Raw genomic sequence first — 144179 nt, forward strand, 5'->3', positions numbered from 1 at the left:
AAACTTGACTATGGCAAAAAAAAACCTCTGCATCTGCTTCACACACAAAAACATTCACAAGCTCCAGAATGTCCAGGACGCCGCAGCCAGACTGGTACTCGATGTCCCCCAGCCACATCACTCAACACCTCTGTGAACTCCACTGGCTCCTGGCAGGCAGAAGAATAACCTTCAAACTCCTCACCCATGCTTAAAAGGCACTCCAGAACGCCGGACCAGCTTACCTGACCAGCCACCTCTCCTTCCACACACCCAAAGGACACCACTGCTACTCCCAGATCACCCTGGCCACTGTCCCATGTATCCACAAGACCAGAACCATAGGAAAGTCCATCTCCTTCCTCGCTGCCTAGACCTGGAATAGCCTACCCCTCCACCTCAGACCATCTCCCACGCTACTACAGTTAAAGAAGGACCTCAAGACCTGGCTATTCCAAAGACCCCAACACTTAGATGGATCTGCCCCCATCCCCCGCACCTTGAGACGCTCACTTGTGAGTAATTGTGCTTTACCAACCCTTGATTGATTGACTGATTGACTTAATGGTAAAGTTGGATATTACATTGCTGTTTTTACAAAATGACACAAAAAGTTGATATTTTTCTGCCTAAGCCAAATGTGTCCTTCTGCCCGTCTCCAGTGTCACTGCCACCTGATTGGTGAATTACTTATCTGTGGGCAGGGGCACATAGCTCCCAGATAGTCGACTAAAGAATTTGGTGTGGAGAGTTGTTTTTCTTACTTCAGGAGAATGGCCTAGGGGTTGTGCCTAACCCCTTTGTTGGCTTCATAGGGGGCTCTACCCTGTCACTGGCAGATGTAGCTCACAATTAGTCAAGCCTTCCTTGGCCTTCCTAGTCAGCTTGGCCTCAAACCCATTGGGAGGGGGAATCTTCCCCTGAACTAGTTTGAAGTGACCACAAGGGAGGGTTTGTCAATTATCATAGCAAAACCTTTGAGTAGGCACAGGGAGCTCTGACCAGGGGACGAAGGTTCTGCCTTGTTAGATGCAAGTAGAGTATGGCACTTTGGAATAGTTTAAAGTAAATAACATGGTAAGTGCTTCAACATGAGTAGGGTCAACCCATGAGAACTGAGCATCCAGGAATTCCCCCATTCACAGGTTGACACTGGACATGAATGTGGCCTCCATAGTATCTGCTTCAGTGCTCTACTGCACATATAAAGAATCAGAACAAGGAATGCCCTGCTGCCTGAAGAACGTGAGGGAAGACTGAACCTGCTTGCCTTGAACCTAGGACCCCACAAGGTATTCCAAGTATCAGTTGACTGATCTCTTGTTGAGCTGCCAGGACACAACTAGCCTCCAGGGCTCATTTCCTGCAACTGTCCAGATCATCAGTTCCAACTGGACCTGTCCTGGACACTGCTGCTGGCATCCATTGGAGTGAACCCTAACCCCCAAGTGGAGCCTTGCTAGGTCCTGGACTGTCAAGTCAAGTCAAGTCAAGTCAGGATTTATATAGCGCGCTACATACCCATAGGGTCTCAAGGCGCTTGAGGAAGGGGGGGGGGGAGTTACTTGTCTCCTGGTGTTGGAGTATACTCCCCCCATCCAAACTGCAAAAGCTGGAACTTCTCCTCCAAAGAATCAGCGGGTGATCTGGACCACTGTCAAGTGAAAGCCATCAACATCGAATCACCGGTCACATTAAACATCCTGGTGTACCTTTCTGAAGGAGATCTGACTAACAGACTAGTTTCTAAGTGGGAATATGGAGGGCTTCAAGGGGAAAGATGCCGAGCATCAACCCATCAATGTTGAGGCCTTCCTGGGCACAGGCCTCAGACTTCACCTGCTTGGATCTATCGCATCTTTATTGACAACCACACTAGGAATCCTCTCTTCAGAAAACCCAGCACTGTTTAGCTCTGCATTCGATCCATTTTGCAGCTTGCCCCACCAACAACTCATTGATTACAACTTTTTTCCACAAAAATTTCCAAGTCCATATGTAAAGTTTCCACCCAGATAAACCTGGTCCCTGTGTCCAACTCGAGCTGCACCACACTTGGCATTAACTTTTCATTTTGATCCTTTGTAATACAACCAAATTACAGCAGTTGCCACTTTGTGTATTTTGCCTCTACTTTTTATACAAATTTGAAAGATTCTTATCTCCATTTCTACTGGTAAGATTTTTGTCATGCTGATGAAATTAATGTACTAAAAGTTACCCTATTTATCTATATTAGTTTGGGATTGTTCATTTTTTTAAACTTCTTTCACTTTCTTTTGTTTGAGTAGTGCACAAATACTTTATACATTGCCTCTAAGTTAAGCCTGACTGTTTTTGTGACAAACCACCAGAGTGTTCAACATGGGTTTATTTACAGGTGTTTGAGGTCAACCCTGACAAGGATTACAATCATTATTTGAGGTGGATTCGCACCCCACAAAATTAATATGTTAATATCTTTCACACACCCTTTCTTTAATGTCCTCATATCACCATAGCATCTGCAAGGTCAGGCCATTTATAAAGTTACTTTTCAGGCCTCGGCCTGCGGCCATTGCGCTGGCTCTCACCATGCCATTCAAACCAGCTGCCTGGTTTCTGGCTGCGCCTCGGTGTAATCATAGGACCCATTATTGGTTTGATGTTTTGGCCATAATACCACTCCACCTTTGACAGCTCGTCCACATCATATTACCATTATCCCCAACGGATTTACTCTCAGTATGCATACAGCAATTTTGTCTTACAGCTTTGAGCCATTTCACCGCACTAGGAGGTAATGAGTCAGTCCAACACTTACAGATCTCCCTACTGGCTAGAAGCATAAGGTAAAAGAGGAGGCCCCTCTGATCTACTCAGAGGTTGACTAGAGCCCTTTTTTACTCCCATTAGGATATCGTTAACCACGTTCTCGACATCCTGCCAGTAAGCCTTTATCTCTGAGCAGATGAATAAAACATGTTGGTTATCAGCTCCTGAAAGACCATCCGACAACATCTTAAAGTCATCTCTTGTACAAACGTTGCAGTATTTTGAGGGGCCCAATATAATCTGTTGATGGTGAAGAAATGATTTTGCTTGAGGTTAACTGGATTTAACACAGAATACAATAACTTCAGGAAGGTATGCTCTACTGGTTGAATATGTCTCCTGGATAGTTCATTCCCATGCAAAATACGGTGCCTTCATTTTCCTATCCGTGGCATCCTGAAACTTCAAGTTCCACAAAGCGACCTCCTTATTGTTAGATGTACCATTCTGCAGTTCAGACTCGAATTCCCATGCCACCCGATCTCCTGAGTGTTGTTTGCGAACCAAGAAGACAGCTGTAGACATTTAAACCTAGAGAAGGCGCTACCAGTCTTAGCCCTTAAAACTTCTCAGGGTAGTATACTCTGCACTGTTAGCAATCCCCCCAGGTCACTATCCCAGCCCTCTGTAGTGGAATGCTCAGCCCATCTCTCAAACACTCAGGGGTAAATGAGGAGTCCCAAATCAGTGCAATGTCAGAATATTAACCCATACCCAGAATCCTCCTGACTCTGATCCATAAAGTCAAAGCTTCCTTTAGGGCCTTTAGCCTGACTTAAAAAAATGTAGGGGGCCCCAAATATATACCAGAACCATTCTCCCTAACCATTTCTTCCAACACCGCCACCGCAGGTTGACCCATCCAGGTTGCCCAAGAGCATCCTTCAATTTTTAAGCGGGAAAGAAAAACCAGTACACATTCAACTCAGTTTTGTCCATTCTAACCTGGCTCCTTCAGATGCCCATATACAACTTATTATTTTCCCCTGAATCGTATTAATGGCAGGTCTTGGGAATGTCAGAGGTATGACATTGGAAAGGTACATCAGGTCTGAGAGTGTTGTCATCTTAATTAGATTAACTTGCCCATATAATGTCAGGGGGAGGTTCTTCCATCTAGCAATCAAAACATCCACCTCCTTTGTCACCATCCCCAAGTTTAACTGCAGTATTGCCTGGAGTGAATTTACAATAGTTATACAGAGATGCTTGATTTCTGCCCTTGATTACCCTTTACAAAAGGATACATTCCAACATATCACCTCCAACGCCAAGTTGTTTATTAGGTATACTGATAGGGCCCCAAATTCCTCAGCCAAGATTTCCACCTTGGGGAAAGTCTAAGCAGGATCCATTGTATACATTATTAAATCATCTACATATAATGCAATTTTATTACTAAAATGGGTGAAGTTAAAGGGAATGACCTGACCATCTCTCCGTAGAAGCCGGGAAAATGGATCAATATATATATATATCAACTAATAAAGGGGAGAGAGGGCAACCCTCCTGGGTGCCTCTAGAAATACCAAAACTCCTCAGGGAACCAGTAAGCAAAATCCTTGCAGATAAATGTTCATATAGCCCCTTTAGTGTTGCAATAAAGCAGAGACTAAAGCCCACTACAGCCAATACCTCCCAGAGTTAAGCCCAACAGAATTGGTAGAACGCTGTGGCCACTTCTAAAATAATTACAGTCAAGGAAATTTGATCAGGTCACGGCAAGATCTATAGATCTGATCAGCTGCTGAGTTAGCTCGTGGATTTGTCGATTCAGGACAAACCTTTCTGAACTGGGTGTTTTGGCTGTGGGGCAAGTTTGGCCACTCTCCCTACCAGAATGCTCATCAACACCTTATAATCCGCATCCAGCAGAGATATTGGCTGATACGAATCAGCCTTCCTAGGATCGTTTACTGGTTTTAAAACCAGTACTATTGTGGCTTCCCCCCATGAATCAGGAATCTGTGCCTTTCCCTTCTAAACTGAATTAAAGAAAGTCTCCCAAGTTGGTATAACATCCTCATTTAGGAGCTTATAACGTTCATAGGGAATGGCATCAGGGCTCGCCTCTTTTCCATTTTTATACAACAAATGCCCTCTGATTTCCTCCTGAGTAATCTGTGTTTCCATGCTATCCTTTCCTTCTTCAGTGAGACCGGAGAGATCTACACCCCCAACCACTCTCTGAGTCTATGCGGTTCCTGGAAGACCTCTTCCATAGATAATGCGGAGAATAAGGAGACCAGATGACCCTACATATCTTCAAGTTTGTTTGAAATGTCTTCCTGGGAATTTAGGACCAGCTACTTAATTGTATTCCGGGATCTTTCCACCCTTGTCTTCCATGCCATTAACCCTCAATATGTAAACTGCCTCATACATCCAGCATGCCACTGTTCCCAACACTTAATGTCCAACCTAATTTTAGAGTTTAACTGTGCCTCTTCCAGGGGTGGCACTAGAGGGAGCTACGCAAAATGGCCGCGCATTACTGCTGCTCTACCAGACTGATGATCTATCAACCCAAAAAAGTTGCATCGTCGATGAAGAATCAATCGCTGGGCATGGAGTGACCCCCCCCTCGCTGCTGGCAGCGAACTATCGGAGTGCCTGGGGGCACGGCTGCAACGAAAACCTGACGAGAGGGCTGTGGCTGCCTGGCAATAAAATGGCGGTGGCCTGGGCCCGGGGCTGCACTGACCTCTCGTCTGCTGAGTAGGGAGCTGCGTGGGGCGGCTGCAGGCGGCGATCAGGTGGCCTCCTGCGCTGATCGCTGGGACTGCTTGGTGGTGCCTCCCTGGGACCGGAGGGGGATGGCCTGCCTAATCCTACCCAAATTGAACCTGCTGCCGGGACCGGGGCGGAGTGTGGTGGCTTGTGTGTGCCGACAGCTGGTGATTACTGCACTGCTGTGATTGGAGTGGTTAATCCGGGTGCGCAGCTGTGGAGGGACTGTGTAGCTGGCCTGGGCTGTGCGTGGCCAAGTGTGAGGTCTCTGGGGACCCTGGCTGCAGGAGGGCCAGCGCCATGCAAAGGTATTGCCCCACACTGGACAGCGCTGAAGACCCGTTGGGACATTCCCCTGGAGGTCCCAGATTCATAATGTGGGTTGCTGTGATTACCGGCAGCCGGAGGCGCAAGGCGACCTAGCCTGGGCCTATGAGTGAGGTGGCGACAGGGCTACAGAGCTCTGGGCGGCCTACCCTGTGTTGCAGCATGCATCACTGCACATATTGGTGCAGACACCCTGCAAACTGGACTGAGGTGCGGTGGGGCCACAAGGCTTTCCGGCCTCCGCAGAGCATGGAGCATTGCTGAGTGTCGCACCCAATACGTGTGGCAGGTGGCAGTAAGTGGGTTGTGGCCTTGCTTAGGCTGGTGGCTGCATCGGTGGGTGTGCACATTGAGCATTGCGCCATGCTCTGCGAGCTGCGGTCTGTTGTGCAAGCGCGTGAATGCCTCATGTTTGCACTATCCCTGATTGCCCTGGAGCTATATCTTGGCCAGGGGTGCCCTGGAGCCATGCCCTACTGACAGTCTCCCGCCTCAGTTGGTCACCTCGGCTGCCTGGGCAGCTCGTAGTAGGGCACAATTTCTGCAAACTAGCAAACAGGGGTGCAGGTATCTAAACGGGTAGCAGGGAGCACCTATAGCAGCCAGCACCTGGTTCTCCTTTGCCAACTGAGTGAACTCTGCATTTCCAGTGCTCTAGAGCATTGGTGCCTAACTGGTGATCCTTGTGTCTCTGGAAGTGCTGTTGTGTTGCCTGATCCCCTGGCTGCTACCTACATAACCCACAATCGTCATGGGAAAGCCGGATAAGTCACAGCCTCGCCTCACTTTTGAGGTGCAGAAGTCTGTAAGAACCCAGCAAAAAGCAGCATCGGACTCTGAGGCGGATACTCAGGGGGAGGGGCCGTACAGGTTCGGAACAATGCTACTGGCCATGCAAAAAAGCCTCCAGTACATAGAGGGTGACATGTCCACTATCACTCACAGGCTAGACCATATGGCTGCGCAGAATGCACAAATGGGGGAGGTGGAGCAGAGGGTATCCTCCATGAGGTTGCCAGTAAGACACTTGAAATGGAAAAGGTAATAGCACTTATTCAGGCAAAGAATGAAGATTTGGAGTCGCAGTCACGAAGAAACAGTATTTGAATTTCGGGTCTTTCCGAATCCACGAATACTGGGAGGATGGAGACACTTATTGAGAGCCTGATCAAGGAGATATTTGGACCTGAGAAGTTATCCACATGCTCATCATTGAGTGCGTTCTTTGTTCCTTGGCGGCACGCCAGGTGCCGGGCGCTCCACCCCGACCTATAATTGCCCGGATATTGAACTACTGGGACAGAGATGCCATTTTGAGATTGACTAGGGATAAAGGCACTATTTGTCATCAGGGAAACACATTGTACTTTTCCCCAGACTTTACTGTTGCAGTCCAGGCTGCACGCCAGGAGTTTGGAACTGTAAAAAAAATCCTCCAGTCTGAAAGCATCCCCTATGCGATGTTGTATCCTGCGGGCCTGCGTGTGGAGTCAGAGGGAAACTTTAAGATCTTCACAGCCCCCAGGGCGATGATGGAATATGCCAAACAGCTGAAGCAGCGAAGACGAGAAGACAAAACACCATAAAAGCACAATTATATACAGGTTAAAATACAATTAAATCATTATCTGGAGCCTGACTGTTTTTTTACACATGGGTTAAAAAAAGATTAAAAATTCATTATGACAAACAGTATCAGCCCTGCCCCCTAGTTTCCCTTAATCTCATCGAGACTTTAATAAAATTCATAATGCAACAGAGTGTCCTAGGCTAATTTGCCCTTTGCAGAAAAAGTAGAGCATCTTTACCTTGATCCAATTTGGCTTGTTTTAAAATTTCTTCCAGAAATCTACGCCTGGGTATTGTATAAAAGAAACACAAAAGTACAAGATGAAGAGTGTCCTGCGGAGACTTATTGTCGCAGCCCCAGGCACCCTTCTGCTCAATTGTCAATGTAAAACCTGGCGGATCAGCTATTAGACCTGCCCAGGCGGCACTGCGATTTTGACAGCTGCCTTTAATGGTGTCACTCTACACAGATGATATGATGGGTTATGTACGTGAGCCCGCCACATACTTGCTGGAACTACTGAGAGAGTATGACAGGTTTGAATGATTTTCGGGACTAGGCATCAACTGGGCTAAATCCACGGTGTTTCCGCTGATGGCCCGCACCAAGGAGATTGAATTAGACTTCCACCTGCAGTGGTCGTATGAGCCGGTAAAGCATTTGGGAATCTGGCTCCATAGATACCCTGATGGAGTGATTTCAGCTAATTACGGCTGGGCAGTCGACACAATTACAGATCAGGCTGCACGCTGGGCTAAGCTGCCCCTTTCCCTCGCTGATCGCATAGCGGTCATACAAATGATATTGCTACCCAAACTTCTATATCTGTTTGTTAACATCCCCATCCAATAGAACGTTGCATTCTTTAACACACCGCAGTCTGTTCTGCTCACGTTTGTTTGTGGGGGCAAGACACCCTGGTGTAGCTAGAAGGTGTTAGCACAGCCGTTCAAGCATGGTGGGTTTGAGGCCCCTGACTTCTGATTATATTACTTATGTGCTCAGGCGCAGTTCACACACTTTTGGTTCTTCTCACAGAAACATCAACCACAAACAGCCATTAAGGTGGACTCTCTGCTCCCGGTGCCACTGTTTGAAGCTGCCCTAATGGGCGGGGGGACCACAGGGTGAAATCAGCCCGGTTCTCTGCCCGGCATGGGCATGGAATGCATTGGCTAAAAGGGCTAATGTGGATTATCTTTATGCCCCAACTTTGCTACTTGCAGCGCATACAGGCATATCTGCTGCGCAGGAACCAGCTGTCTTGATGGCGCTAGGTAGAGTGGGGTTTACTCACCTTGGGGATCTATACAATCACGGCCAGTTGCGGGAACTTTTGGAGTGGTAGAGTTGCCACTGTGCGGGTCTGATGCTGGGTTTCACCTATGTGGGGGTGCAGCAAGCAATCTGAGACATCTAGCCTGGGTACCCGGACGAGCCGTGTGCGCTGCGGGCACTGCAGATGATGCTAGCGGGGGCAGAAGTGGTACGTGAGGGCTTGATAACAAAATTATATAACGCGTCCCTAAGGAGACTTTATCTTGAGGAATCCCCCTCCTATACTAAGTGGGTGACAGTATTGGGCACCACGCTGTTGCTCGATGACTGGAAATTTTGCTGGTTGCTGACTTGGCAGCTGACAGATACTGCAATCTCCACATCATCCATTTCAAATACTTACATCAACTCTATGACACCCCGCTTCAGCTGCGCCGATTCGGCCTCCGGGAAAGTGCATGCTGTGTGCGTTGTGGGCAGGCAGATGCAGATTTCTTGCACCTCGCTTGGACCTGTAATGGTATACATAACTTTTGGATGCAGGTTAAACGAGTGCTCACGGATGTGGTGATGGAACTGGTGGGGTGTATGCCTGCTATCTGTCTGCTGGGCTGGGTACAAAAGCTTAAACCATGAATAGGCGGCTGCTAGCCATTTTCACTCTGTTTGCTAAGCGGGCTGTGGCTCACAATTGGGGGGCCAGAACCGTCCAGACAGTGAGAAAGTGGATCAGGGATTTACTTTATTGTAGGGACCAAATGGAAACCTATGCGGAGGAACTACGGGAGGCCTCTCGTCCCAAACATCTTTGGGCTCCACTCAAGGGGTATTTCCTTGGGAGGCCAGACCTGCAAGGACCTCTTGTAACATAGTGGTATTGAGTATATGGGGAGCCCTGGGTGCATATCACTCTGTAGCATTACCCAGGTATTTTAGACTGTTTTTTACAGTGCCAGGAAGGGGGAAGGGGAATGGGTGGAGGGTTTGTTTAATATGGAATGGTTTCTTTTAAATTGTTTAAAGAAATGTGTATTTATATCTCATGCAAATGTGCTGGCGGAAGACCATGTCGGGGTGCTATACATTTACTTGTCTACAAGCTGCTCAATAAAGATAATTAAAAATAAAATAAAAAATGTACCTCTTCCAACTGTTTTAGTACCCCTTTCTTATATACCCCAAGCTTCTGTAGGGTAGCTTTTAGAAACCCCACCACTTGCTCCAATGTGGCCAGTTCTGTCCTCTCCACCTTATTCTTAAAATGCACCTGCCTTATCAAAACCCCTCGAATAAAAACTTTTAATGTGTCCCACATAACTCATGTGGAGGTCGTGCCTGCATTATCCAGAAAAAAAGTAAGCAGTAACCCTTTTCAGAGTGGACGCCACACCATCATCAAGGATAATAGCATGCTTTAAGGTCCACCATGAGTTTTGTCTCTTCCCAGGGCATTGCAATAACATAATATTAGCTGGTTAATCCGAGACATGCTCCGGAGATGATTAACCTCTTTTATACATGCCACCAAATATGTATTGGCCAAAAGATAGTCCAATCTAGAGTAATGGCCATATTTTAACTGTGGAAAGTGTACCTTCTTGTCTGGCCTTTTAGATATAGCCAAACATCCACCAACTCTGAGTCCTGGAGCATATTCCTTAGAGCCAGTCTCGTCCGGGGTAAATGAGCACAGCCTCTTCAAGTTGATCAATCTAAAGTAGGGTCTAATAATGTGTTGAGCTCTTCCCCCAGAGCCAAGGGGACCAAATAATCCACTAAATTCAATTCTAGATTTGCAATATAATGGAGGATCATCTGAGTTTGGTCCATAAAATCCTATACATACAAACTCAAAGCCGGCGCATCTCATACCAGCTAGGAACAACTTTCCAGAGCTATCCATTTTAGAGAATATAACCCCCACCCAGAGCCCTTCCTTGTCAGAATTGCTATCTCCTTGATCTGTCACCACATAACTGTCCACTGATCTACTCTCACTTGCAATCAGGTGAGTCTCCTGTAGAGTAATGATATGGGCCAGACTTACTTCTAAATACCGCAACACCACTCTCTGCCTTCCTCAGGTCCTATTACCATTAACATTCCATGTTATGAAACGTATATTCTTTACTATACCCATTATCTTCAGCCTGGTTTGGACCCAACATCATATACACGATCTCTAAAAACACCTACTTGGTAAGGACATTTATTTTTGTTTTCCCACTGCTCCCCACCTTATGCCCTCTACATCCCCACACCCACCACACCCAGGGCTTGTAGGCATTCAAATGCCTTATGTCTGGGAGATACAGAAATACAACACTCATAGTGATTTAGCCACAATAAGCCATCCAGGTGATCCCAGACTCTATGTACCTAATATTCACGAACATCCTAATATTCAGAGGTCGGCTATCTTCTATTTGATGGAATCTATAAATGCATCCACTCTTCCACTACACGATAATTAAACATCTGTTTATTCCACATGATGTGAAGCATTGCAAGGAATTTCAATTGCAATTTTGCCCCCTTAGTTTCCATTGTTCCTCCAACCTCTTGCCTAATTCCCTTTTCTTTTGCTCTGTTGCCTTACATATATCCGATCTGATTAGGACAGAAAATCATCTGACTGTAGAGGAGCCATCCTTTAGGGCCACACTCAAAATTGCCTCCTTTACTATGTACATAAGCAAATTAACCAGCATTTTTCTTGGTTTCATTTATTGATGATTCCTCCTCAAAGGATCTCTGTGCCCTCTCTGGACCTCCTACTCTAGATTAATTGCTGGTCTATCATTAAAAACTGCATCCCACAGCAGATTGATTATAAAGGCCTGCATGATGGCTCCTTGCTCAGCCTCAGGCATTCAGGAATCTTAGATTGTTCCTCTGTGAGTGATTCTCCACCCTCTCAAGATTTTCCCTCAAACCTTGATTTTGTTTAACCAGCATACTAATCTCTGTGGTATTTTTTACGACTACTTGCCTTATTGAACCTACCTCCTCTTCCAATGCTCTAGTACGCGCAGCAACTTCATCAAACTTCTAGGACAAAACAGAGAAGGTGGCTTGAATGCCCACCTGGTTAGCCTCAGAGACCTCAAACATATTGTTTCATCTCTTCTTTTAAACCCAAAAGAATGTCCACCAGTGATTCCTCTACTTGCTCCCCATCTGGCCCACCTCCATTTCCATTCAGATGGCTTCTCAAGGGCACCTCCTCAGTTGTCTCAGACTTTTGACCTAATGCCAGGGCTTCATACCTATAACTGGTAGGAACCTGAACCACACTCCATGGGACTTTGTTTGTTCTCATCTCCTCTTAGGGGGTTAAGGGAATATTAATTCATACTACGGATCCTAATATAGTGTTATTCTGTTCCCAGGAGAAATTTGCTTGCTACATATTCAACAGCACACAAAAGACATATACATCAGTCTCACGGCAAGACTTAAAAGTGAAGCTCACCAACAGAAATGGATCTATATACCTATTTAGTGGGGGTTTACCGAATTTCAGTAATTCATCTTATTATGTTGCTGTGTTACTGGGCATTGCCAATCCCTTGAAAGAAAAAACTTTTAGCTCAGCTTTAGGCACTTTAGAGACAGAGGGACTATGTTATTTTATTGAACAAAGATGGGCATTTGGCATTGCTGAGAATACATCCTAATAGCCAGTGAGAGAATCAACAGTCAACCACAGCAACATGGCCAAGTGAGAAACAGATAAATACTGGATGGAGATTTTTAGACAATGGCTTGCATGGCTGTGTTGGTTATGTCATGGATTAGAAAAGACAGTTGACCAAGGAACAGGTTCATCAGTATGAACATGGCAGATACTCTGCCTTTGAGATGTGTCTGGTGATATTGCTCTCACAGCTTATACAAATATTTGAAGCTGCCGATAAAAGAGGAGCAATCTACAACTGGATGAAGGGCATCTTTCTGACATTATTCTTCAAGGGAACTATTTCATCTTCTACACTACAAAGAAAAGTTTGAGCATCTTACAATGCTCAAACTATTCTTGGGTGGGCTTTATTGAAAAGAAAAGAAAAAAAAAGAAAATAACACATGTTCTTTAAATCCCTTTTAGCAACTTTTTATTTCAGATACTTGAGGTAAAGGGCAGATTTAATCTATTAAAAGAAAAACAACAACAGAATAAGCGATCCTTTATTTGAAATGTAAGGGGAATCAGGTTTACCCAGTTGGAGAAGAGGCCCAGGGAGAAATGTCTGTCAAAAAGAGGGGAAACTGACAGTTATGTTTACATTGTCAGTTACGTACTCAACCCAAATAGAAATTACATAATAGAGCTGTGGAACAAAAACTGATGTTTCCAGAACCTCCTTGGAGTGATGGAGAACGTGGAAAGGAGTCAGGCACACTGCATATATAGTGGCATTGCTAAAAAGCTTATTAAAATCCATGATGGAGACTGAATGAAAATAGTTATGGCACTTTAGAATGGTTACAAAACTACCGATTTCAGTGTTAGAGAAAAAAAGGAGAACAGTGATTATGAGCAGAAGGTTCTAGAAGGTTTGAAATCGATTGGTTTTGGAATAGATCGCATATATTTTGAACTGCATGTGTGCGTGTGTGGCCCTTATGCTCTACCTGTGACTTTTGTCAATATGGATCTCAAATGCTCAATTAGACTTTAGGGGTCATATTTATTTATCTTTCATGCAATGCAGAAAGGTAAATTGCTGTCATTTTTTGTGTGAAAGGGAGAGAGAGAAGTGCACCATTTCTGCTCTCTCATTGTGCTGATGCACTGTGTGCTTTCTAGCACCAGATCGGGGACCCTTGAAACAATTTTTAAAGGCATATTTCTATTTCACACAGGAAAGAGGAAATACCAAAGATAAATACAGATATTTCTCCTTGTTATGCCTCTTTGTGGTAGTCGACTGATATTGGTGTAATCCCAGGAGGTTTAATTGCCATTAGTAAATATGAGATTTTATCAAATTTCATTGGTTGGAAAAAGGATTGGCCATGCTCCACCCATGCATTGCCTACCACAATGAAACGAAGGGCAAAGCAGCAAAAGCCATTGTGTTGTGTTGCATTTCTTTATAATGTGGCACAGGAGACACAAATAACCCGTTCCATGGCTTTGTAAATCCCATTTAGAAAGTTGCATTGCATTGCTATGACTTGCATCACACAAGGGCATCACAAGTCCTTAGTAAACCTGTCCCTAGGTGTTGAATTGGGAACAGGATCCATTGCAGTACAAACCAACTTTTCCACTGTAATGCATTTAAATATGGAAAACAATGACGAAGGGAAAGCTCAATTTTCTACCAGGGAAAAGACTTAAGGCATGATTGTTAGTTTAGAGGATAGGGTACTATTCAGCCACAGTGAAGGTCCCATGAGCTCATTTAGAGCCAATTATACCATTATTACATTGATGACGGAGACTACTTTATCCCTGTAGCTGACATAGCCCTCTGATGGCCTGACAGAGTAAGGTCCGTCAGAGGTTTGCCCATGTGTCCACCCACCCGATTCAGAGTGGGCAAACACATGGCCAGGATTCACTGTCCTCACCACCTTATAAAATCTGGTGGTAACTGGCAACGAAAACTGAACAATTTCCCTTGGTGAGGGAGGCATTGCGTTTCCTATTTTCCAAAACAAAATCTCACTTTGTGTTGTATCTTGGAAAATAGAAACATTTTAAGTTTGCTGTATAGCTCGGTCACGTTGAAGGAGCTATCCAGTGCCACCGATGTTCTCTGAGCCAGCAGATATCTCAAAATTTGGCAGGAAGGGGGTCTGTCAGGACAACGGTGCACTTTACTTGGGAGTTGAAACCAGTGTGTTAAACTATAAATTAGGCCCTTAATCTTGCTACAAAAGGCCAGATAATCCATGTTTTTTTTAGATTTATATAGCTCAAATCCTGATCTTTTACCATATTAAACATTAGAAGTATAGGGAAATTTCTATTGTAAGAGCATATATTGATGCATCAATATTAAGTTTTAAACTTAAAAAGTGGGTCGAAAGCATATATGTTGCGATGGTGATAGAGAAACTTTTAAATGTGATCTGTGCTGTAACAAATAGGTACTATCTCAGGATATATGGGATAATGAGGAGGTAGGGTTAGCTCACACAGCTTTCTGTCTATTTCTGGCTCACTCCAACTAATGCAGTAAATCATCCATACTATTGTGCTTCAACCTTTGTCAATTCTGTGAGTCTAACATTATGTGGTGCTCTACTTTCATGACCCTGAGCAGTTTTAGTCATGTAAGACAAAATGAAAATGAATATATTATTTTATCTCCTGTGCATAACATCTACTATAGAATCTATTTTGATTATTCGGATTCTTAGCAGATATTTTGTGGGTTATAAGATCAAAGATCATGGGGTTTATGAGTTAGAGAGTGAATTCTCTTAATCATCATATCATGATTGATGTGCTTATAACAACTATACAAATCTAGCTTTATCAGTTACTCAAATATTTGCTTTTAAAAGGGATGATGAATATTTTGTATTTGCAGCCATGAGAGAAACAGTACCAATAGTTTGAAGATAATTTCAAGGCTTTTGTGAAAGCTAGGAAGGACCTGACATAAAAGAACAATCTGAAGGCTGAAAAAAGCCACTTCTGTTGTGTGTCAGATTTCATAGAGAAGTGTGAGAAACTTGGCAGTAGTATGGAGAAAACTGCACTCTTATAGTATTACTTGAGCAGTTAAAATATCGGAGATGATGTATTAACATTAAACAATGATGTGGATGCTGTTTTTTATGGAGAAAATGTACATTCTCCAGTGGATTTAAAGACACGGTTGCAGATTAAAGAGGAGGCTGTGCCAGAAAAATTGAGGGTTTTTTGCATTTGCAAAAGGGCTAAATCACCAAAAAATCATTTTAGTATATATTACAAATGTTACCAAATTACAATTTGTGTTTGGTCCCAAATAGTGATGCGGAATTTTAAACAGGAATTCCAAATACCAAATCAGAATGGTATGTATTAACGTTGTGCAACCAGATCCCAGTCACAAAACATTAATAATTTACTGACTACAAATATGTAGTGGTGACCCATTTATAAATGGAAAGATGCCCACTTGAAACCCCTTTTCCTTTGTAAATGTAAACAAAAGGTTTGAGTGAGAGGAGGCAATGGTCCACCGGACCACTACATCTCCTTCTCAAACAAACAAAGATAAAAGAGAGAAATGCTTCTTTTAAACACAATCGTGCAGAAGGGAAACAAGCTGTCTTTACAAAAATTGCTTTATTAAAAAGCAATCACAGACATGATGATCTGCTGACCCAAGAAGGCCACCATCCTTGTGAAGCTGTTGATTTTAGTGGGCCTCCAAATGTGACCTACCTCATCAATATTCATGAGGTAGCCATGAGGTTTGCCACCTTCTAGGAAAAGCTAATTTTAAATCAAAAGTCTAATACCTTAGGAATGGTGGTTTTCTAATTGCGAGTCAGAGAATATTGCATTTTGGAAATCGCTATTCCCAATGTTAGTACACCTGGCCCATGGTTACTTTTTTGAGTGGGCTTACACATCACTTTTATCAGTCCGTTTCTGTTAATTCTTCCATTGGGTGATGTCAAATCATCCAGTTTTCATGCTTAATTCAGTAAATAGAGTATCATGCTCAAAGTTGTTTTATTAAACGGTAGCACAGTATTGACGATATATGACTTTTGTTCAATATTATTATCCTTAAAAACAGATAGTGATGTCTGCATGCCTGGTATATACCATAATACAGCTTCATCCTTTAACCCCTTGCATGCTGGTGACGAACCCCAGCCGTCACGCTCCGTGGTGCTCGTGTGCTGATGACGGCTGGGGTTCGTCACGGCCCCGCCCTGTTCATTTGTTTACCGCACAGCGGCGGAAACGGGCCAGCAGCGAAGGGGTTAATCAGGATAATGGAAATTCCTTTGAATTTGTTCTGTATATATTTAAATTTGCACAAATGTCCTTAGATTTCTCAGATCAGAGATATGGCTGCTGAATTAACAGTATGATTCAAAAACTTTTAAAGTAGAAAATATTTTAGGCAATGATGTCCAGCATCTTCTCTTCTTTTATTTTGGTATACAGATAAAGAATGAAGGAACTCCTTTATGCCAGTAAAACATTGTTAGTTATCTCTAACATGCATAAGGCAGGGATATATTTCTTAATGCTGATGAACAGATTTTTCAAATTATTGGATGAAAAAGTAAACTGGAATATGTGAGAGAGTGGATTATTAGTTGGGGGGATGGTAGTCCTCTTCTAGTTACAATGTCCCTATTCTTGTTGTTTTACTGAGTTTTATATAGCACAAACTTGACCCGAAGGTATTGGGTATCAGAGCGCTCTACATAGCACCAGTTGCATTACCTGAGGACACATTCATTTTTCTTAGCACAGGGAGATTTAGGGCCCGATGTAGGTCAGTCGGTAACGGCCGAAAATCGGTATTTTCGGCCGTTACCAATCGGTAAATAGGTGATTGGCATGTAGGGGGCATTATTTTACCGAATCAGTAAAATTACCGATTCGGTAATTTTACCGATTCGGTAAAATAAAAAATCGGTACATTTACCGAATCTGAGCCACCCATAAGTAGGTGGGACTCTTCAGAGTCCCAGGAGCCTTACCGAATCGGTATTTTATCATCAAATCCAATTTGATGGTAAAATACCGATTCCGGTGTGCATGCACATTTGTGCATGCACACCTATGCCATGTGACAGGCAGACCTGCCCTTAGGGCATGTAAGCCTGCCACATGGCACCCAAGCCTGTTTTGGGGGTGCCAGAGGGTGTCAAAGTGACACCCCCTGCACCCTTGTGAAAATCGCTATTTACCGATTCGGTAAATACCGAATCGGTAATGCCCATTCATTCCTATGGGCATTACCGATTCGGTATTTACCGAATCGGTAAATACCGAATTCATCCGATTCGGTATTCCAGCACATCTGGAATACCTACATGTCGACCCCATAGATTTACCGATTTTAAATTACCGAATCGGTAAAATTCGGTAATTTAAAATCGGTAAATCTATTTCACCTACAACTAGCCCTAAGTGATTTTCCCAGAATCACAGGATGTTCAGCGTTGTTTCCGAGACTCAAACCTAGTTCCCCAGTTTCAAGGTTGATTGCCCCAGCCGTTAGGCCAACTCCTCTCCCCAAGGAGATCTAGTAAAGGTTTCCGTAATGTAAACCCGAGTTTAACCCCTGGTAGCTATGGCACAGACCGACAGGGTTTTTTTTTTACAGGTTTTTATTGTTAGAAACATAACATGTTATCATTGTTGCCTGGCAAAAAAAAAATAAACAAGTATATAATGAAAAGCACTCACAGCATAAGATCAATAATAAGGTTCCAGACATTCGAAATAAGCATATTGGGCAAAGCAACAGATCTTGGGACAACTCATACTATTGGGTACAGTAAAATCAATTAGTGGTAACAGCCAATAATAAAAGGCATGAATAGCCATGTTTAAAAATAACAAGTAACAAAAAAGACCACAAACAAAAAGAACAATCTCCTAGCTCCCCCCCTCGCATCAATCACTCCCCCACCCAGCTGTAGGAATGTTGAAGACAATGTAGTAGCAAGGCAGCTCTCTCCTATCGTCTGCATAGAGAGAAATAAAATGAGAAACCCCATGGGTCTGAAAATCGGTAAAGGGCAGACCGCTGCATGCTGTGCATGCCAAAGGCTTCACCGAGTGGGCAAAAACTATAGGGGACAGAGGACAACTCTGACGGGTACTACGCCCCACACAACAATGCCCTGAGATAGTGCGATGAGTATGGTTCCGGGCACCAGAGTCCGGATACAACAGAAAGGTGCAGGAAAGAAAGCAGCGCCCCAATCACATACAATAAAAAACGGTGATTGATCAAGCCCTGATCTGTTGACTGGGTACGAGTGTTCTGCTTAATTCAATACTCTGTCCATCACCACCCCCTTTTCTGAATCACTTTGTCCACCATAAGCATGGAAGGGTATGCTCAGACATGAGTCCCTTGCTCACTGCACCATCAGGATTCAAGCAAGTTGGGCCGAAGACGGCTGTAATGCCAGAAACCGGTCCTCGGAAGCTTGTTTCCCTTCCAGTAAAAGAATTGGCTTGGTAGTTTGGTCTGCCCTGTTCCCATGATGCACTGGGCCAGGGACAGACTAATTTGCATGTAGCCAGGTTCTGAGCTGGGATGGTGCAGTGAGCTAAAAAACGGTGATGGATCAAGCCCTGATCTGTTGACTGGGTACAAGCGTTCTGCTTAATTCAGATACTCAGTCCATCACCACCCCCTTTTCTGAACCAATCACATACAAAGCATAACTGTGTAGAGGTAACTCCAGGTGAGCTGTTGAATGCTTGAATGCAACCCAATCCAGCAAACATAGCCCTACTCTATGATGTCCACTAGCCGCCGAACATTGAGAGACATTTACCGATCCATTATAAAACCCGACTGGTCAGCATGAATCAAGCCAGACATATGGGAAAGTAATCTTTGCACAAGTATGCCACTCTAGGTCTTATAGTCAACACTGATAAAGGCTGATACGTTGTCATGCCCATAGCAGGTTTCCCAGATTTGAGCAGAGGAACAATTAGGGATTCCCACAGGCTGGGACATAGCACATTATTTGTTAGAGCTTGGTGGTATAGACCACCAAGTGAGGGGCGAGGAGATCGAGGTAAGCAGCATAGAACCCCATCAGGAGACCATCTGTCCCCATCACCTACCTGTGAGCCAGGTGCCGGACCTCAACCCGGATTGCTTCCTCCACATATCCTCTCCAAACACATCTATCATCTTCCAGGTCAACCCACCAGGCGGTAAATCAGGTAATCAGTCATGAATGGTGGCACCTCCAATGCCGCAAATAATGAGAATAAAAATCCTCAAAGGAATGGTTTATCACAGTGTGTATTAGTGTAAACCATCCGGGTTCACCAATTCCAAAATTGGCAACCCACGGCGAGAGGGGTTACCCATCCAAGCCAGAAAGGAGCCAGACCTGTCACCCTCAGCGTGTGTCATGACAATATATGCTCTTTCTGCAGGTCTGGTCACTCAGGGCACAAGTGTTTAAGGTCCCTAAGGGCCCATCATGCACCCCTAAATCACACAAGAGGGTCTTCTGGAGCCCACTGATTCCATCAGACAGTGCCCTTGAATAACAACTGTAAAGGCCCCCCACTCCATGATTCCGTGCCGTGCCAGCATTCTCAGCAAAAAAATGTTGAATACCTTCTCTAACAGTCTTGCAGATTGCAGAGTCCTCAAGGCTCTTCGCCCTCAGCTGCCAGCAAGGAATACAGGTGCATATCCCACCCAACATAATGTCAACAGCATTGGATTATGGTCCGGTTAAGTATTTAATGGATGTGATGGCCCCTAGAATGTCCTCAGATCAAAAAAAGGTGTGAAAATGAACGTGTATGATTGCATGGAAGGAATAGTCTCGAACCTGCTAGTGACAATGTTGCAATCCAACTACCAGGCCCCAGTGAGCTTACCAAGAAGAGAACTTCCATGCCACGTGGACAACAGGGGAATCCTAGATTGGTTGATAAGACGGATAAAGGTCACTGTTGGCTTCACATTTAAAATCCCCACCAACAATAAGCACCTGCAGTTACAAAGGGACCAGCACCTTGGACAGCTTATCAAAGAGCAGAGCACAGTCAATAATAGGGTATTAAACATTAAAGTACCATTCAACTGGTCCGTCAAGCCAGAGTACCACCCCTCTGTGTCTGTTGTGCTACTAGTAAGTTGGAACGGGACACCTGGTTTTACCCATAGCAATCCTCCCCGGGTGAAGGTCAAGTATTTAGTGGACGCCCCTTGCCCCCTCCACTTCTTGCAAAGAGCAGTCCCCTCCTTGGCATTTAAATGCATTTCGTAAAGAAAGGGTACAAGAATACTCCATAACTAAAAATATGCTAACATCTTATAATGCTTGACCATTTGTAATCAAGTGGAACATCCTCCATCAACCAACAGTACAACCCAAAGACACAACATGAGAGAGTCATAAATCCATGGCCAGATGGGAGAGAAGAAAGAGCAACCAGCCACAAAAACCCATAAACCCAAACTAAACAACAAAAGAGTCCAACACCTCCTCCTCAGGACAACAAGGCAACAACCTCCATCCACACTGAAAGAAACAACTAAATGAATCTGTAGGTCAAAGAGACAGCCTTGCCTAAGATGTGAAATCAGTGAGAAGTGGGCCAACAAACAGGGAAAAGGAACCCCCGACTAGGTATCCCAGCCCACAACCATAGATAAAAAGATAGAAACTCCCAGGGGCCCTACTTAAAGGGGGAACCCCTCAATAAACAGCTGGCTAGAGGGATAACAAGGGGGCACGCCCAGGTGTTAGTTACATCTGCCTGTTACAGGGCAGGCCTCTTTGGAGATGATTAAGTTCCTGGCCACTGCCCAGATGGACATGCTGTCAGAGAAACAGAATGACTCTCCAAGCCAATGGCCTTTGTCTCACCTCATCAAAGAGGTATTCAGCTTGTGGGTGACAGTTGGAAGCTCATTCAAATGGCCTTCTAGTGACTATAGACAGAAAAAAGGGGGCATTTAAATAAACAGTGCACTTTGTAACATATCTAGTACCGATCTGACTATAATAAGGAATTGCATTTTTAGTAAATATTTTAAATTGTCCAAATAATTAATTTGTTAGCTGGTTTCTAGGTAGATATAATATTGTTTAATTGTAATATTCACTCCAACTTTTAGGCCTTGTCATAGTATGGAGAAGTGTTATCTTAGCCTTTACATGTTCTACTTTTAAATACCATGCTACCTGCCTTGTTAGGCATTGAGACCTAATTAGGGGTGAGATTAATATTTAATTTGAGGATTTAGATTTGTCGAAAGGTTTTTTTGACAAGTCCAATTTGCAGTTTAAACCTGCACAGCCAGGGTACTGATGGTAGGCCTGCAGTAATGTTTTGCATTGTCAATTTAGTGGTGGCACAATATGTGCTGCAGTTCACTAGTGATGTGTACCTACTAGCCCTATCTACACTTTGTACCATATATTAGGGACTTCAAGATAATTTGTGTATGTCATCTACCTGTATAACCAATTTCCGCACGTGGTAGTAGTCAGAGCACATCCACCTGAGCCTAGTTAGCAGATTTCCAGTGGTCAGTTTCACACACAGAAGTATAACTCTAACAAATGAGGCTGAAAAATGCAGAAAGAGAACTTTCCCCACTGAAACAAAACTGAGGTTTTCCCAATTTAGGGGCCTATTAGAATGGCGGACGGACCTGCGTCCGTCCACCACCCCAGAGGAGGGGGGACCGTCCGCAGGGGCAGCGGCGGTCTCTCTGTGCTAATTAGGATGTGACCGCCACCCTGGCGGTCACATCCTGTATTTTTAACATTGCGGTGGGTGCTGCTTGAAGCAGCACACGCTGCAATGTTAAAAAAAACATGTTTACCTTTGCGTGCACGAAGCTGCAGGCACCGTGTGGTGCACACAAAGGCAGGGGGGTACCATAGGTACCCCCCATGTGCACCCCCCACGCTCCCTTCACCCCTGGGGGCCCGCAACGGGTCCCCGAAGACAACAACGTATGCCTTTCCACAGCAGAAATGCAGCCGTGGAAAGGCATATGACCGCAGCTATCGTAATATGGCTGGCGGTGTCTGATAGACACCGCCAGCCATGTTAAAGCTTTTCCGCCGTGGTCGGAAGGCGACCGCAGCGGAAAAGCGGCGGACGGAAAATAGATCCCCCAGCCATCCTAATCTGGCGGGGGGTCATTTTCCAGTCCGCAGCGGATTATCCACAATCCTAATGAGCCCCTAAGTGTGGATACTGCCCCCATGCTTTCATTGGAAAATTGAATATGAAATGGTACAGTGAGAGCATAATCCACTTAGGTATCTTTCTGTGATAGAATGTCACGTTATGTGTGTAGGAGGAATGCAATTCACAGGTATTCACTTTGATGATGGCACTTGAATGTATGTGGATATATTAATTCAAATGAAATGTGTGTATTACCATAGGCCATATATGTTGTAAGCAATCTCTGGCTTCTGTTGTAATATGTAAATTTTAAGAATTTTGATAAAAAATAAATTGAGGTTTTTATGACATGAGCATGAAAAATCCTAAATTCCCATGGCTCCCATGGCTCTACTGAATAGAAAACAGATGGTGGTTTTGAAAACAATATAAGAATTGTCAAATACCTTTGCTTTTTTCTCTTTTAATGCTTTACTCCCTGAACTTAGTTATTATCACCTTAATGAAAATAATTATGTAGCTACAGCTTCTATTATTCCTCTTTTATACTCAATGATAATAGGTCAGCGTGAGATTAATTGTATTTTCTAAAGTATTTACAGTCTAGGCAGTAGATTGAATGGAAAAATGTGTGTGTCTACTTCTATTCATTGTTTATCGGTAATTCGGAACATGGGTTCTTTGGTCATAACTGGAATAAACGACACTTTTTGGGCGCGCCCATCAGCTAGACATGTTGAGGGGCCCCCTCCAGACACGATCGAGAGAGCTGCGACCAGAGTACTTTGCTGAGGGGGCCCCTCGGAGCTTGACCCACACCCGCACCGCGGGGGCTGTGGGGGGCTGCGGGGGCCTGTGTTACGCCATATGACCTCGAGCTCCACCAAAATTAATTACTTTCAGACTGGTGTCCTGAACTAAAGTGACCAAGTCGTTGAAAATAATTCTGTCAAATGCCCCATGCGGGTTTTATTAGGTTTTCTACCATCTTCTATGACTTTACTTTGCGTTTACAGCTGTGGCAGCAGCAGAGCTGATGGCCAAAGAGTTGAGCCTGAATCACTTGAAATCGAAGTCCTCTGAGGAGTGAGTTGAATATGTATTGCTACTGTGTAAGTATGAACGGTTGACTGTTATTAAATAGTAGTAGTGTGCATTCGTGCCATGAAATATGGGGTGATTGCTGCACTTTTCTTGCATAGCTCATTAGTTTGTATCATTTATTGTTCTAGTTATTTCGCTACTTCTTTTTTGTGCATCCTCTAAAATGTTACCTTTTGCTTTATTCTTGAATGTTTGTAATCTTGTTCAATGAGCGAAAGCCATTATTTTATTCATGCATGTTGTTGATGATTTTGTATAGCAGTGTTTTATTCAGAATACGAGACATATACTATTATCTATTTGCACCCAAATTGAAATATTATAATTAGAAATCACTGTCATGCTCTCATTTTGATGCATTATATTAACCACTTAATTCACGAAAACAGAATATGAATAGGATTGGCTAGGATCGCTTTCATTGAACCAGTTTAAAAGCCGCAGGAATTTTTTTACTAAAGCAGCTGTATCATTTATAATTTATTTTAAGTTCAAAAGAAACCAGCTTAGTTATGCTATATTGATCTACTTCATCCCAGATATCTTTCGGCTTACATTTATGGAAGCGCTTTCTGAAATACAGGTCTATTACTTTGTATCTTTGAACCTGACTAACCTAACATATGTTGCATAAACAATATATGACAGATATTGTCTAATAATCCTGACCCAACACCATTGCTTTGTGATTAACATAAAACCTTCTTAGACCATTACTCTAACCACTTACATTACATATTCCACATCACATTGCAGACATGTATCAGCATTGCAGACATGTATGGACTCACTGCCACATGCTCTGTGGAGGTTTCAGAACATATAATGCCATTGTCCAGGCCCCCTTGGTGCAGCACATTCATGTAGGCGAGATGGGGTATAATGAAATGGTTTTCACGCACATCATTCCGGTTTTCTCCTGCAGGCTTCCCCTCACACTTACAGCACAAACAGGAGGGCTGTGGTGTGGAGGAGGCTCCTTTCTTATTCTGCTGGCACAGCTTTCATCCAGTAGAGGAGTTGGGCCTGTCACCCCAGATGTTTGCCTTCCTTTGTTGAACCTGTTTAAGTTGAATTTTGAGGACTCCGCAACTTTTCCCTGCTAAACCAGTACTAAAGTCCCTGTGCTCTCTCCCTAAAACATGGTACAATTGGCATAGACATGATTGGTACATTCAATGTACATTTATGTCCCTAATAAATGGTACTACAGTTAACCAGGGCCAATAAATGTAATGTTACTAGTAGGCATCATCATTAATTGTGTCACTACTTTGTGGAGAAGTGTGGCTCAATGGTTAGAGGGCAGACCCTGATGCAGAGGTCTAGCCCGGGACCAGGGTCCAATTCCCTGTCTTGGCAGGTCTTGGGCTCAAAAATTCCACGGACCTGATAATTCTCGCCTCTGTGCCTATTCCAATCATCGAGTCCCACTCTGCAACTCTGGGCAATAGCTTGCTTAATCTCCATATCGGCCCCCACAACGCTAAGGATGCCTGGCCTCCACCTTGGGGGTGCCCAGGAGTGGACGCCTCACAGGGAAAGCCAGGATGGGTTCCACAGCGGAAATTCGAACCAGAGCCTTGGGACCCTTGCGGGTGAGTAGTGCGCTATACAAGTATCAATTTACAATTTACTACTAGAGTAGCCTTTTTAAACTTGTACCAGGTCTGCCACTGCCTCTTTGACTCCTCAAAAAAATATTTTGCCAAGCCTAAACTATCCTTTTGAATACTTATCGGTCACCCCGACGTGCATGGTATTTAAAAAGTAGGGCATGTGTTTCTGTTTTGCATGTCCTCACAGTGAAAAAAATCTTGAAGTTGTTGTTTATGCCTATATCGCCTAAAGGCTAACACTGGGTTATCTTATTACATTCAATAAGCACTAACCTCAGATTGGAAGTAGATAGAGATATCCTGCTTACTCTCAAATGAATTTCAATTTAACATGCTCCTTACTGGTAAAGTCGTATTTCAGATTGTAATTCTGAAAGTAACACTTTTAGAAAGTTTGCATTTTTTCTGGCCAAAGTTTCTAATGCCTTTCTAGGAGTTTCTAACTGGCTGAGCCTGTTGAAGGTTCCCCATCAGGAATGAGTATTGGACCCAGGCAGGGTACAAGGGGACCTGGGTATAGCTGGGAGAGGATCTTTCTGGCAGGATTGCTGGGGACTTATTGAACCCTGCCCTGATTGATTTCCAAGGACCGTGCCCACAGCACACACAAATGAGCCTGAAACAGGACTACCCTTTCCTTAGTCACCCTTGAAAGCTTGGAGCCAAACCCAGGCGAAGAGGAAGAACTGACTAGAAACAGTTTTGGGGGTAGGTCAGAAATGTCCCCCACACAAAGGCTGGCACCAGATATATCAATAGGATCCCTCAGAACTACTCATCAGAACATTCTTGGGCCGAAAGAAGATTCAGAAGCCAGGCTTCTGTGCTACAAGAAGGACTGCCTTCCTGCTGGAAGGACTACCTTGCCATCTGATGAAAAAAGATTGGACTTGATTGCCTTGATCCCACACTACCCAGAGTGAATCCAAAGGTCACTTTTCTGGTTTCCAGAGGCCTCCCTAAAGCTGCCCAGCTGTTCAGCACTAACTGGACGTGTCAGGGCCTTGCTGAGCTATGCTGCCGCCCTCTGCTTGAGTGAGTGCTGATCTTCAAGAGGGCTTCAAGAGGTGCCCCCTAAGTCCTGGACCCTTGGTTGGCATCAGTAAGAGCTTCAACACAAGACCAATGTGAAGATCCAGAATTGTGGGCTCTTTGCGATTGCCAACATGCCCATATCCAAAAAGACTCTGCCTTCTGCAACAAATCTCAATGCGAATCACCGGTGAGACTTGCTCTTCATGCTGGCAGCGACTCTCCACCACAATTAGCAACCCAAGAACTTCACTTCGCACTGCAGCCACTATAGTGGTGAATGCCAATGTGAAGATCCAGCGATGATCAGCTCTCCGCATTAGAACCTCCTCCTCACAGTCTCTTCAAATTTAATGGAACTCTTCATGCCGGTCCACAGAAGGTAACTCTTCAGTGAGATTAACCGGGTCTCTGTATCTAATACGCACCTCATCATGGTCAGTCTAAACCTGTGACTTTCTCCCGGTGTAGTGCAACTAGATTACCATGTGTTGCACTTTCAGCTACATTGTGCTATTTACCCTAAAATCTTTAAAACTCAATATCTCTAGTTCTGCTGATTGGATGTTTGTCATGCTGGTGTCCTTTTATTTATTAGAATTCACTCACATTTGCTAAATTGGTTTGGAATTTTCCTCGTGTTGTGCTTTTACTTTGCTACTGCTTTTGTGTTGTATAAAAACTTTACAGATTACCTTTAAGTTAAGCCTGACAGCTTTGTTCCAAGCTACCAGGGTGTTCAACACAAGTTAATTTAGTGACTTTTGTAGTTCACCCTGAAAAAGATTGTGATTGTTCCTTGAGTGGGGCTTTCAATCACCTCAAACAATACCCCAAACTCATACAATGGGCATACGGACAGCTGTTGAATCCCTAGTTGAAGAAAATAATTCTAAAGAATTCCAGCAGTACAGGGAAGCAGCACCCACTGCATACATGTGTAAGGTTCAAAATTAGTTTGGCACTATAGTAGCACACATTTATTAATTTAGTGTCAAGGTGTGGCCTACTGGAGTTGCTTGAAACATTGCCAGGGTAGAGGACTTCACAGCATTGCATGTAAACATTTAAGAGTCTGTTGTTTGCGTGTATACAACACATTCAGGGAGTTGCAGCTATTTCACAAGAGGAGAGGAGTTGGCCTAACGGCTAGGGCGCTCGACCTCGAAACTGGGGATCAGGTTCGAGTCTTGGTAACGACGCTAAAACATCCTGTGATTCTGGGCAAATCGCTTAATCTCCCTGTGCCTAACAAAAATGAATGTGTGTTCTCATGTAACATAACTGGTGCTATGTAACTCACTTAGATACCCGAATCGGGTCAAGGTCATGCTATATAAAACTCTGCCACAAAAACAAAAAACAACACGTAAATCTGGCCCTCAGACTCATAGTGACATAGGTAGAATCCTCGATGGAACACAGTATTCCATCAAATATGAATAATGCACAGAGCAGTATTTTCTCAAATTTTGACTGGCCATGATCCATGCTTGGTGTCAACGCTTCTCAAGAAAATTGAATACACTTTGAGGACGGCCGATATACGATTGTGGATTTTCAGGAAATAGATTTTTGAGTTGTCTGCCACGCTAGTGGTTTGGTTTATTCATTAAGTGAAATTGAAGGTATATGGATATTAAATAAATATTAATTTTGTTGCTGCATGGAGATAGAATTCTAATGGAAATGGACAAATACAACAAACAGAATTCCTTAAATTGTTATATTTCCTCCAATATTCAAGTCACCAGCAGACGTCAAACATATAGAATGCCTCTGAAAAAGCATACTTTTTTTAGAGAAGTTCTCTTACTCAAAATCTAAAACATTTTTCTTTTTCTGACATGGTTTTATGTATGTATTTCAAGTAAAATGAGGTAAAGTACTCACAGCCTTTCCCACTCTGAGTGTTGACGGGGAAAGTGTTCCAGGCTGTTATTATTGTTTGTCGTATTCCTAACCCTATAAAAGCCCAGACAGCCACAACACTTGAGATGAGAATCTTTGCCAGCGTTTCTCAGAAGAAGAGAGTCATTTTGCTTTTCTCTTCTGTCCTGGAACATAAGTTAAAATACAGAAAAAAAGAACCAAAGAAGGCAGATCTGGTTTCAAGGAGAATTATCACCTGTTGGATCTCTTGGTGTATTTATTTTGCTTTGACCAAATGCTCATCTTCCAGGTTCAGATGTTCTTAAAGAGTAGTAGAACCAAACATGCCATGTCAAGTTAACTTATGTCACATACTCACTAGTTAGGTCTCAGTAAAAGTCTCTTAGACATTCTGCTCAACTATGGCACAAGCAGCAGTTCCCCAGGCAAATATTATTGAGTTCAAGCAGCACCAATAATTTTAAAGTAAATAATACAACCCAATAGCATTCCTATACCACAAAGACAAAAAGTGGAAAAGTGAATAACCAAAAAGACAACACAATCATCAACCAGAGAAATGAATGTTTCAAATGTTAAGGCAAATATGCCTTGGTATCCCTGAAGATGCCACTCCACGCCGGACTCGACGATGCTTGCACCATGGTTCAAGGGCACCGCTCGTAAAGTTACACGACGCACCGCCCTCACCCCACACCGCAACCTTGGCCTACCAACACTGATGCCATCAACTCAAGTACGTCAGCCGACGACAGCGTTTCAGCAATGACGATGTCACTGCTGCACCGTGACCTGCCAGCACTGTGATGAGCACCGGCTTCATCTCACACCGCGACCCTGGTCTCACTAATGACGTCATCTGATGCTGCCACCGAGCGGCTGCTTGCACCATGACCTGAGGGCACCACACGCTGCATCACTGCACTTCGCACCGCAGCACCCGACGCCTGCCGACGCCAGCACTTCTGACTCCATCAGAGAGAAGATCGACCTGCAACGTGTGTGAAATCAAGGGCCCGACGACTCCTGCACCGACCTCCGGAACCAACGCCTGTGGACGCCGTGTCTTCGGAAGCTCAATGAGAGGTCATCAACGCCCTGCATTCCTGAAAGGTACTGTTTGCGGGTCTTCCCGACACCGTAGCTGATCCGCTACGCCGCGGTCAGCCAGAAGTGTTTGGATTTGTTTGTTCACGATACAGTGATAGCCCCGGACGGAGCTATCGACAGCAAAGAACTGTTTTTCAAGAATACTTTGATAACTGAAGATTTTTAAAGTACTATAATGTGGATTTTGTATCATATTAGGTCTTGTTTTAAGTATATAAACATATTTGGTATTTTTCTAAACTAGTGTGTTGTCCTTTTGTAGTGCTTTTCTGTTGGTTATGTGCAAATGCTTTACACACTGCCTCTATGATACGCCTGACTGCTTGTGCCAAGCTACCAATGGGGTGAGCAGGGGTTATTTTAGGAGTGTAACTCCCTTGTCCTGACTAGGAGGAAGGGTCCCTAATTGGACAAAGGTGCAAGCCCTTGCCAACTAGAGACTCCCATTTCTAACAGCTGTAGTACCAGATTATGCAGCATGCACAGCCCTACAGAGTTCAGTCTTGTGGGTGAAGATCATGGTTCCAGCAGGGCAGTCCTTGATCTACTTGTTGCTTCTTGCAGCAGATCTAAGTAGCTTAGAAACTCTTTCATATGTATTCAATGTTTCTGGGTGTCTCTCTAGCAGGCCACTACACAACTCATTAAGACCAGCTTGTCTCATCCTGGCAGAGGCTGGCCAATCAGGGGAGGGCAGCTGGAAGGCAGGATTTTGGCTTGCAGAAATATAGTTCCATAGCTTCTTTTCTGTTATGGTTATCATAAATCTAGCAGTGGAAAGTTGTTGGATTTCTCATAATCCAAATGTAGAGTCCTTTAATGACATTCCTAGCTTGTTCCTGTCAATATTTATACTTAAATAAAGTATTCCCATGTTAGCCTATTGATCTAGTGTTCTGCAATTGGGAAAAACAGAATTGGCAGTTCTTCCCTCACCAGGGCTCATAAAACATATTTTGTAATGTCCTTGATTTTAGTTTTAAGGCACCCTAACCCTTGGACACCTAGGGGAGACCATACGGGTGACTTACATGCAAAAATTAGACAGTTTGAGACTCTGGAAGTGCCATTGATTTCAAAATCTAATTTGCATATACATTTCAAGGAAAGGCAGCCTGAATAGCATTGCTGCCTTTATAATGACAGCAGGCAAAACAGTAGTGCACACTTACGTGCATTCAGTCTACTGAGTCTCTAAACCTACATGCTCCATTATATCTTAGGGACTTACAGCTAGGCTGTCAGTATCAATTGTACAAAAAACAAATCACCTTATAACTTACAACAAGAGAACTGGCCCTGGGTGTGGTAAGAAGAGCCCAGGCCACAGTCAGAGCCTGTTACCACCAGTCACAAGCAAGAAATGGGAGTGATCAGGGCAAAAAGGATGACTTTCTCACAGAACCCAACTCCCGTATTTAGATGAGGCAACGCCCCTATTCTTCAGAAGGATCGAACCTGGTTCTCTCACCTGGTGGGATTGGTACTAAAGTGTCTGGGAAAGCTTTATGACTAAATAGGAAGAGCATCAGTATCTCTTTTTCATTTGTTTACAGGGTATTTATGTTTCAAAGAAATACATACCAATATCAGCCATATTTCACAGTTAATTACCAGACATCACATTTTTTCCATAAGCTTTATGTTTTTCATATTAGTATTCAATAGGCAGCAGCAGACTTTCCAGTAGAGCTCCTAGGGTTAAAGTAACAATTACATATTTATTACTATGTCATACCTCACCAAGACATCTCTATTATAGTTCTGTATGATTGTGTGGCCCCTTTATCTGGTCCCCAGTTCCATGTTCATCCGCGCACTTATACATGTCGAAGGTTAAACACACTCTGCAATTCTGTGTTGTCTTACCAGTGAATCCTCTGTCATCAGTTATACTCTGAGTAGGTCCTCCATGTTCTTTTGTCCTTTAGATAGGATGTACATGGTACATTAGGGAGGAATATATATATTTACATATATATATATTCACTGAAAAAACCATAGGTTTCACACCAGTTATAGTTACCTGGAAATTTTACTGACCTAAAACCATTGAAATTCCCACGTTGTAGTTAGTTGGACTCACTATAACTTGCGCGTGTAATGCACTGCTGATGACATCACATATTACATCACTCATGACATCACTGATGACACCATCCAGTGAATGTGTGTCTTTCTGAAAAATAAATATGTTTTATATATGTATATGTAAAGGTCGATGGAAGAATAAATGTTTAAATAAGTGTCTAAAAGGATGTTTTTTTAAATATAAATTGATTGGTTAACTGGCTTATTAAGTGTATCTTAGTGAATACATATATTAGCGAGTAATGTTTAAATATTTAGTATATGTATCAGTGTTTCACTTTGTGTATAAGTGGCTGCATGGGTTGGTAAGTAGCTACATGTGTTGTATATAGGTTATAGATGTTTTTTAGTAACAGTATGAGTGTCTGTATGGTTTGGTGGGGGTATTACTTAGCACATAGATGCATCAATGACCGACTCACTGTTTGTATGTTTTTTGAAGACAGCATATGTGCAGGACTGTATGGGTGGATGAGTGTGTATATGTGTGTGTTAGTGAGTGAATGACACTAGTGTATTTATCAGTAACGACATATGTTTTAATCTAGTATATCTGAGTATTGATGTATATAAGTGAGTATATGTGAGAGTGAGAGATTGTAAGAGTTCCTGTTTAAATAAGTACGTGTTTCTATAAGTGATTGTTTAAGAGAGTAAGTATGTGTAAGTTTCCTTAGAAGTAAGGTGGTAGTGTGTGTATAGCTGTATATGCAAATACATGGATGTTCAATAGTTTATTTGCATGTGTGAGTATGTGTGTGAGCAACTTTTGGAAGACTGTCGGTGTGTTAACGGATGTATAGGTGTCTCACTACATATGATGAGTGAGTATATGTATGAGTGACTATATAGAAGTGTTGGTGAGTGAGTGGATGTGTATATAAATGGTGGAATTACTAAATTGGTTATTGTAACTGGTATAGGTATGTCCACTTTTTTTTAAATGTTAGTTTTTATTTTTCAAAATGTGTTTCAAGGGTTACTTTACAGTGAAAGTAGGTCAGTTTCTCTGTCACAAGGATGGTGTCATCAGTGATGTCATGAGTGATGTCACTGACCATGTCATGAGTGATGTAATATGTGATGTCATCAGCAGTGCATTACACGCGCAAGTTATAGTGAGTCCAACTAACTATAACGTGGGAATTTCAATGGTTTTATGTCAGTAAAATTTCCAGGTAACTATAATTGGTGTGAAACCTATGGTTTTTTCAGTGAATTTAATAGGTTTTTAAATGCTAATTCCTAACTATAACTGGTGTGAAACCTATGGTTTTTTCAGTGAATTTCAAAGGTTTTTTAACTGCTAATTCCTAACTATAACTGGTGTGAAACCTTTGGTTTTTTCTGTGGATTTCATAGGTTTTTTAACTGCTAATTCTTAACTTTTTATAGGGCTTCATACTTATGTACTTTTTAGTGAATTTCTAAGGTTATTTTTTCGCAAATGTCTATAGCTGAGAAAGGTATGTTTTTATAAAAATGAACTCTATATTGTATATTAATATAATATTTTTTTTTAAAGCATATTCATTTTTTTTTTAAATTTCACTTTGGTGCGCTTCCGGTGCGCGTACCGGTGAGCGCCCCGGTTCGCGTACCGGGGCGCGTTCCGTCAGCGCACTTTTTTAAAAAAAAATAACAAAATTAATGAGAAAAGAAAAATGAATAAGGGAGCAAAAGAAGAGAAGAAAGAGGAAGAAGACTAAAGTTGAAGTTCTGGGAGAATGTGAATGGGTGATGAAAGTAAAAGGAAGGAGAGTAAAGGATGGGGAATGACAGGTAGTGACAGAACTAGAGAAAAGGAACAGCGGTGACAGAGGGAAACAAAATAGCAGTGAGTGTAAGTAAAGAGGAGTGAAAGAGGGTGGATAAAAGTGAATAAGGGTAAGACATTGGGAGTGATAGAGAGAAAGATCAGAGAGAGTAAAGGAAGGAGTGTCAGAAAGGGACTAAGTGAATCAGAAAAAAAAGGTAAGTGAAGGAGTTCAAATGAGCAGGGACACTAAAAGAAGTTTGATGTGGTAGGAAAGTAAGGAAAAGAGAAGTAAACATGCAGGATAAGAATAAGTGAGGGAAGCACAGTAAGGAATTAGGAGTGAAATTGGGTGAGAGAAAAGTAGTGAAGTTAAAGCAAAGGGTGATGATAAACTACTTTTTTTAATCACACTTACCATATAATTATTAAAAACTTTACTCCATGATAAAACTACACTTTGTATCTGTGAAAGACAAAAGAAAAAAAGTTATAATCAGTAAAAAAATATATTTTAAAATATAAGAAACAGGTCAAGAGGAAAAAAAACAAAAAAGTATACTAAGAAATAAAGCAAGAGTGAAGGATACAGAAACAGAAATAAAGTAATGTAGAAAGACAAAAAAGAGGGAAAAAGAAATAGAAGGAGAACAAATTACTGAAGATAAGTAAAATACTAAAAGAATGTGAGATATCAAAACGAAATCAGGAAAGAGAAGTAAGTAAAAGGAAAATGATGATCCATTAATAAGAAACAGGAATGGAAGGTGACTGAGAGTGAATGAAGGGGAGTCACAGAGTGAAGGGATGAAAGGATTGAGGTTAATATAGAACGATAGAGGAAAAAGGAGTGAGGAAGTAAGTACACAGAAAGACAAAGAGAAGGACTGAGTGAACTGCAGTACAATGAGTGAAGATTGCAAAAAGAGTAAAGGAGCAAAAGAAGGAAATAGAGGGGAAGAGAACTAAAGCAGTGGTACTGAGAGAATGTGAGAAAGATGAAAAGTGGTGGAAAGGGAGAGAGGAAATGCAGACAGTTGAAATTGGATTCAGGAGTTGTGAATGAAGTGGAGTAAAGGAACAGTGATGAAACAAAGTGAAGGAAAGGCAGTGTAAGTGAGTAAAGAGAGCTAAATAAGGGTGGAAAAAGGGAAATGAGTGTGAGACAATGGGAATACAATATAAATTACACAATGCAAACTATAGAATAACTTATACAACATATTACATAGGTTTTTTTTGCTGTTCTCAGAATATATTGAATTTCACTTAAATTAGTGAGTTCAAACTCTTCATCATATAACAGCGGGAAAAAAAAACACAATCTAAAAGATTGTGTTTAAAAAAAAACATAAAAACTTATAACTCATATAAGTACACTAATCTTTAATTCACTTACTTTTCCGTGAGGCCAAATAGAAGATAGTGAAGGTCCTTTGGTAGAAAAAAGTCTGCTGTTCTCTATAACTTCCATTTCATCAACTTCCTATTAAAACAAATCTAAGAACATCATACCTTACACTTTCCTTACGGCCAAATTGTGTCTGATATATGAGTATTATTTACTTTGAGATCCACTTACAGTACCTATATGAGATAAATAATTTAAAACATTAGATTAACTAACTAACTAACTAACTTTTATTATCTATTCACGTCTTCAAAGGCCAATTCCCTTTACTAAAACTTTGGTTTTAAAAACACTAGGTAAGAATTTGTAGAGTCATAAGGCAAACGTTGTTTATAAGTCAAATGAGAATCATTGCAGTAACTCCATCCTTTTTCACATTTTAAGTAGCATGTATAATGTCCTGAAGTTGTCGAAGGACCGTCATGATAAATATTAGCTTCAGTTGTAAAGGTTCTTCCTGAAATTGATAACTGAGAAGCCACAAAATTTTTGATAGAAGTTGTCAATTTAGTTCCATCAGGTCTACATCGTTGGAAAACTAAAATGATATACTGACCATAACTGTGTATAAATAATGTGGATAGCATTGAATAGTTACATTGGATACATACCATATTATGATCTGCTGCTTTAACTAGATTTTTAAATGACACTGATTTACAGTCTGGTAAAGTCAAATATATAAATCTTTCAGTGTCTATTCTAGTATTACTTGATGAACTACAATTGTGGCAGTCATGCTGCCATTGATAAGAAAGTCTGGAAAGATTATCTACATCTACACCTTCATCTTCCAAAACACCAAACATATACATTAAAAATTCCTGACAATCCTGCTGAATGTTCTGTGAAAATTTATCTTGACCAGAACACATATCTAAAATATTTCGAATTTCTATTACACTTTCTATTTTGTTCTATCACTGCTACATTTCTCAAACACAGAATTCAATAAACCACACAATCTTTGATACCGATTTTCAACAATCTGTTCTTGTAAAGTTTGAAGAAAAAAACAACATTAGCCACTACATTAGCATAGCAGTTGACACCAGAACTATTTTCAAACTGAAATCCAACAACATTTTCATCACAATCTTTTTTCTTTCTGTTTTGAATTACAGTTTCATCTACTTTGTGTCTTTTTGCTACTACCTCACTGCAATTATCCTCATTTCTTCTTTTTCGGCCTACCACACGTTTTTCAAACAGAGGATATTGAGGCAAATGTGAAGCATACTCTCTTCTTAACCTATTGTATTCTTTAACACAATCTAGATCTGCACACATTTTTGTCTCGTCACACTCAATCAAGTACAATCCTGATAAAGTTCTGACTCAGGATAATGCCACATATGCCAATGTTCACTAAAGCATTATCTACACTTAAACCTTGAGATTTATGAATTGTTACTGCATATGCCAAACAAACAGGAAACTGTTTTTGGCGAACATATAAGTCTTTTACAAGTAAAAATCTAGCAGAACAACGACTGATTTGTTGTACTTGCTGAATACCATCAAATTTTATTTGTAAAAATTCAATTCCATCTCTATTTCTATAATTCACAAAATCAACAACATAACCCATTGCTCCATTTACCAGACCTCTTTCAACATTAAAATTCCTTCTCAAAATGATACGACAATTTAAACACACATTCAGAGTCTTTTCAAAACCAGTTGTTTTAGAAATACTTTTCTCTAATGAATCCAATTTAGTTTTCAAATTTTCGGACAAAACAATTGTTGCACCCATATGCTCTATTTTATCTATTGCTTCCAGTTTCACAATCTCTTCATTTTCTAACTCTAACATTTTGTTGTTGAAGATGGAACATTCTTGCAGAGTTGGCATCAAACATATCCCAGATTTCTTCTCAGTCATTTTTTTAAAAATATTCTCTGGAAGAATATTTTCATTTGGATACAAATTTGAAATTAATCGAGAATGTAAAGCTTCTTTCCCAAGCTCACTTACTTTTCCAATTCTTACATCTTGTAGAATATTTTTATAATCTTAATCCTTTGCCTGTCGCATATTTTGAAGCAGTTCAGCATATTTAAAATGTAACCATATATTAACGTTTCCAATGCTTCCAAGGGAGTTCTTGGTCTTTTCTTGCGTGAGCATTTTAAACACTGGTTGTCCTTTTACTGAAGTCAACTGCAATAGATCTCAAAAAACAATAATGTGTTTTCCTCCAAATAACACATCATACTCTGTTCTAAGAATTTCTTGCATTCTCGAATGCACAAAAGCAAGCATTAGGTTTGAGACCATGCTTACTTCATCAATGATAAGAAGTTTCATTTTCTTCAAGACTCTTGAAACTTCAGAACACGCATCTCCAGATAACTTGTTGTAATGCAATTTATTATCATGCTCAACTGGCAGCATCAATAAACGATGTAGAGTAATCCCTTTAATGTTATGTGCTGCCAGACCAGTTGGAGCAGTTACAACACAAGACAGCGGTGAATCAGTTCTTTTCTGCAGATAACTTGAAATGGCTTTAATCAGAAAACGTTTTCCTGTCCCCGCTTCTCCACTTACGTACAGTCGGACAGGCTCAAATGATGTACATGAGCACTCTATTTCTCATGTCTGAATCCATGTTCAATCTGTTCTGTGACTTCATCATATATATTTTTCTGCTCAATGTTTAGTTGACTCCATCCTCTTGAGCTTGTTCCATAGCTCTTTCCACCTCATCCATGGCAGTTGCAGCTTCATTTTGGATAATTGGTCCTCCTAGTGGATCCTGGCTCAATGAAGTAGAACTCTGACTGTCTTGAGAACTGTCTCTAGCAATCTCTTCAGCAATTGTGGTTTCTTGCTCTATTTCTTCGTTCAACATTTGCAGATAATTTGGAAAAACAGGACATTCTATGGTATCCTTAGTTGCATTAAAAGAGTCTTCATAACACAGAAAATCTCCAAGTAGTTCCTCTTCTCTACGCCATGGCTTAAAGAGTTGCAAAAGAGCTAAATAGTAAAATTCTCTTTTGTCTGGAGCTTCGCAACTCAATTTTCGATGATTAATCAAATGGCCTTTTCTCTGCTTCACTAGACATCCTTCATACCCAGTGACAGCGTATTTTCCATTATTGATATCTTCTGTGATGTTCCTCTTCTAACTGTAGTTTTTCAGAACTTCATATAAACAAGTGTTCTCAAGGTGAGTACTTCTATTTGGATAGTATGTATCCAACATATTTGTCTTCAAAATATCTGTACTGTTTGGTTCTTTCTCCGCCAAATATTCAATTTCTTGTACAGATTTCAAAACTCGGTTTCTTGTTGCACCAAGACCTAGACTCACCTAAATGATTGTTCTTGATTTGACATAGAGACTTGCTGATGATAACCGATCAGAACATTCATATGCTCCAATTTCTCGATGCATCAACATCTTCAGACTGAAACTGTATAATTTCTTGCTTAGACTCTTTTCATGTGAAATGTCCTCCCACATTTCCTTCAGTTCTGTCTTTTCTTTTTTTGTGATGTAAGATGTCACATATCGAGCCACAGCAATAGAGTTGTCAGCAACGAACTGAATATCTATGTTAGCATTCCACATGGACAAAATCACTGGGTTGTAGTTGTTGATGTACTTGGACTCTTTGTTTCTTTTTAAATTATATGTATTTTTGGGAGATTTCCTCGTCACAGTATGTCGTAGAGATGACATCAAATTATTTACTCTTCCCTTAGAAATCAATGGTCGTGGAAACGCAAAACGACATTTCGTGTAGTACTTTTCCTTGTTTTTAAATTTTCGACGACAGTACTTTCCACAATGATGAGATTGAAAACGTAAAACTTGTTGCCTTAAACAGTTTTCTTCAGTAGTTTTTGGAACAGCACATGTTGAATACTTTTCAATGAAACTCATCACTGTTTCATCCGAATCTAATCCAAATTTGGGTGCATCTTTAATCCATAACAGCATATGTATATGAGGAGCACCTCTCGCTTGATATTCCTTCCTCCAAAAGAAATCCAAAACCTCTCCAAGGGGAGGATTTTTGTTGTGGGTAATAAAAGACATCATAGCTTCAAATCTATGAATAAAATATCTGCAAACATTCACTGGATCCAAAGAACACAGTTCTCCAGGTGTTTTCAATTCTATATTTTGTATGTTTCCATTTGCCTCTCGTAGAAATTGAAATAAGTCGTCCCATGCATACTCAGCACAGCTAAGAGTAAGGAACCATGTAGGAGTTCCTAAGTTTCTTAGCATACATTTCAATACCCCATGACGATGGAACCAATATTCATTTGTTCCACGCTGACATGCCATGAGATTCATTACCTGAGATTCCAAAATACTGTCTTGCACATTGACTTTCTCCATAAAGTCCTTTGCTGAAACATTTTGCAGATAAGCTCCACTTTTCAATATATGATTAACTGCATAAGAAAGCCCAGACAAATCACTTTCATACAGTAGATGAAACAAATACAGAATGCATTGCCAAAACCTTGGATCTTCAGCATATAATCTTAAAGTCCGGTATTCAGCTGCAGGAATTTGAACTGGTCGATCAACATATCGTCCACCACGACCTGTTGGAAATAACTGTGGAAAACAACGAGCTTCCAAACTTTCTTCCCATACACTAATGGGACTTCCTTTTGCTGCTTTCATTTGAAACAAGTCAATTGCATTCCCCATTACTTCTTTGGAATGCAAAGGATGAACAGTATAATGTTCATATATTTCTTCACTTCTAGACACATCAACGTTTTCAATTTGGCCAACTGAACAATCACTGTCTTCTTCTGTGGCTGTTTCCTCTGCTCCAACACTTACATCTTTATAGTACTCATTGTTTTTGACCAAATACAACGTTGCCTTTTTGACTTTCCTAACATCCACTAAATCTTGCCAGATTTTCTTACTCTTTGTCGGAACCCCATTAACTAGAATAACCAGAGGATCCTCTTCTACTCTTTCTACACCAATTGTATCAAGATTTTTCTTGATATCTAGAGGCAAATAAACAACTCTTCCCTTTATTCCTCTTTGTGAATCTGTAGGAGGTAATTTCCCTATCTTGGGCTCCATGCGAACAATAGCTTGAAAAGGATGGACACATTGAATCAAAATTGATTCATAAGTATTTAAATCCATCAATTCAGAAGGAATAACTATCAACTGAAGATTATTATGAGCAGCTCTAGCAGGCATTCTATTGTCATTTAATTTTTTTAAACAATGATTACAAATACACTGATCAAAACTCAAATCAAAAGAATTCTCCACCAACAAATAACTTACAAAATCCTGCCATTCACTATTATTTTCCAATTCACATTTTGCATACAAATCAGCTAACCTAGTCTGAATCTTATAATGAGTCCGTCGACAACACACACAAGTTAAATTAGGCCTTTCACTTGATTTCAACTTAAACTTGGTAATTTCCTCGTCAAACTTTTCTGTACTTGAAATCTGTACATTGTCTTCCACATTACCATCCAATACTATATCCATTTCTACACTGTCCTCTTTGTTCCCAAAATAACAAAACTCAATTTCTTCACAAATAGTCTTCACATCCACTTCAGAACCATGCAAAAGAGCACTGTTTAACTGTTTAAGCTTAAGTGCTGGACTTTTTGCATGATACAACCTTCTCACTAATTTCCTCACCTTATTATGATGCACTGTTAACATCCTAAAATGATGAAAAACACTCTGACATACTTTTCTAGAAAGACAAGCCAGTGAATGCCCATGCAAACCTGTGCTTTCTCTCACTCTGCAAGGATCTAACTCTTGCAAGATCTTCATTTTTTGTTTTAGACTTTTCTTACTATATGTACGTAAGAAATTTCGAAGCAAATCGATTGAATCCTGTCGCACACTACAAATACTACTGCATTTCCATGTGTAGACTGGACGCTTAGTACTTCTCCCTAAAACTTCATCACCTAACACCTCTTCTGCATCTCTTGACATAAGTTTCTCTTTATCCATCGGACAACCGTCTTTCACCTCATATGCTCGACCACTGGTGTCAACTGCATGCACCAAATCATTTTCCTGAAAGTAACTCTCCTCATTAAAAAATGGCTCAGAACTTGAACTATGCATCTATTCTCCAGAAAATACTCCACAAAAATTAGTCCGATTAATAATTCTTTTCCATCTACTGTTCGATTTGAAAACATCAATTGCCTTATTAAGTATTCTAATTCTATTGATTACTAAAATAAATAATTTTTTCTTAACTTCAAAAGCCTGATCAACAATCTTCTCTACACTTTTCATTTTCTTGTAAAAAGCAGCTCTCTGTTTACCTTTCTTTTCATTTTGTAGCAAATTCAAAACTACCCTATTGCGAAACATTCGTCTACGAATGTCCCTAAATTGATTTAACCTTCTATTTCTATCCATAGTCTTATCTCCTGATCCAATAGAGACATTTTTTGAGGGCCTCTCTTTCCTTTTTAGGTTTCGACCTGGCGAGGGGCACAGCCCCTCCCAGTTCGAAAACTTTTGTTTTCAGTAGGAATGTCGGCACAGCCTCTGCCTCTCATTGGCTAGCTCCATAAATGGAGGCTAGCCATTGGGAGACAGAGGCTGTCAATCACGCTTTCTCAGGAAAACGCGATTCGGGGGCGTTTCTCGGGCTTTTTTTAAGCCCCGCCCCTTTGTCCCGCTGCCGGCCCGGGACACCCCCGTGATGTCATTCCCCGGGCCGCGCTGTGATTGGCTGGCCGGCCCGGGACCTGACTTGTTTTTTTCGTCCCCTCCCGCCCGCTGTCCGTCTCTTTTTCGCCCCCTCCCGCCCGCTGTCCATGTCTTTTTCACCCCCCTCCCGCCCGCTGTCCGTGTCTTTTTCACCCCCCTCCCGCCCGCTGTCCGTGTCTTTGTTTTTGCCCCCCTCCCGCCCGCTGTCCGTGTGTTTGTTTTTGCCCCCCTCCAGCCCGCTGTCCGTGTCTTTGTTTTTGCCCCCCTCCCGCCCGCTGTCCGTGTCTTTGTTTTCGCCCCCTCTAGACAAATCCGTGCTCTGCGATGTTTGCCACGGACTCTTAGCTGCAGCATATATCTTGCGTGCTTAATTTGAGCCCGGGGTTTCAAGTCACTTCATCAACGCAGCACTTTTCATGAACACCAGTCACAAACACATTTACTTATGGTAGGCAGTGGAGATTGAGTGATTTGCACAGAATCACATGATGTTCAGTTGAACGCCGAGACTCGAACCTGTGCCCCTGCTCCAAAATTAGCAGCTTTCATGGCTATTAGTCGGTTTTGTGTTAGGCGGCGCTAACAAGAGAAATGGGCGGGTGCAAACCCCCTCCTGACGAGAGCCCCTACACTTAATTTTTTTAAAAATTTACCACAACTTGAAGAGTACTTATTTTCTGTACAGTTGGATGGTGGTTTTCTACAAAGTTCAAGAAAATCGAATAATCATTCGTTTCAACAAGCGCACGCTGTGTGAAACAATGTCTTCTAACCGGGATGTTTTTACCTCAAGTGCCACTACCAGGAACGTGAAGACGTAAAAAAAAAACACACACACACACATCCTTTTAGTTGACCTTCTCACCTCGGTTCATTTTGATCATTATTGTTATCAGAGAGCGAGAATATTACACAATCATTTCTTTTCTGAGCTGTTATTCTTGTGTTAGAAGTGCACGCGGCAGATGGTTCAATACAGCGTTCCTTCTTTCCCAGCCTCCTCAAAGAGCCTAACTCACAAAGGAAAGGCTACAAAAAAACATTGATTGCCTGAGAGGCAGCGCTGAGCCCTTAAAGGTCTGCTTTATCACAGGTTTCCTTTTTCACCTGATCCTGTCTGTAGCAAAAAGCAACAATCGATAGTGCACCGATGCTGAATCCTTCAGTGAGCACTGAGGCGTTCTAACACTTTGTACTCATCGGCCGCCGTAGAACCCCTCCTCACAGGTGAACTCTCTGGGAACGACAGACACGTCCTGCTGCGGATGCTTAATTGCTTATCTGTGCATGAACAGGGCTACTGCACAGTGTAATTAATTGGACGCCGTTAGGCTAAAATTGGCAAGGATTAGATAACACGTTTTTACAAGATTACAAGGAAGCAGTGTCATGGAACATGTTAACACATGTTTAGTCCATTTGCCAGTTTTTTTCTTTTCATTTTCACTCACTCTTAACTTGCATCTTGATTAGTTTCAGAAAAAATCGCGCTTCAGACCCAGAGTTTCTTGTTTTTGTTTGGGCGAGTGTCTTTCCTCACTCGCTAATAAAGAGTGGCGATTCTGCCCATGTCCAAGGGCCGGCCTCGGGCAGGGGCGAGCTGTGTGGCGGCGCGCAGAAGGGCACAATGAACAGCAGGCAATGCGGCCTCTAACCAAGCGCAGAAGGGCGCCATGAACAGCAGGCAATGCGGCCTCTAACCAAGCACCCCCCTCAACATGACAGCACAGATTAGGCAGAGGGACACAAGGGAGAGAGAAACGTGCGACAAACGCTAGGCCATCTTTTAGCAATGTGATGCTGGTGCCAGAGTTCCGTTCTGCAGAGTATTAAAACCTGCAACGAGGTCTGCTCTACTGCTTTCTTTTCCTTTTGACGTAGACTGCGTTTTTTTTCTTGTTTAGGAGGGACGAGCAGGGCGCCTCCTTCATCTGTGTCACTGTCTTTGCTGTATGAGTCCTTCTCAGAGCAGGGCACCCCTTGTTATGGGCGGGCCAGCGATCGACCTGTGCGGTGGAGGGGACAGCCTTGTTTTCCACCTGACTGGATGGGACCAGAGAGCTGCTGCCAGTGTGGGGTTTTCACTCTCTCTCTGTGGCCACAGGAAGACAGCGGGCCCTTTAGTTCAGGCTGAAGGGAGGCACTTAGCTCAGCAGACGACTGAAATTGCTGCCGTTTTGCAGTATTTTTAGGTTTCGACCTGGCCGTAGCTCTGCGAAGCAGGGCTACGCCCAGGCGAAAACTTTTGTTTACAGTATGGGGTATGATTTGATTGCTCTCTTTTTTTTAAAATAGCGGGGGCGTGTGCGAGCCACGGGGGGGGGGGAGGGTGCCCTCAGCACAGAAATCTGTCCTGAGAGCTGAGTCCGGGGCGGGGTGGGTCTCTACCATGTACTCTGCTCTGTCTTCAGAACAAGGAAGTGACGCCTATTTAAAGGCCCCAACTCGCAGAGGTCTGTGGGTTATAACTGAGGAGAAGGCTATAAGCAGGTAGCGATGTCTTCATTTATCAGATCTGTCTCGGGCTTGTGGCAAGATTAATTCCACGCCTCCCAGAGCTTCAATCATTCAGCATTTTTATAGCGCGCTCATCACTTCGAGGGGTTTCCAGGAGCTTAATTGCACTGCTTAGAAAGCTGCCTTTACATAGGCAAGCACAAACACCCTTAAGCATCAGGAGGTGTAGCTTATCCGGCCTCAGTTGGTTACATTTTAAATATTTTAAGAATTATTACAAATCTTTCTTGGCCAGGTAAATTGTGGACACTGGGCTGTCTTTTTTGCTCTCACTGCGGCTTAGTGAACCATGAGCAGACTAGCCCTTGGGGAAGCTGATTCATTGTATTAAAAATGTAACCTAAACCTTGTGAATAGCTGGTGGTTATAGGCTTTGGTCACCCATGTCGGGTATGGTTGAGTTGAGGGCACTGTTTATCAAGTAATGAGCGTGGGCGGGAGGTTTTTATGTTTCGCCTGTGTGTGTGTGTGACTGCTCCTGGGTGTGTGTGTGTGACTGCTCCTGGGTGTGTGTGTGTGTGACTGCTCCTGGGTGTGTGTGTGTGTGACCGCTCCAGAGTGTGTGTGTGTGTGTGTGTGTGTATGTGACTGCTCCAGAGTGTGTGTGTGTGCTTGTGTGTGCTTGTGTGTATGTGCATATGTGACTCCTCCAGTGTGTGTGTGTGACTGCTCCAGTGTGTGTGTGTGTGTGTGTGACTGCTCCAGTGTGTGTGTGTGTGGGTGTGTGACTGCTCCAGTGTGTGTGACTGCTCCAGTGTGTGTGACTGCTCCAGTGTGTGTGTGTGTGTGTGTGACTGCTCCAGTGTATGTGTGTGTGTGTGACTGCTCCAGTGTGTGTGTGTGGGGGGGGGGGCTTTGGGTGTGGCTGGCTCTGGGTGTGTGGGGCTGGGTCTGGGTGTGTGTGTGTGGTAGTAATTGCTGTCTGCTGAGCTCGTTCGTAGGGTACAATAGTTCTCACATTTGCGAGAGGTTAAACTATTGGCAATGTAAATGACAATGCCATTTATTTATCTGTTTTCAAAACCAACACAGAAATACAAATTTTGTCATTTACAATGCCAATAGCTCTAACTTCTCCAAAGGCGAAACTGTTGCATTGTAAATGCTTGTTAAATTTGTTGTCTGCTTCTGGATCTTCTTATGACCATTAACATTACTTTTTGATCTACATAAATTGTGAAGAAAAGACTTAATTGTCTTACCAGGAGCTTTTCTGGTGTTTTTTGAAGTACTTGTTGTAGAAGATTCTTGTATTTCCTTTGATGATTTTGATTTTTTACGTATGGTATATTTTCTATTCCTTTGCCTTGTTGGCATTTTTGCTTGCTTTTAAAATGTTGATTTCAATCTGTGGTTCTGAAAAAAATAACAGATAAAAGACCACTATTAGCAAACAACAAAGTAATGACAAAAAGAAAACAATATAAACACTAATTTGCAACATATTAAAGTGTATAACACAGCAACTCAGGGCCTTATTTATGAAGGCCTTGCGTCACCAGAGCATTCCATGTTAAAAGAGACGCACCGGTGCCACAAGGCAGTCATAAATAAGGACCAAATGTAAATACCACTTATTTTCCCCAAAAATCGTTTTTTGAATAACATTTAAGAAACACTGCGCAGAACCTATGTACAACCACTCAATATCACTTTGGGAACCTCACTGTTTCCCAAAATACAAATCCTTTATCTTGCAAATGTTGATAGCAAGTATTATCAAAAAGCAAAAAACAAACTAACAGGAAACAAACTCAGGGCCTTATTTATGATGGCCTTGCGCCACAAATGCGTCACTTATTTCCCATGTTTAAAGTGATGCACCGGCTGCACAAGGCCATCATAAATAAAGGCCAAATGAAAATACCATTGATTTGCACCCAAAATCGTTTTTTGATTAACATTTTAGAAACACAGCAAAGATCCTATATACAAGCACTCAATTTCACTACTGAACCCTCACTATTTCACAAAATAGAAATCCTCTATCTTGCAAATGTTCATAATAAGTATTATCAAAAAGCAAAAAACAAATCAACAGCCAACAAACTCAGGGCCTTATTTATGAAGAACTTGCGCCACAAGAGCATCACTTATTTCCCATGTTTAAAGTGATGCACCGGATGCACAAGGCAATCATAAATAAAGGCCAAATGAAAATACCATTGATTTGCACCCAAAATCGTTATTTAAATAACATTTTAGAAACACTGCACAGAACCTATGTACAACCACTCAATATCACTTTTGAAACCTCACTGTTTCCCAAAATACAAATCCACTATCTTGCAAATGTTCATAATAAGTATTATCAAAAAGCAAAAAACAAATCAACAGCCAACAAACTCAGGGCCTTATTTATTAAGGCCTTGCGCCACAAGAGCGTCACTTATTTCCCATGTTTAAAGTGATGCACCGGCTGCACAAGGCAATCATAAATAAGGGCCAAATGAAAATACCATTGATTTGCCCCCAAAATCGTTTTTTGAATACCATTTTAGAAACACCGCGCAGAACCTATGTACAACCACTGATTATCACTTTTGAAACCTCACTGTTTCCCAAAATACAAATCCTCTATTTTGCAAATGTTCATAGCAAGTATTATCCAAAAGCAAGACACAAACCAACAACAAAAAAAATCAGGGCCTTATTTATGAGGGCCTTGCGCCACAAGAGCGTCACTTATTTCCCATGTTTAAAGTGATGCACCGGCTGCACAAGGCAATCATAAATAAGGGCCACATGAAAATACCATTCATTTGCACCCAAAATCGTTTTTTGAATAACATTTTAGAAAAACTGTGCAGAACCTATGTAAAACCACTCAATATCACTTTTAAAACCTCACTGTTTCCCAAAATACAAATCCTCTATCTTGTAAATGTTCATAGCAAGCATTATCAAAAAGCAAAAAACAAACCAACAGCAAACAAACTCAGGGCCTTATTTATGAAGGCCTTGCACTACAAGAGCGTCACTTATTTCCCATGTTTAAAGTGATGCACTGGCTGCACAAGGCAATCATAAATAAGGGCCAAATGAAAATACCATTGATTTGCACCCAAAATCGTTTTTTGAATAACATTTTAGAAACACAACACAGGACCTATGTACAAGCATACAATTTCACTACTGAAACATAACTATCTGCTTCCAAATATTCTCCATAGAGCAAACAAGTCTCTATCTAAATTAAATAAATCATTACTTGCCTTTACAAATGCTTTGGGAGATTAAGAACAGTGTCAGACACACACACCAATTTTTCTTTAGCAGAGCAAAAGGTGTGCACTCAATACACTGAAACCAAGACTGGCATAAAAAATCTCTAACTTTACACACATATGCCTTATGCCAATCAAAAGTCTTCCCTCACTATTTTCAAACCAACACCCTTCCCCCTCTCAGACCTTTCTATCTGTTACCATAGCAACTCCCTCCTGACTGAACTCCCAGGTTCAAAAGTTTATTCTACAATGTTGCAAATTAAGTCAGCAAGGATGTTTGACCTCTCAATACACCAGCTTATCCAGGGCATTATTGCATTTAATGACTTTTTCTTAACCATTCAAATTGCTTCTTACACACAACACAACCATGCACCCTAACTTTCTGTTTTCAACTAACTGAATCCACCAATCATTGCTTGTGATTCAACAGCAGGGAAACTCCACAATTATTTTTTTGTAAACTCCTACTGTTCCAACTGCCATTTCATTCCCACACTTCATCTGACTGCACCAGAACCTTCTCACATCATGTATTCTGTATGGATTATTGGACATAGCTACATGCATTGGGCTCAAAGGTATGCAGCAAGCAGAAATTATCACAACCTTGATTTATCAAATGTGGAAATTAAGTGGATTGGCCAGAGAGGATTGAGATGTCATCAATTGATAGAATTGGTGAAAACCTTTTTACATCTGCCAAACCCTGACCTCTTAATAGTGCACTGTGGTGGAAATGATTTGGGCACTATGACTGGGGTTGGTCTGGAAATGCTTTTAAAGAACACCTTTCATCAATTGATGACACTTTTTCCCCAAACTGCCTTGGTATATTCCAATGTATGCCAAAGACAGAAATGGAAGTGGTCCAACCAATTGTGTCCACAATTTGAGAAAGCACGGAAACATGTGAATAAATCTGTTTCTGCTTACATGAGAGACTGTGGAATGGGTTCAATATACAACAATAACTTGCGTTACAACATGAAGACATCTACAGAGGAGATGGTGTGCACTTCTCAGATGAGGGGAATAGAATATTCGTCCTTTATTTAAGACTGTGCATTGGAACCTACTTGTAGGTACCTAAATCAGCCACAGAACCCAGAAGCTCTTTTCAGAGCTACCCTTCCTCTGATCATTCAAAACCTTTATCTTTTTCTAACTTTTTTTTTCACCAAAGTATGCTTCCCGGTTCGCTTACCGGTGCGCGTACCGGGCACTCCCCCCGAGTGCCCGAAGACACTGCAACAAGGAAGCCCTGAATTTGGCGATCTTCTCCGCCGGCAAGCGGAAGCAACCCTCCACGGAGTCTAGTTCGATGCCCAGAAACTCCAGGGAGGTAGTCAGCCCCGCCGTCTTACCTGGCCCCAACAGTACCCCGAAACCCCGCATAAGCACGCAGAAATCCTGCAATGCCCGTGCACAGCCCGAGAGCCCGCTGGGCCGAGAAACAAGAAATCATCAATATAATGCATCACATGTTGGTGCCCTGTGGCCTTCGAGAACACCCACTCCAGAAACGAGCTAAACATTTCAAAATAGGCACACGAAATTGAACAACCCATTGGCATGCACATATCCATGTAGTATTTCCCCTGAAACGTAAAACCCAGCAAGTGCTGATCTTGAGGATGCACCGGAAGCAACCTAAATGCAGATTAAATATCTGCTAACAATGCACCGGGGCCTAAGCGATTCAACATTACCACAGCGTCATCGAAAGATGCATACTTCACACTGCAAATGTCAGGATAGATCGCCTCATTGACGGAAGCCCCCTTTGGTGCTGGCAAATTATGGATGAGCCTGTACTCCCCCGGGTCCTTTTTAGGCACTACCCCTAATGGGGAACAAACAAAATCGGCTGTTGGTGGGTCACTAAAAGGTCCTGCAACCCGCCCCAAACCAACCTCCTTGGCGATCTTTTTGGCGGCAACCGCCGGGTTGTGCTGAACTGACAGTTGGTTCTTACATGCGGGGGCCCCCCGAAAATCACCCGCCGGGATCCTGAAGCAATATGAGAAACCATCTCGCAGGATCCCAGCGGACACATGATCAGGGTATTTGTTCTGCCACGGGGTCAAAGCCAGGATATCTACGGGCGATGGTGTGGACTTCCACGGCACCGTATCAATCCTGCTTGGTACCCCCTTTTCCTCCGGTACCATTGGCTCTGGATCGGCAGCTAGTTTCGGGGTGTGAGGTGTTACCACAACTAGAGCACGCATGCCTGAACCTACAAGTTCCTTGTATTTATTAGCCCACACCATCTCCTTAGTAGCCATGGGAATATGTTGCGCCAAGCTTTCCCGCCTTGAGGGTACCGCGCCCTCCCCCATCATTGGGAGTGATCTCTTACCGACTTCCACCGCACCTCCAGCTGTCTCCGTCGACCACCTTCGCCACCTGTGGAGAAATAGAAGGCACGTTCGCTGTCCCAGCACCCCTTGTCTGCCTTAGCTGCTATATAATCAGCCTAGCTTCTTCGGCCGGGTCTTCCACAGCTGCGGATCCCCCCGCCCCCTTCTTCAACCAGGGTAACACAGCCGCCAACTGAAGCGCTAGTTCGGGAGGCATTTGGTTGTCATCCAGCGGTGTGATAACCACAGCGATTGGCAAACACCCATCCAGTGTGGGTACCGGGCTGTACGCTGGTGCTACTGGGACCAGTGGGACCTCCATCGGGACGGGGGCCTCGCTAGGACCCGCTTTCCCCCTTCCTCTTTTTCCCCTTAACCCTCCCTGGGGTAACTTTAGGCAAAGCAGGCCCCACAATCCTCTTAGGTCGCCCTGAGGGCTTCGCTTGGGCCTCCACTTGTTTCCGGAGGTCCGCCAAGCCGCGACCCAGCTGGTCTACTTTACCGAATTTTCTGTCCATCGCCGACACTCGGTTCACCAGTGTGCTCAGCATTCGTTCTATCTCGGAGCTCTTTCCACTCTTCTAGCCAGGCATATCTGCGTTCAGCTTTACCTCTGCCTGTTGTCCAGCAGCGACTCGGATCCCAGCTACGCCTTGACGACTGAAACAGAAAAAACAACGATTACATGTTCAAAAAACTGCAGCTTGTTCCCTTGAGGGCTCACGAGCGACGAGTGGTGCAGTCTTCAGAGCGCAGGAACAAGAGGACGCTTTTCTGGATTCCCGCGCCTTTTATCCAGCTGCAGGAAGGCGGGGCCGCGACCCCATCCCGCCCATAGGTGCTTGGACTTCTGGGCGGGTGTTTAGGACAACCTTTTTAGACGGCGGGGGTGTGCTCTGACCACGCCGCTATGGGCATACCGGCCGGGACACGCCCCCCGCCCGCAACGGCTTCCCGGGGGATCGGGGCACCCATCCATACGTTCGGGGTGACCGAGTGGTCTCCCCTTTCCATTCAGAGTCATCACTTTACAGATCAGGTTAAGGTGCCCAACCTTTGGATGGTGCACCTTACATAAACTTTCCTCTGTCCAGATTAGACCATCCCTTAGTAGTATGGGAGTGAACTTGGATTTTTTTCTTAAAAGGAGTTTTCTTGATTTCAATATTAGTATTGGTCACAGTTCTACTAAAAAGAGTGGGGGACAGAGGGTCAGTCCTCACATAGGCTTTTTTCTCATTTAGTTCCGTCAGAACAGTCAATAGTGATTGATCAATGCCAGATGCTGGATTTGACTTTTATGTCAGTTTATCTTGAGAGCTATGAACAGCGTAGTCAATTACTTTTTTAGATGTTTTTAAAGCGTGGAATTTGCGAAATTTTAGTTTTCTCACAAATTGGTATATATCCATGTGAGTATTGGGGTAGTGGAAATTGGATTCATTGCAGAAAGATAAGCTGAGGGCCAGTATTTGGATCTCTGCTTTTGTCAGAACTGCCTCGTACAGGTTGATGACTGTTTTTTTATTTAGCTCATGAGCAATTAGCGGCGGCTCCACCAGCCCCTCCCACCTTTTTTGTTGTTGCCACACGGTGTTGGATCGTTTCCGGGCTTTGCGCCTTTGTCGCCGCTTATAATTTCTCCTTTGCCTGCTGGTTTTTGCTGCAGTCTCGGTCAGAGTGTTGCTCTTCGCTCCTCCACTAAAAAATTGATCTCTTCAGCGGGGGAGGGTGCAATGCGAGGCCTTGCAGATAGGGCTCTATTGGCGTCTCCCTCAGCTTCACTCTCGATCGATGAACTGGCATCAGAGTATGAAGAATAAGCTGGTTGCCTGTTACTTGAAGTACCAGCAGCCAGTGTGTTGGCCACTGCATATATAGATGATTTCATGACCTTATAATTTCATGAGAAGGTGAATATGTGCCTACACTCATAATCCACTTGGTCCCGGTGAAATTTGAATACTTTTCGCTCTTTAATTTTGTCTTCCTCCTTGCGCAATTGGACAACCATTTCCGATTTCAGTCTAGTTATTTCTTCCATAGGGCCCATGGTAGATATCTCTTCCGTAAGTACTTCAATGCCCCTTTGTAATTCAATTCTATCTATTTCTGCATACTTGACCAAAATTTCGACTAAACGTTTAGATGAGTCCAAATTGCATTGAGCCCATTCTTTCATCATTTCATGGTTCGGCTGTTCATAGCTAGGAGCTGTCAAGATACGTAAGCCCCTTGGAATTCTCCCCACATCTAAGTAACGCTGCAGTGACTTGTTCTCCCACCACTTAGCCTGTTACCCGCGCATCAACTTCTCCAGCGCTTTCAATTTGGTTTGTAAGTCCTCATTAGTTTTAGTGACAAGTGCCCCAGATAGTTGTGACTGATTACTTGCCGGGACTACATAGTCAAATATTTCCAAAGCTGCTGCTTCTCGGTCTTTTAGCGTGTCAACCGACATAATGATTGACAAATTCCATGCAAAAGTATTAAATAATCTTCTGTCTCCAGTGCTCCCCGCACTCCAATCACCCCTCTTTAGCCTTAAGGTCCTACTTTTCACGTCCTGCAACTACTCGAGCGTCCTCCGACATCACAAGTGTAGCAGGCTATCCTGGCAGCTCGGTTCTATATATATTTAGTGTCATCAAAAGCGCAAGCACTTCGAAGCACGCACTCCCTCCACAGCATTTTCAGAGCTAAATTGGGTTTGAGTGCAAAGGGTGGTTTATTTCCAATAGCTAAAAAACTCAACACGTTTCGGCATCTACACACCTTGATCACAGGTGTGGAAGACATTTTTTTGGCACAATTTAAACAAACAACCTGATTCACACAACATAGAAACTAATAATTATTCTACCAAGTTTATTTTCATGTCAGCCATTTTGTAGTGTGCAATCCATAACAGTTTTGCAATGAATATGTATTGATTACCCAAAACAGCTGTAAATCATTGTATGGAGCAGTAACCTATTTTATGGTATTTTATTTTGAAAGTTTTATACAGCTCGAACAAGATCCTTGCGGATATCAGAGCGCTTTACATTGAGCAATATTAGATAGAAGTACAAATAAATGTTGGACAGAAAAATCAGGTATACATAAAATGTAGTGTAAAAGCAGTATGGTACATAACAGGAACAGGCACGATGCTTCAAGTCGGGGTCAGTTTAGTTTGGTCTTTAAACATGGTGAAAAAATGGGAGCTGTTGATCTCATAATATGATTAGTCTATGATCAGGAGTATTTTGCCAAGAGAATCGCTTTAACTTCCTTTTTAAAATATGTAGAACAAGCATTCAGTCTGGTTTATGGGGGCAATGTATTCCAAATCCTGGGCACCATCCTTGAGAAGGATCGTTTATAAGTGTTCCTCTTGTTGAGCCTTTGGGGTTTTAGTAATAGGTTTTTCACACTCCTTGAAGATCTTATCCCACCCAAGATCAACAGCTTCTGTGATAGGTAGCTGGGTGAATTCTGATTTTAATTCTGGAGAAACATGGGAGCTTCTTTTCGAACCAGTGATGAGTCTCGCTGCAGCTTTATTGATGCTCTTAGGGGAACTGTTGTAGCTTTTGGAAGGCCCCATAAAGGAAACATCCGTACTCCACCCTAGGGATTACTAGAGCCTGTACTGCCAGCTTTGTCTGGAAGGAAGGGTTTCAACCTCCTCAGTGTGTTTATCTGAAGGTTTGCTCCCTTTGTAGCGCTGCTAATGTATTTGTGCATATTGAGGTTACTGTCAAGAGATATTCCTAGAGATTTTGCAGAGTCAACAATGGTTGGTTGAACGTTGAGTGCAGTGAGATGTTTGATCCAGTCTTGTATTATGTGGACTTTGGTGGGTGGAGCTATGAGGAGGAATTCATTTTTGTAGAGTGTTCAATTTGAGATGGTTTTCTGCTAGCCAGGTCTGGGTGTTCCTGAGCGTAGAATTAAGCAGTTTAATATCTTCTAGGACATTGATCTTATGATAAAGTTGTGTATCGTTAGCATACATATAATATTGCACCTTAGACGCATGAAGAATCTCAGTGAGCGGTTCCATGAACAGGTTAAACGGTGTCGGGGAAAGTGAGGACCCTTGCGGGACTCCCATGTTACTGGTAGAGGTTTGGAAAAAGTGTTGTTGATCGTGAATTTTTGTGTTCATTTATGGAGGAAGGAGGTGAACCAATTTAAGACAGATCCTGATAGACCCATTCTATGATACAGAAGCTCAATCAGATTCTCGTGTTTGACCGTATCGAAAGCTGAGGATAGGTCGATTAGGATGAGTAAGAATGATCTGTTCTGGTCAAGGATTTGTAGCGCATCGTCAATACTGTGTTTCATGGCTGATTCAGTGCTGTGCCCTGCTCTGAAGCCAGACTGGTGTTTGTTCAACAGTTCAAAGTGATGAATATGCTTAGTCAGTTGGTGGTGGACACATTTTTTGGCCAAGGTAGGGATATTGGATGTAGGACGTTATTAAGGTCCGTAGGGTCATCTATTGGTTTCTTTAGGATGGGTAAAACTTGTCTGACTTTGAGGGAGTCCTAGATGCAGCCTTGCTGAAGTGAGCTGTTAATGATTTTGGTCCAGAGAGGCAGGAACCAAGGGGTTAAGTATTTGACAGCATTTGCGGGGAGAGGGTCGTAGAGGTGATTGGCAGGCTTCAGGGCATTGAGAATCTTGCCAACATCCTCTTCCGAGTAGTTATCAAAGGATGACCAGGCTGCATCGTTTTTTGAGGGGATAAGGTGTGGCGCGGTTGGTGGTACGGTGGAGTTTTTTGTATGAGGAGATGTGTGCAATATTACATCATTTAGGAGATCCTTCTTGATGTTATATGATTTCTGGTTAAAAAAGGCAGAAAATTCCTCACAGTTGGGTTGCGGATGAGCTATGTCTTGTAGCCATTGAGGTGCTTCCTTAAACTGAGTTTTGATTAACTCGAAAAGTTTTTTGGGCCGGTTTCTATCTTGGTCTAGTTGGTGTCTCAAGAAGTCTGCTTTAGTGCGCTTGATCGTTTTGTAATAAGCATTTCTCTTTTTCCTTAATAACTTGAGGTGAAAAGCAGATGGGACTGATCTCCAGTTGCGTTCGAGTGTTCTGAGAGACAGTCTGTCCTCGTTAAGTAGACCGTTTTACCAAGGATTAGAGTCTTTAGCGGAGATTCTCTTTGGTTGAAGGGGGGCTACCTCATTAGCTATCGAGGTCAAGGCGCTGAGGTAGTGGTTGGTGAGATCATGGACGTCGGAGATGTCCACTGGGGGCCAAAGCAGGTTGAAGCAGGAGTAAGGTAATGTCTTGGGGTTGAGTTTTTTCAAGTCTCTTTTCCAAATCTTTGGTTTTGTGGACTGAGCTGAATTGAATGTTATGGTTTCCTTTATAAAGAAGGTGATAATATGGTGGTCCAACAAGTCACAGGGTTGGATCGACTCCAGCTGAATGACGTCAATTTTCGCGGGGATGAGCCTTTATCATTTGTAGGGCTATTGCAAGTTTGGGTGAGGGCTAGGTCATCCAGGAACTTTTTGAGACTATTGACCACTGCGTCATTGTTGTCATTCCAATGGAGATTGAAGTCACCCAGAAATATTGGCGTCTCCCTCAGCTTCACTCTCGATCGCTGAACTGGCATCAGAGTATGAAGAATAAGCTGGTTGCCTGTTACTTGAAGTACCAGCAGCCAGTGTGTTGGCCACTGCATATTTAGATGATTTCATGACCTTATAATTTCACGAGAAGGTGAATATGTGCCTACACTCATAATCCACTTGGTCCCGGTGAAATTTGAATACTTTTCGCTCTTTAATTTTGTCTTCCTCCTTGCGCAATTGGACAACCATTTCCGATTTCAGTCTAGTTATTTCTTCCATAGGGCCCATGGTAGATATCTCTTCCGTAAGTACTTCAATGCCCCTTTGTAATTCAATTCTATCTATTTCTGCATACTTGACCAAAATTTCGACTAAACGTTTAGATGAGTCCAAATTGCATTGAGCCCATTCTTTCATCATTTCATGGTTCGGCTGTTCATAGCTAGGAGCTGTCAAGATACGTAAGCCCCTTGGAATTCTCCCCACATCTAAGTAACGCTGCAGTGACTTGTTCTCCCACCACTTAGCCTGTTACCCGCGCATCAACTTCTCCAGCGCTTTCAATTTGGTTTGTAAGTCCTCATTAGTTTTAGTGACAAGTGCCCCAGATAGTTGTGACTGATTACTTGCCGGGACTACATAGTCAAATATTTCCAAAGCTGCTGCTTCTCGGTCTTTTAGCGTGTCAACCGACATAATGATTGACAAATTCCATGCAAAAGTATTAAATAATCTTCTGTCTCCAGTGCTCCCCGCACTCCAATCACCCCTCTTTAGCCTTAAGGTCCTACTTTTCACGTCCTGCAACTACTCGAGCGTCCTCCGACATCACAAGTGTAGCAGGCTATCCTGGCAGCTCGGTTCTATATATATTTAGTGTCATCAAAAGCGCAAGCACTTCGAAGCACGCACTCCCTCCACAGCATTTTCAGAGCTAAATTGGGTTTGAGTGCAAAGGGTGGTTTATTTCCAATAGCTAAAAAACTCAACACGTTTCGGCATCTACACACCTTGATCACAGGTGTGGAAGACATTTTTTTGGCACAATTTAAACAAACAACCTGATTCACACAACATAGAAACTAATAATTACTCTACCAAGTTTATTTTCATGTCAGCCATTTTGTAGTGTGCAATCCATAACAGTTTTGCAATGAATATGTATTGATTACCCAAAACAGCTGTAAATCATTGTATGGAGCAGTAACCTATTTTATGGTATTTTATTTTGAAAGTTTTATACAGCTCGAACAAGATCCTTGCGGATATCAGAGCGCTTTACATTGAGCAATATTAGATAGAAGTACAAATAAATGTTGGACAGAAAAATCAGGTATACATAAAATGTAGTGTAAAAGCAGTATGGTACATAACAGGAACAGGCACGATGCTTCAAGTCGGGGTCAGTTTAGTTTGGTCTTTAAACATGGTGAAAAAATGGGAGCTGTTGATCTCATAATATGATTAGTCTATGATCAGGAGTATTTTGCCAAGAGAATCGCTTTAACTTCCTTTTTAAAATATGTAGAACAAGCATTCAGTCTGGTTTATGGGGGCAATGTATTCCAAATCCTGGGCACCATCCTTGAGAAGGATCGTTTATAAGTGTTCCTCTTGTTGAGCCTTTGGGGTTTTAGTAATAGGTTTTTCACACTCCTTGAAGATCTTATCCCACCCAAGATCAACAGCTTCTGTGATAGGTAGCTGGGTGAATTCTGATTTTAATTCTGGAGAAACATGGGAGCTTCTTTTCGAACCAGTGATGAGTCTCGCTGCAGCTTTATTGATGCTCTTAGGGGAACTGTTGTAGCTTTTGGAAGGCCCCATAAAGGAAACATCCGTACTCCACCCTAGGGATTACTAGAGCCTGTACTGCCAGCTTTGTCTGGAAGGAAGGGTTTCAACCTCCTCAGTGTGTTTATCTGAAAGTTTGCTCCCTTTGTAGCGCTGCTAATGTATTTGTGCATATTGAGGTTACTGTCAAGAGATATTCCTAGAGATTTTGCAGAGTCAACAATGGTTGGTTGAACGTTGAGTGCAGTGAGATGTTTGATCCAGTCTTGTATTATGTGGACTTTGGTGGGTGGAGCTATGAGGAGGAATTCATTTTTTAGAGTGTTCAATTTGAGATGGTTTTCTGCTAGCCAGGTCTGGGTGTTCCTGAGCGTAGAATTAAGCAGTTTAATATCTTCTAGGACATTGATCTTATGATAAAGTTGTGTATCGTTAGCATACATATAATATTGCACCTTAGACGCATGAAGAATCTCAGTGAGCGGTTCCATGAACAGGTTAAACGGTGTCGGGGAAAGTGAGGACCCTTGCGGGACTCCCATGTTACTGGTAGAGGTTTGGAAAAAGTGTTGTTGATCGTGAATTTTTGTGTTCATTTATGGAGGAAGGAGGTGAACCAATTTAAGACAGATCCTGATAGACCCATTCTATGATACAGAAGCTCAATCAGATTCTCGTGTTTGACCGTATCGAAAGCTGAGGATAGGTCGATTAGGATGAGTAAGAATGATCTGTTCTGGTCAAGGATTTGTAGCGCATCGTCAATACTGTGTTTCATGGCTGATTCAGTGCTGTGCCCTGCTCTGAAGCCAGACTGGTGTTTGTTCAACAGTTCAAAGTGATGAATATGCTTAGTCAGTTGGTGGTGGACACATTTTTTGGCCAAGGTAGGGATATTGGATGTAGGACGTTATTAAGGTCCGTAGGGTCATCTATTGGTTTCTTTAGGATGGGTAAAACTTGTCTGACTTTGAGGGAGTCCTAGATGCAGCCTTGCTGAAGTGAGCTGTTAATGATTTTGGTCCAGAGAGGCAGGAACCAAGGGGTTAAGTATTTGACAGCATTTGCGGGGAGAGGGTCGTAGAGGTGATTGGCAGGCTTCAGGGCATTGAGAATCTTGCCAACATCCTCTTCCGAGTAGTTATCAAAGGATGACCAGGCTGGATCGTTTTTTGAGGGGATAAGGTGTGGCGCGGTTGGTGGTACGGTGGAGTTTTTTGTATGAGGAGATGTGTGCAATATTACATCATTTAGGAGATCCTTCTTGATGTTATATGATTTCTGGTTAAAAAAGGCAGAAAATTCCTCACAGTTGGGTTGCGGATGAGCTATGTCTTGTAGCCATTGAGGTGCTTCCTTAAACTGAGTTTTGATTAACTCGAAAAGTTTTTTGGGCCGGTTTCTATCTTGGTCTAGTTGGTGTCTCAAGAAGTCTGCTTTAGTGCGCTTGATCGTTTTGTAATAAGCATTTCTCTTTTTCCTTAATAACTTGAGGTGAAAAGCAGATGGGACTGATCTCCAGTTGCGTTCGAGTGTTCTGAGAGACAGTCTGTCCTCGTTAAGTAGACCGTTGTACCAAGGATTAGAGTCTTTAGCGGAGATTCTCTTTAGTTGAAGGGGGGCTACCTCATTAGCTATCGAGGTCAAGGCGCTGAGGTAGTGGTTGGTGAGATCATGGACGTCGGAGATGTCCACTGGGGGCCAAAGCAGGTTGAAGCAGGAGTAAGGTAATGTCTTGGGGTTGAGTTTTTTCAAGTCTCTTTTCCAAATCTTTGGTTTTGTGGACTGAGCTGAATTGAATGTTATGGTTTCCTTTATAAAGAAGGTGATAATATGGTGGTCCAACAAGTCACAGGGTTGGATCGACTCCAGCTGAATGACGTCAATTTTCGCGGGGATGAGCCTTTATCATTTGTAGGGCTATTGCAAGTTTGGGTGAGGGCTAGGTCATCCAGGAACTTTTTGAGACTATTGACCACTGCGTCATTGTTGTCATTCCAATGGAGATTGAAGTCACCCAGAAATATTTGGGAATTTTGCCGCCCGTTGTTAGTTGAAATCGTATCCATAAGATGTTTGGTGAAGAGGAGGTTGTCCCCTGGTGGGTGATAGATGATGGGAAGCGAGTACACAGGTTTGCTGTTGCTGCTGATGTCAAGGCACATAAATACACAAGAGGGGAAAAGAGGGGATACGGCTCTGTTTAAAGTGATGTTGCTACGATGTATACAGGCTATACCTTCCCCTATCTTATCAGTTCTGTCCAGTCTAATTATGTCGTACTTAGGGGGCACTAGAATGTCGAAGAGTCGGCTGGAGGATTCAGTTAGGCAGGTTTCGGTTAGTATTATCAGGTCCAACTCCTGTGATCATTGGAAATAAAGCACCCTTTGACTCTGAAATCCATCATGTAGGGAGTGCCTGTTTCAAAGCACTTGCACTTTTTGATGAGCCTAAAAATACACTGGGTGTCCTCGTACCCTGGCTCACACCACAGCTGCTGAGTCCCGGCATTTATGAGGAATGTGAGCCGATATATATATATATATATATATATTACCTACTGGCCGTCGCCAGTAGGTATATATAGTTAGGATTTTTTCTCTATGGGATTTTTGAAAATTCTATGTCTAATAACTTTGGCGTTTGTGGACGGAATTGGCTGAAATTTTCAGGAAAATTGAACATTTTGTTTCTGAGCAGCCCCTGTCAATTTGGGGGGGTTTCATCAAGGGGGGGCCGAGAAAAAAGGGGGGTCCCAAAACACGTTTTCCCATGTTAATTTCCATAGGGCGGTTGGCCTCACTTTTAGCTCGAACGGCTGAATGGATTTGCACGAAACTTGGCAAAATTGTAGGGACTGTTAGCCCGATGTGCCTTTGCTAGGTCTCAATATATGTGCTCCAGTGGATTTTGAGTAATTTAGGTTCAAAAAAAGATATATATCTGGGCGGAGCCTAACCACACATCTGATCTGATTGGCTGTCAGCACTTCATCCAAGAAGTGTTGGCAGCCATCTTGGGACCAATATACATGATAGCACCTCATTAAAAAGCATTGTAGTTAATAGAGGGTTTTAGGACTTTAGTTACAATATAAATCATTTGTTGATGGTACCATACTCGTTTTAGGAATTGTGGTGGGTTCTAAGGTGATTTTACCATGTGAAAAAACCTTCTGCTGTGATATCATGAATATTGTTTGAAAGAAAACTAATATCTCATGATTTTCCCACAGTGGTTTGGAAGGGGATCTATAAGCTAAACTGAAAGCATATTTTCTGTAAATTCACATTATCTTTCTCAGTCATGTGAAGATGAAGTCTGACATTCTCAGTAAAACATGTACATCCAACAAGGACAGAGACTGTCAGTTGATTCCTTTGTGTTCTACTGCAGCCTCCTAGAGTGTTCTAAAGAACAACTAGAGCGCTAACAGTCCTACTTATTACAAAGGTATGGCACACCTGAAGCCATCTTGATTGGAATAAAGTGGTAACTCTTAAAACATTTAATTTAAAAAGGAACAAAATGAGGGGGTATATTTTGCCATATGAATTATGATTAGTGCTGCAGAAAGAAAAATTAGGGCACATTTTGAGTGACTTCTCAAATCCTTTTCTATTTCATTAAAACATTCTGACATGCAGTCTCCCAAAATGGCCACCAGAGACAAAAGAGCCCAAATGTAGCCCAAATATCACCCAGATGTAGCCCAAGTATAGCCCAATGACAGAATGTCCCAGAGTGTTCTAAAGAACAACTAGAGCGCTAACAGTCCTACTTATTACAAAGGTATGGCACACCTTAAGCCATCTTGATTGGAATAAAGTGGTAACTCTTAAAACATTTAATTTAAAAAGAAACAACATGAGGGGGTATATTTTGCCATAGAAAATATGATTAGTGCCGCAGAATGAAAAATTAGGGCACATTTTGAGTGACTTCTCGAATCCTTTTCTATTTCATTAAAACATTCTGACATGCAGTCTCCCAAAATGGCCACCAGAGACAAAAGAGCCCAAATGTAGCCCAAATATCACCCAGATGTAGCCCAAGTATAGCCCAATGACAGAATGTCCCAGAGTGTTCTAAAGAACAACTAGAGCGCTAACAGTCCTACTTATTACAAAGGTATAGCACACCTGGAGCCATTGTGATGGGAATAAAGTGGTAACTCTTAAAACATTTAATTTAAAAAGGAACAAATGAGGGGGTATATTATGCAATGGAAGGTATTATTAGTGCTGCAGAAAGAAAAATTAGGGCACTTTTTGAGTGACTTTTCAAATCCTCTTCTATTTCATTAAAAAATTCTGACATGCAGTCTCTCAAAATGGCCACCAGAGACAAAAGAGCCCAAATGTAGCCCAAATATCACCCAGATGTAGCCCAAGTATAGCCCAATGACAGAATGTCCCAGAGTGTGCTAAAGAACAACTAGAGCGCTAACAGTCCTACTTATTACAAAGGTATGGCACACCTGAAGCCATCTTGATTGGAATAAAGTGGTAACTCTTAAAACATTTAATTTAAAAAGGAACAAAATGAGGGGGTATATTTTGCCATATGAATTATGATTAGTGCTGCAGAAAGAAAAATTAGGGCACATTTTGAGTGACTTCTCAAACCCTCTTTAATTTCATTAAAAAATTCTGACATACAGTCTCCCAAGATGGCCACCAGAGACAAAAGAGCCTAAATGTAGCCCAAATATCACCTAGATGCACCCCAAGTATAGCCCTATGACAGAATGTCCCAGAGTGTTCTAAAGAACAACTAGAGCGCTAACAGTCTTACTTATGACAAAAGTATGGCACACCAGAAGCCATCTTGATTGGAATGAAGTGGTAAGTCTGAAAACACTCAATTTAAAAAGGGACAACATGAGGGGGTTAATTTTGCCATAGAAAGTATGATTAGTGCTTCAGAAAGAAAAATTAGGGATCATTTTGAGTGACTTCTCAAATCCTCTTCTATTTCATTAAAAAAATTCTGACATGCAGACTGAAACATGCACTTTGAATACCAGCAGCAGACGTCCCTGGTGAGCAGTAGCTTTACTACAGTGATCTAATGTGCAACTAGAGTGCTAACATTCAGAATTTATGGCAAATGTGTGACACATCTGAATGCCTTCTTGATGGAACCAAAGTAAACAAGCATTGAAAATGCAATAGTTCTCGCCCTCGTTTAAGTTAAAGCTGTTCTGTTTGTAATGAGGTGGCTTTTTAGCTTTGCTTTTATTAGTGTTTTTTCAACTTTCATGTAAATAACATGCATCTGTATGCATATAAGTATATGTATGCATGCATTTATGTTTGTATTTATATAGATATACAGATGATATATGTTTATATATGTATGTATATATATATATTCACTGAAAAAACCATAGGTTATAGACCATATATAGTTAGGAATTAGCATTTACAAAACCTTGAAAATTCACTGAAAAAACCATAGGTTATAGACCATATATAGTTAGGAATTCGCATTTACAAAACCTTATTTTACTCACACAAAACCATTGAAATTCCATATATAGTTAGTTGCACTAACTATATATCGCGCACCCGCAATCCACTGCTGATGATGTCACATATTACATCATTCATGACATGGTCAGTGACATCACTGATGACATCACTGATAACATCTCGAATGACATCACTGATGACATCACTGATGACAACATCCAGTGACTGTATGTTTCTGTAAAGTTAAAATATTTCTTACATATTGAAGAATGAGTGGATGTATAAGTGTCTGGATGAAGGATTTAGTAGGTGCATGACTGACTGTATGAGTGAGTGATTAAATGTGTCTCACTGAGTGCATGGGTTAGTGACTAAACTGTCTTAATTTGTGCATTATTATGTCTGTTGTTCTGTAAACTGTTGCATGTGTTGATAAGTAGCTATATGAGTAACTATATGGGTTATTGATTGGTTGCCCAAGTATTTGTATGGGAGACTGAGTGTGTGTGTGGGTGGCTGGGAGGTGTATGACTCTGTGCATAGATGTGTGAGCAGTTGATTCACTAGATGTATGGTTTCAAAAGTGCATGTGGAAACAGCTGTATGGGCGGTTGACAGTGTGCATGAGTGTATTGGTGAGTGAATGGATATCTCAGTGCTACATGTCAAAGTAAGTACATATGTAAAACACAGTACATGTGAGAGTTGACATATATAAATAACTGTGCATAAGAGCCAGTGAATGTGTGAGTGGCTGTATGGATCATTGTGAACTTGTATCAGGGATTGTATAAGAGAGTAAATATGTGTTAGTATATGTTTGAATAAGTAAAGTTTGTATAACTGTATAGTTGAGGAAATGGAGGTGTGATTGATTCTTTGCATGACTGACTAGGTGTGTGAGTAACTCCATGGATGAGTGACAGTCTGTGAGTGTCTGTTTACACTGATTGTATCTAAGGTTATATTAGAGTCTGAAGAGGTTCATCGTATTATCACATGAATGATATCATCAGTGATGTGATCAGTAATGTCAAATGAGATGTCATCAGTGATGTCATCAGTGATGTCATTTGAGATGTCATCAGTGATGTCATTTGAGATGTCATCAGTGATGTCATCAGTGATGTCACTGACCATGTCATGAATGATGTAATATGTGACATCATCAGCAGTGGATTGCGGGTGTGCGATATATAGTTAGTGCAACTAACTATATATGGAATTTCAATGGTTTTGTGTGAGTAAAATAAGGTTTTGTAAATGCGAATTCCTAACTATATATGGTCTATAACCTATGGGTTTTTCAGTGAATTTTCAAGGTTTTGTAAATACTAATTCCTAACTATATATGGTCTATAACCTATGGTTTTTTCAGTGAATATATATATATATATATATATATATATATATATATATATATATATATATATATATATATATATATATATATATATATATATATATATATAACCTACTGGCGGTCGCCAGTAGGTAGTTATAGTTAGGATTTTTTTCAATGCAAAAACTCAAAATTCTATTTGGAATAACTTTGGCGCCGGTTGACGAATCTGCTTGAAAACTTCCTCAAATTGGCCTCGCGGAGCTCTGGTCCTTCCTTGCAAGTTTCGTGGGGATTCGTTAAGCGGGGGCCGAGATAAAAGGGGGGACCCTAAACATGTTTTCCCCATGTTAATTTCCATAGGGCGGTCAAACTCACTTTTAGCCCGAACGGCTGAATGGATTACCACCAAACTTGGCAAAATTGTAGGGACTGGTAGCCCGATGTGCCTTTGCTATGTCTCAAGATATGTGCTCCAGTGGATTTTGAGTATTTTAGGTTCAAAAAAATATATACATCTATGGCAGCGCCCCGGTAGGCGCACCGGGTGCGCCACGCGACTTGCGCGCAGAAAGCTGATTGGCTCTTGGGTGTCTGTAAACATTCGAAACAGCCCGGAGTGGCCACCATCTTGTGTCTCGGTAGGATCGAGACACAAGAGGTGGGCAAAACAAAGGGGGAAATGACCATAAGGGGGCAGGGTAGAACCACCCTGATCCCCTAGGTTTGATGTGGAGGCTATAAAAGGGCCTCGCGGGGCAAAAAAAAGAATATTTTTTTTTTCGATTGTCGCGAAGGGAGCGCCCGGTACGCGCACCGGGGAGCGCACCGGGGAGCGCACAAAAGAGAAAAAAGAATGCCAGAGTTTAACATTTTTGGCAATATTTTATAAATGGGAGGTAGTTCTGAAAATAACTTTTTTTTTATTCTTTTTGTTGTTTTATATTTTTTTTATTATTTTCCTGAACATTTTTTTTTGTATTTTCGAACAATTTTTTTTTTTTTTTTAAGGGAACAAACAAAAAACAGGGAATTGGAAATGGCTCAACAGGAGCAAAAAAAAAGAAAAGAATTACTGCTTCCTTTTCTTGCTGCATTGGTGGTTGTCTACAGCATTATTTATTAAGGTGACACTAAGTTCACCATAACATAATGTTTTGCCACAGAAAATGCAAACAAATTTGAGGTTGCCAAATTTTTGCTGAATATTTGGCACCATTTGGCGTTCTTCAGGACCAGATAGTGAGGGTACAGTAGAGGAAGTGCTGGCCACAGGGGGTGGGTTGTTTCGAAATTCCTGTACTTCAGCCTGGGCTAAGTTATTGGGTTGCCACCTCTCCATGTGGCGGATCATTGTAAAATTACCAAAAGAATATTTCTTTGTGGGATTGCCCCTGGAGAGAACTTTGTCACAAATAAGACAGGTGACTTTGGGGGCATTCACCTTTTTCTGGTCATCAGGAAAAGAAAAGAATTGCCAAATAAAGTGCACTTTAACGTGCCTTTGTCTTGGTTTTTCAGGTAGGAAGCGCATTGGTTGTTGATCCTCCTCCTCTTCTTCCTCCTCTTCTTCTTGTCCCCCAAGAAACTGTGGTGGTGGACCTTCTTTTCTTGGTGGTGTGGGTGGTGGTGGGGGTGCACCAGCTGCAGCAACAAGTGATGCCATTGTTTGCTCAAAAATAGCTCTTGCTCTCTCAATGAAGAAAGTAAGAATGAGGAAAAAAGGAGGGGGCTTTCATTATTTGGAGAAAAAAAATGATGAGACCCAATGAAAAGTGTTATTTTCAAGTCACATGACCTGATGCGCTTACGTTACGCGCTCCGGCGCGCTTACGTTACGCGCTCCGGGCCGTGCCGCGGAGCGCTTCCGGGTGCGTTTACGCAGAGCGTCATAAGACACATCGCGCGGCTACGCAATACGTCATGCTTAACGGACGCGTCACAATGTTGTTTTCGATCGCGACATTGGCGCTAAAGGGACGCGTCCCGGTTCGCGCACCGGGGCGCTTCAAAATACTACGCTTTCCGGGGCGCTCACCGGGGCTCGCACCGGGAGCGCTCCAGGGCAAAAAAAAAAAGAAAAAAATATTTAAAAAAAAAATTGGAAAAATTGTAAGGACTGGTAGCCCGATGTGCCTTTGCTATGTCTCAAGATATATGCTCCAGTTGTTTTCAAGAAATTTTACTTTTAAAAAAAATATATTGGGCTACATTGGGCTTTATATATGTTAGAGCCCAAATGTAGCCCAAATGTAGCCCAATGTAGCCCAATGTAGCCCAAAGATGGCCACCAGAGACAAAAACATACAAATGTAGCCCAAATATCAGCCAGATGTAGCGCAACTATAGCCCAATGACAGTATGTACCAGAGTGTTCTAAAGAACAACTAGAGCGCTAACAGTCTTACTTATAAAGTGAGACTTATAGTTAGGAATTAGCATTAAAAAAACCTTTGAAATTCACTGAAAAAACCATAGGTTTCACACCAGTTATAGTTAGCGGGAAATTTTACTGACATAAAACCAATGAAATTCCACGTTATAGTTAGTTGGACTCACTATAACTTGCGCGCCTGCAATGCACTGCTGATGACGTCACATATTACATCACTCATGACATGGTCAGTGACATCACTCATGACATCACTGATGACACCATCCAGTGAATGTGTGTCTTTCTGAAAAATATATATGTTTTATATATGTATTTGTAAAGGACGATGGACATTATAAATTATTTGTTGATGGTACCATACTCATTTTAGGAATTGTGGTGTGTTCTAAGGTGATTTTACCATGTGAAAAATCCTTCTGCTGGGATATCATGAATCATGTTTGAGAGAAAACTATTTTCTCATGCTTTTCTCACAGAGGTTTGGAAGGTGATCTATAAGCTAAACTGAGAGCGTATTTTTTGTAATCGATACTTCTTCAGGGCTCAAAAAATTCAGCATTTGATCCATTTGTAATGTGTTACTGTTATTGAGATATAGCACAGCAAGTGGAAAAGTTTCCACTGCCTGAACGCGGACGCTGCTTCTGTTGCTGGCCACCATGCCGTAAAACGTTTAAACATGCTCTTTGCCAGAAATGAAAGGAATTTTAAATTGATGTTTCTTGCTGTGCTATATCTCAATAAGAGTACCACATTACAATTGATCAAACACTGAATTTTCTGAGCCCTGAAGAAGTCTTGATTAAGAGACGAAACACGTTGGCTAAGAGAATTTCACTTATGTACTTGGATTTTAATGTTTGGATCAATCAATAAAGAATTTATTCGGACCATCAGTGGATTCTGGACCTGCTCCTTAAATTATTTTGCTCTTGGACTGATTCAATGTTAAAGGAATGTTATGTTATGTTTGATGAGTGCTGATTCCAAAAATTCTTGTACTTAGGGTCTTTAGGCTACGGTCTTTGTGCGGGAATAGTCATTAAGGTTCCCACCCTAGTGAAGGTTCCCTCAAAGGCCTCAAGAACATACCAGGGAGAGGAATCAGGAGACACACATGATGCTAATTCAGCAGCACATGATTCCCAGATGTTATCATGGAGGACTTCTGGGTTCACCTGGGACCACTTAAGTCGACGCCTACCGTCCGTAAGTTTCAGCACACCAGGAGCTACCTTCTTCCTCTGGGGATTCAATAGATCTCCCCCGAGGTGGACACATATGGGATTGTGATCAGTGAAAATACTACTTCGAATTTTAAACTCCGAAAGAGAGGAGTGTAGATCAGCAGAAATAAGAACATGATCTATAAAATATCCCCCATTGTGGCCTTTAAAAGGGAACAAGCTGTTTACTGGAGTCATCTACCGTAGAGATGGCAGAAATCAAATCTAGTTTGTAAAGTAAATTATTGAGGGCATCTCCCTGTGGTGAATGCTCAAAGTGTAGTCCCCCCATCCTTGCGCAGCCCATTTCTCCCCTACAGGTTTATACCGGGTCTCCGCACAGGCTTAAATTAAAATCAACATTTAACATGAGACAGTGGGGGAAAAAACCACAGTGCTGTTTGACGAACTCACCCAATAGAGTAATCTTGCAGGACCTCACGGGATATACTGCATTGTAAAAATTGATCAAACAAAGACTTGCATTCCCTTGCTGTAGAACAATAGCTTGTAAATCTAAGTGGGGGGAAATGTCCTTAATTCTGCATTTCAGAGCTAAAGCTGTAAAAAAAAAAAAACCTCCCTTAGCTCTAACCCTTGACAAGGTCAGGAACAAAGAAGGCTTTATAGCCCTCTAAAAATAAGTTACATTCCACCGTCCAAGTCTCCTGCAAGCAAATCACAGGGAATTGCTTGATAAACAATACCCTCTTAGGGTCATGAAACTTCCCCACCTGTCCAGCGATGTTCCAGGAAATGATGTTATGAGATACTTGCTCCTGGGGATCCCCCATGGAAACATCCAATTGGATCCTCTGATGACACGGGGGTACACACCCTTGGCTGGGGATGCCTGCGGTGTAAAGGGTGGGTGGATACCTGGAAGTCCAAAGTTGGAGCGTTGGATTTTGGGCTTGGTCTCAGTCAATCGCATTTCTCTAATATTGAGAGGGCAGCAAATAGGTTTGACCCCTGGGGGATAGGAGAAAAGAAACGCCCTTCTAAGATAGTGTGTCTCGAAATGTGCGATGTCATATGGCTACTCACGCCACCCTCGCTCTGAACATGTGGCTGGTAGTAGCCATGGTGATTTAAATTAAAGCTGCGTAGAGGTATAGGTATAGGTAGAAGAAGCCCAGGGGGAGGATCTGGATGTTGGAACCCCTATTGGACAAGCCGAGTCGAGACTCTCTGAGTATTATTTCAACCATCATTCGATCATTAAAGTTTACAATGATGCAATCCCCCCCCCCCCTCCTGTTTTTCTAGCATTATCCACCCAGCCCACGCGGCGGACCATTAGAATCTTTAGGTCTACCGCTGGGCCTACTGAGGTGTTACTAGAGAGCCAATGTGTGACTTTGTTCTTGAACTGGCTAAAGGCCTCATTAATACCTCGAGAAAGGGCTGGAACATTCCCCAGGATAACCACCATGGGTGTTGATTGAGGTGGTAAATGAATAGATATGGAATTTGGAGAGGCGAGAGCATGGCCACCCTCAGCACTACCAACATTGTCCCCCAAGCCCCGGGGAGCCTGGACCTGATGTAAAGCTAGGGGAGACCTGGCCTTTGCCAAACCATCCTTCATAGCCTCCGCCACCTGGAACTAGGTGAGTTAGAAATAGTTGTATTACCATGTCCACCTATGGGTTGTTGAGGGCCTACGGTGAGATCTAAACTGAATAGGGCATTATTAATATTCTCGAGTGTACCAGATGTTGGCCGGGTTTTGATTTGTGCTGCTAAACTTTGCTCTATCTTGTTTAGTTTAGACACAATGGAGGCCAGTTTTTCCTCCAAGATAAGCATTAACAAAGATTTCATAGTTTCTAACATATGGTGTTCAACCATAGGCGGGATTACCGCCTGGGGGCCCCTTGTGTCTGAGACCGGTGGTGACGGGTATTGGGTTTAGTTTTTTTTGCTTGGCTAGAAATGGCTTTGCACTTTCTTTTCCTAGTCCCAATAGAGCTACAATCTTCCCCCAAGCGCTTCGATATAGTCGGACCATTAGGGCCTTCATCAGGCGCAACAGTATCTTTCTATTAAGTCCACCCTCCCCTGACGTAACGCTATGTGTGGTGACCTTCCTATTTGCTATTATTACTATGGGGGATAGAGGCCTATGCAAAAACTCCCCCACACCTTCTAAAACACTAGGGGGCATATCCTTTACCAATATTTTTCTTTTTACATCCATAGAGGTTGAGATACCACCTAGCTCTACAATAGAATCTTTGGGGCCGTTATTTGTGTCACCCTGCGAGTGATGTAGAATGCCTAAGGGGGATCTAGATAGACGTCTGTTGACCAACTCGATTTCCTTATCGATGACTTGAGCAGCCCTTGAAAGGAAAGCGTCCATTGTTGTTACTGTGGATTTAGCAGCCGCTATGGTCCCTGTAAAGGACGCCTGGGTCTTTCTCTTCCCCATCAGTACTACCCCGTGGTGGAGGGTTATAACCCTTACGAGTTGTGGACTAAGCAGGAGAGGCTCAATAACCTACTTCAAAATGGATTAAATATACAGGGAACAAACAATGCACTGAATAGCCATGGGGGGGTCGATTGCAAAGGCCAAATAGAATGGCCCAGCCCGGCCTCTTACGGCCCCTGATGGGCACAGACGGGTCAGCCCTTGGCCCAGGCTTTGCCCGGCATGCACCCGCCCTCGTCCCGTGAAGCGGGGGCCGCGAGAGGTAAAGTAGCAGTTGAGGGCGGGTCTAGCGCAGGTGATCGCACTCACGGGGCTCCTGGAGCTTGGAGTCCTCCACATCAGCACAACAGCAAATATCTGGATTAGAGTCCACTTCTGCAATGGTCCCCCACGGCAACACAACTGCAAGTGCCCTGATTAAAGTACACCTCTGTGACCAGCACCCGCGAAGCGGGGGCCGCGAGAAGTAGAGTAGCAGTTGAGGGTGGGTCTAGCCCAGCTGATCGCACTCCCGGAGCTCCTGGACCTTGGAGTCCCCCACGTCAGCACAACAGAAAATGCCCGGATTAGAGTCCACTTCTGCGATGGTCCCACACGGCAACACAACAGCAAATGCCCTGATTGAAGTCCACCTCTACGAGCGGCTCCCGCGAAGCGAGGCCGCGAAAGGTAAAGTAGCAGTTGAGGGCAGGTGTACCGCAGGTGATCGCACTCCCGGGCTTCTGGACCTTGGAGTCCCCCACGTCAGCACAACAGCAAATGTCTGGATTGGAGTCCACTTCTGCGATGTTCCCCCACGGCAACACAACAGCAAATGCCCTGATTAAAGTCCACCTCTGCGAGCGACCCCCGCGAAGCGGGGGCCGTGATAGGTAAAGTAGCAGTTGAGGGCGGGTCTAGCGCAGGTAATCGCACTCCCGGGGCTCCTGGACCTTGGAGTCCCCCATGTCAGCACAACAGCCAATGCCCGGATTAGAGTCAACTTCTGCGATGGTCCCCTAGAGCGACACAACAGCAAATGCCCTGATTAAAGTCCACCTCTGTGAGCGGCAGCTGTCAGTTGATTCCTTTGTGTTCTACTGAAACAACTAGAGGGCTAACAGTCCTACTTATGACAAATATATTGCACACCTGAAGCCAACTTGATTGGAATAAAGTGGCGACTCTTAAAACATTTAATTTAAAAAGGAACAACATGAGGGGGTTCATTTTGTCATGGAAAGTATGATTAGTGCTGCAGAAAGATAAATGCGGGCACATTTTGAGTGGCTTCTCAAATCCTCTTCTATTTCATAAAAAAATTCTGACATGCAGACTGAAACATGCACTTTGAATAACAGCAGCAGACTTCGCTGATAGCAGTAGCTTTACTACAGTGATCTAATGAGCAACTAGAGTGCTAACATTCAGAATTTATGGCAAATGTGTGACACATCTAAATGCCTTTTTGATGGAACCAAAGTAAAAAAACGGAAAGTATTTCCTACTAAGGACACTGCAGTAAATGAGGAAATTAGGAAACTTCATAACAAATAGGGCTCTCAAGATGGCCACCAGAGACAAAAGAGCCAAAATGTAGCACACATATCATCCAGATGTAGCCCACGTATTGCTCAATGACAGAATGTCCCAGAGTGTTCTTAAGAACAACTAGAGCGCTTACTGTCTACTTATAACAAAAGTATGGCACACCTGAAGCCATCTTAATTGGAATAAACTGGTAACACCTAAAAAATTCAATTTAGAAAAGAACTCAATATGGGGTTTATTTTGCCATAGAAATTATGATTAGTGCTGAAGAAAGAAAAATTAGGGCACATTTTGAGTGACTTCTCAAATCCTCTTCTATTTCATTAAGAAATGTTGACATTCAGACTGAAACATGCACTTTTAATACCAGAAGCAGACTTACGTGGTGAGCAGTAGCTTTACTACAGTGACCTAATGAGCAACTAGAGTGCTAACATTCGAATTTATAGCAAATGTGTGACATATCTGAATACCTTCTTGATGGAATCAAAGTAAAAAACTGAAAGCATTTCCTACGGAGGAGACTGCAGTAAATGAGGAAATTAGGAAACTTCATAACAAATAAATCTCCCAAGATGGCCACCAGAGACAAAAGAGCCCAAATGTAGCACAAATATCACCCAGATGTAGCCCATGTGTAGCTCAATGACAGAAGTGTGCAAAAGACTTTTTATTTTTTGTGTTTTTGCAGTTTTATATAGTGCAGACTTGTCAGGTATTGGAGTGCTTTACCTGAGTATTGGTTACATCACACAAGAACAAATTCATTTTGGTTTTAGACATGGGGAGATCAAGTGATTTGACCAGAACCACAGAATGTCGAGCTGAAGCAGAAACTCCAACCTGGTTCCCCAGTTGCAAAGTCTGCAGTTTTGGAAGTAACACCACATCCTCTCCCCTAAGTGTAACATTTAATCAAGTGGTCATTTGGATTAAAAAACAAAAAGATAACAAATAATTTAAAAGTGCTTTGTTGCTGTTTGAAAACTCAGAAAATATGTCCTCATTTTAGTTTTTTTGAGCACTAACCCCAATTTTGATGCAAATAAGACCCTCTCATATCTGTAATTTCTAAAGGAAATGCTCTAGGTATTACAGTTTGATTACAGCAAGATGACGTCAGGCGTTCCACACTTTTGTAATAGATATAGAATGTTAGCAATCCAGTTTTTTATTAGGATACTTTTGAGAAGCAGAGGCCAGGGGTACGGACTCTGAAATTTGAAGGCAGGTAGGAGGGTGCAGAGGCAACAATTTCACCACTCTCGGCAGGCAGGAAGGGCAGTGGCAGCACAACAGACTATGAAAGGCAGTGGATAGTGGGGCAGGGGCAGGCATCAGGGTTTGCAGCAGCACAATACACCACACGGGGCATGCGGGACGGGAGTGCAGCACCACAATCCATGGAAAGCAATCGGGGAGGGACAGGAGGACCATGCACATGGACAACAGAGAACAGAGGGAAAATAGACAATGGTAGCTAGCTTACCATAATGGACAAGCAGGAGAAAAAGTTGCAGCATAACGGACCATAAAGGGCAGGAGGGACAGATCAGGCGCATTACAATGGGACAGACAAGCCAGCAGGGAGGAAATAGGGATCTTCACATAGAAACAGAGGGCTGGGTGCAAGGGTCAGGGCAGAAGCAGTACTATGACAATGGAGGTCAGGCAGGATGGGCACTAGAAGCAAGACACACCATGGAGAGCAACAGTGAGACTATAATGGCATACACAAAGACCATGGAGGGAAAGTGGGAGGGGGTCAGGAGCAGCTAGCTGACCACACAGGGAAGGTGGACGGGGCTGTGGCAGCACAGAAAACCATGCATGGCAAGCGGGAGGGTTAGTGGCAGCACAATGGCTATGATGGGCAAGAAGGAGGGTGCAGGGGTATGCACAAAGGACCATGGAGGATAGAAGGGAGGGTCAGGACCTGGGCACAGACTAGAGAGATCAGGGGAAGGGGTCTCACAGCAGATCACACGTGCAAGCAAGAGGAGCCGTTGCAGCACATCAGACCAGGGAGTACAGAAGGGTGTGGCAGTAAAATGGGCCATGGAGGACAGGAGGAAGGGGATAGGGGCATGGAATGAGGAGAGGCAAGTTGGAGGTGGCAGGGAGAGGTTACAATCATCTGACAATGCTAGGCAGGTGGGAGGAGAGTGACAGCTCAACAGAGCACTCAGAGTAGATAGGCTTGGCAGGTCCATGGAACAAGGTGGGCAAAAAGGATTGAGCAGGGGCATGCCTACAGACATCGGAGGGCAGGGGTTAGGAGAATAGGGGCAGCAAGCTAAGCACATAGGCTAATCAGGAGGTCAATGATGGGGCAAAGATTTGGGCAATGGAGGGCAGAAGGGGTGGACTGGTACATCATGCTAAATGGAGGGAAGTGGTAGCACATCAGACCATGCATGGCAGGAGGGAGGAGGCCAGTCCATGGATTCAGACAACTGAGGATAGGGAGGAGGTAGATGGGGCAGCAAGCTAACTGTTCAGAGAAGGCAGTAAGGCCAGTGGCAGAACAACGGCCACACAGGGCTGTAATAAGGGAGCAGGGACATGGACTTGGACAATGGATGGCTAGGAGGAGGGAAGGCAGGAGCAGGAAGCTTGGGTGGTGTAGCACAATGCCAGGCCCTGCTTCCAACCACCCCCCATCCATTGTGATATGTATCGTTGTCAACGTTAAAAAAAACCTAGAAATTTGCTGAAAAAAACAAAGATTATAGGGACGGTATAGTTAGACTCAGATTTCACTCATACACAACCAGTGAAATTAAGCAGTTATAGTTACCTGAGCTAACTATAAATTACGTCCCCGCAAATGTACTTCTAATGACCTCAGACATTACATCATTCATGAAATGGTCAGTTACATCACTCATAACATCTCTCATGACATCTCAAATGAGCTGTGAATGGAATGGAACTATATTCGCTAGAACTTTATTTAGGGATAGTCTGTGTATCTTAACACCCTTTTTTTTATTTTCTTCCGTGTTAGAACCATTATGATACGCAGCGTGTCCAGATTAATATGGCCAATATCCTTTCACTTTAAAGTAATGTGTAATCCATTGTTTATGTTGATGTTTGCAATCCTAAGTATGTTTATTATGAATACGTCAAGTTGACGAACATACAGGTATGGTGGTCACGGGGCAAGATATGCTGAAATGACATTGTGTCCATATAAACACCTGTTTTCTTTTCTTTATTGTATCAATTCCTGAATTTTCCCATCGTGACTAGGTTCGTTATCAAGGTTTGGACGAGCCGAAACACGTGCATCACGTCCTTTGCAGATTAAATACTTCCAAACTACAACCTGACTGCTGATTCCTTCATTGTAAGAGTGAGAGGTGATTAAATATATATATATAAAATTCACTGAAAAACCCCACAGGTTTCAGGGACATTATAGTTAGAAATTAGCATTTAAAAAACCTCGGAAATTCACCTGAAAAACCACAGGTTTCATGAACGTCATAGTTAGTTAGACATTTCACTGTTACAAAACAAGAGAAATTTGGCTGTTATAGATAGCTGTGTTAACTATAACTTGCGCCCCCGCAATGCACTGCTGATGATGTCACATATTACATCACTCATGACATGGTCAGTGTCATCACTTATTACATCTCAAATGACATCACTGATGACATCATCCACGTGATCATCTGATGCACCTCCTCACACCCTAAAATACAGACTACCATTCTCGAAACTATAGACACACCAATACTAGTACAGCTACAATATTCTGTGCACTATGCATGCAGACCTCTAACCAGCTCCATACTATTGATACGCTCTTCTAAACACCCAGTTAGTACCTATGCAGTCTAGGAATCCTTCTGTCTGTCCCATGCTCTTCTCCATTCACCCATCTAGCACTAACTATGTATCCTATCACTCCATCAGTACCTAAGCACTTATAAATTCAGCACACACCTTCTTTGCAACACTGAAATTACTACAGTTATTAGTTGTATACTTAAGGAAAAGCATAGACACTAACTCAAGTGCGGGTACACTATTTTGTACACTATACATGCACACCTCTAACCAGCTACACATTATTTATACACACTTCTAAATATCCAGTTAGTACCTATGCAGTGTAGGAATCCTCCTGTCTGTCCCATGCATTTCTCCAATCACCCATCCAGCACTATATACTTATCCTATTACTCCACCAATACCTAAGCACTTATAAAGTCACTATACACTCTGTTTGTAATACTGTAATTATTGTAATTACTAGTCATGAACTTATGGAATGGCCTAGCTACTAACACAAGTACAGCTATAATATTGTGTGCACTACCCATGCAGACCTCTAACTAGCTAAATACTATTGATACACTCTTCTAAATACCCAGTACGTACGCATGCAGTGTAGGCATCGTCCAGTCTATCCCATGCACTTCTTTAATCACTTATCTACCACTATCTACTTATACTATCAGTCACCTGATACATAAGAACTTATAAATTAAGTGTTCACTCTGCAGCACTGTCATCATTCCAGTTACTAGTGGTATTCTTATAAAATGACCTAGGCACCAACACATGTACATATAAGATATTCTGTTGTGAATAATCCCTACTAATCTCTAAGCAGATACATACTATTAGTCCACTCCATTAAATACTGAAGTAGTACCCATGCAGCATAGGATACCTCCTGTCAGTATCATGCAATTCTCCAATCACCCATACAGCACTATGTTCTTATTGTATCAGTCTGCCAATACCTAAGCACTTATTGGGCAGATATACAAGCACCCTGCGCCACCAGTACGTCACTTTTTGAAACGTATTGAAGGCGCCAGGCACTCCTTCATATGTACACGGAGGAAAAGCCACCCTGCATAGGTTTTCCTCTCCTTGTAAATACGACCCCTTCATACACAGAACTTTGCGTTGAAGGGGCGTTCCATAGGTGTTGCTGTGGGTGTTCCCATGCAACACCCATAGAACAAGACACATCTCCAGATTTATGAGAAATCATAAATCTGGAGATATGTGTGTATGCTGCACCATCCTAGAGTTGGTGTAGCGAGGCGCAACGAGGAGAATTGTTTACATTTCTCCTAATTTTTTCCTCTTTCAATACAGGCTGCATTCCACACCATACATTGAAAGAGGAAAATGCCTTTACTGATTGCTTTTGTGCAAGAAGGTATTCCTTCCTGCACAAAAACGATCTCCGCACGACACAGACATCCTTGCACCATGGTGGAAGGGTGCCTGTGTCACCGCATGGTTGCAGTTTGTGCAGAAGAGCAGAGGGAAGCACATAGTTGCAACATATTCATGCACATATGTCACATCTCTGTGCTTTAGAAGTGCCGCAAGGCAGTTAAAGAGCTTGCACTGTCACGCTGCAGTACTTCCTCATAAATCTTCACCTATAAATTCACCATACACAACTAAGGCAGTCTTTCGGACAATCATGCTGTATACTTATATTTAGCCAAACTTTCACACTTTACCTTGCAATTATACTTTTTTCTTTAACCAGATAAGGTAAGGCCAGGCTGAAGAAGGCTGATAGCCAGAAACCGGACATTGGATGCTTGATTCCGGTCTAGGAAAGACATGGCTTGGTAGTTCAGGCTGGACTGTTCCCATGAGGCACAGGGTCAAGGCTGATTTGCATATAGCCAGTGTCTGACCTAGGGTGGTGTGGAGTGCAAAAAAACAATGGATTTGGGCCCAGATCTTTGTACTGGGGTGAATGTAAGACATTGTTCTGCATTCTGCCCATTAACTGTGTTTTTTGCAATTTTCACCCCGAGTGGGCTGGGTATGCTCAGACGTGAGTCCCAGGCTCTCCACATCACTGGAGTCAAGCTATCCAGGCTGAAGAAGGCTGATAACCAGAAACCGGTCCTTGGATGCTTGATTCCGGTCTAGGAAAGACTTGGCTTGGTAGTTCGGGCTGGACTGTTCCCATGAGGCACAGGGTTAAGGCTGATTTGCATATAGCCAGTGTCTGACCTAGGGTGATGTGGAGTGCAAAAAAACAATGGATTTGAGCCCAGATCTTTGTACTGGGGTGAATGTAAGACATTGTTCTGCATTCTGTCCATCAACTGTGTTTATTTCAATTTTCACCCCGAGTGGGTTGGGTATGCTCAGACGTGAGTCCCAGGCTCTCCACATCACTGGAGTCAAGCTATCCAGGCTGAAGAAGGCTGATAGCCAGAAACCGGTCCTTGGATGTTTGATTCCGGTCTAGGAAAGACATGGCTTGGTAGTTCTGGCTGGACTGTTCCCACGAGGCACAGGGTCAAGGCTGATTTGCATATAGCCAGTGTCTGACCTAGGGTGGTGTGGAGTGCAAAAAAACAATGGATTTGGACCCAGATCTTTGTACTGGGGCGAATGTAAGACATTGTTCTGCATTCTGTCCATCAACTGTGTTTTTTGCAATTTTCACCCGAGTGGGCTGGGTATGCTCAGACGTGAGTCCCAGGCTCTCCACATCACTGGAGTCAAGCTATCCAGGCTGAAGAAGGCTGATAGCCAGAAACCGGTCCTTGGATGCTTGATTTCGGTCTAGGAAAGACATGGCTTGTTAGTTCGGGCTGGACTGTTCCCATGAGGCACAAGGTCAAGGCTGATTTGCATATAGCCAGTGACTGACCTAGGGTGGTGTGGAGTGCAAAAAACCGATGGATTTGGGCCCAGATCTTTGTACTGGGGTGAATGTAAGACATTGTTCTGCATTCTCTCCATCAACTGTGTTTTTGCAATTTTCACCCCGAGTGGGCTGGGTATGCTCAGACGTGAGTCCCAGGCTCTCCACATCACTGGAGTCAAGCTATTAAGGCTGAAGAAGGCTGATAGCCAGAAACCGGTCCTTGGATGCTTGATTACGGTCTAGGAAAGACATGGCTTGGTAGTTCAGGCTGGACTGTTCCCATGAGGCACAGGGTCAAGGCTGATTTGCATATAGTCAGTGTCTGACCTAGGGTGGTGTGGAGTGCAAAAAAACAATGGATTTGGGCCCAGATCTTTGTACTGGGGTGAATGTAAGACATTGTTCTGCATTCTGTCCATCAACTGTGTTTTTTGCAATTTTCATACTCTATTGCAGCACTCACCTTACCCACCCAAGCTAATTTTATTTTGTCTGCCTCCGTCAAGAGTATGTCTCTTGTAAAAGGGCTATATTAGGTTTCTTTACACTGAGATGGGAGAGCAATTATGTTTTACAAACCTTGTAAGTCTGTTTACATTTAGAGACCAAAGGAGCTACCCACTATTTCCTTACAACTGAGCCCATCATTCTTACCTTGCATTCATTCACTCATTTAATCTGCTCAGAGGATTCAGTAATGATCCAAAAGAGGAGTCGCGGTGCTATCGCAAAGTGCCTAGACTAAGTTTATACATTATTTACAACTGCAGTTTTATTTCTAATACCATGGTTTCTGTAACAGGAAATTTTAAGAAACACCCCACTATTCATTTATTTATTTGATCTGCTAGTAAAAGTTAACTATGGATAAAAAGACCAGCATAATTCTCCATTCATTGAATTTTTATTTAGAGATTTAATCTCCTAGCATGACCTCTATGTTTTATTAAAATGAAAATAATTCAGTTATGCGATAAATTCTGAAAGAAAAGTTACATTTCAATAACATTAATTAATTAGCATGACAGCTTTAAAGAAAATGAAAAGGCATATTACCCAAACATAGAAGCGAAGACATCAGCATAAAATGTAATAGTTCCAAAACAAAAACACATCTGTCTTTTTCTCTCTCTCCCTCTCTTCAGGACTTCGGACCCATTCAAAAGTTAAAGTCGAGAAAAATTTCAAAGTCCCTGCGCCATAGGAAAATTGCGCAGACCGACAGCATCTCGGGGTGCAAAGATCAAGTAAAAAAAAAGCGAGCTCTCTTCAATGTCCCAAATGTCCTCTTTTATACCCTTTTTTACTAACTTATCTATCTAAATTCAGAACTCTTAAGTTGTAGAATGTCCGTGATTGGTCAATTTTGAGTCGGATGAGCATCACCTCATTGTCTTTCTTTATAATTTTGTGCCTAGTCATCTTCACATTGCAGCAAACTGTGGTGTTATTGTCCAAACTTTAACTTCCTTCAAAGTGTCCTTTAAATTGTTATTTGTAGGATTTTCCCCATGAACTGAATGCTGACTTCACTGTCTTTTCGCTTCGCCCCACAAAATGGCCACGCTGCCCTTGACCCATACTTCTCAGCCACTGGCAGCTCGCATCTCCAATCTGGCGCCTGCGCACTTCTACTGCCATCTCGGAATTTTAGTCAGCGTCCATCTTTCTTTCACTCGCATAGGCCTCAATTTAAGAACTATTACGGAAACAAACACAAATAACTGTCAATGTATGAAATAAAGCCCATTCTGTTTACCTCTCCCTTTTCTAATGATAGTATTTACCTAGCTTCAAGCAACATATATGCGTAGTTTGACATGCCAATGTTCATGATATTTGCCATAAATAAACGGACCAAAAGCACATTGATGCAATTCTCAATTAGATTATAATAAATGCGTACTGTTTATGACACAATATACGACAATTAGTAAGTTATGCTTTGCAAATTCATGCAAATTAGTTTCCCACGTGTATTTGAGTGAGTGCATTTTACTCTATGTTAGTTAATTTCAAAACCACACATTTAGTACTTATTACTGTTATGGAAAGTTAATCTTACAAGGGGTATACAAAAAAAATCTGTTTCCACATTGCTCCATCAAGTACATGTTATTATAGCAAAGACAGATTACAGAAATTGTCATACAGAGGCAGCCCAGTCCAGTCTCTTATCAACCCTCTGTTCAAGGGACATATTCTGACTTGCTGAGTTGAAGTTTGAAGAGGAAGACCATTGTATGCATGGATTTTAAATTTCAGATTGTTTCTGCTTATGATTCCACTCTATTTATTGAGGTTTTAATTAATGTTGGGTGTAACTTGGATAAATCTGTGTAATGTAATCATGTGAAATTACCTAAAATATCTGTGATATTTCTCGGAAGAGCAATTCTGCATTGAGTGCTATTTTCCTAGCATAAAAATGCCCCCTCACTTCTAAAATGGATGCAAGGATGCATCTGGTGCTAAGGGAATTCACCTAAATACAACAGAACGTGAACAGCAGTGTGAGTAGCTGGTCGCGTCACTAAATCTACTCTGGCTGTAGAGTTTTTACTTCCAAATTACTCTTAATTACATAAGTGAGGGTAATGGCATTATTACCAGTAATCAGGATCATTTACAGAAGTTACTTCCATTACTCTGTTGCAATTAAAATTACTCCCAGGCCTCATTTTAATGTCTTTTAACTCCTTCAATAAGGCATAAAGGGCCAGATGTAGGTAGCCAAATACCGGTCTGTAACAGCCGAAAATACCAAATTTTGGCCGTTACCGACCGGTATTTAGACATGTAGGGGCCCAAAAAATACCGATTCAGTAAATACGAGTCAGTAATTTACTAAATAAGAATTTACCGAATCGGAATTTACCGACTTGGTATTTACCGAATCGGAATTTACCGAATCGGTAAATAAGAAATGGAAAAAAATGAGTTTTCAGATGTAGCAAACTTCTAAAATACCGAATTTCATGAAATTCAGTATTTAAGAGTCTGTATCTACCATGGATTGAAAGCAGGTGGTAACCAAGTGCAGGCTATAAAAAAGGACCCAAAATGCAACATTGTGCCCAGAATGGCGCCATTCTACGCGATAGCAAGGTGGCTAAGGCTACAGGCAGCAGGAGAGAGGGTCTGGATGAGGGAGGAGCAAGTCTACAGGCAGAGGATTATGCTGTTCCAACTAACTGAGCCAGAGATATTACAAAGGACAGAGTACACCCCCAAACCATCCTGGACTTGATCAGAGACGTGCACCCACTATTGGAGCACCCAGCCCCAAGGGCGCATGCCATCCACCCCATGTGAATGTGCTCTGTAACCTACACCTGCTTGCATCTGGGATTACCAGGGGGTCATTGCTGTGGCAGGTGGGGTGTCTCAGAGCTGCCTGTCCCGTTTCTTCAGTAAGTTCCTAGAGGCCATGATGCAGAGGATGCATGATTACATCTGCTTCCCTGACACACATTCAGAACTACTGAAGACCAAGACTGATTTTTATCAAATTGCACATTTCCCATACGTCATCGGCTGTATTGATGGTACCCACATCCCTATATGCCCACCTGCTGCCACAGAGTACATATACATAAACAGGAAGTCAACCCACTCCATCAATGTACAAGTAATCTGTGATGCCAACAACATAATCACAGACATTGTGGCCAAGTTCCCAGGAAGTACCCACGACTCCCACATCTTTCAGAACAGTGGGATCTACACACGCCTGACAACAGGGGAATTTGGCGAAGGATACCTGCTAGGTAAAACACTGTAACACACCCTGATAGATATAGCAGATGTATGTGTATGTGTGCATGTGAGTAATGGTTTTCTCTTTTACACATAGGGGACAGTGCATATGCCGTCAGTTCATTCATCCTGACACCCTACCTCAACCCTTCAACCCGCAGCCACAGACGATACAACGTGGCACAGAAATCCACAAGGAACGTTGCGGAGCGCACCTTTGGCCTGTTAAAAAGCAGGTTCCGCTGCCTGCACAAAAGTTGAGGGGCACGGCAGTACGCACCAATAATCTGCTGTAAGATGATTGCATCTTGTGCAATGTTACACAACCTTGCTACAAAGAGGAGCACAGAGGTGGATTTGAGCGACTTTGAGGACCACGATGATGAACATGCACTGCCTGAACCAAACACAGCAAGAGTTGCGCCACCAACTGATGGCAGACAGAGACGGGCAGAGATCACACTGAACTTTTTTTGAGTAAGTAAATACACACAGACAGGTGGAGTATGCACCCAACGTAGTTTAATATTTGGCACTACGCAGGTACTCAAAAGCACAAATGTGCAACACAAATGTCATCCATGCAATAATGGTAGTTCTGTCTCACTTCTCCATTTAACATCATGGAGAGTGTGCTCTATGAGTCATTTCCGGGCATGCCTACCAGTGCCAGATGAAAGTATCTGGCTGCCCTCACTGGGTGTTTGGGGTGTTGGCTCACCATGGTGCCAGCTGCCCCTCCGTGTCTCAACTACAGGGGGGCTTGTCATGTTGCTCCTACTGATGCTTTCCTCACTTTCTGGTACATCCAGAGCAGCAGTTTGTGCTGTCTGTGCATTAAGCAGCACCTCTACAGCACTGGTCACCCTTGCAAGGACCTTAGACCCCTCATTGCTGTTGTGTGTTAGTCCCTCTTGCATGTTGATGCATCGTCTGCATAGAAGGGAAGTGGCTGTGGCCAAGCGGTTCATAGCCTTAGTTTGTTGCTGTGCATGTTATTTGTCCTTGCACCTTGCTAACCTGTCCTGGTCCAGTTTACTGCACAGGAGCTGCACTGATTGTGTCATGTTCCACACACCTGTGGCCATCTCCCGTATCCCTGCAGCCATCTCCCTCATACCTGATGCCATGTCTTTATTCTCCTCTACCAGTGCACTGTTGCCCTTCCCTGTGTTTTCCATATGTGTATTCAGGGTCCTCACCTGGCATTGCACAGACTGGATGGCCTTCCCCTGCATTCTTAGGATCTTAACCATGCTACCCTCCATCCCACGGAAGACACTGGGACCCTCCACATGTTTTGCAGCACTGCTATCTCTGGGCCTGCGGCGTCTGATACCTATACGGCAAACCTCTGCATTGGACTGCTGTGTGGCAGTGCTTCCTTCCCCAGCCAAGGTTTGAGTGTCTTCACCCTCCATTTCACCTGCTGAAGTCTCTATTTCTACCAGTGGAGCTACTGCATGCCTCCTGCTCTTTTGAGGTGCGGGTGCTGTTTGCAGCAGTGACGCAGTCAGTTCAGGTGAGGACAGTAGCAGAGGAGATCCTGAATGTTCTGGGGACGCCTGCAGATGTGGAGACATTTCAAGGTCTTGGGATGGCGGCAGTGGTGTTTGTGCACCAGTCTCCTCTGTGACATTCTCTGCACTTGTGCCTGCCTCCTGGCTGTCATTCCTCTGTGGTGCTGTGCCTTCCTTCTCCCCGGTATGCCTGCAAGATGTCCCGCCTGTGGACATAAAAGCATACATTAGCTAGGTGCTCCTGTCTCACTGCTTCTACAATTAATTTTCTTTCACTCAAACACTGTACATATTGCCTTAGCCTCATTATGACTGATATGTTTAGCCTAACTTCTTTATTGCTGTGCTGTATGACATGGTAGGTCTTTCAAATACTACATGTCCCATGATACATTGCTCCTGTCTAATACTACCTCTACTGCAGTGGGGTAAACTTTGCCACATAGGGAAAAGGGAAGGTGATGGGGTGGGGGTGATTGTTGTGTACGCGTCTTACCTTATCTGGTGGCAGCACTGGCTGAGCTGTCTGCATCTCCCAGTCCACAGATGCTCTCTGGTTCAATGGTGGACCCCACCAACTCCTCCAGTTCAGTCAGGGGAGGTGCACTGTTCTTCCCTCCTCCAGTTTAGTTTGCCTCTTTGTGGAGCTCTGCTATTTTCTTCTTGGTTATGCCCCTGAGGTCATAGCACCTCTTTTTCAGGTCGTCTATGTCCCTTGGAGTCACTCCAACAGCATTCACCTTTGTCTGTATTTCCAGCCAAAACAATTTCTGGTGTTCTTTCATCACCTCCTCCACAAGAACCTTCTCTTCCTCTCTGGATGTTCCTTTTCCTTGCTGCTTGCCATTTTCAAAGTTCAAAAGCACAAACAAACTTTTCCGGTGGCTCAGTAACTCAGCTCTGCTTGCTCTCCCTCTCCGGAAGCTTCTAATTACTTCCAGCTGCTGGATTTGGTCACTTCCTGGTTGGGATGGGAGGGGGTGGGTGGTAGCATCTGATTGGCTGACTCATAGGTTTCACATTCTTCCCTTTCCGATTCGGTATTTACCGAATCGGTATTTCCAGATTCGGTATTTCCCATTCATTCCTATGGGCCGCCCATAGGAATAAATGGGAAATACCGAATCGGGAAATACCGATTCGGTAAATACCGATTCGGTAACTTCCGAATGACAGATACCGAATTTTACCGAATCAGTCAAAATTACCAAATTTTTACCTACATCCAAAATACCGATTCTAAAATACCAAATTGGTAAAATTTAGTATTTTAGAATCAGTATTTTTGGAATACCTACATCTTGCCCATAGTGTTATTGAGGTCACGGCTAAATCTGAAGGCATCTCGGGATATATTTTCTTGCTGCCTCTCAGTGCCTCAGGGAATGAAAGCTGTTAGTATACCTCGACATTTACATCTCCAGTATTTAACAGGTGGTGGTGATCGCCTAAATAATTTAATATCCATTTGCTGATCTTTGGAAAAAGATAATAATGGTCCAATACAATCTTAAAGAGGAGAAGTGCAGAATATATGGATAGTTCAATTACAGGAGCAATACCCCTTCTTTACGGTGGACAAGGGACAGTGGCAGGGTTCCAGCTCCGCTCGCGGTGCAGTCCGTGAAACATTATAATTTTTAACTTTCTTTTATCTTTGCTCAGGCTCTTTCAATTTGAGACTACTTCATTGGGGAAGCACTGTGTAGAATTGTTTCACCCTACCTGTACGCGAACTTTGGGTCTCTCTGCGTCGGCCCGACGTGGTGTTTGCCGTTGCACGGAAGGCAGGGGAGACAGAGACAGGCACTTCCGGGAGGGCAGCGGTCTAGTTGTGGGGATGGCTGGGCTTAAAAACACCTTTGCAGAGCGGCCGCGCTGTGGACAAGGGACAGTGGCAGGGTTCCAGCTCCGCTCGCGGTACAGTCCGTGAAACATTATAATTTTTAACTTGCTTTTATCTTTGCTCAGGCTCTTTCAATTTAAGACTACTTCATTGGGGAAGCACTGTGTAGAATTGTTTCATCCTACCTGTACTCGAACTTTGGGTCTCCCTGCCTCGGTCCGACGCGGTGTTTACCGTTGTGCGGACGGCGGGGGAGACAGAGACAGGCACTTCCGGGAGGGCAGCGGTCTAGTTGTGGGGAGGGCTGGGCTTAAAAACACCTTTGCAGAGCGGCCGCGCTGTTGTCAAGGGACAGTGGCAGGGTTCCAGCTCCGCTCGCTGTGCAGTCCGTGAAACATTATAATTTTTAACTTGCTTTTATCTTTGCTCAGGCTCTTTCAATTTGAGACTACTTCATTGGGGAAGCACTGTGTAGAATTGTTTCACCCTACCTGTACTCGAACTTTGGATCTCCCTGCCTCGGTCCGACGCGCTGTTTACCGTTGCGCGGAGGGCGGGGGAGACAGAGACAGGCACTTCTGGGAAGGCATCGGTCTAGTTGTGGGGAGGGCTGGGCTTAAAAACACCTTTGCAGAGCGGCCGCGCTGTGGACAAGGGACAGTGGCAGGGTTCCAGCTCCGCTCGCAGTGCAGTCCGTTAAACATTATAATTTTTAACTTGTTTTTATCTTTGCTCTGGCTCTTTCAATTTGAGACTACTTCATTGGGGAAGCACTGTATAGAATTGTTTCACCCTACTTGTACTCCAAATTTAGGTCTCCCTGCCTCGGTCCGACGCTGTGTTTACCGTTGCGTGGAGGGCGGGGAAGACAGAGACAGGCACTTCCGGGAGGGCAGCGGTCTAGTTGTGGGGAGGGCTGGGCTTAAAAAAATCATGACCTCGCGTCCGCGCAGCGGGCACGCTGGCGGCGTGCCGAAGGCACGCCAAAGGCAAGCCCGTCTGCACCGGTCGGCGGCCGACCGGGGCTAGGGGCCAGAACCCCTGTCTGTTTTGGCCTGAGACGCTATTACAGCCCTGGGAAGCTCCGCGCTCTCTACCCTAACCTGGACAAGAAATGCAGGCATAGTATTAATGTTAAGGTGGAGCCCTGGCAATGCAGTTACTGCGCTTTTGGGGCAGAATCACTAGCAGAGACTACAGAAGGCGGTAATGTGCTCATGCTTGCACTTATCAACTGTAGATCCTTAAGGAAACACAGATTTGAAATATGTGACCTTCTCTTGGAAGATCAAACGGATGTCCTGTGTCTCATGGAAACATGGCTGGACATTGACTCTGCGCCTGAAATTCTGGAGGCAGTCCCTAATGGCTATGGGATAGTGCGAATTGACAGAGGAGCAGGACGGGGGGGGGCATTGCAATTATTTAAAAACTTGGCATTAATTGCTCATTGGTACCTGCAAACATAACTGATGGGGAAGCAGGCCTGTTTACCATCAGTTTGGCCACTAACTATGTGGTGAAGGGGTTATTGATAAACAGACCCCCTGGCCCACATCTGCGCTTCACCCCGAGCCTAATTGACTATCTCCAACAACGCACCATTCGTTTTTGAAAAACTAGTGGTTCTGGGAGACATGAATTTGCATCTTGATGATGCACTCAGTTCTGGGGTGCAAGAACTTCGCCAGGAACTTCAAGTCCTACAATTAATCTTAAAATCTGAACTCCCCACCCATAAGTTAGGGCATTTGCTTGACCCTATTTTTGCCAATTGGGATGCGCTGGGAATTGAACCTCCACTTCTGGTGCTTTGGTCGGATCACTTTTTGATCCCGTTTTGGATCAAGCTTCCCATTGCAAAAACTCAGGAGGGAGCCAAGGCCGGAATAAAGAGAAGAAAGTGAGCTGGCTTCTCGCAGGGCGCTTTTGACCTGGCACTTCTGAGGGAGGGCCCTCCCTCCGGACTGGATGTACATGAGGTTTGCAAATCTCTCAAGAAATGCATTACTGTCGCTCTTGACTGTACTGCACCTTGGTATTCTAAAATGTTCACGAATAGGCGTAAAACTGCGCCTTAGTTTAGCGAAGAGTTATGTTGCGCTAAAACCATCTGTAAACAGTTGGAGAGGCATTGGAGGAAGGCTTTCTCTGTTCACCTGAAAGGAGACTATAAACTCAGTCTCAAGCACTATCATTCCCTCATTAGAAAGGCAAAGGCAGCTTATTTCAATGAGAGAATACAAACAGCAGAAAACTCTACTAAAGAGATGTTTAAGATCTTTACTGAAATTTCCTCCTTGGCGTCTGCTACTGCACCCTATATTGGCTCTGAGGAGTCATTTAATCGTGTATCGGAAAATTTTGCGGATAAGGTGGAGAGGATTTACTCTTCCTTTCCCACTTCAGCTCGTGATGGGAAAAGAGTGGTAATGGAGGGAATGGATGTGGCTGAAACCCAGGGTCTTTCTGAATTTTTTTGTACCACCTCGGGACATCCTTAAGAGCATTGCTATGGGTATTAAATCAGGTTCTCCTGGTTACCCGGCTACCGCTAGGGTTTCGAGGAGTAGCATGGATGTACTCAAGCCTTTTCTGAGACACCTATTAGAACTCTCTTTTATCTCAGGAGTGGTCCCAGAAATGTGGAAGGAGGCTGTGGTTCTTCCCCTTCAGAAAAAGCCTCACATCAGTGTGGATCAGCTTGACAATCTGCGTCCAATCTCTTTGCTCCCGTACTTTGCAAAGGTGGTGGAAAAAAATGTGAATGCTAAGTTGACTGCCCACATCTACACTGATAACCTTCTTCATCATACCCAATCCGGCTTTTGGGCTCTGCATTCCACGGAATCGGCCCTGCTGTACTCCACTGAGACCATCCGGAAGTATGTGGACGAAGGTCGGACGGCGGCCTTGATTCTTTTAGACTTAAGTGCCGCGTTCGGCACTGTCGCCCACCATACTTTGCTCTACGATTTGGAGAAAGCGGTATAGCTGGCAGAGCATTAGAGTGGATTGAGTCCTTCTTATCCGAACGCAGCTTTCGAGTTATGCAAGGCAACCATTACTCTAGAAACATCAAGCTGGCCAGGGGGGTGCCTCCGGGTTCTGTACTGAGCCCTACACTGTTCAATCTGTATGTCGCTCCCCTGGCTAAAATCTCGGATAAATATGGAATCAGTGCTTTGTCCTATGCTGATGACACCCAGCTAGTACTCTCCCTGACCCAAACCCGGGTAGATGCTGCCTCCAACTTTGTAGATTGCCTCCAAGAACTGGCTGACTGGATGGCAAATAACTGCTTGCGACTGAATGGCAGCAAGACCGAGGTGTTGGTGTTTGGGAAAGCTCCCTCTGTCTGGTCCTCGGCATGGTGGCCCCAGTCTCTGGGCTCTACTCCCATACCTAGTGAGAGGGCTAAGAATCTTGGGGTCTGGGTTGATAACAAACTGTCCTTCGATTACCACACCAGACAGGTGGCAGGTGCATGTTTTGGGATATTGAAGAGACTGCAAAAAACCCTTGATGCCCTTCCCACTTCATCTAGAAAGACCCTGGTCCACGCCATGGTAACATCCCGCCTGGACTATGGAAACATTTTATACTTGGGCGCTACGGCAAGATGCCAGCAAGGCCTGCAGCACATTCAGAATGCAGCGGCTAAGCTAGTTCTCAGACTCTCTAAAAGGGCCTCAGCGACTGGTGCGCTCGTTTCTCTACACTGGCTCCCCATTAGGGAGAGGGTGAAGTTCAAGGCCTTGTGCGTGAGCCATAGGATCTTACAAAGAAAGGGCCCCTTATATCTTCTCAGTCTTCTCACGCCCTATGTACCGACCCGACTCTTAAGTTCCGGCGGAAAGGGCTTCGTTGAGACAATTCTGCCATTTTGCTGCTGGTGTCACTGGGCTCACAGTGGTATGCTACTCCTCTCATTCCCCCTTAAAATTGGCACTGCTGAACCATCTTAATGTAATTTGCCTTACCTTTACCAAAAGTAGGGAAAAATGCACCAGGACCTTGAGTTGAAAGTGCACTGGATATCACACACCAACTCTGATGAACAGTACTGGGGTACCGTAGGTGATGGATGTCTTTGCTTCAGCAAGAAATTAAAGAAAGACATACTGTAAGCCACAAGGTATGTCCCTCTTTTGGACAATAACACGTTTTAGTTGCATTTATAAAGCGCATGGTTACACTGAACCAGTGTGTCCCCGCGCTACAGTAGCAAAAAGGTACAGGAGCGCCAATCATTCAGACCTGGCTGCAGGGAAGAGGTAGGTCTTCAAACCTTTCCGAAAGGTTGTTTCGGAGTGCTCCAGAGTGTCTGCGGGAGTGAATTTCACAATTAGGCTGTCAAGTATCAAAAGGAACGCCCACTCATCCTGGCTCTCTTCACTTTGGGAACCTGTACAGTGCCATTTCCGCCAGTGACAAGGGGGTGATAAAGAACTGAAGCAACAATTAAAGTGAGAGGTAGCAACGTCGAAAAAAAAGTAAGAAAATGGAAAAGCAATTAAAAGCTACATTTTGTTTCTCATTTCAAGTTTAGGGCTAAATTCTGATTGCTGATTGCTGCACCAATGCTTGTTTTCACAGGGGTCAGAATTACAAGTTGTGTTATCACACATCCACAGTCAGCAAAATGTGCTGGGTGAAAATGCCTGCAAAAAAGTCAAAGGGCGTGTTATGCTTTATTTGCAATTTCATCCAGGGTAATGGTATTTTGCAGGTGTGCTAAATACCTCATCCTAATCTTCCAAACTTGTAAGTAAGGCCTAGAAAGGAAGTATTATAAGACATTGCTTTTCCCCTCCTAGTGCTAGATATGCAGACCACACTGGCACCGATATTCTACCGAACTGTTCTTTATAACTGGTTCCCTTGAACTGTTCTTTATAACTGGTTCCCTTTGTATAATTTGTTCATCTACATCTGGTCCTCTGGGCATCCTCATGGTTCTATTTGCCTCAAGACACGTCTGTCTCATGGGCTTGTCACTGACATCAATTCATAAAAATGCTAGAAGTATTGAAAATTACTTTGAACACCCTCTGGATTAGGGCGGCTTCACACATCGAGATCACACCCCATTGTATAGGCTCTCCGTTTCCTCCTAGTAATAGTGGTAATTGGAGTTTGTAAATGTCTGATCTGCTGCTGCCTTCATGATTACTGACACCAGAGGTTGCAAACAGCAGTGCTAAGATCCCAAAGAGTGAGCCAAGGGTAGCAACAGTTACTTCTATCTATGGGCCTTATTATGTCTTTGGCTGTGTGGCAGTGCGCCACCACACCAGCGCCCTGCTGCCACACTGCCAAAGCCATATTTAGAGTGCCTGCTGGACTCCAACTGGAATCCTGGTCGGACGGTCCTGTGGCGGCTGGCCCGCGTTGATGCAGTGCTAAGGCTCGTACATGAGCCTTAGCTAGACCCTGCAAAGAGAACGTCATTGTCCTGCAAGGCATTGGACTGTGAAGTCCATGCCTTGCAGGAGCTGAGGGTGCATGCATACAGGGGGCACACCATGTGCCCCCTGCATGCATTCTCTAGTGCAGAGGCAACAAGGGGGCTTTATTCAGTAAGGAAACTCCTAATATGCTTGGCAGTGCTGCAGCGGGACCCCCAACAGATTAGGGGCCACACACCACTGCAAGACCGCCAGGGATCACAGATCACAGATCCCTGGCAGCAACAGTGGCCCAATGGCGGTACGACTGCCCTACTTGTAACTTGAGCGTTCGGAACACCGGTGCGGTTGTAGCGGCACTACCACCAAGGGTTTGGAAGTCCATTGGCTTGTCAAACTCATAATAAGGCGCTATGTCTAATTGTCTTCCAACGGGCCTCACTGGTGTAGCAAGGGTGCCATGGCTCTAATGTAAGCAAGAAAAATTGTCCCTTCCTACCTTCCAGATAGACATCGATGTATCAAACAAGGCCCTTCACAACAATGGAACTAGTGTCACCACACGGGCTACTTTAACCAAACCATCCTTCAGCAGTAAAATACTCATGTATTGTGCATTTCTACAGGTGTACATGTGTTAATTAATTTTGACTCATGTTTAAGTACTCTGTGTCGTGCGACGCTCGCAGCAGGCCTGCATTTATGCATGTCTCCTCTTCAGCCCCCACAATAAATCTGAACATTTTGCCTACCAATACACTAGCCGGTAATGGAATAAGTGATAATGTACTGTCTGGCAAGCTTACGATCAATTAAGTAGTAAATTCCAGAAAGATGAGTATTATAATCTCATAATATCAATCCAGGTGAAATAATGTCCCACACTAATGGCAATGAGTAAAACATTTTAAGTAATAAAGATAAGATGGATGATTTTAATCTGCTTCTATTTAATCACTCCACAGACTGCTCTTTTCTTGTGATACCTCCGAGTTCCGCGCTGCAGTTGCAGTGCAATGTTTCTTGAGAATCTGTCACTTTCTACTAATCTTCTGACGTCAAAAATCATTTAAAATCCATTCCTGTCTTATTGGATTTGCAAAAACATCTTGGAAGAGAGCTCTAAAGGCACAGACTGATTTAGTATGAGTGAACATGCCATAAACCATTTTAAAGCTTACATCATTCTTGTAAATCTTTCATAACATAAAACTGTCCAAGTTACAAGTAACATAAGTATAAAACCAAGTTCCCAGTTTTCTATTGCTTTATCAACTTGAAAAAAAGTCTAACAGGGTTCACTAGGTACTGAAACTTTCAATTGTATATTTTAACATTTTTGTAACTAGTTCAGCAACAATACATTTCAGCCCAGAAGCATTCTAGCTAAACCTTTGCTGATTGTTTCAGATGCTATCAAATTGTTCTCTCTCTCTCTCTCTCTCTCTCTCTCTCTCTCTCTCTCTCTCTCTCTCTCTCTGTACTCCTCACTCTTTAAGATTTAATGTGGTCCTGTATTTTTAATCTGTACTGTCAGAGAAGTGTACAGTCTTCTCGACAAGTGGATTGGACCAAGGGCACAAGGTAATTTGAGGTAACTATGTGAGCATATTTTAGTTTCAAGTTCAACGGTTTTGTATTATATATAAATACTTCTTAAATGCTAAGGTGTCTTTGCAGGTGAGTGGCTGCCTCTTCTTAAGGGTGTATAACTAACTTACAATAGAATCCATCCATCCATGCATCCATCCATCCATCTTTCTTTTTGAATTATTTCTTGTATTTTACAACGCTGAATTATTTAACAGGGTATTTAGCTTCCCTAAACAAACAAAAAAGTGAGGCACTGCATTTGTTTGGCTTTTAGTGCTGGCAAGAAAGAACTTCTTTAACAATGACAGTGCTGTTCTCAGAAAATGAATCAGCGCAACAGACAAGCTCAAATATGCAGGCCCAGCCTTCACGCAGTCATCTACCAATGACCTTTTCATTGGATGAAAATAAATATTGGAAATGCAGAACTCTGATAGCAAAAAGTTAAAATGTCCCACATTTGACTTTATTTTCTATCTTTTGTTAAACATAATTTATAGCCTCAATGTGCTGTGAAAGAATAGCACACTTGAAAAAGCATGTTTTGAATTTCCTTACAATGTGCATTGCACTTAAAAAAGGATTTATAATGATAAACACTGCTTCATAAACACATTTCAAATATTAGCATGTTATCTCCCACAAAAATGCGCATTTCTCAAAACCTTGACAGTCATATATGCAGTCGAAGGCAAACAAGAGAGGAATAAAATCAGAGTGCCAAGGGAAATAAATAAAAGAAATTCACCCTCTGCTAAAACTCAAAATCAGTGTACAAAACAACAAATAATAGTGCCACAGCCCAGTCAAAGAGGGCAATTCACACAGCAACAAATTGGCTAGACACAGCGTTTATTGACCACTTGGGCTTGATTATGGCTTTCTTAGATGCATTACTGAACTTGCATACCAATTAGATATTTCATTTCATAAAAAGGTGTATTTCTTTTATATATATATACAGTTGAGACTTAGAAATACCTCTGCTTTGCTCCATACTTTCTTTTATGTTTCACGTTCTTCACATTATGTGTTCATGTTTGACTCTTGTTATCTCCTTACGCTATAGATGTCCTCCCAATTTGAGTTAGTGTATGCCACGCTATGACATGAGTCCGTTATTTGTGTTAGACACTATTTAACACTTTCAATTTTGCTGGTTGTCATGTGATCAAGGTGGCAAACCCTCAACTAAATATGTGTAGCGAGCTTCTCCTTAATTACAAAGAGGGTCGGGCAGAGCATTGGGATAATGCTCGTGAAACAAATGGTTTATTAGTGTCATTTATTATCTGGGACCTGACACGTTTCGGCTACACTTGTAGCCTTGCTCACGGGTATATACCATTAGTGTAACCATTTCTTACTCAAAAAAGTACATATGCATGAGCGAAGTGACACATGTGGAACTGCTGTGCAGAAATAACGTAATATTAGGCCTCTAAAAGGATTCTTTAATTACATCACAAGGTTTGCACAAATCACTGTTGGAAATGGCCCTTTTTGCAGGGTTATCCCTAAACGTTTTGCTCTTCCACCTTTATTTTTCCTGACCTGTGATTGTTGGCTATAGGACTCTGGGCACTTTACCACTGCTGATCAGTGCTAAAATGCATATGCTCTCTGTATAAATTGTTATTGTGATTGGTTATCCATGATTGGCATATTTGTTTCATCATTAGGTCCCTAGTAAAGTGCACTGAGTGTGCCAGGGCTGGTGATTCAAATGCTACGAGTGGGCCTGCAGCACTGATTGTGGCATCCCCATGAGTAGCCCTAAAATGGTGTCTCAGGCCTGCCACTGCAGTGCTTGTATGCAGTTGCTAACTGCCATGCTGACCTGACTAGTGTCCCCACTGGCCATACCAAACCCTTCCCTTTCTGTACACATTGGACACCCCTATGGACGGCCCCAGGTACCCCCTGGGCAGGGTGCAGTGCATGTGAAAGGTAGAGCATGTACTAGTGTGAGTGACATGCTCTGATAGTCAAATATTACCAATTTTGTTTTTCAATATTGAAAGACTATCTTGCCCATAGGCTAGAATGGGGAATGATGTGTATAATGTTTACCTGCATATCTTCCCATGGGAGCAAGATAGAAAATTGAAGTTTGGTATCCCTGAACTCAGAATGTAATAACCCAATCTTTTAGGAAGGATGGTTTTCAAATCCTGTGTTTGAAAACAGCACTTTTAGAAAGTAGCTGTTTTCTTGTCTAACCTTTCTGTGTGCCTTTGCCTGTTTGTGAATTGACTGTCTGGTTTGTGAGTGACAGGGGCTGGGGTGGCTCTAGGATGCTGTATGAGTCAGCACTGGGCTGATTAGCTCCATCTGCACCTTGAGTCATGTGAGGTGATAGCACTTGGACCTGAATAGGGCTGTGCCTTCCTTCCACAATGCTGGCTCCACTTCCTGCTGGGTAGCCCCTCTCTCTCAAAGGAAAGAAGTAGTCATGTAAACAGAGTGCTCCAGGACTGACCAGAACTGATTTGGACTAGACAAAGGCCTCTCTGCCTTCAGAGAACAAAGAAAATATTGGTATACAAAGGTATACCCAGGCCCCAGAACTTTAGATCATCCTGGAATCAAGAGGAAACCTCTGCCAAGGAGAAAAGCTGGAAGACTGAAGAGAAAGGACTGTCCTGCTGTGTGTTCATGGGCTGACCTGCAGTTGCTATTCTGCCAAGGAGAGGGGAAGGACTATGCTGTTGCTGTGTCCCTTTGCATGAAGAGATCTCCAAGGGCCTGAGGAGAGCTGGCCTCCTGTTAACAAGTCCCAGGAACAAAATGACTTCACCCCCAGCTTGCCCCCTGAACTCTGCTGTGAGAGGTCTGACCTACCTAGAGTGCTTGATCCATTTGTGGGGCCTTTGGAGGTTATTTCCTGCTGTTTGTGGAGCTGGAAGAGAAGAAGATCTAAATTTTACATGCATCACTCGCTTGCAGAGCGCATCGTCAACAGTGCAAGAGAATTCCCATCGCTGCGAAGATAGTCACAGCGCCTGTTGCCGCTGCAAGAACCGACGCATTGTTCTCTTGCAGAGCACATTGCCCCGGTGCGGGAAGATTCCTGTTGCTGCGAATATTGTCGCACAGCCTGTCTTCACTGTGAGACCGTCGCACCACCTGCTTGTGGACCGCATCACGTCGCTGCAAACATTGTCGCAGAGTCCAGCGTCAACACACACAAGGGCTGTGACAGAAGAGAATCAATGCTGCCCATCGCCTCTGCACCGAAGATCGTCGCCGCCCGGAGATCGTCGCATCGTACCTGTGCAAGACGCTTCCTTACTGGAGAACCTGCTAACCGGGATCCATACAAGGTATTGCATCGCTCTCCATACAGACCGGATTCGTCGCAACATGCCTGCTGTGTACAGTGGGGTTGTCCCATCACCTCCGAGGGGGCTCAGGAGTGACGCATTGCTTGTTTTTCAATGCTGCAGCTGCCGCTTGGAACTTTTGTTGCATCTGCTGATACTTTGGGCTAAAAGTGACGCAACTGTGGATTAGTTTGATACAAACCCTTGAACTCCCTTCAACTCTTTTAACCCCTTCCATGCTCATGACGAGCTCAGCTCGTCATGAGGCACAGTGGAGCTGTGCTTATGACGAGCTGACCTTGTCATGAACAATGATAAATCTTACTTTCCAGCCCAGGAGGGGAAAACCACTAGCAGCCAAGGTGTTAAAATCATATTCTTTAACTGTGTATGTTGGATGTTTGTCATTTTGGTCTTCTGTAGTTTAGATAAAGATACTTTATTTTTCTAAACTGGTGTGGAGTCCATTTGTGGTGTTTTCACTGTGTTACTGTGAGTGTTGGTACGAATACTTTACACTTTGCCTTTGATAAGCATGTCTGCTCGTGCTAAGCTACCAAGGGGGTGAGCAGGGGCTGTCCAAAGAGTGTATCCCTCTTACCCTGACTAGAAGCAAGGGTCCCTATTTGGACATTGGTACCTACCTCTGCCAACTAGAGACCCCCAGATCTAACAATCACGAGTTATGTTTTATACAAACTCATTCAATATTTTATTTTACAATTTTAAGTCATAGTTTACTTGCAAGAAACCCGGAGGAGGAAAAATGCTGTTAACCCCATAAAACAAGCACCACCTTACAGTTCCTAACAGGAAACAGAGGTGATCTTTTAAGCATGAATTTGGTTCACTTTAGCCTTAATATGGGAATTACTATATTCGTAAAATTATTCCTACCTTATTGATTAACTATGAGATTTCAAATACCTACTATCCAGTGAAAAAGTAACTAAATACTGTGCTCTGTATTTAGTGTCTATAATAGAATAAATATTAAAGCAATTATAAGTTTTAATGTATATACCATATATATATTTCAATCTATCAACAATTAACCCATAATTTATTTTCACCAAATGATCTATTATCACTGAAATCACTTTCACTTACCATCAACATGAAGCGTTCATAATAAGGCTAAGGAGCATGTGTGTGATGTCCTGAGCACATTGACAGTCATTTAGTAGTGTGGCACCTTTTTGTATTATTCATGACAAACAGAGGATGTTATGGTTTTCTTTTTCCTTCTTTTCCATTACCTTGATTTTATTTCAGCCTTGATGATACCCCAGGCTTGCATGCCACTATAAAGGGCAAAACACATGTTGGCTGCAAAATGAACAATAGTATGTAAATATGGGATTCCTATATCAAAAGATTTGGACCGCAGCCTAAGTTTTTCAAAACAATTTTGAGACATAAATATTCTGAATCCCATCCAAGAGGCTCTCTTATTTGAGTCATTAGGCTAAGTACATTTATTTCTTTCGACTTTTGAATAATATTAATCAGAGGTTTTATATTCTCATTTGAACATATAAACTGGTTACGGAGAGGTGATGTTGGCCTAACCCTTACATGAGTGTCAAAACCCATCCTAACTAATTTTCAGATATAGAATGAGGGTAATAATCAGCAGGTCTTGAGGGTTTCAGCCTCCAGAAAAAATCCTTCATAACCAAACTGCAATGGAGTGGCTGGCATGACAGTAGCAGCACTACTTTAGAGCCTCATTCCCCACATCGAGCTAAGATCAGAAATGTTGAAGTGCTCCAACTCTCCCAAGTTGGAAGGTACTTTGTTTCCTTGATGTTCCCTAGATTTTTGCCTTTGAACAGCTCAATTATTTACCTCCGCTGTGGCCTTGGATTCGCTAAATATGCTTCAGGCTGATGTGCCTTGCTAATAGGCTTCGTTCTTTCCTTTCTAATTGCAGCCCCCTCCGTTGTTTACCTTGTCGGACATGTATCAGTCATTTTATGGGATTGGTGTTTATCCATTCAGTAGCTGCTGAGAACATTGTGTTTTACAATGAGGTGCTGGTTAATCTTTTATGTGGTAATCTAAAACCATTCCTATGTGAAATATCCGTAGATCTTGACTAAGTTTTACAAATAAACGAATGAGTGTAATAGTTGGCAATTTTAGCTCTCAGTTTTTTTCAGAATTTATATCCGTGAGTGAAATGATTTCTTGCTGCTGCCTTTATATGATGCAAGACAACTATGCATATCCTCGACCACTATTTTATGTTAAGAAAGGGCCATTCTAGAATCCCTAATATCAATAAGACGGCAGGGGGACGAGGGAAGGGTTGACCTGCCCTCCAAACATAAATAAAATAATTTGAGAGATGATTTTCCAGCGAGTGACTCGTAGTTCCACGTGAGCCATGCCACTTCTACGAATACAAAAAACAGATTTTAGCAGTAATTTGGCCCAGTATTTCCTTCTAAATATTGTCAGTATGTAAACATTATTAAACAGAGGACACTGGGGCACGGGGTTCGGGGCTGGGCAAGAGCATAAGCAAATGTCTGCTGCATGCAGACGTGACGCTTGGGGCGAGGGGGGATATGCACACGTTCTGGCCAAATGCCACACTCTGCAGTGGCCAAACACTGCATGATCTCAGGGCCTTGAGGCAAAGATGGTGCGTGCTAGGTGAGTAGATCTCGTCCTGTTTAGAAAAAAGCAGAGTGCAGAAAGTCCCGAGTACAGTTGTTAAATTTGAAAAGCTTTGCCAAAAGCCACTCCTTCCATCCAGACATCGGCAGAACGAATAAAGAGAAAATGAACATCGCAAAGAGAATAGCTGTTGTGGAAGGCAAAACCCTAAACACGGAAACTGTTCAGAACCTAACTGATTGCTGACACTCCCCGGGGAATCAGCGGTGCGGTGCCTGAGATTCAGTGTTTCCGTTCAACGCTGCATTGAGAACTTCCAGGGAGATGCTTAATGTCACCATGTGTCAGAGTAGACATGTGCACGAGATTCTGACCCTTCACAGGAACTGTTCTAGGGTTTAACCTCATGCATAGAACTCAGAAGATTTTGGGGCAGATTTACAATAACTGGCGCATCCCCAGGGATGCGCCAGTTATTGTGCGCCGCAGCTCCGCCACCTATGGTGCCCCGCATTTACAATGCGGCGCACCATGGGGCAAAAACGGCACAGATGCCTGACGCATCTGTGCCGTAAAGGCGGCGCATTGCTGGAGTTGCGTCGCAAGCGCGATGCAGCTCCAGCAATGCTCTGGGGGGCCCTATCTGTCCAATGCTGCATCAAGCCTTACACCTGCTTCAAGCAGGCGCAGGGTTTTGACGCAGCATTGGCCTAAAAGTGACTGAGTAAAATCTTGTCGATTTCACTCAGTCACTTTTAGGAGGCAGGAACGCCCCCCCCCCTGCGCCAGAACGCCTCCTTATGGCGCAGAGCTTTACAACGCGACGCATCTCCAAGATGCGTCACAATGTAAATACCCCGCACTATGGCGCATCTTTTGTGCCGCCGCTGCATCACAAAAGTGATGCAACGGAGGCGTAAAAGAGGCACTAGGGGCTTGTAAATCTGCCCCTATGTTTATTAATGACATACCACACTGAAGCACTCCATTTCCTTATAAATCAAGATGCTCCGTCTGCATTCATACATGGCTGCCAAAAGCTCTGCCCCACGGATCTTACAACGGAGGCATTGCCATCATTACTGGGACAACTCTCTTATAGAATGCCATTCCCAGCATGTGACAGAACCTTACGAGCATCTCTACTTGGGTGGAGGCATTAAAAAGTGGTGATTTCACTGTTAACTGCGCAGTCTTCAACAGTTTTTTTTAAAACTGATTTTTAGTGCTTCGACTCCACTCTGGTCCTAACGTGGTGCCTGATGAATCCAAAAATAAAAGACTAGTGACAAATTTCAGTGAATCAAACCAAGCTAATTTTGTTTGGTTTGTCCCAGAGAGTGGCATAGTGGCAAAACAGTATGGTGTAAGTGGCCAAAAGAAAGGCTCTTATACAACCAAGACTTGAGACTTTGCTTAGAATGGGGGTTCCAATCTGGATATATTGTACAGAGTTAATTGGCTGTTGCTCTTGGGAGAGTAAACCTGGGTTTGGTTATTACTTTGTGAGATTGACTAGATGTGAGCCGATCAGGCAAAGTCCTCATTTTGGCTGTTATTTATTTACCAGATGTGAATATAAGGGTTTGGGTAAATTAGCGGGTTCAATTTCAATGCTTTATCTTTTAAAAGGACTAAGGGAAATGCACTGTCGGTGATTATATGTGTGCCTTGCATTTGCACCTTCTTCAACGACTTCTGATCAGGAGTCCTGCCTCCCATCTTCCATCTGGCACATTCGGTCTACCAGTACTATTCTTTTTCAGCTCATCTACACTTTCTAGACTCTTCCCTCTTCAATCCCTCCACTATCCTTTTCAATCAAACTAACTGACTCAAATGTCCACTGCTTTAATTAAGTCATACTTCCTTATACTAATTCACCACTAATTCTCTCCATAACCTTCTTATATCCACCTGGAAATGAATTTGGATTAAAATTAGAAAGTCCTCCAATGTAGTCAGTACCACACAAACACTTTTTAAAAGTTACAACAGACTTTTTAAGACACTAGACACCCTTCATAGGATCAATCAAGACATTCCAGTCACTTGGTGGACTTGTTTCGCACCACAAGCTGACTTGAAACACTTACTTTTCACTTGTCTCCTCGTCTCTACGTTCTGGTTACAAGTTTGGCATCGAATTAGTTTAGTTTTCCAGAGTACTACTCTTTTCTCTATCTCTAATGTATTTTAAGGAGTGTATCCAAAGTTTGACTGCATTCTTCTGGTAGAACGCGGGTTCATCTGCCCAGAATTTTACCATACTCACCTGGGCCCATAAAACATACACACTTTGAACAGGTAAACCTTCGCTAAACCAGTGTTTACATTTTTACCTTTTTATGACCTATACCTTGACTTACCAATCCTAGTCACCGATACCTAGAGTCCTAAGGACTCAAGGGAGTTAACAAGAAAATAGGTAGTAAATAAACATTTGTAGTCATTTAAATAACCACTGACTCGGGAAAGATTTAAATGCTTTATCTAAATATTCTTTTAAAGGTCTGAGTCCATACTAAGTTAGTCAAAGATTGTTCAATTAAGAAAACTATAACCAAAGCAACATAATGCGGAAATATTATGGCATTTCCTTTAAACATTGAAACATAGGAAGGGTAAGAAAAGGGAAACAACACAACGTCATACCCTCGCAATTATATATTTACCTAGAATGGTGTGAAGACCAACCCTGGCCACGGGCTGGGATAAAGGACAGAAGACCCCCGAAAATGCAGGTGCCAGCAAGATAGAAACAGGTGCAAACCAGAATCAGGACAGGTACGGACCAAATTGGATCAGGACAAGACCTCCGCAGGTCAAGACCGGCACCCACAGCTAAAGTGCAACGCCAGCGTCACACCCCTCTCTGCAGCTAACAGTCGGACCCCGATTGGGTTATCGAATCTTCTGACAGAGTGCTCCTCCAGCACCTCTGCTCCCGAATCTTCTGACAGAGTGCCCCGCCAGCACCTCTGCTCCTGAATCTTCTGACAGAGTTCTCCGCCAGCACCTCTGTTCTCGATCACCTATTGAGTGCGTTGGGTCAGTGACAGTTCAGTTATTAGGACAAGTTGGACAATTTAACTAGCTAAGCCTACCTTAGATATACCATTTTCCAGGGCAGTGTACCACCCCCCAATGTTGCAAGTTGTGTATTCCCGCAATTTGATTGGTCAAAAGATGAGGAGAAGTCATCACACTATACCAGGTATGAGGTTACTTCATTCATATATTCAAATTAATGTCCCCTCCCATAACTTTATTTTCTCATGCACTTTTATTCAACCCGGCAGTGAATGTATCAACATCAATAACATTGTATAATATATTGTACAGTCCAGTTTCCTCTTGCGGGGTCACGGGGTGAGTTTCCCAGGCGCATCTTCTAGCAAGTCAAGATTTGGCATCAATTCAATGCCATGGCTTGTGGACTCGGGTGAAGTCAGCGCATGTTCAGTTCAGAACCCAAGATGGAGCAACCTTGATTTTGATTGGTCCAAACACGAGCTAATAGCAAAATAGAAGAGAAACAGTTTTAGAACAAAGAATAAATGAATGCACTGTTTACCACTTATCTCTACTCTATTCCCATTACTACTACAGCGTTAGGCTTTAAGCAGAACGAACAATTTAGTAAAAGCAGCAATGCAAGCATTAGCATGTGAAAAAATAGAGAAGCCATCTTAGTTCTAGTGCGCAGAAGCAAAGTTTTCACACTAAGCAGAGAAATACATCATGTCACGTGAGTGTGACATACGCATGCGCAGAAAGGTTCCCACATTGCGATGGCCCTTTTAGGACACCCGAGTTATGATTAGTAGAAAGCACATTGAAAAGCTTCCGCTAGATACTAGAAATGTTGTGTGGTGCGATATTAGTAAGACAAAACATATTGGTTAGTATATTATTACGTTATTCTGAGAGGACTGAATCCAAGCAAGTCGCTTTACGTGCGCAACCTTGCTCCATCACTTCATTTAACATGCAGATACTAGACCTTTTAATAGCACTTCTTTAAAAAAAATAACTCCTATTTGGAAAGATTTTACACAACTATCTTTTAAAGTGTGGTGGTATGCAGTTTGTCACAATCACCGATTGGGTACTGCATATATGCACCCTTTATCTCTTGTTTTAAAATGAAAGGCCTTCTGGACACCTATTACTCAGGATCTTCATTATTCTGCCATCACATCTTTTGTCCCCTCACCTCATCTCCAGGGCGTTCTACAGCCACCCTGACATTCCTTTCATGATTTTATGACTCATTTCTATTAGGTAGTCCTTATATTTCCTCTAATATGCATAGTTGATAAATAATCAGACTGTTATATTTTATGCAGTGTATACCTCTTCCTTTGTCTTTTTTTGTACATCTTGTTTGTTAGATGTGTATTGTAATGATTGTATATCATTTCATGCAGAATAAATATATTTTTTAAAACAAAAAACAAAAAGTCACCACTAATCCTTTTTTGGTTCCGGAGTAGCTCCATACTCCTCAAAAGGTGCTTTGACGCCTCATCAGAAGAAGTGAGTGCTATATAAATATAATTAAAATTACATTTGCAATTACAATAGCTATAGCTCTGTAAGCCCATTTCAAAACAGTGTACAGTAGGTGGTGTTTACATGAGACCAAAACAGGGTATGGCCATGGGCCATTCTATGTACCCATAGTGAGCTATACATGGCCACTGTCCCAAACTTTAGGGTGTAAGAAAACCATAGCAGAAAGAACATTATGGTTATGATGCAAAATATAAAATATGCAGATCACTTGTGGTAATAATCCGCTAATCCACTGCTCAATACCTCACACATGTTAGAACTGGCTTTTCATGAGCAGTTATCTTTAGGTGTATGGATGTTTATTATGGGGGATACGTACATGGTCAGGTCTTGCACAAATATGTGGCTAGTTACCAATGAATCGGGCGCAGGCCTCAGCCATCAAGGCTGAATGCCAACTCCAGCACAACCAACACCAGGAGAAAACACAAAGGATATTTACTTGTTCAAAGATATCACAAAAAAATCAAACCTCAAAGAATGAACTATCAAAACTTTTTTTAAGCAAAGGTATGGTTTTCTATAAAGGTATGTAAGATTTAAAAAACAACCTTTTCACAAAACATATTTGTAGGAAAGTGCCCCTTTTTGCATGGTTGCCCCTACTGTTTGCTAAAGGTATGCTATGGTGAATATCTAAAACCTAAAAACACCTACTGATGCATAGATTTACTAACTTTTGTGCAGCGCAATGCAATGCATAAAAATCTTGTGTTATGTTGCACAGATACCATTGTGCCAACTATGAAGTGTCATATGGCTATCATGGCTATCTACGTACATATACAAACACTGACATATTGGCCACTGTATTCATGACACAGGTACAATAATGCATTGCATCACAGCAAAAAAACAAAAACTTCCCAAGCAATCTGCAAACTCTGGAGAATTGTGTTTGTGCAGAGAGGTTGAAGACGAAGACGTGAGTGAAGATCATACATGATACAGATTGGGAGCCAGAGGAATTCTGAGAGTCAGGACAAGTGGTTATCTATAATCCAGAAGGGTCCAAAGGAAAGAAAAAAACTGCCCTTCACAGATGAGAATAAAGAAATGTTTGATGAGCTAAAACAAAAGTAAATAATTTGTGAGTTAAGTGATTACACCAGGTAAAAAAGCTGCACTTTGAACATCATCGTAGAAATACAGACAGTGGTATCTCCAAAGCCATCACAATCAGAATCCCACTTATGTTGCAGCTAAGGTCACCATCTTTAGCGGCTCTCAGTACAACTGCAGCCAGGACAGCATCAGAATGCAGACTAAGATTGCCTTATTACTCAGGATCACCGCAACACTGTTCCAATTTAGCAAAGAGTTGAAGACGCGACTCTTTAACATCACAATGTATTTTTCATCTGCAGTTTAGCTTCCTCTCATATTACTCACCGACTTTAAGCTTATTTTGGTCATGTACAGCTCTCTACAGCCTTTTGGTAGGTTTGCGCTATAAAAATACCGTATAAGCATGCACAAAAAGATAAGTTATGTTGAGCAACACTTATAACTGCTTGTGTTTTAAAAGATTTCTAGGTACTAAACTGTTCATGAAATGAACAAAGCTGCATAACAGAAAGATTTACCTAAATAGAAATATTCTAAAAACAGAATGTTCCTGTAGATAGGTGGTGGACCCAAACCCATGCACAGCTCATTGCATATGAGAAAGAGCAAAATTGCATGCCCAATATTTCTGTAATTGAAGACAGAGAGAGTCTTGACAAGAAGTAGGGAGCTAGACCAGGCAGAAAAATCCACACACACATATGTATAGACCTATGAAACCGCATGATATGGTTCTGTGCATTAGTGGCTTATCCAGTCCAAACCTTGTAGAAGTATAGGATTTAAGTGCATGGGATTGTTAAAGGTGGTGGCATCAGAGACGCTGTTGCAGAAAACAGTTAGATCTTAACTATGCAAATGGCGGTGAGGGACAGGAACAAGATACATCATAATGTACACTCCAAATAGAGAGGATGGTAGCATGTCTTTCCTCCAAAGTTGCCTGGTCTGTTTGGCCATCAGAGGAACATTACCATCAATAGAGAAGATAGTCACTCCGTCAATGATGGTATGGTGGTCTGCCTGCCTCTTAATGAGGTGGGCAGACCAATGGTTTTTGACACAGTACCATGTCCACCAAACTCTAAATCAGGCTCCTATATGTGAGGTACACACCAGAAATGATGTTTTATTTCTACTTACACATACAAGCTTACTATTGTAATGACCTGACATACTAGCACAGCCCTTTATACAGCAAGGATGTAATTCAATGTTAAGGACATTGCACGCTTTGAGAAAATGTTCTTTTTGTGTGGCCACCCCAATTTTCTGCTGACTTTTATTTCAGCTTTTTAGACTCTATACAGTAGGGGTCTGCTGTTTAGTGCCTGGAATATGTGCTCCGACCCCTAAAATATGTAACATTTGCTAATCCATGAATGGCTTATTTAATTTTTTCATAGGGCCACAGTAAATGGTTTGAAAGTACCCCCCTGGCATGAAAAGATAAATTGCACCTAAGGACTGTAGCATTTATTGTTTCGTCCACTAGTGTGACAAGGGAAACAAGGTTTTAGGTTTGTAACCTGACTACTGTAATGTAAAACCTGTAGCACAAGTCACAGTATTTAAATATGGGATATGTAGAAAATAAATATTAATATGTCCCAACAGAGACAAGACCCTAAAAGCAATTTTCACTGAGGCAGGTCTAGCTGTCCTACATAGTAAACGAAAGTATAGATTAAAATTCTAATTCTGCTATCTTGAAAATGGGACAAGCTATAAAATTCCTTAAACCACCATTTTAATAGTCATTAAGATACAATTCAATGGGAAAGTCTGATTTTAATAGGTATTATAGAAAAGTACGTTTTAGAACGTTACTCCTTTAACTGTCTGAACTGTCAGAAGACTAATTAGCATAAGTCTCTACTAGCTCCTAGTATATGCTCAAGCCTGGGAACAGGTGTAAAATGGCTCCCAAGCGAACGCAACAGAGTGACTTGAAAGGTCAGAGACAACGCCTCAGAACTCCACAGAACATGCAGAGTGCTGGCTGTGGGCAGTCTTTAGACACAGCACTGTCAAATCCTACTTAAGAGGTCTGTTGGGCAGCATACAACACTGGTGTGCACTTAAAAAGGAGAGAACAGAATCCAAAGGCAATTCTTGTGTATCCCCTACCTGGTTGATAAAGGACCCTGCTTTTGTCATACCACTTCTGTCACTTGATCTGTTGTCGGTAGATTGCTTGCTTCAAACAGTTTTTTAGTGTTAGATGTGGGAGGGCACTTGTAATTTCCCTATGACAATCCCACATAAACTCCCGGGCCCCCAGGGTCCAGGTGTATTATGACCAAATACCTTTTTCATTGTGAACATGCTCTTACACATTACATTTTGGGACTGTTTGCAGTAAGGCAAATAGAAACTACTGAAAACCTGGGTAGGGTTCCCCCAGGAACTATTACCCTATTGGTTAGGGAGGGCCTAGGAGCCATCCCCACTCACTTGCTAGAGCCAGACATAAATCTGGCACCGCAACACACACCATCAAACACTGCTGGACTTGTGAAGGGATACCAGGCAGACTGAACCTGCTGTACTTGCCATCTGTGACCTGTGAGAAACAACCTGCGCAGTAAGAATCTCCTTCCATCTGACATTGAAGGCCAAAAAGATCTCCAAGGACCACAAGGCTGAAATCCTGCGTAGCTCCAAGACATTAAAAAACTGCATTCTTGTTAAGAATCCCAGCTGAGCAGTGAAAACAGAACCTGTACTAAATGTTGCTGTTGTACTCCCGCTGTTGGCCAACTGTAACGCTTCACAATTCTTTGAGGCTATTTTCACTTCAAATCTCCAGTTTCCCTTATTGGGTGTTTGTCATTTTGATTTCATTTTGTTTGTAACATTTTGGTCCATTTTTTATAAATTGGAGAGGGATTTTTGTTGAGTTATTTTTTTCAACTTTTCAAGTATTTTGGTCGTTCTAAATGCTTTAACATTTGCTCTAATTTAAGTCTGTCTAATCTGTGCCATAAGTACCAGGGGTTGAGCTTATATTTAAATTACTGAAACCTTTAACTGGTCCTAATAAGATAGTGACTTAATTACTTGTGTTGCTCACCAAACCACCCTAACCAATAAACCACGTTTCTAGCAAACATCACTTAGGAAAATGACACATCAGGTCTGACGATATTTTGCTATGCAATGCATTTTTGATAACATGTTGTTTTGTTCCAGATATACCATAGGAGATACATTGACTGCTACATATTTCACATTGCAATGTTGACTTTCACTTCTCACACTTAAACTTTGAGCAGTGCTACATGCATTATACCACACCATTTTGCTTTTCTTTTAATATGCATGAGAAAACAAGTATTGCCACTATCAAAAGTTCTGCTACATAGGTGGAACCACAGCAGCAGAAAATAGCACAAAACTTACTGAGTAGATTCCCACACAAGTGTCATTGATGAATCTATTCAGAAATAGTGATGCTGTAATGTTGGTGTTGGACAACCTCAAAAACACTCTAGGACAAATTACTAGGCCTTAGAGACAAGATCCATAACAAAACCAGCAACCATGTGAGCTACTGTGAAAATGTGCCTCTAGCTTTGACAATGGTCAGAATGTTCACGAAGACATAATGAGACATCATTGACCTCAACATTATTTTGACACGTCAGAAATTGCACATGCCTTAAATACCAAATCCAAGGCTATTGGCACTTACAAGGTGTGCAATTTGAGCCTGGGAGGCCACATAATTTAATTATTATTTGCTGTTTTATAACGCGCTCCGATACTCCAGAGTATCCTGGCGCGAAAAAGGAAAACAAGCAAGTGGCCATCTGAAAGGAAAAATAACACTAATAGGCTGTTCTAAAAAGATGAGTTTTTAGTGCTTTCTTAAATGAAAAAAAAAAATTCCTCATTTGGCCTCCTTTGCACAGGTTCATAGTCGTGAATTGATCAAAAAAGCACCCTTCTATGGTTTTGTTCAAGCCACAATGGAGCAAAATAATTTTCCACTACTTCTTCTATTTTTAAAGTACACTAATTTTTCAATTTACATTTAAGGTGGACATTTTTAGCTGTAAAAGATTACACAGCTTTTGAGGCAGAATCCTCTTGTTACTATTATTAGGTCTCGCCTGAGCCAGCGCATGCGATGTCTACGAGACATTTAGTAAACAGGCTTTTAAAAGTCCTACTAAAAGCTGGGGTGACCTAGAGCATGCGATTACGCACAAACTGACGAGCAGAAGCGCCATATGGCTTTCCTCTCTCATCATGGTGCGCGCACATCTCACACCACTTGCCAGCCTGCTTTCACCTTTCCCATCGCGCGCGTACCACTTGCGTCCTTTTTTTAGGTCTCGCCTTGCTGTGCTTGTTTACTTATGCCGCAGTGTATGTCTGTCTGTTACGCCCCTAGCATGTGTCCACTGAGGACACCACACCACCCCTTTGTTGACTACTGCATGCCTCATTAAATTTCGCTGCTGCGGGGCCGCGCTTGTATTACAGTGCTGGTTATTAAAGATATTGTTTTACATGTCTCCTGTCTAAATTCACCCCTTCAAAAGTTAATCATGGGGGACAGTAGCCCCCCTCTCTCTTGTTTCAAAATGTTGGCTTGTTTGTTGCATACTCACGAATGGTAAAACATTTACAAATTGTAAAACACGATTATTAAAGCTTATGTGGATTTTTTTTAAATTTAGAATAGTGGTTTGCCGCTGAGAGAGTGCACACATTAATTAATACAACACAGAGGGCTCCACGTTTTAGTTCAACCCTTGCAGGCACTTACCGGTCTACAGTGCTAGGAGGAGTCTGTGCCCCCACTGCCCCCCTTGCCTCACTCCTTCGACATATAGTGCTAGTCCCCTTGGACACTGCCCCTTTAAGACGCTCCTACTCCTCCGCCACAGACCTCTGCTGCTCGGTGCTCCTCGGTTTCCCGCCCCCCTCTCCCATCTAAAGTCTGGCAGCACACAGCAGAACTGGAACCCTCTTCCAGCACCGGCAGTACCCAGTGCGACCACCCTCTTCACCAGCCACTGCTGTTTAGCATTCTCCGCTTCACAACTGAGCCCAGGCGCCTCTTCCTTCCACTACCTATGCCCCCCCTCTTTCAGCTTTGGGGGCCATTCCCTCTCCCCGGCAGCACCGTCCCCTACACTGCTCCTTCAGCGGCCACCGCCAGCCCTCTCCCTTCCACTGAGCATGCGCCCTTTCCTCCTCACTTCCAGCCCGCCAATCCCTTCTTTAGAATCTGGAACAAGCCCTTCTCGCGTCGCCCCTTCTTCATGGCTGGGTCTGCCTAGGCCAGTTCTCCTCCCAGCCCTCTCCCCTGCACGACCAATGCCCCACCCCAATAGCCATCTTCCTCGCCTCCCGCCATGCCCACTCCACTCCGGCAGCCATCTTCCACCTCCCCGCAACCAAATGAACACTTCCACAGCTGCTAGGTAGAGTCCAGCTTCTTGCAAGGGACAGCTCTTTCGGAGTCTGCCCCCCCCCCCCAACACGGCGCTACGTGCCTACATTCTTACCTCTCAATTTACCCTCTCTGCATAAACTCTCCCTCAAACCTCTTGCTGCACCTCTCTCCACTCACTCGCCGCTTCGCCATCCTCATTCTACTGCTCTTCACTCTACTTCATCGCTTTTACTACCTTACTCCTTTCTTAGTGCATTTTCCTCTCACTCTCTCTACCTCCACAATCTCTCTCTCTCTTTCTCAGCATCATTGTTTCTCCGGTGTCCCCCAGATATGCATAGTTCTGAGGTTTAGAGGGGGCCCTGTGGGGTGTAGGGGATCCCTGCCCCTCTGGTCCTGCATGATGTACCTGATCACCCTCTCTTTCATTTTACACATGTATCATGCTTACCACTCTTTCTCTGCCTCATCTCGGTCTCTCTGCTTCACATCTGTCTCTCTGTATCCCCTCCTCCTCTTGCTGTTCATCAGCCCTCTCTCTCTCTCTCACTCACTACTCTCTCTACCATGTCTGTGTTTGCCACGTTCCATTTTGCCCTGCTCTCTACCGCACTGGTGTTTTTACCTTTCACCACCCTACACATCCCTCACTATTTTACCTGTCTGCCTCTAACTCACCTCTCTTTCTCTACACATACCTTTTAGGCCGCACACTTTTCCCTTCCTCGGCATTACTGTTTCCCAATCTCTAGCTCTCACTTTATCGCTCTCTTAGGCCTTACCTAGCTCTCTAGCTCTTATTCTATCTACCTATTTGGTTTAGGTCAAACACTGGAATATATTTAAAAATTGCAGCCAAAACCACAGAATACGAGGTGCAGACTATGCCAACTGCAAGAAGAAAGTTTGACACATATTTTAACGGTCTGTCCAATTTTATTAATTGAACAAAAAAAATAACTGAAGAGACGTTTTAACTCGCATGGCATTAAATCATGCCAACATGCCTTGCTCTTTTGCATGAAAGGGGAGATGCCTGAAACAGTAGCAGCCTTTATAATTTGTTTTACCTTATAGCGTTTCGGCTATTGACTTAACAGGGACTGATAGCTACTATGTAATGTTGGCTTCTTATATAAACATCCAGCAAGTCACTGTGACCATGTCTTTTGCTACACTTGAAGTTACAGGCTGAATTCCACATCAAATATTATTGTTCCAAGACCAATAAATTATAGACGCGAGCAGAACAAGTATTGGCATTGCCAATAGGTCTTGCTTTTGGGGCCTTTTAAGTATTTAGTTATGCAGCACAATATCTTTGGTGCAACAACATCAACTGTTGCATGGCTAAACACTTATAAGATACGTGTTTTAGCCATGCAAATGCTGATGTTGTTGCACAAAGGATATTGGGCAGCAAAACTAAATACTTATAGGGTCACAAAAGCGAAACCTATTGGCTATGCCAATGCTTGTTTTTACATTAGCAGCAGAAAATGTGCAAAATTGGTTTCCTCTTTATTTTCTTCTCAGAACAGCAAGGAGCATATTTATGGAATAGTGACTCAGATAAGCGCAGTAAGTCACCTTGCAGCGCTGCACTGCAACACTGGCATAAGGCAGAATGGCCCTGTATTTAAGACATACGATGCATTCCTGACTTTTCCCCTGTGCCGGCGCCCTTTTGTTAGCCTAGCGCTAAGGCATTCACCCTTGCACCACGGTGCAAGGCTGCCTGCGTTGCATGCAGGATTGTTTTGAGCAGGAAGGCACTCCTTCCTGCACAAAAGCAAACCTGAGAGTCAGTTCAGTTCAGTTCATGAAGCTTTTATTCGGTACAAGTGAATGACCATGAAAGCACAAGATAAAACAGTAATGTATCATGATTAAAAGAAAATAAAATACAGAAGTTTTTTTTTTTAAAAATCCATAAATATAGTACATTAAAAAGTCATGTTTTTCCTGGAATAAATGCACTTATTTAAAAACGTTGCAGTATAAAAACAAATATCTGCTGATTGTAAATTTAAAATCAGGCCCATGGCTTCCTTAACTGTGCGTACACCATATTTGTTAAGCATAGGTTTCAAATACATATTACGCTGTTCCCTGTACAATTCACAGAACAAAAGAAAGTGCTGAGCGCTTTGGGTAGATGTAGAGTCACACATACATGGTCCTGTCGGATGTTTCTTAATCTGGGGATGAGCCACTAAATGGTGTGCCATCCCGAACCGCATCCTTGTAAGTACAAACTTGTGTGACTGTCTGGTTACCATCAAGAGATACAACGGAAACACTTCACCTGTGACAAATGAGTTATAAAACAGTACAGTAGATAATGATCCAGAGGCTAATTTACGCTTTCTACCTGCAAATCCATAAAAGGTATTTTTCATTTCAGTCTTAGTAATATTGGATACTGCAGATGGGTCATTAACAATATTAACACCATAGATTTCCGAAAAACAGACAACAACATATTTAATCCATGGGATCGCTAAAAATTTGTCCAATAAAAGGCAATCTTCGATGACTGATCTGTTAAAGGCCTTCTCTTCCTTAAGCCAGATTGAGCGCCAGACCATCATGGGCCTGAGGGATAACAAATCACCTAAAAAGTGAATGTTAAGCTCTTGGTGGATTAGTTCATTTGAGGTTGAAACAGGTAGGCACAGAAGCTTTTTTAAAAAATAGTTTTCTTCAATTTGTAAGCTGTCATGCCGGCTATAACCCCATAATCCTGCGCCATATAGTGCGATAGACACACACCTAGCCTGATAAATTTTGAGCATGTCTAAGGTGCGCCTCTCCCCTACTTTTGAGGCAAATCTAGAAACACCATAGGCGTTCTTGGCCATTTTATTCCGGATATTAGTAAATTCGCTGGACCATTTCCTGTCATTTGCAAAGGTAATTCCCAGATAACAAAATTTGTCGACATGTTGGACTTTTTCCTCATCAATAAAAAAGGCATTTTGGCACTTCCTTTTTTTGCCACAGGTCATTATTACGGTTTTCCCTTTGTTCACCAGTTTCCTTGCCTTAATAAAGGCTGAGAAACTATCCATTAGGCGCTGTAATCCTATCGGCGTTCTTGATAGTAAGACAGCGTCATCAGCATATAATAACACTGCGATAGGATCACCATGGATCTGGGGGGCATCAGCCACAACCTTCTTTAAAACATTATCAATCCCGTTAATAAATAAAATGAAAAGAAGTGGGGCCAATACACAGCCCTGTCTAATTCCCCGCTTGACGTCAAAGTTCGGGGTACATTCCCCCCTTTGCCAAAACGAACGCAGGTCTGCAGTTTGTCGTATAATCTAGCCAAGAAGAATACTATACCCTCTGGGGCGCCTAGATTGAGCAGGGTGGTCCACAGGGTGGGATGGTCCACCAGATCGAAAGCGCTGCTCAAATCTGCAAAGCAGAGGTAAAGGGAGCCCTGTTTAGCCTCAGTGTACTTCCCGATCAGCAGGTCCAAATTGATACACTGATCGAGGGTACCCCTACCCCTTCTAAAGCCATATTGGCTATTAGCCAGAATACCCTCCTGCTCGGCCCATTCCTCCAATCTTATTAACATGACCCGACTCATAATTTTGACCGACGAATCAAGGAGGGATATAGGCCGATAGTTTTTGGCCTCTGACCTGCTGCCTTTTTTATAAATGGGTACAATAGTTGATTGTCCCCAGGTAACAGGTGCATCACTACAAACAGCAGCATTAAAAACAGTTGCTAACAGGGGTGCCCACAGTTTAGGTTCGGTCTTATATACATCGATGGGTACCCCATCAGGGCCCTGAGCCTTGCTTCCTTTACTAAGTGTAATACAAAATTCTACTTCCTTAGGGGTAATATCAAGTGGCACCACATCCCACCCCTTAGACTCCACTGCCTCTGTTCTATTTGTGTCTAAAATGTTGGAAAAATGGGTTATCCACCCCTCACTCGATACGGTAGAGGTTAGTTCTGGGGTATCATCCGCTTTAAGAAATGGGGAGTTAATTGTTGCCCAGAACCGAGTGGTATTCGATGTTTCGGCAGCTAAATTTAATGAATCCCATGCCTGCAATTGAAGTTCCCTCTTCCTCTCTGTAAGAGCGCGTTTATATTCCAGTCTTGATTTAGCAATTAAAACAGAATCCCTAGGTTTAACCGATAATGCCAACTTCAGGGAAGTTAAGGAAACTGTACATTGATGATTAAACCATCCTGGGTTCTTCCTCGATAGAGTATTGGCTTTCCCGGTAAATTTCTTACTAATATCTAGGTTAATACTATTAAAACACAACAGTACCCTCTCATGATCATTAACATTTGTTAAAATTGAATCGATTTCTGCAAAGCTCCCCTTAATAATACTACTAGATAAATCCCCGGCTTTATCCCCTGCCCACCTGAGTCTGACACCATTAGTCCTATGGGGTTCCAGATTAGAAACAGTAGGTCCCGCTATAACTGACTTATCTGCCCAGAAAGTAGTTTCCATTGTAATACAATTATGATCACTGGTATTACAACAACTATTCTTGGGGTGGCGCAACTAGAAATTACATTGGAGGAAATAATCACATGGTCAATGACCGAGCCTCCCAAACCATTCTTAAATGTAGGGACAGTTAGACCATGTTCATCTTTGCAGGGTTCTAGAATTTCCAAATCATAACAGCTCACAAGTTTATGCAATTCATCTCCATAGCTGCCATGGCTAAAATGCGGAGTATCCCATCCATCATTAGTTGTAACCCCGCAAACCCCCAATGTGAATGTTCACATGGTAGACAGTCAAAATATCGAGTTGGAAATATCGACCTACCATAATATCGAGTCTGAAATATCGAAGGAGCATAATATCGAAGGCAAGAATATCGTAGGACAGAATATCGACCCAAGGTAAGTAATATCGAAATACTTAATATCGATGTAAGTAATATTGAAGTTAGTAATATCGATAGCATATATATCGATGTTAATAATTTCGATGACACTAATATCGATATTTGTATTATTTTATAGTTTTTTATTATGTATGTGTTATATGTTTAATTTAAGTATTTAAAATAATTACTATTATATGTGTATACATTTTCTATAATAATATATAAATTTATAAGGAAATTTGATGTTTTAGTACCGGAGCGGGTTGTGGGTTTATAGGGGAATAGGGTGGGAAGTAATTTAATTATGGTAAGTTGATTAATAATTAGTAGGAATAATTAATTAATTATAATTATTTGCTAATTAATATTGATTAATTGGGAAATAATTAATTGATTAATTGATATATATTTTCTGTAGCGGGATGTGGGTTTATAGGGGAATAGGGTGGGGAGTAATTTAATAATAATTAATTAATTAATATATGTTTTTAAATATTTATAACTAATTAATTGGCAAATAATTAATATTAATTAGTTAATTAATTAATATAATTTTGTACATATTTTAAATTAGTAATTAATTGGTAATTAAATAATATTAATTAGTTAATTACATTAATTAGAGTAATTTATTTATATATATAATTTTTAGTTACTGTTAATTAATTAATTGGGGAAAAATGATATTAATTATTAAATTATATTAATTACAGCTTATGTGCTAATATATTTACTTTATTGTTATTGTTAATTAATTATTAATTGCTAATTAAATAATATTATTTAACTTTGGGTTAAGGAGTATTTTTAGGGTTCAGGGTCATTTTTGAGTTTTTGGGTAAAGGGGCATTTTTAGTGTACAGGGTCAGTTTTGGGTTTTTGGGTAAAGGTTTTTTTTAAGGGTTCTGGGTCAGTTTTCAGTTCTTGGGTAAAGGGGTATTTTGGGTGTTTAGGGTCAGTTTTCAGTTTTTGGGTAAAGGGGTATTTTTAGGGTTCAGGGTCAGTTTTTAGTTTTTGGTAAAGGGGTATTTTTAGGGTTCAGGGTCAGTTTTCAGTTTTTGGGTAAAGGGGTATTTTTAGGGTTCAGGGTCAGTTTTCAGTTCATGGGTAAAGGGGTATTTTTAGGGTTCAGGGTCAGTTTTCAGTTCATGGGTAAAGGGGTATTTTTAGGGTTCAGGGTCAGTTTTCAGTTCTTGGGTAAAGGGGTATTTTTAGGGTTCAGGGTCAGTTTTCAGTTCATGGGTAAAGGGGTATTTTTAGGGTTCAGGGTCAGTTTTCAGTTCATGGGTAAAGGGGTATTTTTAGGGTTCAGGGTCAGTTTTCAGTTCTTGGGTAAAGGGGTATTTTTAGGGTTCAGGGTCAGTTTTCAGTTTTTGGGTAAAGGGGTATTTTTAGGGTTCAGGGTCAGTTTTCAGTTGTTGGGTAAAGGGGTATTTTTAGGGTTCAGGGTCAGTTTTCAGTTTTTGGGTAAAGGGGTATTTTTAGGGTTCAGGGTCAGTTTTCAGTTGTTGGGTAAAGGGGTATTTTTAGGGTTCAGGGTCAGTTTTCAGTTTTTGGGTAAAGGGGTATTTTTAGGGTTCAGGGTCAGTTTTCAGTTTGTGGGTAAAGGGGTGTTTTTTGGGTTCAGGGTCAGTTTTCTCGACTGTTGCACTCTCTGGAGTGGGAATAGTAATTTTATCCCTACGCTATCAAACGCTTTCCCTACTGTTCCACTCTCTGGAGTAGGAATAGTAATTTTTACCCTTACGCTATCCAACGTTTTATATAATTATTTGTTAAAATATCACATGTTTATTTTATTTTTTATATTACTTACATTTTATTTATGTTATTATTTTATGTTTGTAAATGTATTAGTAAATTAGAATAAATTACATTAATTTATAAATTAGTAAATTAATTATTAATACTTATTGTTCAGTACATATATATCATATCTTTACTGTATATATTTAATTAATGTATTATTAATATATATGTATTATTTATTAATTTTAAACATTATTAGATACTTTTAAATATGTATATTTTATTTATTAGTGTTATATACTTACTTTTACATTTATATATATAAAAAAAAACGATATTTTTAACATCGATATTTTTTACATCGATATTATTTTTTCGATATTTTTGTACTTACCATGTTGTAGATAGGATGTCGATATTTTTGCCCTCGATATTGTTGACTCGATATTCTTGTAGGTCGATATTTCTGAGGTCGAAATTCTGTCAGTGATCCTGTTCACATAACTTAATATTGAAGTCACCAACCCAAATAAAGTTGAATACAACCTTAGAATCTGTACATAGATTTTCAAGGGCGTCAGCTAAATCGTGTACCACTTTAGACCTAGTATTGTCAAAAATATTATTATAGTAATTGATCAATATAATGTTTCGAACCCCAGTCTCGACAAGCCAAAGGATCTGCCCATGAACACCCATTTGCAGGTGTTTTTTCACCACAATAGGGCGTGAAATAGATATTAAAACCACAAGGCCCCCTTTAGCTCGCCCTGGGCCTGAACCATAAGCTGGTAGGTTGTAGGACTCAAAGCCCTCGTAACTAATCTCCTCCCTGCTCCATGTTTCCTGGAGGCACAGAATATCATAACTGTTAACAAAATCAATCCAGGCTGGGTCCCTCTCCCTGGACCTAATGCCTGCCACATTCCAGCTAGCAAGTACAATTCCATTCAGGCTGTGACCACCGTGGTTGATTTCTCTTCTCCTACAATCAGCCAGGCCACAGACTTCAGCAGTGTTACTAACATCCCTATTGTCCTGAACTACAATTGTACAATCCACAGCCTCGTACCCGTGGCGGATTACTGACTCCGTGTGGATTGGAACAGAGTTATCGCCTTTTCCTATGTCTTCACCATTATCAAATTCACCATGGGCTAGCGACAAATGAGGCACAGGGAGTCAGTCATTACAATCTAATGAACTAAATGCATTGAATCGATTATGCATTGGTGTCACGAATGCAGGCCCATGTGCCGGTGTAGACAAACCATTCCTGGTACTAGTGCTAGCCTGAAGGGAAGTATTAAGGTGACAATAAAAGAATGCGAGAGAACGTACACCCACATTATGATCAGATACTGGCAAAGAGGCCGCCCTTAGGAGAGCAGTGGCTGCATGTTGAGGGTGCTTAAAGTTGACTATGGTACGATCACCTTTACTGCTCTTCCTTGAACTTCCAATCCAATTAACCCTCCTGGTAGTTAGGATTTGGTCAGAATATTCAATAGGAAAACCACACTGCCTGTTTAACCAGGACACCATCTTATTTTTTAAGGATTCATGTGTTTCTTGGACGGTGTCGTTTGCTACCTCTGGTACATTGGTTAATACAACCACATATGGCGTGCACTCTGGTGGTAAATTAATGAAACGCTTGCGTCTTACCTCAGTCCAACCCTCCTCTCTCTCCTTAACCTTGTTTGCCTCAACTGCGGTCCCCTGGGTAACATGGCCTACCGTTTGCTTTGGGTCAGTAGACGTGCCCTATCCGGGTGATAAACCCCTCCCTGCCCGAGCTACCAAGTTAGAGCCAGCGGCTTGTAAAGTCACCAGGCTGCCGCTGCTACCTTGCGTAGTCGTGGTGTTAGAGCCAGCTACCTGGGCGAACGACAATGCTGTGCCAGGGCACGACATCTTTGTTACAAGGTCTCCCAGTCTCTTGACCTCTAAGGCCATTATATTAATTTTGTCTACCAAGGGTTTAATGATCCCATCTATTTTAGTTTCTAAGAAACTTGCTAAAAAATTGAGCTGGGCAGTGTCTAATAGCACACTATCATCACTGTCCCTATATACGCCTATTTTAATGGGGTCACTTGAGGGAACGACTGCCTTTTTACGGGATATCCTGACACCCCCCCACCCCCGCTTAGGTTGGATTTTTCTGCATGCCCTGACTGCTCTAGCAACAGGGGTAATAGGGGTAACTGGAGTGGTAGGGAGCTGGACATTAATGTCTTGTAGATCAGCAGGGATATCTTGTTGCACCACCAAACCATCTGGGGTTTTATCCAGATTAATCGGTTGATTAAATACCTCACTATCAGCGGTAGCAATAGTTGTACATAGGGATGGCGGTGGTGGGGAATTATTAAGACCCAGGGACAACCTCCTTTCACTATTTATTTTGCTAACAACTTTCACGAGGTAATTGTCCATGATTACTGTTGCAGGGGCCGGGAGAGCCCTGTTCTTGGACATGCTGATAGTAAAAAAATATCTAGAGAGGGAGCAGAATATAAAAATAGAATTATAAACAACCGATATTGTTACATGAACTGCCCAAATATAAAATAGACTTTTTTCCTACATACGAGATCTTCTATATCATGGAGTCTCACTATACCGTGATATAGTCCCGGTAGTCCGTTGAAATAGGCAATTAGTCCAGGGGTCGTGGCCCAGCCCTGCCTCCTCCTGCCCCGGACGGCCACAGACGGCCCGCCCTTTGCCCGGGCTTAGCCCGGCGCTGCCCGTGTGCGTCCCGCGGGGCGGGAGGCGTTCCTCAGCTATGTAGCGCCTCCGGGCGCAGCCAGGCGTGTCAGCGATGCGCCGGTAGTCCCAGGGGCACCTGGGTAATGTAGTTGTAAGCCGTTGCCCTCACGGCGCTTGTTGGTCAGCAGGGAGCCCCACATCCGTTTCCCTCACGGCAGGAGCGTTCGAACTGCAAGTCCGGTAAAGTAAGCACAAACCTGAGAGTCATTTTCCTCTTGCATATGCGCAGAATGCAGCACACATAGAGGAGGAAGTAACGAGGAGAAATAAAGATATTTCACCTCAGGGGAGGTGTATCTTTTTGGTGCATTTCAAAGTTTACAAGGTCTTGTAAATCTGGGAATGCATCGAAAACCATAGGAGCTGCAGGGTAACTAACACCCATGCAAAGCCCACAGAATGCCTTCCCAGGGCAGAGTAACACAACACAGTGATTTGCGCCGTGCCGCATTGCGTTGCTCAAGATTTTTAGAGCCACCCAGAGCCATGCAAAGTGGCTTTGCGTGGCTTTCCGAAATCTAACCTAAGGTTTGTGTTGCTCTTGCACCATGTTGCGTGAGGCAAGAGCGACGCAAAACGGGTCATCAATATGGCCCCAAGTTTCTTCGTTACAAACGCAATTTCACAAATGCAATTATCCATTTGCTAAATATTTTTGTAGCTATAGTTTATTGATTTTGCAATCCATTTACTCCGTGTACGTGTCTGGTCGGAAAATATTTTGCCCATTGCTAAGTTATTAGACAAGCATCAAAGGTGCATCAATGGTGCAAATTAGCTATCGATGCTGCTTATGTTTCATGGTAAAGTTAATCTTACTTTTAAAAAAATGCCATCGTGTTTAATATTGTTGTAGGTCTCGTTCGCTTACTCTCCCTTATCCTTTGCATTTATACCTGCAAAATAAATCCTAGGTGGCTCATTTACCACAACTGGTTATTTTCGCCTCATACAGCCTTTGTGCAAGGTATGTACCAGTGAAATTCATTCTTAAAGGAATCTTGAATTTTAAGCTCCAGTGGGTGTACATTTCTTTTCATTTGACCGTGTTTCAGCTCGCTTCTTGGTACAACATTTGTGGCGGGGAGGTGAATTACTATTTTGTTTTTTGCTCTAAAGGGAAGGAACACCTTATCCCTTTGAGAAATGTCGGCAATGCAAACAATATCTGAACAGATGATGGCCATGGATTTTCAAGCAGCATCGGCTCAATTGGGATTCAGACCGATGCTTCCTAACTGCAAGACTATCAAATGCAAAGCCTTTTATTGGGCTGGGACAGAGCTATAGGCCTCGTCTGAAAAATGATTATCAGAGCCACAGAGGCAGGGCTTGGGTTTTCTTCATAATGACACCTTGCTACACGGCGACTTCCCCAGAGAAATAGAGATGTATTATGGCCACGCTATTTCTATGCTCTGCTTCAAAGGAGGGTTGCAGTGAAAAGGCTCGAAATCCAATAGGGAGTCTACAAATGGAAATTACTCAAGAAATCAGCGGAGTTTCTATCACCAGACTCAAAGCCGGTCTCGTACACTTGTATTTTCCAAAGACCAACATTTTTTAAATCCGAATTCCAGAACAATATTCCATATGTATATTTGTGATTTTATATTATTTAAAGTACTGTGCATTTAGGTCTACTTTTAATGCACCTGCCAATTCATAACATTTTTTTGTTCCCCGTGTGCAATTAGCACATGAAAAAATGTGAGGTAGCCACAAAAGTGTAAATGCCACTTGTGTATGTGCAAATAAAGGAAGCCGCACATTTCCGTGTGTGCACGAATGAGAGAAGTGCGGGGGTAGATTAAGCAATGGCCCTGGCTCCAATATAAAAAGAGAGTGGAGCAAACACCATTCCGACAGTCTTTTCTTAGGACTGCTAACTCCCGAGAGGAGGGCTTAGTACTCAGCCTAATAACTGACTATTATGACTGACTGTGTGTTTTTGTCATAGTTACTGCTTGCTGTTAATGCTGTTCATGGAGGCAGCAAGGGATGTTTCTAACATGTCCTTCTTCGTTGACGTGAAAATATCACATCTCTGCATCCAATAGGCTTAAGCAAAATCAGCTTACTTACTTACTTACATATGTCCCATTTCAAATGACATGCAGCACAATTCTGGTTGGGAACTGGTTCTAAATAAACAAAAGCATTGGAACAGCCAATAGTCGGACTTGTATTAGTGAAAATGATTAGTAATTGATGTGGGAGAGTTTGTGTTTGTGCGTTTGAGTGGACTTGGATGTTGTAAGTAAATGTGGTTGATTGAGAAGAGATGTGTAGGTAAATACTTGGGAGCATGGCGGGATGGTGAGTGCATGGGTGAGAGAGTAGAACAGCAAGAATAGAGCATGACCTCCTCTCAACAACATGAAGGTTATCATCTTTGCACACATTTATTGTCTTACTTATTCCTCCATTTATGCAGTCACTCACTCTTTCATTTTTCCTCTGTATTCGAGGCTTTTAATCCACACATGTACTCCTAACCCATTTATATGTGAACTCATTCACACACGTATCCTTCTATCTACCACTTCACTCATTTTACATACCCCCACTCACCGTTGCATATAACCACACACACAACATCGTTAAAGAATTAACTATTTTTTTTTTTAAACTATGTTATAGATGACATGACCTCTGGCAGACAGCAAAAACTCTCTGCCCGCTGTACCTGGAGAAACGTATTACTACTTGGGTTTGCTGATATTCAGTGTCACCAGGAGTGCATTTTCCAGTCCTTTGCTTTCCTTTCACTGATCTCTGTTAGGATGATGCCCCCTGGCTCAACTGGAGTGAATACACAGTACTCTCAAAAAGCACCAAATTGGACTGGAAGATATGATTCCTGACAGCGAGTGCATGTTCATGTGTATCTCTTTTCAGACACACTGATGATGCCAGTCCGAGGCAGGGGAAACTAAAGACACCACGGATCAAAACAGGCAATCAGGTTGTGAATGGGAACTTTGACAAGACAGAGCAGCAAGAAATAATCATAAGTCCAGGATAAGAACTACATTTTCCCCGTTAGTGTGACAAAGATCACAACGACCTATTCACACCACACTCCATATAGACAACAACATTCAGTGTCTTCACAATCGACATGTCTGGAAAATGTTGAGTTGCATTTTACGCCAGTGGGAAGTAATCCCAGCTAGAAAGGATGAACATATGAAAAGAACGAAGTTTTATCCTGGGCATATGCAAAGCACACAGTATCAAACAGTATAACCATTTCAATAATGTTGACCACCTGCTTCTGCGAGTGTGCTAACTGGCTTAGCGTGTTTAAAAACTCCTGAATTTGGAAGACTTCTTTCTGTGAAAATATCAAGCTTGGATTTTAAACCACTCTGTTTCCCAATGCCATTTCATGAAAGAGCGACTGTTCGTCTATTTTTTGTAGTGGGACGGATTAAAGTTAATCATCGTTGTCTAAATATACCTCATGTTCATGTATGACATTCATTGTCATTTTGTATTTTGAAAAACGGTAACTTTATTTATGCAGTCCACTTAGTACCTAGACCAAATTAGTAGAAAGTGCTCCTTAGAGAGTTCTGCTGCATGTCTTTGTGTTTCATTATTGTTGCAGAATAGTGTTGTTTCTGTTGACAACTGTGCAAGGTGTTATTTGACGGTAGCAATGGAGTTTGCTTGCTGGAGTTTGGCCTTCCTTCACTCTCCCCTCAGGGATGCAGCAGAAGTAGTGATGAGGGAAGCAGATCTGTAAGTCCTTGCTAGAGGCTGGTGGAGAAGGGCCCCAGCGAGGTATCCATTCTCTGCTCCGGGGGAGCCTAAGGAAGTGCCTGATTGCACTGTCTGATACTTGACATGACCTCCTACTCCTGTCATTCGTAGGCCCACATTTACCAAACTGTTACACAACGCAGCGCAACAGCAAAGTTGCTGCACTGCATTGCGTGACTGGAGGAGAGCAGCTGAATAGCATATCTATATCTATATGGCACTATCTCCTCTGTCTCTCACGTGCTGGTGCAAAATCAGGCTGCACAGCATCACACACACACCTTTGCAAAGGAGTCTGAGTGCAGTACAAAATTATATGCTCCAACTAACTTTAAAACTTTTCTGTCTTTCTGATGTGCACTGTACAATATAGATCACATGCAAGGTGGGAAAAGTTAGGAGAAATTAAAGTAGTTCGCTTTTCATACATCAAAGTGCCATTAAATTTTGGTGCAAAGCCTTGTTTTTAGAAAGGTTGTTGAGCCAAAAAGCATAGGAAGTTACATGAGTACAGTCATGTTCTGCTAATTGGACGCCTCCTTGATGCAGAGAAATGCAAAACATAGCTTTGTGTGCCGTCACCATATTCACAGTGGTGGTCTGCACAATAGGCTCTCCCATAAGCCTAACAGGCCCCCGCCGCCAGACCACAGCTGCACTGCCCACCCACCTGGCCTTTTTTTAATGGGGGAGGGGACCTATTGTATCCTCATCCCTGGGTCGATTTCAGCCCTGAGGGTACAATCCCTAGGGGCCTGGCCTTTTTCAAATGTTAGAATTAAAGGAAGAAGGGAATGCAAGGCACCTTTACCCTTGCCCTGATATCAGTCGTTTCACCGTAACAGACATACTGAATGGCGGCCCCGGGCCACCAAAGGTGGCCACCTACGAGGGCGGCCACCCTTAGTGCCAGAGGATGGCACAGACCTAGGTACGGTCTAGTGTTGGGGGGACCAGATGGTCCCCCAGTGATTTCACTTCCGGGTGGGGAGGGGTCGGAGGAGGCTAAAAAACCTAGGGGGCGAGGGTCAAGTGCCCTCTTTGTTCCTGGCCACTGCTCGCGCTGACCCTTGCCCTCCCCTGCCCGGACCCCGAGCTGGTGACTGATCCAGGCCAACAGGGCCTTAGGGTGTTCAGGGGTCTCCTGTGGGGTGGGAAGGGACGCCGGGGCGGTTGGTGCTGGACACTCTGCCTCATCTCGTCCTGCCGGTTTAGGGGGGGCGGGGCTCTTCCATGAGCCTCCATGGGGGCAACGTGCACCTTTCCTGTGCCTGCGCTCTCTGGAGGGGCTGCCCTGCTGCTACGCATGTCCTCACGGTTTCGGGCACACGCAGGACAGGCGTTGGCGCGTTCTTGCTTTTGTTGCGCGGGGTGATCCAGCTTTGGGCAGATCTCGTGAGGACAGTCGAGGTTCGGGCGCTTTTCTCTTTCCCTGGTGTCGGTCCTCGTGGTTGGGGTCCACATAGGACTTTGTAGTGGGCGCTATACGGCCACCGTCTTTGTCGCTGGAATGCGCATGCGCGGTCCTTGAGCCCTTTACCAAGTCACCCGGCATCGTACGTCGCTGCGGCGGTGAGGGGCTACTTCCTTGCCCTACCGCTGTGCAGGGGGGGCTTGCCTATGTTTTGGGAATTTGGTCATTCTTGGTTTTGTTGCACTTCACACGCATAGATTTAAGGGTTATTAGGACAGCAAGATCAATTCATAGGCACTAGGCCCCCTTCGTTGTGATACTGCAGAGAGCCTTATTATGTTTTAACGAGGTTGCGGGCTTGGGGAATTTTACGTGTTGTTTTGTCTTTCAGCAGACGGGCGGCAAAGAGAAGGTCGACAAACACCAAGGGAACGGGGGCAGTGTTGGGTAGTGGGGGGGCGGGCATAAGGTATTGATCACTTTCAATTTTATCACTGCAGGACTTCAGCGAGATGAATTTGTAAGATCCCACATCGTGGCTGAAATCGCATGGGTAATTTGGTTTGTCCCACTGTTTCAGTGGGCCGGCTATATTGGACACAGTTGCAGCTTGATTGTTTGCCAGGAAGTGCGTTTGCCACTGGAAATTTTGTCATATTTATTCTTACTTTTGCTTGTACAGTCTGTGCTTGCTGTGCTTGAGATTGTGTGTCTTCTGTCTGTGCTGCTTCAACTCTAGGGCCTGCTAATTTTGTTGTTCTGGTACTGTAACAGTTCTGCTTGTGTTGCTTCAACTTTATGGCCTGCTAATTTTGTTTGTTTATTCCTGTAACAGTACTCTCATGAAACGTAACTGTTTATTTTGTTCAGTGCCCTGACACTTTTGGGTCTAGCCATGATGATGAAAGTACTCTTAACATTAAACAACAAATAAGTTAAATACTAGCAATAGTAGTGATACAACTGTAAGTAGTAGTACATATTTAAGGGCAATTTTATGGACAGCTATTGTGGTACAACCACTGTATATATAGGTCAGGTAGCTTATGTGTGCTACCCAGGGCCGAATTAGTTGAATGGTGAGTTGAACATGCGTTATTCCTCATTCGGCGACGTGGTTCTGCAGGGGGCAGGTAGTTGTATTAGGTCAGGATTAATTTAGGTAGCCATCAAAAAAGGTGGAGCTGGCGTAAACATGTATGCTCCTGTAGAGTTGATACTATACATACCATATTTACGCATGCAAGCTATTTCTACAGTGGCCAGTGCGGCCTACTGCACTCAGCAACTTGAATCTCCCTTTTGCTTCCCCAGTCTTTCTTTGTGTTTTCACCCAAACCAAGGTCAACACATACCCAGGGAGCTCCGAATCTAGTGGCTGGTATGTGAGCAAGTGTAACTTTTAGCTGCAGTTATCAACCAAATCGAGCAGGTGGACATGGGACCTCCCCCACCTCATCCGCATGTAATTTTATCCGCAATAGATATATGGCTGTACTATGCATAGAGAAACCACTTTGTGGACAGACAATGTACAATTTTAAAAAGCATTCTTTATTGGCGACATGAGAGGGCAATAGTACTCTTTTCTACATGCGTCTGCCACTACACCTGTAAGACGGCAGGAGCCTCTAATTGTAGTGTTATTTCATTACATAGCGTTTATTGCTACTAGGGAGAGCTCTTTACACCGGGAAACACACTGCTGCTGTACCCAATGTTAATATTATTCCAGTGGTCATTGTTGCTCATTGGGATAAGTATTGCTTTTAAGGAGAACATGGAATGCTTCACTTTGTTTTCAGTTGGTGATATTAAATGAATAGGCATTAGGCATGCCTTAGGATTCTATGCATATGGGGAAGTGTCGTGTCAATTATACGATTACATGCCGAAGGTAACTCAACACCATGGGGGTTCTCGAGCCCGTCCAGCGGGCTTGGATGTCTTTTGTTTATATCCATGCAGGTATCGGTCAGAGGAGGACGTCGTGGATCACTTCATGGCAGCCATCGAAGCGACCTGTGTTGTGGTCTGGCATGTGTACAAAGTAGTAAATTGATGGGGGGCATGCCTTGTTGCAATTTACTTAACGTCAATGTTCTTCATGGCGGGTAAGGTCCACACAAACACTGTCTGGTGGTGTGTATTTAGCATATCTTATGAATTACATCGTTAATAACTGATGTCTATTAGCATCATTGATCATTATGAGCGTATTCTTGGTGTTTCGGAAATTGTGTCTTCATCCATCATTCCGGGCATGATATGCTAGTGCGAGGGTAACCATGCTATCAATGAATCAAAAGTTTAACAAGAACATTGCAGGCCTACCAGGGGGAATTGGGCCTTGCATGAGGATATTAGTGCATGAACTCTTAACAACTTGAAGCCGAACTCTTGGGGAGCGAGAATAGATTTCTACACTCAGTTAACGTGGAATGACTGACCCAAGCTTCAATCTAGAGGCCCGCTACAGAGTAGACGGAGTCGTTTTTAGAGATGAAAGGAACCTTGTTGCAGGTCTCTGCAGTGCTATGCGCCTGGCGTGGGGGCACGGACTTTGCCCGATGGGGGTCAGAACGCTTCTCAAGGGGGACAGAACCGATTCTCCCATAGGTGTTCTCAGGACATAGCTACGCGAAGTTACAAGAAGCAAGTTTCTACAAGAGCTGATAGTAGAAGATGTTTGTACTGGGCATTACAGGGGGAAAATGGGTCTTGGGTAAGGGTGGGCGTAGTTCGCGAAGTAGCTCTACGCGAAGTGCACTTCGCACTACGCGAACTTCACGTAGCACTACGCGAGCTGCGTAGTAGCATGTTCGCACTGTGCAAGATGCGTTTTCAATGATTGCACAGTGCAGACAAGCATCCGGCACTGTGCAGTCATTGAAAACGGCATCTTGCACAGTGCGAGCTGTAGTTTTCTACTGCTCGAGTAGATTTTTACTCGAGCGGCAGCTTTCTCAAGGCGAACTGGTAGTTTCTCATTGCGAGCGGTCGCGAGCATGCGCAACCATTCACAACGAGAAACCTGACCTATCCTCGCTGAGAATCTCGCTGGGATGTCATTTTGCTTGCTCGCGGTCGCGAACATGACGTTGAGGACCGCAAACAAGCAAAAAATGACCGCTGCACTTCGCTACGCTGCACTACGAGTGTTCGCACTGTGCTAAGTGCAGCTCGCATAGTCCGAAGTTGCGCAAACTTCGCAAACTACGCGAGCGTAGCGTAGTGCTTCGCCCAGGGTTAGTCTTGGGTGCCATTTACATTGGCGTATATAGTACAAGTGAGGTACATTCAAGGCGGTCAGTCTAACGTAATAATCTAACGTTATTTAAGCATTGGGGCAACTCGTGCAAACCCCGGATCTAAACAGACTGTTAGAGGTAGCAAGCTGTGTGTTACCAGAGGTTGGTGACGGGCGCATGCGACAACAGAGGATCTACTCAGTTAGAGGGATAATACTGCAAGAATGGGCAGCCTCTCTAGGCATCAGAACACTTGGGAAGACACCTTCAGAGCCAAGGAGAGGAGTGTATTGTTTAAGAGAGGACAACTTTAATTGTGGAAGGGTGCAGGTAATGCTGACTAATTAGTGCTCGTAACCTCAACCGGCCTGGGTAGCGTGTGGGGCATTGAGGGCAAAGTCTCTTTGCAGAGAATGCAGATCGTGGATCGGGGGGAGACATTTTAATGAATGTTTTCTGTCTCTAATGCAGGAACCGCGCACGAGAACCGCCCCACCCACATGGGGGGCCACCTGAACTATCAACAGGTATAAGGATCATAGCACACTGGGGGCAGTGTGTTAGGGTCTTGGATTCCCATGTTCTCCCAGTTGTCATTACTATCCGGGATGTGGGACACGTGCTGGTTTCACTCATGGAAGTAATACATGGATAGTAACTGGGAGCTGGGACTTATTAGGCAGTCCTGTACAGAATTGGATGTTCTCTCTTACTTGAGTCTGGACAATGTCTTTTACGGTGCAATAATGGGGGTGTTCGCGCTGGATGCAGTGGCAGAACAGGGGCTAATCATGCATTTAATGCGAAAGATAATGGGAAATGTGTTTTCAACTCAACAACTGGATGATTTGGGCATATCATGCATCTCATGTGCATTAATGGATTGCTGTGCCATTTGTTCTCTAATAATTTTATTAGCAGATTGAACAACTGAGGCCCCATCCACTGAGGGACGGGTGGGTGCTCCGATACCTGTAGCACATTGGAAAAACCCATGTTGGGACTACTCCCTTGGCACAGGCTGATCAGTTCAGAATGGTGGAATTTTGTTTTCTTCCACGATACCCACAGTTATTGTTTAACAATATTAGGCAATGACCAAACAGCAAAAAAGTCTTATTTTCCTGTCGGGCCACAGCTCGTGGTGACTGGACAAGAAACCTCATGGGTAGAATGGTAGAAGACTGGTCGGGTCCTCATTGTGGGGTACATGGAGGACTTCTCTTAAAATCTCCGGTCTCACGGGGCCAGGCAGTTCTGACTGACTGTGTAATTTTGGATAATCTGTCCCATCTGAGCTACGCAGTCTCATTCAAGACCAGGCACTTTTACTCCCAAGGTTTCGTGCATAGGTCACTGTCTCACACATGCACACTCCAAGCTATGGAATGTCTGACAATAGCAGCCTTATATCCATGGTCTGCCTAGAATGATTGTGGGTCAGATGGGCGTAATTCTGACATTGGGTCTCCCTCATCTTCGTGTTGTATGCTAGCAAGAAAGTGTCTTTCTTAGTCTTTCAATGTCACTCATCGTGCACTGAAATAATGGAAATGTCACACATAGAAGTTGTACGTGTGTAACTCTGAAGGGGGGTGGCTAGTTCGTGGTTGGCTATGCAAGAAAGCTTTAACTGTGGCTTCTTTATCTTGGGCAACTAAGCAGCTTTGACTGTTGTAAGTGTAGTGCTCCTTTTGTAAACTACAGGGAGGCAATTGGCATAGCTGATATATACCAGGCAATATTCAGCACATTACCTGAACAGGCTGGATAGCCCGGCAGATTAGTTGGGCCTGCATAAGCCACACATTAACTGCTGCATCCTGGCCCACACTGAGAAAATCACATAGTTGTACCACAGCATTGCCAGTTTCCTTTACTCTGGCCCATTGGCACTACGGGGATGCATTATCAGGTTGCACAGAATGTTGGGCCTGCATTAGCCACTCACATACCTCCTCCAGTCTGATCCCACTAAGACCTCTCAGCTCTGCCTCCACTTTGGATCAGGCTGATACAGTAAGCCTCTAACTTGTTAATTCATGGGACACATGTTGGCACATATTTGGCCATGTAAGCAATTGGTTTGGCTGGTTTTACGTGAAGGGTCCGGAAGTGGGCAGGCAATTTTAACAGCTAAAATTCAACAACAGGGGTTGACACGCAGTGGAGGGCCCGTGGCTAGGTGCTCGGGTAAGCTTTCACCTAGATAGTATTTACTTAGTTGTTTTCAGGTACTAAGGTAGGGATTACTTTGGCAGTGTTCACATGCCAGGAAGTAAGAACGAGGAAGGATCAGTTCATCTAGTTGCACAACTTGTATATACAGTTGGATGGGCTGCTTGTTACAAGCGTCATAGGGTCCATCGAAGGCCAGGCACAGGGACTGACTTGTACAAGTGTCAAACATGAGGAGATCCTCTACACAGTGTTTTAAGCCAACACCAGAACGCAGTTGGCAGGCATAGTTGAGAGGTCATGGACGTACAATTAGGTTCCCATGGGTTGAAGGTTACGTGTCGCCCCAGTGAGGCTAAGCATTGCGAGGATTTTGTTAGCCTACAGTATGGTCGGCTTTATGGGAGTGAGCCGTCTGGCGGGACCTTGATGGTGAGTATGTCCCCAGTATGTCTAAGTAAGGGTGTGAGGCCATATGCTAGACAGGGGACACCATGCCACTGGCAGTGGAGCTGTTGACCTAATAGGGGCTTGTTGGTTGCTGGTCAGCCAGCTGTACAGAATAGGAATAGACTGGGGGATGGAGCACGAGACGGACACCTGCAAAGCACAGTTTGCAGTTAGTTGTGAAGTTCAGGGACATCTCTGTTACAGTTCCCTGTCCGGTGGGCGGCAGAAGTGAGAAGGAAGTTTGGTGGCGTGCCAGCTTGGTGGGGCTGAGGAAGAGAGCAGACTTGTCATTGCCTGAGCCGAGGGAGGCCGGCGATTGCAATTGCAGTGCAATAGGTCCATGGCGCCGAGGATAGGTGGATAGTGTCGCCCGACGAACTTGGGAGTAGCTTGAAGCATAGGAGAACTTGTTTCATCAGGTTTGGGTTGCTACTTACCAAATGCACTGTGTGCTTTGATGTAGACTGGGTGCATTTACCCGAAGTTGATATGGCATCTTTTGCTTGATATAGCGGAAGCACTGGGAGCAGCAAGTTGTACTAATAAGAAGCTAGTGTGTGGGGGACTCTGGGGCAGAGGCGGCCACACCCAGAGCCATGGCGGAGTTACAGGGCGATCCACTGCAGGAAGGTACAGAGGGGTACCCTCTACAGGAGCACCCGAAGGGTGCGAGAGCAGAATTATCCCCAGGGAGATCCACGCTGTGATGGATCCTGGAGGACCGACGGCGCCCCGTTAGTCCTTCGGGCGGTTGTAGACCTGAGCAACCGGGGGTTACCACAACCCTCCGCCCCGAGGGGGAGGGGCATGAGCAAGAGGCGGAATAGAGGTCTGCCGAGGGGAGGGGTTAACCCTTCCCCCAAAACTGACAACGCCCCCGCGGTTAACACCCCGGGGGGTTATGGCTCGTCAGATAGGCGGGTCGCGAGAGGCGGCCTGCTCTTGGATCGCACGTAAGATAACCCAACATGTTGGCATAACGTATGTGCTAATAAAGCTGCAACAACTTTCTCCAACAAATCATAGTGTGGTGTCTGTTATTTGGGAAAGTTGGAGGAGGAGCGGTCGGGGGTATGGGCCGATATTGGCACTATGCCCGATGCATCTTGTAGCAGATATCACTGTGCATTTCCAATCACTATTTGTCCGTACATAATCTCACGACTACTTTTTAACACTCAGCCAACATTCAATTGATATTTGCGGACCTCACCGCCCGTCTTTTCTCCCTTTCCGTTACCGATAGCAGAAAACTGGAATACACCACCAGGAAGCTATCATTATTGATGCCTGCCGTTATATCCGCTTCTGGCGAGATCAGCCAGAAGAGTGCCTAACCGCGATGCAAGTCCCGGCTCCTTGTCATTCGACATGTGTAGATGGACACATGCGGTTCTACACTTGTGCGTAGTGGCTGCAGGCACCTTTAGTCTCTGAAGTCATATTGTATCACAGCCTGTCTCTCCGCATTGGAGACAGAAGGCCTTTAGCCACAGGACAACGAGCCATTACCTAAAACCTCGCTTGTCTCCCATTTTCTGCAGATACAAGGACTGTTGTGTTTGAATTATCAAATAATTGGAATTCGGACCAATGCAGGTTTCTCAGTATTGTAGATACATGTACCGTTGTGTATGAATTATTAACTAATTGGAATTCTGAACTCCGCAGGTCGGAGCGTCAGCATTCTACTACGCTCCTGTTGAGGACCTTCTCCTCCCTTTGATACACCATGTGGGTCAATTGACAGGCATCACACAATATTATTATTCATTTCTTCTACTCCTTCACAGAGACCAAAAGGAATACAATGATCCACGTGTCACTGCGCACAACTACCTTTACATCAAGCGCTGTTACCCTGTGCTAATTATCTCGCTGTCAACCACCCTCCCCTCACACTGGGGTAATTTCTTCAACTGAAGTACTCTCTCCTATAATTTGTATGCTGATTATTATGTAGGCATTTTTGGATCATTCCTAATCCTAATTCCTTCTTCAAATGTGCAGTGCCCGGCTGGGTACCATGCAAGTAACCTTTTACACTTTCACTTACTTGGGGTGCACATACTTCCCACTGATAGACCACCTTCGCCTCAGGTACATGCCGCCCCCTTGTGCCCCATTTATGTAACGCTGGTACCATTAAGGCCACACACTTATAGTTTTCATTTGTTTTCTTTTTAATTTTAGATGTCCCTACATCACTAGGTCTTGAAGAGACCCTCATTACATAAGGGGTTGACACGCCATCAACAAAAACTAAAGTGAATCATTTATCAGTGCTTATTATTTTATAATGATGCTGTTCTCATTACTTATCATTTATGAAGGTTGACTATTGGACTCCAAGTGTATATGTCACAAATGTGTCACTAATGTTTTAGGTTCTATGTTCACTGGGGAAACTATGCACTATTACTCTGGTGATTATTTTTTGGTAAGAAAATTGCATTAGTATATACATAAATAACGATTGTTATTACAAGAAATTAAGGTGTATTTGGTTTCTTCTCCTTTGGATACCAACCTAACCCTTTTTATTGCAAATGTGCGTACAAGTAGTATCATTATTTACTATATTAATCCACAGGAACCGTTGTTTAAGTATTTATGCAGCACACAAATATTAATATAGCACAAACACTACAAAATAAATCCTAAAAAAGTAGAACAATTGTGTACATTTTAACACCTTCCGTGGGGCCCCGATTTTCCCCCGGTACTGAAATTCCTGTCGCGGGTGTGGTCATGACGGAACGGTTCCGTCATCAGCACAGCCCAACCAACGCTGATGACGGAACCGTTCCGTCATAAGCATCGAAGGGGTTAATAAATAAAATGATACATGAATTGCAAAAACCTTGACATATTCAATTTCAACATTTTAGGTAAGTATAGGGCCTAAAAGGACAAAGTGCTGTGTGATATTCTGATGGTGCTAGAATGGGAGAAAGTCACAAGTTCAGGCCGACTGCGATGGAGCACATGCCGGATACAGGGACCATGTGAGTTCTGTTGAAGAAGTTACCTTCTCAAAGTCTGGCACATAGATTCCCATTGTCAGTGGAGGAGGCCACAAGGATTAGGGAGAGCTTTATAGATGCTTCCCACTGTGGTGCGAAGAGCAGGCCAGGGGTCGTGGATGGTCACCACTGTAGCATGAAGATTTTGTCAGGCATCGCGGTTGGTCATTGCTGGAGTGTGAGGTGCAGCTCTTGCATTGCCGGTAGTAGATTGTGGTCGCTATAGCATGAAGTATCAGGTTCACTGGAGTTTCATGTTTGCAGTTGTTGCGTGGTAGTGAAAAGGCCACAACTTCAGGGTTTCACTTTTCTTCATAGATGAGGGCACTCTGATGCCAGACAAAGGTCCAGGAACTGAGGAGGCACCTCTTGTGAATCGGACTCACTCAAGCAGAGGCCACCAGGATTCATGCAAGTCCAGGCAGGTCCAGTTGCAGCAGGTCAGCTCGGCAGCTGCAGGGAGGCTTCTGGGGCTTGATGTGTCCTTGTAGCTCAGAACAGGAGGTCATCCAGCTGACTTTTGGAGTTACTGAGATAAACCAGGGATGAAAGGAGCAGGTTCAGTCTTCCTTCTCCAACAGCAGGGCAGGCCACAAGCAGCATGACAGTTCTCTGGTGAACAAGGAAGGCCTCAAGCAGAAGGACAGTCTCTGAAGTGGGGGGAATGTTCTAGGCTGCCCCTACATTTGGTTCTGGAAAGTTCATCTCTTCCCCCGTTAAGCCTTCAAGACATTTGATTTGACAAAAGATAGTAGCCGGTTCCTTTGTATGTGTGCCAGAGGCAGATCTTTGAAATGTAAGTGGGGAAGGGAGCAGTTCCAGACCCAGCAAACAAGGCAGGACGGCCCATCCTGCCAACAGCTGGGCCCCTTTACCGCACTGTCTGAGATAAGTACTCATACCCCAACAACAGAGCTATCTACAATCATGTGACCCAGGGCACTGAAAGAGGCGCAAAAATTGTTAGGGCAGAAAAATGCCAACTTTATTAAAGTGGTAATTGTGACAACTTCTTTCTTTAAATGAGTTAAAGAGGGATTTGAACTACAATTCAATCAATCAATCAAAAAAACTTTTTCAGATTTAATATAAGTCAAGGTTCCCCCGTCCATAGCACTCTGTGATGACATATCAACTTTTTTTGATAATAAAATACAGAAAGTTTATGATTCCTTTGTTCCTTCGAGGCCCACTGTAAAGGCTGATATAACAGCCAACTGCTTATTTTTAGTGCCCCTTGGCCAATTTCAGTTAATATCACTGGATATGGCTAGGCAGGAACTAAAGCGCTGTAAATCAGGTTCGCCAGACGACCCCTGTCCACCAAAGCTCTGGGGGTTGACGGGGGAATCAATTGCCCCTACTCTGCAGCATGTCTGGAATACCTCCATTAGTACGGGGGAGTTCCCGGAGGGCAGGAAGCATGCCACGCTTCTTCCCCTGAAAAAAAAGTCGAATGGGGACCCGGAGGACCTGAACAACCTCCGCCCAATCTCTTTATTGGCGGCTCCGGGTAAAATGCTGGAGAAATTGATCCAGCGACAGTTAAATAGCTATACTGTGGCCAACAATATACTACATGAGACCCAATCGGGGTTTAGACCCGGTTTTAGCACTGAGACAGCTTTGATAGAGGTGGCGGAGTCAGTGAGGTGGTCGCTGGATTCAGGGGACTCAGTTATGCTGATGCTCCTGGATATGTCGGCCGCTTTTGATATGGTCGACCATGGCAGACTATTACAACGGCTCGCAGCGATCGGGCTTCAGTATCAGGCACTCGGGTGGCTACATTCTTATTTATCCAATAGATCGCAAATGGTGGCGCTGGGGGCGTGTTCCTCAAAGCCTAGGGATCTGAGCTGTGGCATCCCGCAGGGGTCGGCATTAAGCCCTTTATTATTTAACATTTACTTGGCCCCGCTCTTCACATTAATTGCCAACTGGGGGGTCACTGTGATATATTATGCAGATGACACCCAGCTGGTTTTCCCTTACTCAGAGATGTCAGAGGCAGCCTACGCCAGCTTAAGGGCTGTCTTCGAGACGTGGCAACCTGGATGAATACGAATAAAGTAAAGCTAAATCCGAATAAAACAGAGGTGATCTTTTTCGGGAAAGGCATTCCTCCTGCGGCAGAGCTATGGTGGCCCGCTGAGATGGGGCCTGCACCTCCCCCCAGTCATCTAGCAAAAAATCTAGGGGATAAATGGGACGACAGTCTATCCTTCTCTTCCCATATCCAGCAGGTGACGGGGTGCTGCTTTAGCAAACTGAGGAACCTGCGAAAAATTCTCAAGCTGCTGCCAGAGAATTGTCGAAAAACGGTGACCCATGCCACAATTACATCTAGGCTGGATTATGCCAATGGCCTATATCTGGGTCTCCTGAAATACCGGACCCAGCACTTGCAAACCGCGCAGAATGCTGCGGCTAGGCTGCTAAAGCATATACCGTTTAAAGATCACGTTGCTCCGCACCTCCTATCATTGCACTGACTGCCGGTGACCAGCAGAATAAAATTCAAGGCTCTCACGCTGGCATTTAGAGCTCTACATGGACACTGCCCGCATTATTTAAGATCTCGGTTGCCTAGATACTCCCAGGCCCGTTCTCTCCGTTTGAACTGCCGGGTCCTACTACTCGTGCCGCGAGTCAGAAGGGCTCGACTGGGGGGCCGGACGTTCTCAGCAAATACGGCACGGCTCTGGAACACCTTGCCACCGGGCTTCCAGAGCGCATCCTCGGAATCCAGCTTCAGAAAACAGCTGAAGTCTTGGCTCTTCACACAGGGAAGCTAAATATCTTCTTCTCTGTGTTTCTAGCTTTGCTTTTGCTCTCACAGCGCCGGGACACCTCCTAGTTGAGGTAGCTGTTCGCGCTATACAAAAGTCTGTATTATTATTATTATTATTAAGGTAATAAGAGTACATAATAATAGAAACAATAGATCATGTGGTATAATTCAATATTACAATTACACAATATTACAATTCATTTGAGTCTGACCATGACATTTCTACCTGTTCTCAAGGAAAAGTTGGCACTTTTCAATGAAATAAAGTTATCCTACAAGAAACGAAGGCCTTACAGTAGTGAAAACCACATTTATGAGTTTTTCTCTGTCAGAACATGTAAAACACATGTCCTACATTTTAAATACAATGCAGCCTGTGCAATAGAATTTTTAGGGCCTAGCTTAGGGGTGACTAATATGAATTATAAAGCATGGTTTAGGACAGGCAAAAGATTAATTTGGACAGGCCAAATTGACAGTTTAAAACTTCATGACAGGTCTGAGACATGTTTGAAAGTGCTACTTAAGTAGGTGGCACAATGTGTTCTGGGGTGGATTGGTGAGCAAAAGAACAATAGCTTAAACCCAGATCTTTGTGAATGGGGGTGAATGTTTGCATTGTTCAGCATTCTGTCCATCAATTGTTTCTTTTGCTTTTGTTGCCCTAAGTGGGAAGGGTATGCCCATACATAGGTCAAATTCTAATTGCACCACACTATTCAAAGTAGCCTGGCTGATGAGGGGCGATGCCCGGAAACCGTTCCCAGGCTGCTTGTTTCTGGTCCAGGGAGAACCTGGCTTGGCAGCTCAGGCTGGACTAATCCAATGAGGAGCGGGGTCAAGACTGATTTGCATATGGATGGGTTCAAACTGGGGTGGCGCGGTGAACAAAAGAATGATGGATTAAACCAAGATCTTTGTGACTGGGGTGAATGTTTACATCGCTCAGCATTATGTCTATCAATTGTCTCTTTTGCTTTTTTGGCCCTAAGTGGGAAAGGAAAGCAAAAACGTGGGTCCCGTGCTCACTGCGCCACTGGATTTAAGTTAACCTGGCTGATGCTCAGAAACCGATCCCAGGATTAAGTCTGGGCAGTGAATTCTGCTCCGCTCGCGAAGTTTGCGGAGTTTTCTGCACTCGGCTTTATGCGGAGCTCGCAGAGTTCCAAAAAACTCTGCTTCGCTGGGCAGAGCAGAGTTTTTTCCTCGCTCGCATTCGTCAATGTCAAGTTGGCAAGCGCGAGCAAGGAAAATCAGCCTCTCAGCGAGATTTCTCAACTCAGGCGTTCAGATTTCTCCCTGCGAGTGGTCGCGTATAATCGCGACCGCCATCAGTGAGAAACCATCCGTTCACGTTAAGAAATCTGCTGCTCGAGTACAAATCTACTCGAGTGGCAGAAAGAAAGCAGTGCCCGCTTACGATGTGCATGGTGCCATTCGCGATGATTGCACAATGTGGAGAAGCACCTGGCACTCAAAATCACTGCAAACAGCATTTTTCTAATGCACTCCGGTGCTCGCAAAGCTCCGCATAGCGCAGCCAAATTTTTTTTGCACTTCGTGGAGTTCTGCTTAGCAAAACTCCTCAAACTCCACCCAGGCTTACACAGGATGCATTTTTCTGGTCCAGAGAGGACCTGGCTTGGCAGTTCATGCTTGACTGTTCCCATGAGGAACAGGGTTAAGACTTATTTACATATGGCTGGGTCCCAACTGGGGTGGTTTGGTGAGAAAAATAATGATGGATTAAGCCCAGATCTTTGTGAATGGGGTGAATGTTTGCATTGCTCAGCATTCCGTCCAACAATTGTTCCCTGTGGAGGTCCACTAGTAGCATTTAATTTACAGGCCTTGGGAACATGCTGTAGCACTTTACTAGGGAACTACAAGTAAATTAAACGTGTCAATCGGGTTAGGGCAATTTTACCATGTTGGAAGGCGAGAGCACGTTCGCACCGATTAGCAATGATAATCTGAACTGAGCCCCAATGTAAATAAAACAGGTCCAGAACACAAGAGGGTTGAAGGCAAAAAGTTTGGGAGCGACACTGCAGAGAGGACCAAGACGAACAGGTGTTATCGATCACATCCGATAAATTCCAATCCCTCTGTTGTTGGGTTACAATGGTTGAGACATCGCACCCTTCTCATGGCCAACCGGAATCAGTGCCTAAACAATGTACATTTCTGAAACAATACCACTTGACAAACACTGATTAGTGAGAAACCTGAAGTTTCTATCTCATTTAAGAAACGTGTGAAAAGGATATTTCTCTTTCACTGTTGCCATTACGTCAGCAGGAACGTTCTGCCTGAGACAAAGAGCCATCAATTGCTGTCTATATTTATCGCTGATGATAGACCAGTTTGACTGTCAAGTTGTCCGGTCTAGAAAATGGATGGGAGAGATAATGGTCAGGCCTTAGTTATGTGAAAGGTTAATTGGCTGTTTTTATTTTATTCTTAGCACTTTTTAATTACCCCCCTGTAAGAACTGTGAACAGGCAGGCGAGATCAATCCGGGACTCTCGTATCAATCACAGAAGCAGCTGAGCTGGGATGCTGCGTGAGCTTTTTCGCTGAGGGATATGGCAGCTTCAGCCCCCACACTCCCCTCAGGGGAATGGATGAAATGGATGACTATGTTTTTGTAATTACCAAGCATTTAAATTTGTTTGCAAGCAATTTCTGTTTTATAGTCGATGTATTTATTATACTGTGCAGCGATGCCCCAGCAGCTCTTTTATCAGATTTAATGTATTTCTTGTGTAATGGCCAGGTCACAGAGAAGTGCCGCATAATGCATTGATCACAACGCCTCTCTGTGCTGCCTGTGCTTACATTGTTCTAATGGAAGTTTTGGGGGGACGAGCTGCGAATCGAAAGGTGTTATGGGGACGGTAAGTGAAGGCTACTTGTCATTTCCTAAGGGATAAATACATAGAATTGTATCGGCGGTTCAAGGACCCTCCAGAGGCTTGCAGAATGCCTAAGGCAAAATTCCCCTCTCTCCCAGGCACACAAACATGACATGCTCCAAAAATAGGAACCTGTTGTGTTATAGTTCGTTTTCATATTGTATGTCCGCCATGCTATCTCTGTGCGATTTTGTATCGCCTATAACAAATGGAAATCAAATGCTTTATAAAGACAGAAACATATATTTTGCAATCCAGTCCCTCCGATGAAACATAAAGGAAAACGAGTGATGCAAAACTGATGTTATGCAAATAAAATACATCTTCTGTTTGAGTGCAACAACGATTTTAACAGGCAACCATTCTCAAAATCCTCGTGCGTTCACTGGCCCTTATCAGATCATGACTCACACCCAGGAGAGTGTGCAGATATACAAAATATGACTATAACGGGCACATTTTGTATATTCAATACAGGCATGCATCAGTGATGACAGCATGTGCTACTAAATTTAAGTTAGATGTATTGGCTTTCAAGTGCTGGATAAACTGACAGTCCTCTGGCAGTACAGATGACCAGTGTCTGAAGACGAGTGTGCCTGGAAAGCGGCATTTTAAAATATTCTTACATTTATGCAGCTACCAAGGGGCTGCACGTTATGAATGACATCTTTACCAAATCCTGATCTTTTACCGGCAGCACTTTGCTTGCTGGTCTGTATTTTTGAGCACATTCTTGCAAAGTTTATTTATGTGTAAAGGGCAACTATCAGCCGGAGTTGAAAATGAAAGCAAAATCAGAATGGGGATGGAAAGAGAAAGACAACAGATTAGCATAACAGAAACGTTTTCAGTTGTTCACGTGACTAAGAGTGAGAGGTGGTCTGACGAATCTTCAGGGGATTATTATTCCAAAATGGAGGGGCCGAAGATTCTAAAGGATCTTTCTCCAAAACTTGATCTACGTTTCATGAGATGTGGAAAAGTAACAATTTCTGTCCAAAACGATTTCGCGGGAGCGTGATGAGCAATCAGGGAGGTCAGGAGTTTCAGGCCAGTGTAACGTAGAAGTCCAGTGATTCAGACACAGCTACTTCAATTGAATCCATTGAATCCTGTTTCTGACATGAAACCTATCTAGATTTGATTCGATTTGATAAAGTACACAATTACTAAAAGGTGTCCTGCGATAAAAGTAAAGAAAAAAGAGGAGCGACTCCTTATTAGAAAAGATGAATTTTCAAACGGTTACAGAATCTCATCAGAGTAGTTTCAGAGATGTCATTAGGGAGACTATTACAGGTGTGTGCAGTGAAAGCAGAAAATGTGTCCAGCAACAAATGATGGACGGAATGCTAGGTAAATCAAACATCCACCCCCAGTCAAGAGATCTGGATTGAATCCGTTGTTCGTTTGCTCACTATGTCACCCCGGTTGGGCATTTGGGGCTGGACTGTTCCCGGAGCATGGTCAAGACTGATCTGCGTATGGCTGAGTCCAAACTGAGGTGGCATGGTGAGCAAAAGAGTGATAGATTAAACCCATATCAGTGACTGGGGTAAGTGGTTAGAAAGTTTCAGCACTTCATCCATCATCTTGTTGTGTTTGCTATGTTCCCCCTAAGTGGCCAAGGGTATGGACAGACTTGGGTCCCTTGCTTGCTGTCCCACTGGCTGATGAGGGGTGAAACCTCGATACCGGTTTCAGGTTGCTTGTTTTTGGCCTAGGGAGGACCTGGCCTTGCAGTTCTGGCTGGACTGGTCCCATGAGGAGCAGGGTCAAGACTGATTTGTGTATGTCTGGGTCCAAACTGGGGTGGCATGGTGAGCAAAAAAACGATGCATTAAACCCAGATCTGTGAATGGGGTGACTGGTTGAAAAGCTTCAGCACTCCGTCCATCATCTTGTTGTGTTTGCTGTGAAAACAGAAAACAAAAGACGCACAATTGATGGACAGAATGCAAAACAAATCAAAACATTCACCCCCAATCAAAGGTTCTGTGTTAAATCCATCATTCTTTTGCTCTCCAATATATCATCTATTTTCAAACGTTCTGTCCTAAGTGCTGATAAAGTTGGCAGTTTCCCCTGTTAGGGCTGAAAAACAAGTGATATTTGCCCATGTGGCTGCCAAGCAGAGCTTTGGGAGTTATCACCATAAAATATTAGGGAGCCTTAGACAAAAACGTTCCCAGCCTTAGCCCCTTCTTTTAGTTTGACAGTGAATCACCCAGGAGCTAAATTAAATGTTCACCTGCTGCCTAATCGTGAAATATGAGCATGCCTCACAGGACCTCTGCAAACACCAGCAGTGATGATGGGTACAGAGAGCAAGATCTGTGATCTGCCGGGACAATGAAATTAAAATGCATTTACTTCACTTCAACTCTAGGGCGTGCAGCCCTGCTTTATCTGAGGCCAGTTGTAACCCCTCACAAGAGCTCAATCTGCCTGCTACCATGGCAAGCTAGAGTGTCTGGTATGAGGCCATAGACAGGACTCTGCTCAGAGATACAGTTCGGGACACCGTGAGGGATGACAGTGCCCTCCCTCTGATCATCCATTTTCTTCATTAAGTGTTCCACAACAGCCCCCTTGGTCATGTGGCATGTCCTAGTGCAGTGGAATGTCATGGCCTGTGTCCTCCTAGCACCACGGGAGAACAGTGGAGAGTAACCCGTTAACCAAAAGGGAACTGGGTAAAACACAATCATTAATCAAAAGGTGTTCCCTTGGTGATTCCTCAAGCGTCTATATTAAAAATGATTAAGTTTGACCCAAACCTTTACACAACACGTGCCTACACTCTTTCATCAAAACACGTCTCCAACATTACTCGGACCGATTATACTCTCTTGGTGTAAGCAGAACCACAAAAAGGCGCTAAATTCAATAAGAATATGCAATCTCACTATCAAAATTGTACATTGTGTTACGTTTTATTAAAACAAAATTAGATTAAAAACCTTTCTCTTCAGTCTTGACAAGCAAGTAAATGTCACTGTTCTCAAGAGACCAAAACACATGTTTTTCAAAGGTGAATGGACATGTATGCATGCTAATATGCAGGGACATGGATTTTACCCTTTGATCTAAGTGGGACTACAAACAGTGGATAATATGAGGCAACCATAGGGATTGTCTTTTATTTGATAAGTAATTATGCAATGTATTGAATTATGCCCAATGTACATAGTGATTTTGTATTTTTGTACTTTCTGATTGTTGCGTTTTTAACTGTCCTGAGGAAGGTGGTATGAAACAAGGCTCCACCGAAACACGTCAACATTTAACCTTTGGGGTTTTTAACTTTTTATGTATATGGCTGTGAACACATGTGGAATTTTTTTTGAATTATGTACTGTAATGTGTAGTAAATGTATTAATTCAGTGTAGAGACTTAAACATTTGTTTTTGGGTCTCTACAATTGTCTCTAGGCAGATTTCAAGAGCAGTTAACACTGAGGGAGGACAGAGCACATGGCAAACAAAATGGCTGCCAGAAATACAAAATGTCTTTTACAAAGCGGATAAAATAACTTCTAAATACAGGATAGCTTCAGCTAAATGCTAACCCATTGCTGTCAATTTACGACATATCCTGGCAGATTTTGGAAGACCCAGAATTAGCCTCTTGGTCACATTCTGTATAAGCTACAGCCTTTTAAAAAGGTGAGTGGAAAGGCCTTCTGACAGAGGATTACATTAATCCTGTCTACTCGTGATGAGCTTCTGAAGTAGAATTTTATTAGAGGAATTGGAAATGAGCAGTAAGTTTTTTCTCAGAACATTCATCACAAAAATGCCTGTGGTTGTAAGTTTGAGGAGCAAGGAGTGAAGGTGGGAGAAGGACATGCATCCAGAGAAAGAGGTCAGCAGTAAGGGGACCATCTCGTTTGTCTTGTCACTGTGTGCGTTCTGAGCGTGTTAGCATTCATCCAACCTGCCATCGAATCCACAAGAGCACGTTGCACATCAGAGAGTTTGGCACATTTCCACTACCCACAATCACATTCAGACCAATTTTATGAACACTTTGATTTAGAAAATCGGCTATCTGGGTGGCCGAGATATAAAGGGGCAGACTTTAAGCCCCTTGCGCTACTGGTGTGTCATTTTTTGTGACTCACAGGTGGCACATATTAGTGCCTCATATTTACAAGGACCGGAAAAGCTACCCTGCCTGACTTTTCCTGTTCTTGTAAATATAGCTCCTTTGCACGCAGCACTTTGCGTGACAGGGGCTTTTCATGGGTGTTGCTGTGGGTGTTAACACGCAACACCCATGGAACCAGACACATTTCCAGATTTACGAGAAATTGTAAATCTGGAAATGTGTTTAAATGCTACTCCTCCACCGGAGAGGCATAGGGAGGCGCAAAGAGGAGAAATGTATTAATTTCTCCACATTTATTTTCCACTTTCTATGCATGCACACATAGAAAGAGGAAATCAACTCCGGTGATTGTTTCTGTACAGGAAGTTGTCTCTTCCTGCTCGTAAACAATCAGTAAAACAATGACGTTTTGCAAGTTTTATGTGTGCTAATGCAGCACAAATAGAGATTGAAAAATGCCATTTCTGTTTTTTTACATGCAGGAAGAAAACCTTCACAAAACAATCTCCCCATGACGCAGGCATCCCTGCACCATGGTACTAGGGTGCCGGTGCATGGAAGCAGTTTGTGCGCCAGCGCAGGGGAAAGCACAAAGATGCAACATATTGTTGTAAATTTGTCGCATCCCTGTGCTTTGAAAGTGATCCAGTACGACGCAGCAAAATGTCTTGCGGCACTCACTGAGTCACATTCCTAGTAAATCTGCCCCAAAATGTTTCCATAATCTAGATGGGAAAGAACAATGTAGCTGAATCGCTCAACTATTACAAGGATGAAATGGGAAAGATTTCTTTAAGTTTTTCAAAAGGGCACAAGAGTTAGGACTGGTTGTTTGGATCTGAGCATTCAACAAAAGATCTTGATCAAACTAAAGCTCAATGGTTTTCACTTTGCTGCCCAGAGATGGAAAGCTGGCCAAAAACATTAGAGAGATCTTATCTAGACGGAGGAGTTGCCTTCAGTTAATTGAATGTCAGTCCTGTTCCCTTTAAGCTTGAGGGATTTGGCCATCATCCTGTCTTGAGCGTCAAACAGATATTCTGGGAGGTAATCCTGAATCAAAGTTCAACTTAAGGAGGATTTAGGTGTTGTTGGCTTATGATAGTGCCTGAATTCTCAAGCTCTGGATCAGCTCTGTCAGGATCTGGACATATACATTTAAAAGAACGGAAGACAGTGCAGATCATAGTGGGATGCCAAAAGTCAATGTCTAATTTTTAGAGCAAAAAAGAAGAAATAAAACAGGTTGAGTATAGTCTAAGAGGAAGGATATGAAGTAGTTCAAACTCTCAGTGAGGCTGACCTTGTTAAGATGGTCAAATAAAATGTTAGTGTGGTATCAAAGGCCAAAGACTAATTGAGCAGCAAGAGGCCAATGATGTAGCCCAGGTCACATGATTTAAAAAGAAAATCAAGTCCTACAACTAAGATGGTCTAAGGGATACTGCCTATCTGAAATCCAGACTGCGTCCATTCGAGGAATTCTGTGGCTTCCAAAATTCCAGTTAGTCACATGTTCGGAAATAGTTCCACAATCTTAGCAAAGGAAGGTATAATAAATGATAGATCTGAGGTTTTACGGATCCCTTGGGCTCAGCCCACCCTTTGTAAGCAAAGGTGAAGCAACACCTCCTTATAGAAGCCCTTGTGGATTAGTGCCCGTTTTTGACATGGTCATCCCCACTTTTTGCATGGTATTTGATGTGATTTTGACTGTAAGTGCACTGGGTTCTTGCTAACCAGGTCCCCAATGCAATATCCCTTTTCCAAAACTGTGCAATTCTACCCCAATTGGCAGTACCTTTGGTACACTCTTTAAGGTCCTAGTAAATGGTACCCCTGGTACCTAGGACC

The 144179-nt window shown here is 43.0% G+C and overlaps 1 pseudogene; it reads left to right on the forward strand.

The window, feature by feature from the left end:
* Window positions 1-6601: 6601 nt before the first annotated feature.
* Window positions 6602-87419, forward strand: LOC147689795 (uncharacterized; annotated as a pseudogene).
* Window positions 87420-144179: the final 56760 nt, after the last annotated feature.

This window comes from Lissotriton vulgaris, chromosome 9 (assembly GCF_964263255.1).
Source record: "Lissotriton vulgaris chromosome 9, aLisVul1.2, whole genome shotgun sequence".
Classification (NCBI taxonomy): Eukaryota; Metazoa; Chordata; class Amphibia; order Caudata; family Salamandridae; genus Lissotriton; species Lissotriton vulgaris.